The sequence below is a fragment of the Musca autumnalis genome, unplaced genomic scaffold, assembly GCF_047663935.1.
Source record: "Musca autumnalis isolate F117 unplaced genomic scaffold, ASM4766393v1 scaffold_3, whole genome shotgun sequence".
NCBI classification, from domain to species: domain Eukaryota; kingdom Metazoa; phylum Arthropoda; class Insecta; order Diptera; family Muscidae; genus Musca; species Musca autumnalis.
Window position 1 is genome coordinate 145,630,848 of NW_027411866.1, and position 135,504 is coordinate 145,766,351.

Here is a 135,504-nt window from a genome sequence, read left to right on the forward strand (position 1 = left end):
TTAAATGAAGTTGATAGTAAAGACCTTCAGGTGGATGAGGCATTAAAGACAAAACTTTCTAAAACAATAAGTCTTGACATTATACGCCGAGGAAGGCCATTTACGGATGGACCATTTATAAAAAACATTATATGTAAAACCATGAAAGAAATCAAACATGGCATTAGTCTTACGAAATCTTTGTCCTTATCCCGACATACTATCGCTCGAAATAGCGTTAAAATAGGAGCATTAGTGCAAGAAGCTATAATAGAAAAATTAAATAGCTGTGTATATTTTTCATTTGCTCTAGATGATAGCAACGACATAAATGACGTTAGTGAATTAGCAATTTGTGTCCGAACCGTAGATGCAGACTACAATATTTGCGAAACAATATTCACACTGGAGCCTATGCTTGGCAACGTTACAGGAAAAGCTATATATGATATTGTTGTTGAAAAACTGTTATGTTTATGGAAGATCGAATGTTCTTATTAGATCTGGCATTTTTAGCCGACATATCCACGATTGTGAACAATGTGAATCTAACTTGTATTTTGCTTCGAGTTTTTACTGGCTATAATTTTCTATAAAACATGAATTGCAGAAATAAAATCCCTAAATTCTTATTACATACAAATATTCCGAAATATAATATTACTGTATTTTTACAATGAATTAAAATTTTATATTTGTGCCCCTTCTTAAAATCGTAAATCTTTGTTTTGCTTTTCGTAGTTTTTAGTTATATTTTACTTTTACAATTACAAATTAAATTAAATATTTATATACGTGCTCTTAAACTTCAATTTGTGCTGTAAAGAACGTATTTTTTCTTAAATGTATCTTAAAATCTTAAATGTATTATTTTGTTCTGCTATATGTCTGTCTCCTTTAGCTTTTTCTATTTATTTCAATTTAAAAAAAAGCTATGTATAACTTTCAATTTACATCAGTTAAATTTAATGTAATAATATTCCCGTTTACTTTTTTAATATGAATAACATTTGAAAGACAAAGTGCACACACCCGTCACATGTTTACTGGTTGCTGTTTTAACAACCACTGACTGCTGATATAAAATTTCTTCAAGTGCACTTTGGACTTCTCTCGCCATTTTACTCTCATTTTTATTATGAGCATCGCTGCATAGGAGAGACTGTTCTCTCACTGGAATAATTGTAGTTGTAGTAGTAATAAACGAAGATCCTCTGCGATCACTAAGATCCTCTGCGATCTACGTGAACCTCTGCGTTCACTTTTGTTTTATCTTTAGAAGCGAAAGCATCAAGGCCTCTGCGCCAACCCACGATTACAAAAGGTAATCTTTGTTGTAGTAAGAAAAGAAACACAATAAACAGCAATCATCTATATATATATAAAAGAGCTTAGTGATAAGTGAGTGAGTGAGTGACATGTATATCATCGCCCAGACGAAACCGCTGAAGCTAGAAAGCTGAAATTTTGACTGTGGGTTGCTGTCGGTGTGTAGGTGTGAGATAAGGCTGGGTTTTTGGAAATTCGCCCTAGAAGGGTACGAAAAGTACTAAAATGTACTAAATATGGTACCCATTGTATTAGGCAAACGGCAAGAGCTAGAGTGCTGAAATTTGGAACTAACATCACTGATGGATAGTTAGAAAGATGTACCAAAGGGTTTTTGGAAATTCGACCTCTAAGTGTACGAAAAGTACTAAATTTAGTACCAATTGTATATTTTGAACGGATTTAGCTAAAAACTTAGAATTTGGTATGGAAATGAAGGTTGGGAAGTGGTGTTTATAAAAGGAAATGGTTTGTGAAATTAGTACTCATGTGTACGAAAAGTACTAAATGGTACTAAATTTAGTACAATTTGGATTTGGGTGAAAGGATAGAGCTGGAAACCTGAAATTTGGAATTAAGATTACTGACGGAGTATGGGATTGAGATATGGGGGTAGTTTTGGAAATTCGTACTTATGTATACGAAAAGTACTAAATGGTACTAAATTTAGCACAACTTGGATTTGGGTGAACGGATAGAGCTAGAAACCTGAAATTTGGAATTTAGAATTAAGGTTACTGTTGGATTGTAAGATTGAGGAAGTTTTGAAAATTCGTACTTAAGGGTACGAAAAGTACTAAATTTGGTACAATTTAGGTTTAGATGAACGGATAGTGCTGGAATCCTGAAATTTGGAATTAAGATTACTGTTGAAGTGTAGGATTGAAGAAGATTTGGAAATTCGTAATTATGGGTACGAAAACTACTAAATGGTACTAAATTTGGTACAATTTGGATTTGGGTGAACGGATAGGCCTGGAATCCTGAAATTTGGAATTAAGATTACTGTTGGAGTGTAGGATTGAGGTAGTTTTGGAAATTCGTACTTATGGGTACAGAAAATACTAAATGGTACTAAAGTTGGTACAATTAGGAAGTGATTGAACGGATAGGCCTGGAAACCTGAAATTTGGAGTTAAGTTTACTGTTGGAGTGTAGGATTGAAAAAGATTTGGAAATTCGTAATTATGGGTACGAAAAGTACTAAATGGTACTAAATTTGGTACAATTAGGAAGTGATTGAACGGGTAGGCTTGGAAGTCAGAAATTTGGAATTATGATTACTGTTGGAGTGTAGGATTGAGGAAGTTTTGAAAATTCGTACGTATGGGTACGGAAAGTTTTAAGTGGTACTATATTTTGTACAATTACTATTCGGGTGAACGGATAGAGCTGAAATCCTGAAATTAAGATTACTCTTGGACTGTAGGATTAAGGTAGTTTTGGAAATTCGTACTTATGGGTACGAAAAGTACTAAATGGTACTAAATTTGGTGCACTTTAGATTTGGATAAACGGAAAGAGCTGGAATCCTGAAATTTGGAATTAAGATTACTGTAGGATTGAGGAAGTTTGGGAAAATTATACTTATGGGTATGAAAAGTACTAAATGGTATTAAATTTGGTACAAATTGGATTTGGGTGAACGGATAGCGCTGGAATCCTGAAATTTGGAATTAAGATTACTGTTGGAGTGTAGGATTGAGGAAATTTTGGAATTTCGTCCTTATGGGTACGAAAAGTATTAAATTTCGTACAATTTAGACTTAATTGAACGGTTAGAGCTGGAATCCTGAAATTTGGAATTAAAATTACTGTTAAAGTGAAGAATTGAGGTAGTTTTGAAAAATCGTACTTATGGGTACGAAGAGTACTAAATGGAACTAAGTTTGTTACAATTTGATATTGGACGGACAGATACTGCTGGAATCCTGAGATTTGGAATTAAGATTTTTGTTGTTATTGTGTATAATCGTCAGTGTAGGGTTGAAAGATGTGGTTGTCAAAATACGTACCGTGGTACTCAATTTTTTGTTGGGTGTAGGGACAGAGCTGGAATTTGTATTTTTAGAGTTAGGGTGAGTATTGGTGTGTAACGTCGGTATATTTAAGAAAAGTATTAAATGTTGTATCGTGTGTAGGAACGGGTGGAATTCTAAAATTAGAAATTATATTACTGCCAGAGTGGAGTCATTAAAATTCGTACTTTCGTTTGAAAAGTATTAAATGGTACTTAATTTGGTATGGGGAATTCGTAAATTTGGTATTATATTCGCTGTTATGGATATCATTGTGGATATACGTACCATAAGAGGTATGTAGAGCTGAAATTGTGAAATTCGGTATTAGGATAACAGTTGGGGTATATTGTGGAGGAGGATGTGGAGGATGTTTTGGTAATTCATACAGATTTGGTTTTGGAAGAATATATAAGGCTGTAAATATGTATCGCTGTTGATATATAGTTTTTGATATAGGGAGGTAATTTTTGAAACTATTACCTGTTTTAAGTACTAAATTTGGTACCGTTTTGGTGTTGCATAAAGGGATATAGCTGGAATTTAGAATTTTTGTATTAGGTTCTGTGTTAGTGTTTAGATATTGAGCTGGTGTTGGAAATACGGAAATACATTTTAATATCACAAATTCCGAAATTACAACTACTTCGGTTGGAAAACGTGGATACAATTTATAAACTACCCATACCGTTGTGAAACGTGAACTGAAATTTTAAATGTTGACGTGTAGGATGCGATAAGGTATTTCTTTTTGGAAATTCGAGCTAAAGGTGTACGAACGGTATTTAAATGAAATTAAACATCAACTAAAATAGGTATTGGTACATCAAAATTTTTTGTGTTCACCATTTTCATATTATATATTGTTTATTTGTATATCCTTCCCTTTCGGATACGAAGTAGCGGGCATTTTGCTAGTATTTATATAAAGAATTAATACTGGTTGTTTTTATTTCACTTGTTCTTTTCTCCCTCCACTGCTCATCATATACGGTAACTGAGAAACATACCTATGGATCACCCCTCCCTCACCTCAACATTTTATCCTATCGAACTGGAGAATTTGTTGTTGCCCAATTAAACATTTGGTCGCATCGAGCCGAATAGAAGCCAGCCCTTTTGTTGTCGCTGCTCCAGTTGCCTATTCCCCCCTCTTGTATTGTGATACAACGAGATTTGAAGCCGTTGTTGTTGTCTTAGGACGGACAAATATTGAAGAAAATTGCATCTCCTCTAAACAACAACAAATTACAATACTAACACCAGGTACGTAAACTCAGATTTCTATCAGAAGTGAGCTACCGCGAGTGTTAATATTTTTCGTTTGAGCAGTAAATAAATAAATCATTGGTCGAATTTCAATTGCCTTGCGCGAGTGCATTTAATTCGTTGCTTTCCTTCCCCCATCATACAGTCCACACAAAACTTATCATACAAATCATTATCCGTGTTGTTGTTGTTATTCTTGTTAGATTTGCTCCAAATCATTTGGTCTCACCATAACAACTTACACATAAAACCAATTGCCTTCTCTCATTGCAATTCCTAATTGTAGCTAAAAATCACTCTGGTCGACTATTAACATCACTACGTGTGTTAATTATTTCGTTCCTCCATTTGTTGCTAGTTTATTTTGTTGTACTGATCACCCTACGTCGCGTTGATCATACAAAACGTCTTCGTTTTTCTTCATAATATCACACAACTCGTTTAGTTGTTGATCTCATTTGAAAGGCCGATACCTTTAGTGAGAATTCGCTGTGATATTTACAAAAACAAAGCTCATCAAATTTCCAATCGGATTTGCATCGGTTATTGAACTCTCGCTTTGGTAAATAATAACTCTCATTGCACCGACTGTTGTTGTTATTCCCCAGGGTTTTTTTCTAACGAAGCCCTTCTGTTGAGAATTTGCATTGGCAAATTTACACTAACAACATAACATACATTGTTACACTACATATACATATTGTCGTTTGGTTTATTTTGTTGTCGCGATCCTATCCAAACAAAAAATATTTGGTGTTGTTTCCCCCCTCGGTCTTAAAACCCTTTGAAAATTTGCACTGCCAAATTTACAATAACAACGCACCATACAAATTCTCTCTGCATTTGATTTCTTTGTTGTATAGATCGTCCATCACCAACCAAACATATTCGTTTTTCTATTCTCCTACCTTTGTCGGTCAGGTATTTATTCTAATTTGAGAAATTACATGGTAATTCTACCAACAACTTTCCCGCCCTTTTAAGCGTCCTTTAAAAAACTCTGCTGATCCTCAGCACTCACTTGCTTGGTCGTTTGCAACGTCTGTTGTTCAGTGGGAGCTTCCCTGTTCACACATATCCATTTCTCTGCTCTTTGTTCTATATTCGTTGATGGTTTAGCACAGTGGGGTAAAATAGCACAAATAGTTTTTTTTAATAATTAATTTTCAAAATAATTTTTCGATAATTTTTTGAAATATAATTAATTGGCAGTAGGGTTTTTGGAATTTTTGGACAAATTCACCCTACATTCGGCATTTATTGCACCTATTTGGAGTAGAGAAGATATGTGAAAAATACTTGTTTTTCGACATTTTAGCATTATTTTTGGCAATATTTGTTAAATATTTTTGAAAATTATTTGAGTCTCTGTAGGGGTTTCGGTATTTTTGGACAAATACACCCTACTTTTGGCATACTTGCACCAACGTGTCAACCAAATAACATATATTTCTGACAAATAATTTGATTTGCGTTGATTTTCTTGGGCAAACATTTCTTTTTCGTAGAAATAGCTTACTTGTCGTTGGATTTTGAAAACCTACACCCTACCATTGGCTTATCTCGCCATATCATACACCCTACACTTGGTAGCACCATATACATTCTTGAATATTTGAAAAATTTTTGCATTTTTTGGCCAAATTAAAGTAGTTTTTGTTAGTCCTGAGGAAGTTTCTTCAAATTTTCTCTTTTTTCGCCCTACTTTAATTTCAAATATAATTACACCCTGTTAAGATTCTGTTGTATTCTTAGAATTTTGGAGGTTTTGTGTGGGAATTTCTAATTTCCTGTGAGCTATAGCCATTTGTTCTTCAACTTGAATTTCATTTCTTCACCTCTCTTTGTTGTTTGTTGCAAATTCAATTGCAGATTTAACTTACAAAATGTCTGTCACCCCGCTTACTCGATTTATTAGAGCTTCAGACATCATTTTGAAGCGTGTGGCTTCCTTTGAACAGAAAAGTGAAACCAAATATAACATACATTCTCTAGAAATCCACAATGCTGAGCTTCAAAAATTGTGGAAAAAAGTTCATTGCACTTACGAGGAGTGCAAAAACTGCCTCACGACATCCGAGACTGCACAGACTGATGGTATTGATGTCGTTGAGGAAAAGTACGCCACATCCTACATTGCTTACCTTCGGTGCATTAGCACAATTAGTCGGCATCTTGAGCGCCTTAAAACTCCTGGTAGTGAAACTCCTTCACCTGCTATAGCTTCTGCAATCTCACCACCTCCACCAAATGAATTGTTGAACGTTTCAAAAGAAACGCAATCTCCAGGTTTGCTTTCGAGTAAATCTTTAGAAATCTCACCACCTCCCAAATACTCGTTGAATCTTGCTGAAGTAGCAACTCCACCCAATATATCATTGGACGAATCCGTCCCGTCGGTTTCTGTGCAGTCTGCTTCCTTCTCTGTGCCTGCTTCAACTAAAACTTCTTCCCACCTTTCGCCTATTTCAGAAAACAGTTTCTCGTCCATGACAGATTCTTCCCACTCTGTGAGTAGTTTGATTTGCCCTGCTACACCTTCAAATATTTCCCAAAGAATATCACCTCCTAATTTGCTATTGGACGATCCTGTTCCGTCTTCTTCCTCTACCACCCACACTGTTGCAACTCAAATGTCTCCAGTTTTCAAAAATTCGAGAACGTGTAGTACCCAGACTGACGACTTCCCCTTTTATTCTGAACAGTCTTCATCTGGTTTGCCATTGAGGGAGTATGTCCCTTTGCAGGTTGATGCACCACATGTCTGTCCTTCACCTCTTCAAATCACCACCACCACAAATTGTTCTGCTGCCCCTATTGCAAACCACTCCAAGTCAACTGTCGATACCCATTATCTGCCTTTGCCTCCTATCGACATTGATGTTTTTGCAGGTGGATTTATGTCATGGCCCACGTTTATGGATTTGTTCACAACCCTATTTGTTGAAAATTCGCGTCTTTCAGACATGGAACGCCTCTGCTATTTGTTGCAGAAGACCACCGGGGAGGCTAGGGAAATCGTGTTGGGATTTCCACTCACCAATAGTAGTTTCCCCTTAGCGTGGAAAGCATTGTCGGATACCTATGACAATAAGCGTATACTGGTGAATAGTCACATCCAACAATTGCTCTGTCTCCCGTCTTTGGATAAAGAAACTTGCTCTGGTTTGAAAACCATTCAGCGTGGGATTAGTAGTTGTCTTGCTGCAATGACCGTCTATGACGTCATCACGGATCATTGGGATCCAATAATAGTTTGTATTTGTTTGCAGCGTTTGCCAAAGTTAACTTTGACTCTGTGGGAGCAAAGTATCAAAAACAAGTCTTCGTTGCCTTCTTGGCGAGACTTAGATGCTTTCCTCACAGAGAGGATACAAACATTGGTTTGTATTCACAACATGTACGGGAATCAACTCACTGACTCGTCACCCAATAATGTTGCTTTATCTAAATCCTCCAAACAATCGTTGTCCAAATCGAAAACATTATCGAATAGTTCAGCCCAGAAATCTTGTTGCCCAATTTGTCCTAACCAGAGTCATGTTCTGCGTCTCTGCCCCCGGTTCAAAGAACTTTCGTTTGAGGACAAATTCTCGATTGTTAAAAAGTATAAGTGCTGCCTTAATTGCTTATCTCGTGGTCATGCAGTTAAATCTTGCCAGAGCAAACATAATTGCAACTGGTGTAAACAACGGCATCATAGCCTTCTCCATCGGCCACAAGTTAGAAGAGTTATTGCTCCGGCCACATCAAAACTGTCTCCGTCTTTTACTGATGTCAAAAGTCGAGATCCCAGTTATGTTCTGTCGCAGCCCAGACACCCCCCAGGCAGTTCTACTTTGCCATGCACTTCTCCGACTTTTACAAATGTCAAAAGTCGAGAGTCTAAGTGTACTGTGTCGACTTGCTCTTCTTCCAAACGCCAAAGCAATCATACAGACACTAATACCTTGCGCAATAGTAAAGTTCTTGCTGCGCCATCTTTGTTGAAACCCACTCCGACTTTTACCAAAGTCAGAAGTCGAGCATTTACTTCTTCATTGTCGAGATCACACGCATCTCCGGCTTTTACGAAGGTCAAAAGCCAAGTATTTAGCCCTTCTTTGTCGCGCTCGAATACCTCTCCGGCTTTTTCCAAGATCAAAAGTCGAGTATTTAGTCCCTCTTTGTCGCGTTCAACCTCCTCTCCGGCTTTTACTGATTTCAAAAGTCGAGAACTTCGTTTGTTTGATCGGACTTCGGACAACACCAAACTCCTCCTCTGATAATAGTTTGCTTTTGGGAACGGCCAAAGATAGTTTTGAATTCGTAGCTTCCCAAAAATCTATTTTCGGGTACCTCCTTTCGGGTTCAGTTCCTACCGTCTCTAGCACATAACCTCACAATCGATAGTACTATTGAAAATCGACCACTATAGTCAAGTGTAGAAACATTCAGTACTATTATATCTTAAAAACTAAAATTGAATTGTTCAGTGACTCGTCTCCATATTCTTGAATCGAGCGAATATCGGAGTCGATCATTTCTTAATTACTCGTTTATAGAAATCGCTAATTTGAATTATAGCTCGCTTGAAATCTGAATTTACGTTCATTCTTTTTACAATTATTTCTAGCTTTAATTGTTGATACACGCTTACGTGTATCAAGGTGGGCGGCAATGTATAAGTTAGATACGTTGGCCTTCAACTTCTCGAGCCCAGTCGATCACGGATGCTGATTGACAGCTCGGGTATCACCTCTACAAGTTCCCTCTGCGGAGACCGGAGAGTGTAGATACCAACGGGCGACGGTTGTTGTTGGTATGCTCATTTTGATACATAGGAGAGACTGTTCTCTCACTGGAATAATTGTAGTTGTAGTAGTAATAAACGAAGATCCTCTGCGATCACTAAGATCCTCTGCGATCCACGTGAACCTCTGCGTTCACTTTTATTTTATCTTTAGAAGCGAAAGCATCAAGGCCTCTGCGCCAACCCACGATTACAAAAGGTAATCTTTGTTGTAGTAAGAAAAGAAACACAATAAACAGCAATCATATTTATATAAAGAATTAATACTGGTTGTTTTTATTTCACTTGTTCTTTTCTCCCTCCACTGCTCATCATATACGGTAACTGAGAAACATACCTATGGATCACCCCTCCCTCACCTCAACATTTTATCCTATCGAACTGGAGAATTTGTTGTTGCCCAATAAAACAGTAGGTATAAACTTCTAAGAATTTTTTATAAAATAAAGAAATTAAAACTTTATAGTACGTTTATATATAACCGGATTTAACAAATCCACTGGGTTTTAAATGTCAATTCCATTACACATACGTCAAACAAATCCTGATAATGAAGATTAACCTCCCAAAAAGCTCTAATATAAACAGCATATAAGTTCCGAATATTGTTGCGGCAATTCACGAGATGAACATTTTTAATGGAGTGGAGTTGGAGTCCATGTCGAAAGCTAATCTAGTGATGGGAAGGTAACATAAAAACCTTTAGGATGATGAAGCAAAATCAGACACACTTGCATTAAAGGGAGAAATGATTAAGTAAGCTCAATTGCCATTAAATTTAATGGAATTTGTGTTTATAAAATAAAGTTCTTTGTATTCTTGTGGGCCGATTCCGTACAGCGAGGCGAGTCGTGTCGCGTTGCTAAATGCAATTTTTCGATTCCGTATGGCAATATCGCCTGACGTCGTCAAATTTTGTCGCCGAAATGTTCATTTTTCGGCGACAACAAATTAGCTGTCGCCGTACATTTTTACTAACGAATAAAAATAAAATAAAAAAAAAATAAAAATAACTTGTTATCGACGATTATTTTCTATCGCTGTACGTAGTGCATTTTTTAAATTTTGTCACAGAGACGATAGACGACGCGACATGACTCGCCTCGCTGTACGGAATCGGCCCATTGATTTACACAAATAATAAATGCATTTTATTTATTCTGGGATATTTCCGATAAGTACCATATTTGAACTTTGTCTAAGATTTGCAGAAATATTTCGAAATGCAAAGTATGGAACAGTATCCTTTTCTGAAGTTGTCGTGCCCAGCAGCCTCTAAATAGGGTTGCCTTAGGGATTTTTTAAAGCCTTCGGGCCATTTTCTAGGGTTGTATGGACTTGCCCTTAAAAAATTTGTACTGTCGTAATGGGGGCAGCTAATATAAGTTTTTGGAATAAAAACAATGCGATCCGAGAGCAGTAGTGGGATTCTGTAACTCATTTTTGCTGTTATCGATAATTGTCGGTAAAATTAAAAAGCTTATAATTTCGATTATTAACGAAATTTTTCGGTAAGTTAACGATGAATAAAAAGTAGTCGCTAGCCTCTACCGACACAAACAGTGATGCCAACTTTTCTTCATGTTTTTAGTCATAATTTTGCGATATAATTTTACCGATTTTTGTCGGTAACAGCAAAAATGAGTTACAGAATCCCACTACAGGTCTTAAACTGCCCTTTACGAAATTGTATGTGGTAGGTAACCGACGGAGTGTATCGATATACACCATTTTCACATGTAATTCGAAGAATTGCAGTTGTAATTTGATTATTTCATTTGTAATTTGAGAATTACAATTATTTTATTTATTATTCGATTTATTACATTTGTAATTCACAATTTTTCATTTGTAATTCGAATTTTTCCATTTGAAATTCGAATTTTTCCATTTGAAATGCGTATTATTACATTAGAAATTCAAATGATTACATTTGTAATTTGAACTATTCCATTTGAAATTAGGAACAACAAATACATTTTTGGTTCCATTGGTTTTTCGAATTACAAAAAAAATTATTTGAATTATGAGAATGAGTAAACATTTTCTATTTCGGCTTACTGCCTCATGCCATCATAGTAAGTGATTGTACCTGCTATCGATTACCCCATCCAACCTAATCTATAGTACTTCAACTTCACTTATTTTTATGTTATTTATTTTTGGCCATCGATTATTTTTATTATTTTAATATTTTCTTGTTTAAGTTATCACTAGAGTTAGATTTTTAAAATTATTATTTAAGTTTTCTTAAATTCTAAAAATGTTTCTGGTCTTTTTGTTTAATATTATCTTCTTTATTATCAAATATTTAGGTATAGTTGATATAGGAAAATTATTGTACCAAAAAATGTGAATTGATTTTTCCATATTTTATTGAATTTAAGACAATATAACATTGATGGTTATATAGAACAACACATCCCATGGTGTAAAGACATGCCAATTGGAACTGTTAACATCATAATTTGTTCTGGTTACATTTATAGTGAGTAACTCGTGTTCATAACCTCAATTGACTGTTTACAAATTAGTTACCAAAAATGAATAATTTAGAAAAGAATGGAAGGGAAGAGATACGAAATTCATTGGCAATTAAGAGAAAAGTCTGTGAAATGAAATGGACAAGAAAATAACAAAATAAAAATTTGTATTTTAAGTTTTTTATTTATTTTTTTCTTTATTTTTTTTTTAATTTTTACATTTTTAACTTGTCGTATTTTTATTTATATTAAGCAGTAAAAAATAATCACAATTGTTGTTGTTTTTTGTTGGTTTCATTAGGTTTTGTTGTGTGTTTTTGTTTTGTAAGTAAATGAGAGAAGAGAATATTACAAAGAAATAGAAACTTAAAACGAAATGAAAAACAAATAAACATAGAACTTAAAAGAATAAGAGTATCGTATATAAATAAAAATATGTATATATAGCATCTGTATGAAATTATACAAAGGAGAGGAAAAAAACAATAAAATAATAAAAAGTGAAACTTTGTAAACGATAACATAATTTGTTGAATTTACACAAAAATGATCAAATAATAGTTTTTTATGATAGCTTTCTTTACTTTGGTTCTGCTATAAAGAAATTTTAAAATAGACACCCTATATCCAGTCTAGATGGGATTTCTTAAAAATATTATAAAACAAAAAAGAATATAAAACAAATTAAAATAAGATGGCAATAACTACAATCAATACAAAAACAAACAAACTTGTGAAGCGATTCGAGGTCACATTCGTGAAGTTTTGAGAATAGAAAGGTTTTGAACAAAATTTTCTTTTTTTCTGAGAGTTTTCCAATATCTAAGCAGAAAATCTGCCACCATTAAGACTTAGCCACATAAATAAGAAATTCCATTAAAAACCCCAAATTGTAGGTTATGTTTGAAATTTTAAAATCACAATTTATCGTATTAAACATTAGTTCACATAGTTCTAAGGACGAATATTTCTCATTGGAGTACTTTACTATCACTTTACAAGTATTTTATTCTTCTTTGGTTGTAGTATACCATCAAAAAAAAAAAAACTTTTTCACAGATTACTTTTTGTTTTGTTTATCTTAAATTTTGTTGCAATAAATGTCCTAAATATGTATTTGAAAATATGTATGTGTGTGTAATGAAACGATGACATTGTTTTTTGGTCTTGTCATCATCAATCACTCCAATTGCTTATTGAAAATCTTCATCTTCTAAAATTTCAAATTCACTTTCATCATCCGATGAATCCAAATTAGTCGAAAGTACTCTTTTGGGTGGTATTACCATGGGACCACCCGCTGTACCACTGGTCCCCAAAACATTTTGCACCAATCCCGATACAAGTGTGGGTATTAATTTCGAACTATTACTGAATAAAGCTTGGGTTTGTGCTTTCACAGCCAACGTCATTATATCGTTGACTTCTTGATTATGGCCTGCAGTGGCAGCAGCACCATCAGGCTGTTTGGTGGACTTTCTGCCACTATCTACCACTGTTGTGTGATCGGGAAACTGCAGTCCCTTTGATAAACTTTCCTCTGATGATGAGGATGTGGTTGATAATGAAGAGTCACGTTTAAAATGGCCCTTTTTAAATTCAATGGCATCTCCAGATTGTGAATATTTAACTGTACTGGAGGGGCTTGGCACTGGTGTTTCTTCTTTCAACTGTGAAGTCTTTATGATGGGCATTAAATCATCCTGTTCTTCATCTGTGGAGTTTTCATCTATTTCTGGTATGGAATCGGGTATAAGTAGCTCTGAGGGTACTTCATCACTTTTGTCTTCATCATTTTCAGCGTCCTCTGTTGGCAAGGTTAGAGAAGCCAAATCACTGGCTCTTTCCAAAAGGAACATATTGGTCTCATTGACTTCTGGCATAAACTCATCATCCATTTCCGTTTCAGGATACACCTTTTCGGTCCAATCTGTGAGTTCTACAAGAAAAACATTAGAATTTTTGAAATAAGAAGTCCTCAGGTTTATGTTCTACATACCACGTGGTTCAATTTTCATGATTTTAAAATTATATTTGGTTGAGATAACAACAGCAATAATTAGGCCGGCTAGAACTGCCATTGAACCGGTCACCAAATGGCCAACAAAGGCCAGAGTCCCCAGGGCACCACTTGCCACAGCACTGAACATGACTGGTCTCGTTTGACGCCACTCCAACAGACGTTGTTCGATTTGTTGTAAATGCTTTTGCAATTCTGGTGGGGCTTGAATGCGTATATTCAGGCGGGTTTTATAAAACCAAAAACCGAATATGAATAAAAAGAATAGACCCAAGGGACGAATGTGTATCCTGGAAAAAAGAAAAGAGGAAGGTTAGAAATTTAGAATTCTTGGAGGAAAATACTAAAAATACTATATTCAGCACAATTTACAATATAAGAATTGTTAAAAGAAATGATATTCAGCAGCGGATACTAAATATATGTATATATACATATGTAAACTAACAAAAACTCTATTCAGCCAGGCTGAATTGAAGTTTTCCTAATGGAAACTACTATTCAGCCAACTAATGAAAACTACTATTCAGCCAGGCTTAATTGAAGTTTTCCTAATGAAAACTACTATTCAGCCTGGCTGAATTGAAGTTTTCCTAATGAAAACTACTATTCAGCCAGGCTGAATTGAAGTTTTCCTAATGAAAACTACTATTCAGCCAGGCTGAATTGAAGTTTTCCTAATGAAAACTACTATTCAGCCAGGCTGAATTGAAGTTTTCCTAATGAAAACTACTATTCAGCCAGGCTGAATTGAAGTTTTCCTAATGAAAACTACTATTCAGCCAGGCTGAATTGAAGTTTTCCTAATGAAAACTACTATTCAGCCAGGCTGAATTGAAGTTTTCCTAATGAAAACTACTATTCAGCCAGGCTGAATTGAAGTTTTCCTAATGAAAACTACTATTCAGCCAGGCTGAATTGAAGTTTTCCTAATGAAAACTACTATTCAGCCAGGCTGAATTGAAGTTTTCCTAATGAAAACTACTATTCAGCCAGGCTGAATCGAAGTTTTCCCAATGAAAACTCTATTCAGCCAGGCTGAATCGAAGTTTTCCCAATGAAAACTCTATACAGCCAGGCTGAATCGAAGTTTTCCCAATGAAAACTCTATACAGCCAGGCTGAATCGAAGTTTTCCCAATGAAAACTCTATACAGCCAGGCTGAATCGATGTTTTCCCAATGAAAACACTATTCAGCCAGGCTGAATAGAAGTTTTCCTAATGAAACTAATATTCAGCTAGGCTGAATTGAAGTTTTCCTATTGAAAACTACTATTCAGTCAGGTTGAATTGAAGTATTCCTAATGAAAACTACTATTCAATCAGGCTGAATTGAATTGTTCCCAATGAAAACTACTATTCAGCCAGGCTGAATTGAAGTGTTCCTAATGAAAACTACTATTAAGCCAGGCTGAATTGAAGTTTTCCTAACGAAAACTACTATTCAGCGAGGCTGAATTGAAGTTTTCCTAATGAAAACTACTATTCAGCCAGGCTGAATTGAAGTTTTCCTAATGAAAACTATATTCAGCTAGGCTGAATCGAAGTTTTCGTAATGAATATAAGTTTTCTTTGCGGAAACTAGGCACAATGAGACCTTTAAGTCTTAGTGTGAACCATCTCACGTGATGCTTTGTTATTTTCCCTCAAATTAAAACATTTTAACTTAATTATCTTGTCAATTACAACAAATTACCAACCGGCCTTTGACTCGTAGGCATGGTCAACATAAAACATTTATAGTTTGTAATGTTTGCACGCTCACATTATTGGCTATGTATGTAGTTCGGTTGCTACAATTACGACCTACCATAAAAAAATCAGAATGAACGCTATTAAAACAATGCCATTTGCTGTAAACAACAACAACAATGGCAAGAAAAATAATTCAAGTTGAAAAGAATTGCTAATTGTTCTGAAGGTTTCACCTCGCCACAACAAACACTTGAAATGCTTGTTGGTTGTATTGGGGGCGAACGGAACGGAACAGACGACGAACACACATTTCTTTTATCCAAAGTCAATCACCACTAGTGGAGGGAAGTAATCAAAAGCAACCAGACGACCCCATGAGCCAGTGACGAGGCGCGCCATAATAAGACCTAAATGACTTCCTATAAACCACCAACGCTTAAAATAACAAAACAACAAGTGCGAAGAAGACTGAACGACGTACCTAAGCTTGTTTGTGGCAGAACATCTGGCGACTCATAATGAGTTAAAACTTCTGTATAATCTAGTTTTCATTGAGAGATCGCATAAAAGTGAGATATTACAGATCGTTGTGTTGTAAAGCTATTTAGTTTTAGATTCGACGGAGGGGCATTTAAACGGTTGGAAGGAATTACTACAAAACAAAATTTATTGAAATAAGACAAGTTTTCCCAATGAAAACTATATTCAGCCAGGCTGAATAGCCGTTCACCCAATGAAAACTGTATTCAGCCAGGCTGAATAGTAGTTTTCCCAATGAAAACTATATTCAGCCAGGCTGAATAGTAGTTTTCCCAATGAAAACTATATTCAGCCAGGCTGAATAGTAGTTTTCCCAATGAAAACTATATTCAGCCAGGCTGAATAGTAGTTTTCCCAATGAAAACTATATTCAGCCAGGCTGAATAGTAGTTTTCCCAATGAAAACTATATTCAGCCAGGCTGAATAGTAGTTTTCCCAATGAAAACTATATTCAGCCAGGCTGAATAGTAGTTTTCCCAATGAAAACTATATTCAGCCAGGCTGAATAGTAGTTTTCCCAATGAAAACTATATTCAGCCAGACTGAATAATTCAGCTAGGCTGAATAGCGAAACTAATGAAAAGTCAATAAAGTGTTAAACAATTAACACCCTTTAAAGCAAAACATCAAATTATATACGTTGTAATATGCGGAAAACTTTTACAAAATCATAAACAATAACAACAACAAAAATATATCTACATGGGAAGACAATGGAGAACAGCAACAACCAGAATAACTTCGCAATACACATTGTGTACAAAATAAAAAAACTTGATTTGTTTACAAACATAGAAAATAATGCGTAATAAAATTAAATAACAAATGTATTTGTTGTTGTTGTTTCGTATTACAGTCGACTACGCATAATTAAAACATTGGACCAAATCTGGGAAATACTTAAATTGGGTGGGTTTAAAAAATCCACGTTTATGGCTATGATATTTCCTCAAAAATAATGTTTAAAAAATCCACGTTTATGGCTGTGATATTTCCTCAAAAATAATGTTTAAAAAATCCACGTTTATGGTTGTGATATTTCCTCAAAAATAATGTTTAAACAAGTGAGCCAAGGCTATAGTCGGGTCGGGCCGACTATGTGATACCCTATAAGTTTTTGACTAATAAAATCCAAAATATTAAAATTGGGATAGCTTAGCGCCTTTGCGTGTGGAGTTATTTTTTCCTCTTTTTTTCTCCCATCGGACGCCTCCCCAGGTGGTGGATAGGGGAATGCTCATCAGATATGACGGGCACCGCAAAAATAAAATATGCGGGGCGAACCAAAAAAAAAAAAAAGGAAAAGGCAGCGTCTGACCAAAGGATTGGCGGCAGCAAACAGTGTCTGTACTCCATTGGAGCGGCTGAAGATGTAGAAGGAAAACTATAAACCCTCCAGATGGCAAGGGGAAACCGCTGAAGTATCTCTCCCTCGAAAACCATACAATTATGAACAATGAAGAAAATACACGGCCCTTAGTCTCCGGCAACACAAGGGTGCTAAGAATCCCCGGAGGTAAAACAAAAAGAAATCTTAATATCGGTACCTGGAATGTAAGAAGTCTCTACGAACCGGGAAAACTGGCTAATACAATAAACGAAATGAACCATTATAACATAGACATATTGGGTGTAAGCGAAACATGGTGGCCCGATAATGGTGATTTCACATCCAACAATATGAAGATATACCACTCTGGCAATCAGAATAACAACCACAGGAATGGAGTTGGAATTATAGTAAAAAACAATATTGCAAGTTCTGTAAAAGGATTTATACCAAAATCAGATAGAACAATGCTCCTTAAAATAGAAGCAAAACCAATGAATATAAATATAATACAAGTATACGCGCCAACTGCAGATAAAAGCGATGAGGAAATTGAAGCATTCTATGATGAGATCATATATTTATTGAAAACGACGAAATCCCACGAAATAAACATTATACAAGGCGACTTCAACGCAAAAGTTGGAGAAGAACCTGTATCAGGTGTAACAGGAAATTATGGACTTGGAAATCGAAATGAAAGAGGAGATAGACTCATTCAACTATGCCAAGAATATAAAATGAAAATAACGAACACATTTTTCTGTCTTCCAAAAAGAAGACTATATACTTGGAAATCTCCACAAGATCGGAAAGATAACATCGTGAGGAATCAAATAGACTATATAATCATAAATAAACGGTTTTTCTCTTGCATAAAGAAAACATCGACATATCCAGGAGCTGATGTACCATCCGATCATAATCTCTTAATGACGAAAATGTGCTGCAAAATATCCCTATCAAAGAAAAAAATTGGGCGAAAAAAATTTGCTGTTGAAAAACTGGATAACCACGATACACACACAATTGTGAAGCAACATATAAATCGTGAACTACACAATATTAACAGAGATGATGTAGAGAGCATTTGGTATTCCATCAAGCACTCATTAAAATTTATTGCCAGCAACAATCTAGGAAACTACAAAAAACCTAAAAATAAAGAATGGATGACGAACGACATACTCAAATTAATGGAAGAACGTCGAAAGTACAAACATACAAATTATGAATTATATTTTGAGCTTCATAGAGAAATACAATCGACAATACGCATTGCAAAAATTGAGCACTTAAATAGTCAATGTCAGGAAATTGAACGTCTCCAACAGCTTCACGATGACTTCAATTTACACAAAAGACTTAAGGAAGCCGCTGGAGTACGATTTAAGTCAATACCGAAAGTACTATACGTTAACAACAAAGCCGTCTTTGATACAAATGAAAAGAAAATAGTGTGGAGTGAATACATAAGACAGATATTTAATGACAATAACCGATCGGTCAACGTTCCAGCTAACCAACAATCGCTCACTGGGAACCCAATCACTAAATCTGAGGTGGAATGTGCAATAAAATTACTACGTAATAAAAAAAGCTGTGGACCAGACGAAATTCCCGCCGAATTGTTAAAATTAATAGATGACGAAAACCTACAGCTTTTGGTAGTGCTATTTAATTACATATATGACTCAGGCCGATATCCTCAAGACTGGCTGAAATCAACTTTCATCACAATTCCAAAGAAAAGCCACCCAAGACAATGTAGCGATTACAGACTTATAAGTTTAATGAGCCACGCTCTCAAAATTTTTCTAAGAATCATTCACTCCAGAATTTATAAAAAATGTGAAGGAGCCATGGGACTATCTCAATTTGGATTTAAAGAAGGCATGGGTACAAGAGAAGCCCTACTCTCTATTCAAGTGTTAATACAGAAATGCAGAAATGTACATAAAGATGTTTACCTATGTTTTGTGGATTACGAAAAAGCCTTCGACACCGTACAACATGACAAAATGGTGGAAATCCTCACATCTATTGGCATCCAAGGAAAAGAACTACAATGCATCAAGCAATTATATTGGAACCAAACAGCACAAGTCGACATTAATGGAGAACTGACAGAATGCATTGCAATATCGAAAGGAGTTAGACAGGGTTGTATATTGTCGCCATTATTATTCAATATCTATACCGAAAGAATTTTTGAAGAATCAATGTCCAACGCTCGTAAAGGCGTATATATTGGTGGAAAATTCGTCAACAATATCAGATATGCAGATGATACCACTTTAATTGCGAGTAGTGTATCAGAACTACAATTTCTTTTGAGACGGCTAAATTCCTATAGCGAAAAGTATGGGTTAAAGATTAATATATCAAAAACTAAATATATGGTGATAACCAGGTCTAGAAACCAAAGTACAACCGAAATATATATAAATAATACACATATCGATAAAGTACAGAACTTTAAATATCTCGGCGTCAAAATAAATGAAAACTGGGACAACTCGAAAGAAATACGATGCAGAATTGAAATGGCAAGAGATGCATTTTTCAAATACAAAAATATTTTATGTAGTCATGACATAAATATGGAAACAAAAATACGATTTATTAAAACTTATGTCTGGTCGGTTCTGCTGTACGGCTCAGAAGTATGGACACTAAAAACCGCTGAAATAAAGAAATTGGAAGCCTTTGAAATGTGGATCTACCGTCGTATCCTAAAAATTCCATGGACACATCTAACACCAAATTCTGTGGTTCTTTCAAGGGTTAACCGTCAACGGGAACTCATTGGAACAATAAAAAGAAGAAAAACATCATATCTTGGACATGTAATGAGGAACGCAAAATACAAAATGCTCCAAACCATAATCACTGGAACAATAGAAGGGAAGCCATCCAGAGGACGGAAAGAAATATCATGGATTGACAATATTCTTAAATGGACCGGCATTGGACCCTGCTGAGTGAAGCCAGAAATAGAGACGCCTTTATGGAGATCATGGAAAATATATGAACATACCTTAAAATTTGTAACAGATAATTATATATAATTGTATTGGTCGCTTATATTCGGAGATCGAATATGCAAATAAAGAAGAAGAAGCGCCTTTGCTCTGAATGTCTACATTAACACAGGTCAATTTTTTTGAAACGCATTTAAGTGCATCGACAGTACAACCCAAATAAAAAATGGAAAAGTCGGATGTATGCCAACCATCAATAGGCTTCTTTCTGTGTTAGACCCCCATCAACCCCCAAAAATTCGTGAGGATCCGATCAAAATTTCGTAGTGTGATTGCACAAAAATGGAAAAAGGGATGCATTACCGACTATTGCGATATCTCTGTTGTTTGACCACCTATGACAACCTACTTAACATCGTTGTAAAGATGATATTTTCTACTTTCTTTGCCAGGTTTTGCTTCCGATATACCTCCTACAGAAGGGAGATATTAACTTTGAAATAAAACGTTGGCCTTTTTTCCAAATATTTTTGTTTGGCACATTCCGACCCCTGAATACTATCCGACCATTATCAAAAATTAAAAGGTTTTTTCCTCTGTGGGACCCCCAATAACACCCAAAATTTCGTGACGATCCAATTAAAATTGAGACCTGTAGCGTGATTTCCAAAAAAGTGGAAAAATGGGATATCTACGCCAACCTGCTTTACATCATTGTAATGATGGGATTTTTTACTTTCATTGTCAGACTTTGCTTTTGGAAGGTCCGGAACCAAAGCTGTGATATTCGTCATTATTATTAAAATCGCAAAAATGAAAAGTTGTGTTCTATTAGCGGCTTTTGCGATATCTTCGTTGTTTGACCACCTACGACAACCTACGTAATATCGTTGCAAAGGTGATATTTTCTACTTTCATCAAAGGTGATATTTTCTACTTTTTGCTTTTGATATACCCCTTTTAGAAGCAGAGATATTCGCTTTGAAATAAAACGTTGACTTTTTCTCCAAATAAGTTTTTTGCCCATTCCGACCTCTGAATATTATCCGACCATCACCAAAATCAATAGGCTTCTTTCCCTGTAGGATCCCCATTAGCCCCAAAATTTCGTGACGATCCGATTAAAATTGCGGCCTGTAGCGTGATTACAAAAAAATGAAAAAAATGGGATGTATTTCCGACTATTGCGATATCTCCGTTATGTGGCCACCTACGCCAACCTACCTTGCATCACTGTAAAGATGGGTTTTTCTACTTTCATAGTCAGACTTTGTTTTTGGAAGATCCCCAACCGAAGCTGTGATATTCGTCATTATTATTAAAATCGCGAAAATAAAAAGTTGCGTTCTATTAGCGGCTATTGCGATATATTCGTTGTTTGATCACCTACGAGAACCTACTTTACATCATCAGAAAGGCGATATTTTCTACTTTCATGGCCAGGTTCTGCTTTTGGTATACCCCATATTGAAGCTGAGATATTCGCTTTGGAAAAAAACTTTGTATTTTTCTCCAAATAAGTTTTTTGCCCATTACGACCCCTAAATATTATCCGACCATCACCAAAATCAATAGGCTTCTTCATCTGTATTACCCCATTTAACCCTCAAAACTTCGTGACGATCCGATCAAAATTGAGACCTGTAGCGTGATTTCCAAAAAAATGGAAAAATGGGATGTATTACGTACTATTGCGATATCTCCGTTATTTGGTCACCTACGACGACCTAGTTTACATCATTGTAAAGATGGGATCTTCTACTTTCACAGCTAGGCTTTGTTTTTGGAAAGTCCCCAACCAAAGCTGTGTATTCGTCATTATAATTAAAATTGCAAAAATGAAAAGTTGGGTTTTATTTGCGACTATTGTGATATCTTCGTTGTTTGATCACCTACGAGAACCTACTTTACATCATTAGAAAGGCGATATTTTCTACTTTTATTGTCAGGTTTTGCTTTTGGTATACCCCGTATAGAAGCTGAGATATTCGCTTTGGAAAAAAACATTGTCTTTTTATCTACATAAGTTTTTTGCCCATTCCGACCCCTAAATATTATCCGACCATCACCAAAATCAATAGGCTTCTTTCCCTCCGGGACCCCCATCAACATCCAAAATTTCGTGACGATCCGATCAAAATTGCGACCTGTAGCGTGATTACAAGGTTTAGATGGACAGACGGACGGACGGACGGACGGACTGACTGACGGACGGACGCACATAGCCAGATCGACTCAGCTCGTCGAGACATTCATTTTGGTATATGTAAGTATGGGTCTACGACCATTATATCGATGCGTTACAAACTTTTTGGCCAAAACCACTTATAATACCCTCCCCACATAGTGGTGTAGGGTATAAACATTGGCGCCAATGCATGAAAGAAAAACTAACTCCAAAGCAATGAAAAAGTTCTTCAATTTTAAGCTAAATAAATAAAAAATAAGTAATAAATTAATAACACAATCAATAAATATAGGTGAATCGTAATATTTATTGTATTTTTCCACAAAAATAAGATAAACATTGAGCAGCTGACCATTAGCAGATGATTAAAAAACAGCTGATCGAACTTGCTAAATGTTGCTAAGAAAAATTCTTTCAGCAACTTTTAGCAATTTCTCAGCAAACAACTGTCAAAAATGTTCTCTCACTTCGCTCTCTTTTACTGAACTTTTGTGTAAAAAGACAGCATTTAGTAACATTTCGTAATAATTATTACAAATTATCACGTAAAAAGACACAGCTAATGTGTACAAAATAAAAAAAAACTTGATTTGTTTACAAACATAGAAAATAATGCGTAATAAAACTAAATAACAAATGTACATATTTGTTGTTGTTGTTTTGTATCACAGTCGACTACGCATAATTAAAACATTGGACCAAATCTTGGAAATACTTAAATATAGTGGGTTTAAAAAATACACGTTTATGGCTCTGATATTCCCTCAAAAATGTCTAAAAAATCCACGTTTTTGGGTATTCCCTCAAAAATGTCTAAAAAATCCACGTTTTTGGGTATTCCCTCAAAAATGTTTAAAAAATCCACGTTTTTGGGTATTCCCTCAAAAATGTTTAAAAAATCCACGTTTTTGGGTATTCCCTCAAAAATGTTTAAAAATCCACGTTTTTGGGCATTCCCTCAAAAATGTTTAAAAAATCCACGTTTATGACTGTGATATTCCCTCACAAATAATGTTTAAAAAATCCAGCTCTGATATTTCCTCAAAAATAATGTTTAAAAAATCCACGTTTATGGCTGTGATATTTCCTCAAAAATAATGTTTAAAAAATCAAGGTTTATGGCTGTAATAGTCCCTTAAAACCATATTTAAAACAATCCACATTTTTAGCTCAGAAAACCTTTCAAAAATATTCTTTAAAAATCCGTGTTTATTACTAAACAAAAATTCAACTTTATTTATTCACTCTAATTATGACAAAATCGGCATTTGTTGAGTTCAATAGTTACTGGAAGCTTCTACAGGAATTTTCTCAGTCCATATGAATATAAAAAAATAATTAAACATTTTATTAGATTTAAAAACCTGTCACAGTTTTGCCATGATTTGCATATAAAGAACATATTTTCACTTATCCAGAATGGAGTGTATTAATTATTATTTTTCCTGGTTGTTGTTATTGTTGTTGTTTCTGGTTTTGTTTTATGATTTGTTTTTGTGGTTCGATTATTCTGAATAATTTAACAATAAAAAATATATTCTACGATACAAAACAGCACACTCATGTTTACCACAATATTTGAAATATTATTTTTTTTTTTCGAAAATGTATTATATTGAAGTGATTGCTTTGTTGCAATAATTTCTATTAATAATTCTTTTGTCTTGTGTGTGGTACTTTTTGTGACACTTGAATATAATCACCAATAATTATTGTTTCAGGTTAATTTGGTTAATTATTTACTTCTTTTTATTGAAGAGAGATTAAAACAAAAATGATGATCACCCCACCACACAACACCTTAAAACATTCAAAATACTTATGGACGCTTCGAAAGGTTTTTAAGAACTAATTTTGGCAATTTTTAAAACAGATATTTGCTACCTCCAAAGACAAAGAACACCAAACTTTGGAGATGCTATTTTAGGCAACGGGTTTATTCCTGTTTTGTGAAAAATAATCATTAAAAATTGTTTGTTTTTTTAAAAGAATTAATTATGCATAATAACCAATAATATACATAGCTTCAATCAAACGCGCCAATGCAGGAAGAGTCTGAGTTCAAATAACTCAAAACCTGTTTTACGTGAAATGAAAATATTCACGTTACAAACAGTTAAAGTAAGAAAGAAATTAAAAAAATAAACTTAAAACAAATCACAAATTCTGAAATAATGTTGTCAGATGTTGTCAGATTGTTAGAGGTTGCTACAGGTCAATAACAATAACAAACTATTTAAATACCGGTTTATTTGTTAATAAATCATTAGCATTTTGTGAACCATTTGATTTAAATTAATTTTTTCTATATGCATGCGATATAAGAAAAAGTGAAACATTTTTTCTTAAATCAATAAAAATTGAAAGTAGTATTTAGAACTGGATGTTTTATTGAGTGATTTAATATATGTATATTAAAAGAAAAAGTTAAAAAGATTAACTTGAAATTTGTATTTGATTGACCCAACGAAATTGTTTTTTTTACATCTTATTATAACAATAGATACCTAGAACTTGTTTTACCTTTATTTGGAAAAGGCCTACAATGCGATGCTCTACATTACTAACCTACTAACACAAGTAAATTGTAGAGTTGTTTAGTTCCCAAACGAACTAGTTTAATTGAATAATTCAGTGAAATGAGCGTACAAGCTCGGTAGTGCCTCAAACATATGTATAAAAATATCCCTAATAATCCTTTAAAAGACTTCGGAATACCTTCCAATCTGAGAACCCGCAATACCTCTTGTATGGGGGGCTAAATTAAAACGTGCACCTGTTCCTGCAATTTTTTGTAGACATGTTTTATACCCATATCGAATACTAAATACCAAATTCCAGCAATTTCGAAATGGTTAAAACCTTCCAAATTCCGAAAATCGGGAGGTATCGTTGTATATATAAGGGCTATATAAACACATGGACCTAAACTGGTAAATTTCTGGGGGATAGTTTCTTAGAAGAAGATCAAACACTAGATTGCAGGCATTTCGGTAGGATGATGTCGCTAAAATCTCAAAATACCGAAAAACGGAATGTTCCGTTCTATGGGGACCTACAATGACACATTTTTTTAATGAAAGATTTTTGGTTTTAAAGAGGACTAAGTACCAAATTTCAGGATTTCGGTAAGATAAGGTCGTTAAAACCTTAAAAATACCGAAAATCGAGAGGTACCGTTGTATAAGGGCTATATCAAAACATGGATCCATACAGATAAATTTCCGAGGCGAAAGTTTTTTGGTCCCAAAGAAGACCAAATACTAAATTGCAGGCATTTCGGTAAGACAGTGTCGCTAAAACCTTCAAAATACAGAAAATCGAATGTACCGTTTTATGGTGGAGGGTATAATTACGGTCACGTAGGGGATGAACGATACCAAACAACAGCCCTGACCGGCTTTAACATTACAAAGTCCAGGACTTATGTATCTTAGCTGTACATTTAATGTCCGGACTCTTTACAGAGTATGTGCAGTTTGCGCACTGGCGGATGTACTTGGTAAGTACAAAGCTGATATTATCGCCTTACAGGAAGGGTGATGGAATGAGGAAGACGTAAAGATCACATACGATAAGGCACAGGCTTAAAAACCTGTTTTTCATTTGTGTAGAAGACAGAATTATCACAATCCGTATAAAAGCAAAGTTCTTTAACATTAGTCTCATCTGCGCCCACGCCCCGACCGAAGAGAAAGATGAACAGACCAAGGGTATATTTTACGAGGGCCTAGAAAGAGCATATGACCGCTGCCGTCGCTGAGACATTAATATAGCTCTAGGAGATTTTAATGCAAAAATTCGGGAGGGAAAATATCTTTGGCCACACGGTCGGCAACTTCAGCCCTCATGATTGTAACATAAAAACAAGTAAAAAAGTATCAGTCGACTTTGCCGACAGAGATATACCCTCAGCCTGTGTATATGGAAACAAATTTTTCCCAAAATACGTATTTATTTAGGGGGTTTTAAAAATTTTGGGCGTTTGAACCGACAAAAATCTTTATTAGGATTAAAGATCAAAAGTTTTGCGGAGGAGATACTAAAAGGAATGGATCGACATTGACCGTTATGGAAGTGGATCTCCAGCCACAACATATGGTGCCATAGGGGGTTTTTACATTCTTCGGGCTGTTTGCTCAAGAAGTATGGACCTGCCCCTAAAAAAACTTTTACCATCGTAATTGAGGCAGTGAACGCAAGTTGCTTGAACAAAAATCAAAGTAATTCGATATCAGGTCTTAAAGTGAACTTATCCGAAATTTTGTGTGGGAGGTACCGGATGGAGTGGACAAATATAGCCCATATTTGAACCTGATCTATATCTGGTAGATATATTAGGATGTGTAAAGTATAGACCAATTCGGCCACTCCCTTCAAGAGTTACCGTACAAAAAATTTTCCCGAACATGTTTGAACTTTTGTGGGGGAGGTACCTGAAGGAGTGGACCGATATGGCTTATCTTCACACTTAAACTATGTTTGGACAAAATATTACTAAGGCCATATTTTGGACCGAATCGGCAGATCCGTTCGAGAGTTATCTTGCGCTCCAACCACCTCACACGGTGTCATAGGGGTTTTTTGCTATTTTCTCAGGAAGTATGGACTTGCCCCTGATGAAACTTGTACCTTCGTATGGAGGGCAGTGAATACAAGTTGCTAAAACAAAAATCAAAGCGATTCGACAGCTGGCCCTAAACTGAACTTTTCCGAAATTTTGTGTGGGAGGTATCCGAAGGAGTGGACCGATTGAGTCCATATTGAAACCTTATCTAAGTCTGGTACACGCTCCACGATGGGCAAAGTATGGACCAAATCGGTTACACCCTTCAAGAGTTATCGTGCGTACAAATTTTCCGAACATTTTCGAACTTTTGTGGGGGAGGTACCGGAAGGAGTGGACCGATATAGCTCATCTTCGAACTTAAACTAAGTTTGGACAAAATATTACGAAAGCCAAAATTTGAACCGAATCGGTTCATCCCTTCGAGAGTTATCGTGCGCTCCAGCCAGCCAGACAGACAGACAGACAGACGGACGGACATTGCTCAATCGACTCCAAATTGTCTGAAACACATTTCGTCCAAACATACTTGGGGTCTAAAACCATTATTTCGATGAGGCACATTTTGCCCGTATGAAAGTGTATATACCCTTCATAGCCTAAAGGCTGAGGGTATAAACATGGTAATGAGCAAGGCCACGTGGATGTCCCTAAATGTTCCCACCTACCAGAAAAATTCTTCTCGATCGATTCGAGGAGCAAACATCAATTCGGACTATTTGCTTGACGGAAGCTAGATATCGAGAAGCTGCAAACACATCAGATAACACAAGGTTACTCCGCTCCTTCTCTAGATAATGTGGAAGTTCAGTGGCAAAGAATATCGTACTCCTTTTAACCTGCTGTAAAATATATACATACATGGGCACCCAAAACTACCACCTAAAAATGTAATGTACGATCACGAGTGTCATAAGGCTACTGAAGAGAAGAATGCGACATAAAAGACAAATCTGCAGTCGGTAGCAATTAGCAGCAAGGGGCACTAAAAAGCCTTCTGGCCTAGGCAACTCGCAGTGTAGCCAGGCGTCAATTGACATTTTTTTTTTGGAAAGTTTGACAGTTTTTACACTAATCATACTCAGTACAGTTTGACATACGACCATATGTTGGGTTGTTTACAGTGGCTTGATTGATACACCTCCAAAACATGATTTTTGAACGCTTTTACGGCATCTACTGGCGACGGAAACTGTTGACCACGCCATTTTTCTTTATGTGCTGGAATTAGACGAAGTCATTTGATGCCCCGTCAAGGCTGTACGGCGCATGCGTCATCAATTCCACGTTTTGTCCGATGTGTGAGAGCTCGAATTGTCATGATGCAGAATGATTCGCCTTCTCTTGATCGTTTTTCGAATTTCTCTGGAGACTACTGGCAAACAAATTGTAGCGTACCACTCAGAATTAACCGTCCTGCATTTCTGAAGCCGTATTGTATAGTCGCCACACGGTCAGTTTTGCCGAAGAAACAGGCGATCATTTGCTTCGAAGATCTTCTTCCATGAACAACTTTCGTTGGATTTGGCTCGGTTTCGAAGGCCCAAACGGTAGATTCCTGTTTTGTTTCGGCTCCAAAGCATAGATCCAAGCACCGCGTTTATGTTTGAAGCACCGCGATTGTGTTTATTGACAATTTTTTTGCACCAATCCACAAGAGTCTCTTTTTGAGCGATTGACCAATTATTCTGGATCTAGCGAGAAAAAAACATTTTTGCGGCCAGGTGTTCATGCAATATCAAATGTTAGTGGGTGGAAGAAATGCCCATGGTGCATCTATCTCACTGTTTATTACATGGCGATCTAGCATTATGCGCTCAGACACGGCTTAATTTTTTTTCTGACACAACGGCCGATTTTGGACGACCCTTACGATCTTCATATTTTAGCGTGTGTCGGCCATAGAGCTATAGTATGGTCCTTTATCGACCTACAAAGATTTAATTTGATCGATGCACTCTTGCCGTGATTAATCAGCACTAAAAACTTATCGAACAAAAATGTTCACAAGTAAATTCTAGTTTTTTGCAAAGTTATTTTTTCAAGTCACTGTAAACAACCCAACACATGGTCGTATGTCAAACTGTCCTGAGTACGCCTAGGTTAAAAACTGTAAAATTTTCAAAAAAAAAAAAAAAGTCAAATGACGCCTGGCGACACTGCGTGTTGCCTATAGGCCAGAATGTTTTCTAGTGCCCTTTGTATTACAATTGTTCATACAATTTTTAAATAATTTGCTTCAAACAAGTAAAAAAAGTATCAGTCGGCTTTGCCGACAGAGATATACCCTCAGCCTGTGTGGATTGAAATACTTTTTTCCCAAAACAAAAAACTTATGTATTTAGGGGGGTTTTAAAAATTTTGGGCGTATGAACCGACAAAAGTATGGATAGGATTAAAGCTCAAAAATGTGCGGGGATAACGATAGATAGGGCTTTTTTATAACACTATCCTACAAAAAAACTTAATATCGCTGTAAACAGGGACACTAGGAAAATCTTTTGGTAATAATGTCCACAGGATCCTCGAACAGACCCTTAACCACACAAAAATGTTGAACATTTGTGCGGTTGGTACCACAAGGATTGGACAGATAGGGCCCAAATTTGAACATAAACTATGTTTCGACAATATTTAGAGATCCAAAGTTTGGACCAAATCGGTTGCTACGTCTTTAAGTAATCGCGCGTACCATTTTAGCGAATATTTTCGAACTTTTGTGTGGGAGGTACCAGAAGGAGTGGACCTATAAGCACCACCTTTGAATTTCATCTAATATTCGAAGAAATATTAAAATATCCAAAGTGTGGACTAACGCAGTATTCGGTTCGACCTCTCCAGCCACTACATATGATGCCATAGGGGGTTTTACAACTTTCGGTCTGTTTTCTCAAGAAGTATGGACTTGCCCCTGAAAAAACTTTTACTGTCGTAATTGAGGCAGCGAATGCAAGTTGATTCAATAAACATCAAAGTGATTCGAGAGCAGGTCTTTATATGAATTTATCCAAAATTTTGTGTGCGAGGTACCCGAAGGAGTGGGCAAATATAGCCCATATTCGAACCTGATCTATATCTGGTAGATATATTAGGATGTGTAAAGTATAGATCAATTCGGCCACTCCCTTCAAGAGTTACCGTACGAACAATTTTTCCGAACATTTTTGAACTTTTGTTGGGGAGGTACCTGAAGGAGTGGACCGCTATGGCTTATCTTCAAACTTAAACTATGTTTGGACAACATATTACTAAGGCCAAATTTTGGACCGAATCGGCAGATCCGTTCGAGAGTTATCTTACGCTCTAATCACTACACACGGTGTCATAGGGGTTTTTTGCAACTTTCAGGCTATTTTCTCAGGAAGTATGGACTTGCCCCTAATGAAACTTGTACCGTCGTATGGAGGGCAGTGAATACATGTTGCTAAAACAAAAATCAAAGCGATTCTAGAGATGGCCCAAACTGAACTTTTCCCAAATTTTGTGTGGGAGGTACCCGAAGGAGTGGACCGATTGAGACCATGTTGAAACCTTGTCTAAGTCTGGAACACATTTCACGATGGGCAAAGTATGGACCAAATCAGTTACTCCCTTCAAGAGTTATCGTGATCACAAATTTTCCGAACATTTTCGAACTTTTGTGGGGGAGGTACCGGAAAGAGTGGACCGATATAGCCCATCTTCGAACTTAAACTAAGTTCGGTTAAAATATTACGAAACCCAAAATTTGAACCGAATCGGTTTATCCGTTCGAGAGTTATCGTGCGCTCCAGCCAGACAGACGGACGGACATTGCTCAATCGACGCCAAATTGTCTGAAACACATTTCGTCCAAACATACTTGGGGTCTAAAACTTTTATTTCGATAAGGCACATTTTGCCCGTATGAAAGTGTATATACCCTCGTTAGCATAAATGCTGAGGGTATAATAACCGGAGCGCTTTATAAATAAATTGCGGTCAATTTCACTATTTAGGTTTATTTTAGGTTTTCGCGATTTTGCTTGGAAACCGGGACTAAAGAAAATGTTGTAGCTGTGAAAATTCTCTAGAGGATTGACCGTTATGATTTGTTCCTAGGTTTTACCATTTTTTAAATTATAGAAGTTCTGGTCACATTTTTAGGATATTTTGTTAGATTTTCACGATTTGCTTGAAAACGGTAAGTCTTATCGAAATGGACTAGAGAAAATCGTATGGCTGTGAAAATTCTCTACACGACTGGCTTTCGTAATTTGTTCCTAGGTTGTACCATTTTTGAGATATATAAGTTTAAGTTGGAAAATTGCAGTCATGACATTGTTTTATAAGGCGACGATACCGTCAGTGAATTGTCCCAATTTGAACTTCTATATCTCAAAAATGGTAAAACCTACGAAAATATTATAAAGGTCAATCTTGTAGAAAATTTTCACTGCTACAGCATTTTCTTTACTTCCATTTTGATAGGGCTTGCGGTTTAACAGCAAAATCGTGAAAACCTAAAAAACCCTAAAAATGTGAACTTCGATCGCGATTTATTTAAAAAGCGCTCCTGCGATTTTTTCTTCGTTTTTTGATTTTTTCTCATCTATGAACATTGTAGTTTCAGAATCCGCAAAAACTTCCCCCCTCTCATTTAAAGTTGGTTCAAGAGCACCGTGCTTGGTGAAACAGGCCATAAGTTATACCTCAAAACAATATGTTCCAAAAAACCCATAATCCATCAAAAATATGATTTAAGATCCATTGTTTAAGCTCTGACACGCCCTTAAAATACCATCAACCATACAATTCTAATTCCAACTTTCAAACTGGACTCACATCATCATTCATAGAAATAAAATATATTGAATTGCATTGCATATGTATTTTCATTCAAATTAAAATCGCATTCATACATATTTATAAATCAACTATAAACATGTTTGTGTGAAACACGTTGTCATGTGCAACGTCCAAAACCGTTAAACGCATAAATAAACACATCTAACACATTTTTGAGTCAATAAACTTTTTATTTTAAAATATTTTGTTTGGCAATATTGGCTTTGTCATGACATTTGATGAATTTATTAGAATCTGTTTCGTTTTCTATTTTTTGGATAATAGAACGAAAGGTAAAAATGTGTGAAATAATCCAGTATTTCACAATTTAATTTGGGAAAATTCAGGAATTTTCTATTAAAAAAAAACTAGATATTTGAAAATATGCCTACAATATGTTATTGCTAAGCATTTTGTTTATGGCCGGTTTCACAAGGACGATACTTGGCATTCGAATGAAACAGGCCATTCGTTTTTTAGGTATCCCTCTTTCGCCCTCTTCCATAACAATACAAATACATATTATCTTCTAAAACCTATTGGTCATAACCGGATGTGTTTGTTGTCGCTCAATATCTCTCTATCGCATTGTGAATTATGATGATGAATTATTGTTGTTAGGCATCAATTCGTCTAACATTTGATACGGGGTCTGAGGAGCAAGAAGACAAAGAGAGATGTCTGTGCTATAGTCTGAATTCTATTTCAATTGTTTAGTCTCAGCCTCAGTCACATGTGCCTGTCTGTCTGCCTGAATACGTCGTTCTCATTGTAATATAAATATATTGTTGTTGTTTCTTGTGCATTTTTAATTATCGCTAAATAAGTCACGTTCCAAAAATTGCCATAGCACACGGTGAACATATAGATAGATAAGTGGGCGAATAAATAAGAATACATAAAAAACAACAAAATAAATAATTTTCAAAATCAATCATTTTACAAACATTTGCAGCACGACGTGAATAAAAACAATTTTTTTCAACAAATAATTGAATAATTCAAACGCAAACATGTGATCGATAGCCAATTGAACAGCTGATAGTTTAGAAATAGGTACATATATAAAAATAATTATACATATGTATGTTACATAAGTAATATTAGAATTGTTTATTTTAATTTTTACTTTGTTAATCTACGAGGGTTGCACGATAATTACTGGCCTAACAATGAAAACGCGAATATTTATTATCACAAGTAAACAAGTATCAGTCGGCTTTGCCGGCAGAGATATACCCTCAGCCCATTGTGGAATAAGAAGGTGTTACATCAAATCATACTAATCAAAATTCTTCACAATAACGCATTGCTGTGAATTGCTTGTTTACCTATTGTATGTGATTTTATTCACAATAATGCATTTTGACAACTAGTGTCATAATCAGCTGTTTTCCTGTTGTACCTGTATTATTGTGCCATGCCTCAGCCTATATGAATTGAAACTTTCATCTACGGATAGATCGAATTGTATATATTTAGGGTATTTTCAGAATTTTGTGCCCTTTTTGGACATTTGGGCTTGCCGATAAAAATGTGGATTAGGATTAAAGTTCAAAAGTGTATCGGAGGCGATACTTAAAGGAATGGAAGTGGATCATATTTTGGGAGTCATGTCTTTTCGATAGATATTGCGCCCACTAGTTATTTCAGTGCGTCATCGTATAACTTTAGGACCAGTATGGCAAGAAGCATGGACTTGACCACGGAAACATAATATCGCTGTAAAAAGGACAAAAGGATCTTCGAACAGACCCTAAACTGCACTTGGACCCAAATGTTGAACTTTTGTCATTTTAGTGACATTTTTAAATATTTGGGGGAAGTACAGGATGTTGTGGACCGGTATTGCCCATCTTCGAACTGAAACTATGTTTAGACAAAAATTGGGCCAAATTTTGGACCAAATCACAAATTTTTCGAACATTTTCGAGACTTCTCTCATATCAATGAGTGCATCCAGATTCATATTTGCTCAATGATATGGGAACTACAGTTTATCGCTGACTTCGAACGGCGTGTCCTAAGACACCACTTACAGAGAAATTTTATATGGCTGAAAAAATTTTACATGTCGCAACATTACTGAGGGGTATTTTACCACCGTTGAATTTGATGTTGCCTAGCCGGGGAATCGGACCCACGATCTTCTGTGTGCAAGACGGTAGTGCATACTTTTGCACCACGGTGCCACCCATATTGAAACTATGGAAACCAAAAAATTGGGTCAAAATATCGATGGTGTGGGCGTGGAGTGCTCCTAACGACGATATTTTTACGTAATTTTGGAAAATACATAATTTTCGCAAATTTCTGGAGAAAAAAATAGCTATTAAGAAATAGCCGTTTCAAAAAATTACAGTAGCGTTTACAGAAAGTGAGCTATTTTATTTTTCCTCAGGTACTAAATTTTAGTAAAATTCCAAATTTAGTGGAACAGAACTTTTAGGGAACAGCTTGGAACAATGTTCCGTTTTCACAGTATGATGCCCGAGGGTGTCATCTTTCAACCCATATATACGTCCCGTTCCGTCCGTTTAACACTTTTTTGTTTTTTGAAAATGTGTGGTTTTTCCATACTGTTTCCCATATAAATTATAGCCTTTTTACACAAATGGTTATTTTTTTTAAATATATGAGTGTTTATATGAGCTATATGAGTTTTATGAAGACCCAAGGAGTATTTTTCTTAATTTTGAAAAATATAAATTTTTTGGAAAAAAAAATTTTGAAAAAAATTTAAAAAAAAATTCCAACAAATTTTGTTTTAATTTTTTTTTTTATTTATTGTTTATTGGTGTTTGATCTGTTTTTAAATAGTAACAACATATGAACAACTCCAATACACACATATTTTGATGCAAAATATGGAAAAAACTAAAATTTTTAACTTTGACCTTGAATTCTTCTGGAACTACTAGATCGAATTCGAATTATGGAAATATCTCTATCCGTTCAAAAGTTACAAAGTTTTGACCAGAAAAAACACGATTCTTAACCACTGTGCACCGTACATGACATTGTTTTATAAGTGCATTCTTATGATATGGCCTAGCCAACGCAATCGCTGCATCTCGATACGTTTATCTATACTGATGTCGTTGTATAGCTGATACAGATCGTGGTTCATGCGACGTCGATATTCACCATTAACGCAGATTGATTCGTAGATCTTTCGAAGAATTTTTCTCTCAAACATGCCAAGCACTGCCTTATCTGCTTGCGCAAGTACCCAGGCTTTGGAACCATATATCAGCACGGGTAGTATCAATGTTTTGTAAAGCGTTGTTTTTGTTTGACGAGTTGTGGCTTTTTTTTTTCTAAAGTACTTACTTAAGCCAAAGTAGCATCTGTTGGCCAATACAATTATTCTTTTTATTTCACAACTGATGTCGTTTATTGTGTTTACGGCGGTGCCGAGTTATACGAAGTCTTTTACTACCTCAAAATTATAGGAACCAACTTCAACAGTTGGTGCGAGCTCAATGGACGCATTGCGCGTCGACAACATAAACTTGGTCTTCCCGCCGTTTACCGCCAGACCCACTTTAGCAGATTCTCCTTCGACCTTCATAAAGATATAGGTTACTTCTTTTACTGGTCGTCCCAGGAAGTCTATATCATCAGCATAAGCAATTAACATGTGGCTATTGGTGTAGATTGTGCCACTTCTTTTGACGTTTGGCTCTCGTATAACCTTTTCTAGCAGGATGTTGAAAAGATCACACGAAAGGCTGTCTCCTTGCCTGAAACCTCTTTTGGTACAAAACTCTTCGGAGAAGTTCTTTCCTATTTTATTTGAAGATCTTGTGTCAGTTAGAGTCATTTTGCAAAGCCGAATGAGCTTTGCGGGGATACTCAGACATGGCTTGGAATACCTTTGAACGTAGCGGGCTTTCGAAGACTGCTTTATAATCGACAAAAAGGTGGTAAGTGTCGATCTGCATCTCTTGAATCATCGAATCGAATCACCTTATATGTAAGATTTTATCTAATCTTAAATAAAAACTCATCAAAATATAATAAAGGGGTAAGGGGTTGTAAAAAAGTCATCACCCTAGTATATATCCTTGTTAGTCTAAAGACTAAGGACATAATTAATAGTTTCTAAGGCATGGCTGCTCAAAACGGTTTTTTTTCAAAGGAAAGAGAATAAAACACCACACAGTGCTCTTGAACCAACTTTAAATGAAAGAAGCTTACACCTGGGAAGTTTTTGCGGATTCTGAAACTACAATGTTCATAGATGAGAAAAATCAAAAAAATCGCCGGAGCGCTTTTTAAATAAATTGCGGTCAAAGTTCACATTTTTTGGTTTTTTTTTAGAATTTTCACTGCTACAACATTTTTATACCCTACACCAAACTGTGGTAAGGGGTATTATGTCTTTGTGCATTTGTATGTAACATACAAAAGGAAACTAAATAGACCCATAGTTCCTTTTGCGGATATACACGCAGAAAAATTTATGTTAGAAATATGTTTGGATCCAAACAAATATATGTTTGGGACCGGTTGCAAACAAATATATGTTTGGATCCAAACATAATATGTTTGGGTCCAAACAAATATATGTTTGCAACATTTTGTAACATATCTCTATTTGATATGTTTGGGTAAAACATATTTTTTATGTTAGAACATTTTTTTCATGGGTGGAGAGAGGATGTTTGTCAACGAGAGTAATAACAGTGCTCTCGCGGCTGTGGAATACTGTTTTATAATAAAGAGTTGTGTGTATTGTATAATACAGGAGGAGGCATTGTGACTCACAAGAGAGCCCATGTGCTCTAAGTGAGCGTAAATTTCTTATCGCTCACAGCCTGTGTAGATGCTAACACGTTGTGAACAACAACAAATTTACGCTCATTGAGAGCACAAGAGAGACCCAAAAATGTTCTCTGCCTCACTCTGGTATAATACAATGGATGGCAAATTGCGAGAGACTCATGTATTTTTACACTTTTGTGTATGAGCCCGAGCATTTCTACCCAACAGTGGTATAATAGAAGACGTAGAAGCGAAGAAGGGGGCATTGGTGGCATGTATGCGTCAAACTCGTGTGTTTCTTTTTTTGTTGTTGTTAACCAACTTAGCAGCAGACGAAGAAGAAAAGAAGAAATGATATGAATTATATTTTTTTCTTTCTTCAGTGTTTTAGTTGCCTTTGTAGAGTCAAGACGGTAAAGTGAGTGAATAAATCAGTGTGTTTTCTTAAAGAAATTGTGATGTTTAGAAAATTAAATGCCCAATACATTTTATAATTGAATCGGAAAGTTGAATGGAATTATTTTATTGGACAAGGAAGAAATCGCATTTAATATTGGTAATTACATACATACTTATGTATATTTGAAATATGGCTTATCCATATTTATTTATTACATTACATAATCATTTGATTCTAGATGCCGATTCCCCGCTGATGATTTCAACTATGAGGACAATTTGTTTTATTTCACAACTAAGGAGAAGCGTTCAACTACGTTTCTATATATTTTTGCTTTTTAAAAGTGTGACTATTTACAAATTATTTCAATCAGTTTTTCTTTTATTAAAGTGTGTTATGTATTTCTTTGGAATTTTGTATGTACCTATGTGTTTGTTGTTCTTTTGGCTTTCAATAAAAAACCACATTTGTGTGTATACTATAGATATAGCCAGTGAGTTCTTACTGAGAGCAAGTGAGCGCACATTTTAAAGTGTTTTACAGTGAATTTTACGCTCCCTTGCTCTCAGTAAGCGCCCACTGGTGCATGTGTTTGTTTTTTTTTGTGCCTTTTGGGTTTGTATTTGTTTGCACCCAAACATATAAAATGTTTGCATCCAAACATAAAATTGTTTCCACCCAAACATATCTTTGTTTGCACCCAAACATATATATCTTTGCACCCAAACATTAATATGTTTGCACCCAAACATATATATGTTTCCACCCAAACATATACTTGTTTGCAGACCCAAACATATACTTGTTTGCAGACCCAAACATATATTATGTTTGGGACTGTTGCAAACATACATATGTTTGCTGCAAAATATGTTTGGGACATATGTTAGAGAGGCCGTTTTTTTTTTTTGCGAGTACACATAAACACTTTCTGAGTCGATTTATGCATGTCCGTCCGTCTGTCCATGTATTTTCGTTCACAACGTACAGGTCGCATTTTTTGTCCGATTGACCAGAAAATTGGGGACTAAAATCTTTTTAGCCATAGGAAGAACGCTATTGCTTTTGGTGAAAATCGGTTCAGATTTCGATATAGCTCCCATGCATATTTTTGCCCGATTTCACGTATTTGCTGCACCAAACACGCTATATACGTCCAATTTTGATGAAATTTGGAATGTGTTACTGAATTCGGTCTACAAATAAGTGGCCAAATTAATCGAAATCGGTTTAGATTTGGATATAGCTCCCATATATTTTCGGCCATTTCGCGTATTTTCTGCACCAAACACACTATATAAGTCCGATTTCAATGATATTTGGAATGTGTGACTGAATTCGGTCTGGAAATAAATGTGCCAAATTATATCGAAATCGGTTCAGATCTGGATATAGCTCCAATTTATATTTTACACATTCACAGTGGTGTAGGGTATCATATAGTCGGCCCCGCCCGACTTTAATAAACCCCTAAAAATGTGAACTTTTTTTCTTTTTTGTGCACTTTTCACATATATGAACATGGCTGTTTCAGAATCCGCAAAAAAAATAATAAACATTAATAAAATCATTAAAAATGATCTTCGCCATAACAGGCAAAATTTCAAAAAAAAAAAAAATATAAAAAACAGGCTGAGCCCGGCTGGGATTTGAACCCACGTCCTTGAAAACATATGAAAAATACGGCGTGTTAGCGTTAAAAGCCAAACTCATAACTTTAAAGGCAGCGCAAGAAAGCGTTTGTCATGAAGAAATATAATACAACGGCCAAATATCCGTTATTGTATAAAAACACATTTGCATTTGAAAAACGAAAAGTTCTAGGTCAAAGAAGCCATTCCACAGTCGATATGTCTGAAGAGCTGCAGCTTGTGGCTGTGTGGGTTCGAGTCGTTGGCTTTCCTTTTTCACTTGCAAAAAATTTTTTGATCATCAAACTTAACTAAAATCATTAAAAATGACTTTCACCCTAACAGGCAAAAGTTCAAAAAAAAAATTAATAAATAAATAAAAAATATGCGGTTTTCATTTAATGTTAGTTAAGACGCACCGTACATGACATTGTTTTGTAAGGAGGCGACAGATTCACTTTATTGTCCCAATTTCAATTTCTATATCTCAAAAATTGTAAAACCAACTAAAATATCATAAAGGTCAATCTTGTAGAGAATTTTCACAGCTACAATATTGTATCTTATTCAATTTCGTTAGGACTTGCGGGTTCCAGCAAAATCGTGAAAATGTAAAAAACCACTACAAATGCGAACTTAGATCGCGATTTATTTAAAAAGCGCTCCGGCGATTTTTTTTTTTTTGATTATTTTCATCTGTGAATACTGTAGTTTCAGAATCCGCAAAAACTTCCCAGGTGTAAGCTCCTTTCATTTAAAGTTGATTCAAGAGCACCGCGACCATTTAAGAAAAAATTAGGAAAGAACGATTTTTGGAAGTTTCTTTCGATGTTTCATCAATTTTTGCACGTCAGTATCCTCAAAAACGATTACCATGATTAAACAATTAACAATTTAAACAAAAAATCTACAAAAATATTCACCTATTTCTGTTTCAACAAAAACCGAAACATTTCACCGCTCTGAGCAGGGCTGTTCTAAAGCTAATGATTACTTGGAGGTCTTGAAAGTCTATCCTGTTTGGCAGCAATAACAACATGTCATGCTGTCATTAGTTTTTAAAATAGGTAAAGTGAAGAATTTCCTTTGTCTACGACTATTTTTTTTTTTTTTTTTTGAAAAAAAAAATAAATAAGTAGGACTGACAATGGCCTAATTGTTTTTAAAATAAAATGAAAGTGCATAATTAAATTTTATGATTTCCGCGTAATTACTTTTCCCCAAAAAGTGCCCATTTTCAAATTAAAAACGTATTTAAATGTGTTAAATAAAAATTATATCAATTTGTTTAAGTTTATGCAAAAGAGAATATCTGGGTGGCAAAATTATATACGGTAAGACGTGGCTATGATGAACAGCTTTCCATTACAAATTCCTCAGCAGTTTTGTAATGACCTTTTTATACGCTCCACCATAGTATGGAGGGTATATTAAGTTTGTTTTTCCGTTTGTAACGCATTGAAGTAATAACTTGCCACCCTATGGGGTATATCGGCCCACTTTTCGGTATAGACCCATATAACGGTACCACTCGATTTTGGGTATTTTAAATATTTTAGCTACAATTTTCAACCAAACTAGCTGTAATTTGACATTTAGGGTTCTTAGTGATCACAACACTTCCCCACCAACAATTGTCAAGATAGGTCCATGGTTTTAGATAAGATTTTTTATGGTGGAGGGTATAAAAAGTTCGGCCCGGCCGAACTCAACGACTTTTTTCACAAAAATTATTTCCTTTAGCACGAATGAATAAACTTTTGTCTATTAACGATAAGCGTAACGTTTATTGCATTTAAATATTATTATTTTTAATAAGGGTTTTTATCGAATCACCTTATATGTAAGGTTTTTACTACTCCTAAATAAAAAAGTCATCCAAAAATAACCCAGTTGTTCGGGTAACTAGGGAATAACTAGCTATTTTGCTGGCTACTGGTAAACACCCCTAGTTACCGCCCAATCTACTCACAATGTTATAGACTGGTGAATTTAACATGGGGATGTCATAGGAAGGGGTCTATTGCCCCCTCACTGCATTACCAGTAACCAGGCAATTCGATAGTCTTGGAAAGTCAATTGTCCCTTCATTGCATTACCAGTAACCAGGTAATTGGATAGTCTTGGGAAACTCAATTGTCCCTTCATTGCATTACCAGTAACCAGTTAAATCGATAGTTAGAAATGATAGCCAAAATCACTAGTATGTTTTTATCAGCTAAATGGGTAAATGCTTAACGTGAAACGTATCAGATTAAATAATATAATTATAACAGTTAATCTGTATATGCGCTAACCACGCTTTATTTAATTACATGACGCTAATATACGTACATATATCACAAAGGACAATTTAATGTTAATCTTTTGATTCTTGTTATTGGAACTTGTGTGTGAATCCATGAACTAGAACTGTATATTTGGTCCTGGGAATGTTCATCTCAAGTGTCCTTCAGATAATTCAGAAGTACCTGAAATAAAATGTACAAAATGTAATGAGATAATAAAAAAATCTATTGTCCCAAAAATATCGATACTTACCAAATATTCTTCTGTTCTTCACGTGTGTTGTATCTTCATTTAACAACAAATTTTTGCACATCAACGCATCAAAATACGTCTTTTATAAATTCAGAAAAAAATTAAATTAAATTGACATTTTTTCTATTTTGTTTTCAAAAAGAGAAATAATAATTTTGAAAGGAGATAACAAGAGAGAAACATTGTTGATTACACTATCCATCGGTAGTCTATAAAATAGTCAATATATTACACTCCGCATTACCAGTAACTAGTGAATTTACATGATAGACAGGGAAGCCCATTTCCAGTGACAAAAGTAGGCTATAGGCTATTTTGTGTGCCATTTTTGGGTGTAAAGTAACTAGGATCAATAAGTAACTAGTTACATAACTATGTCAAAGTAGACAATTGCTATTTCTTGAACAACTGGGTAAGGAAACGAGGTTGTATATATGTATTTTGATTAGATTTACAAAATCGTTTAAAAAATTTTAAATATTGCTTCAAAGTGGTTTATGCGTGAGGTTTTTTTTTCATCGAATCACCATTTATGTAAGATTTTTACTAATCTTATAAATAAAACTGATCAAACTATGGGATATGAGGTCGTAAACAAGTCTTCACCCTCTTGGCCACAGAATAACTATATAGTTGGTGCGACATGCTCTTGGTAAAATAAAATAATGGGTTACAAGGATGATGTGTAAGTAGTTATCTTTGTTTGGTAATGGTAGTTAGTTATTGTTCAAAATAACGTTTGACTGTACAGAAAAATATACATATTTACAATTATAAATTGCACAAATTGGAATAATTGCACCTTGTCATTTATTACTGCTGCTGGTATTTTACAATTTGCTTACCGATAAGAAACAAAAAAACAGCAGCAACACAATGCAGTGTTGACGGAAGTTCTCTTTCTTGGTAATTATCAACTTAATAATATATAAATATATTTTTGCACAATCTAAAAAATCGGATGATGATGGTTATTATTTTTTATTATGCACTTGGGAAATAAAGAACAACAAAAAAGAAACGTATATGATTCATTTTATAACGGTATGTCGAAAAAACAGAAGCAAGAAACTCTGTAATCAGCGGTACTGAACTATTTTGTATTGGAGGAAATGGGAAAATTTTCGAGTTTTTAGACACTTTAGCCATTCCTAATATGTTTAATTTACATACATTAGAGTGAGGACCTTTTTGGAAACCCATATAACGGTATCATTTTGCGTGATATTTTATTCAAAGTTTTTGTATATAAGTCGAATCTATAAAAAATCGAAAAAATACCGATCTAGCTTGCAGAAAATCGAAAAATGGAATTTAAAAAATCTATGAAACTATATTAAAGTATTAAACTATAGAGTTGGGCGATCTAGTTCCGGAAGCGGATCGATCTTTCTAGTTCCTTTTGACAAAAGGAACTAGTTCCTTAATATAGTTCCATTGTTCCAAATAGTTCCGAGAAGGATATAGTTCAATGAGTCTTTCTCTTCCATCGTTCTTTCTGTTTCCTTCGTTCCAAATAGTTCCTAGACCGATATAGTTCAATGAGTCTTTCCCTTTCGTCGTTCTGTTTATTTTCTTCGTTCAGTAGTAAACGAATCTTTCTCTTTCCTTTTGTTTTTATTTTTTGGTTGGATGAATTGACATAAAAGTAAATAAATTGCAGCGATGTAACGAGGATGTGATTTACGTTTATTTAACAATGTGACCGCATCTGTATGATAAAGGAACCGAACGTGAAAGATCGAAGTGAGTATGGAATTAAATAAAGAAAATGAATTATACAAATGAAAGGAATTATATGTACGGCTGGAACTATATGAACTAAAGGAACTATACAAATGAAAGAGTCGGATATAGTTCCAATAATTCCGTGTCCGGAATAGTTCCTTGAAACTAGTTCGTTCCGGAACTACATAACTCTATTAGAGTTTAGAAATCTAGTTCCCAGAGCGTATCGATCTTTCCCTTTTGGGAAAAGGAACTAGTTCCTTAATATAGTTCCATAGCGTAAAATAGTCAACAAATCTTCCTCCTTCATCGCTTTTTTCATTCCAAATAGTTTCGAGATCGAAATAGATCAACGAATCTTTTTTCTTTCATCGTTCTGTTTGTTTCCTTCAAAAGTTTTGCATGAATTGACATAAAAAATAAATAAATTGCAGCGAATAAACAGCAACGAAGAAAGATCGACGTAGGCGTTAAACAAAAGAAATGCAAGGGATGGATATAGTAGTTCTAATAGTTCCTTGTCCGAAATAGTTCCTAGTTCGTTCCAAAACTATACAACTCTAGTATTTATTGTATAGACTGTGGATTGGGTCTATTAGTGCGATAATGAGGCTCAGTGTTTATGATATCTACCCCCCAAACGCCGGATCTTCCAAAACTTATTTTGTCACTTACGAAAATTTCCTTTTAGGTCCACCACTCCCGGAAACGCCGGAACTTCCAAAACTTATTTTGTCACTTACGAAATTTTCTTTTTAGGTCCACCACTCCTTTTTTACTTTTTTGTACAGCTACAGGTTGAGCCCACAGATTTTTTTTACCCTCAACCTTTAGGCTAATGAGAGTATATGCACTTTGATACAATGAAAATGTGTCTTATAGAAAAAATGGTTTTAGATCCCAAATATGTTTGATCGTAATCCGTTTCAGACAATTTGGAGTCGTATTTGCCATGTTCGTCTGTCTGTCCGGCCAGCTGGAGTACATGATAACTCTCGGAGGTGTCGACCTATTGAGTCCAAATTTTAGATCTCGTAATATTTTGTTCTAGATAAGTTTAATTTCGAATATGGGCCATATCGGTCCACTACTTCGAGTACCTCCCCCACAAAAGTTCACGTTTTTTCACGATAACTCTCGAACGGATCACTCAATTTGGTAAAAAAATGTGGTTTTTGTAATATTTAGTCCAAACATAATTCAGGTTCGAATATGGACGATATCGGTCCACTCCGTCGGGTACTTCCCACACAAAATTATTATAATGGCTATTCGAGGATAGTTTGTAAATTGTTACCGAAAGTACTTCTTGTACTTGTAAGCAAGCCCATGCTTTCTGACTTAATAGTCGAAAAGCTCTAAAAATCCACGGTGACCAACTAAAGTGCGAGATGGGCAGGATAATTATCGAAGTGATTGACATTATTCCTACCTTTGCGTATCGTAATATTTCACTCACACTTCAATCATGTTTAGATATGGACAATATCAGGCTCATACTACGACACGGTGTTCTTGAACCAACTTTAAATGAAAGCAGCTTACACCAGGGAAGTTTTTGCGGATTCTGAAACTACAATGTTCATAGATGAAAATAAAAAACCTATCAAAATGGTGCTAAAAAATTTTGTAGCAGTGAAAATTCTCTACAAGATTGCCCTTTATGATATTTTCGCAGGTTTTACCATTTTTCAGATATAGAAGGCCAAATTAGGACAATGGATTGACTGTATCGTCTCCTTATAAAACAATGTCATTACTGCAATTTCCCAACTTAAACTTTTATATCTCAACAAAAATGGTACAACCTAGGAAAAAAACAAGTAAAAAAAAGGATCGGTCGGCTTTGCCGACAGAGATATACCCTCAGCCTGGGTGAATTGAAACACATTTTTCCCAAAAAAAGGCTTTTGAAAATTATGGGCGTATGAACCGACAAAAATATGGATTTGGATAGAAGCTCAAAAAGTTTTGCGGGGAAGGTATCAAAAAGAATGGACCGACATATGCCATTTTGAAAGTGGGTCTTATTTTGGGTGTCATTCCCCTCGAAAGATATCGCGACCACCTGTCGTTTCAGTCGGTCACCATATAATTCACAGGTTTTGGACCATTATATCAGGAAGCATGTACTTGCCTACGAAAAACATGATATCGCTGTAAACAAAACCACTAGGTAAAACTTTTCAAGGGATCCTCGCACAGACCCTTAACCGGGTTGCTCTGTTTATGAGATATCACGCGTACTATTTTAGCTAATATTTTCGAATTTTTGTGGGCGAGGTACCGGAAGGAGTGGATCTACAAGCATCACCTTCGAATTTCATCTAATATTCGAAGAAATATTACGATATGAAAAGTGTGGATCAATTCAGTATTTGGTTCGAGGGTTGTCGTGCTCTCCAGCCACTAGGTGGTGCCAAAGAGGATTTTTACACCGTTCGGACTGTTTTCTCAAGAAGTATGGACTTGCCCCTGAAAAACTTTTACCGTCGTAATTGAGGCAGCGAATGAAAGTTGCTTCAACAAAAATCAAAGTGATTCCAGAGCAGTTCTTACAATGAACTTATCCAAAATTTTGTGTGGAGGTACCCGAAGCAATGGACAAATATAGTCCATATTCGAACCTGATATATATTTGGTAGATATATTGGGATGTGTAAAGTATGGACCAAATCGGTCACTACCATCAAGAGTTATCATGAGCACAATTTTTCCGAACATTTTTGAATTCTTGGGGGGAGGTACCTGAAGGAGTGGACTGATATGGTTTATCTTCGAACTTAAACTAAGTTTGGACAACTTTTGGACCGAGTCGGCAGATCCGTTCAAGAGTTATCTTGCGCTCCAACCACTACATACGGTGTCATAGGGGTTTTTTGCACCATTCAGGCTATTTTCTCAGGAAGTATGAACTTGCCCCTAATGAAAGTTGTACTGTCGTATAGAGGACAGTGAATAGAAGTTGCTACAACAAAAATCGAAACGATTCGAGAGCAGGTCCTAAAGTGAACTTTTCCAAAATTTTGTGTGGGAGGTACCCGAAGGCGTGGACGGATTGGGTCCATATTGAAACCTCTTCTAAGTCTAGTAGAAATTTCACGATGTGCAAAGTAGGGACCAAAACGGTTACTCTCTTCAAGAGTTATCGTGCGCACAAATTTTCCGAACATTTCCGACGTTTTGTGGGGGAGGTACCGGAAGGAGTGGACCGATATAACCCATCTCCGAACTAAAACTAAGTTTGGACAAATTATTACGAAAGCCAAATTTTGGACCGAATCGGTTGATCCGTTCGAGAGTTATCGTGCGCACCAGCCAGCCAGACAGACGGACAGAGAGACGGACGGACATGGCTAAATCGACTCCAAATTTTCTGAAACACATTTCGTCCAAACATACTTGGGGTCTAAAACCATTATTTCGATGAGGCACATTTAGCCCGTATGAAAGTGTATATACCCTCGTTAGCATAAATGCTGAGGGTATAATAACGAAAGCCAATCTCCAATTTACCGTTTTCAAGCAAACAAATCAAGGAACAAATCATAACGGTCAATCCTCTAGAGAATTTTCACAGGTACAACATTTTTTTAGGCCCATTGCGATAGAAATTGCGGTTTCCAAGTAAAATCGCGAAAACCGAAAATAAACCTAAAAATGTGAACTTTGACCGCAATTATTTTAAAAATCCTTCCAGCAATTTTTTCTTGTTTTGCAAAAAATTTCCAGGTATAGGCGGTTTTCATTTAAAGTTAGTTAAGGCGCACCGTACATGACATTGTTCATACAGTCAGTGCATTGTCCCAATTTGAACTTCTCTATCTCAAAAAGGTGAAACCTACGAAAATATCATAGATGTCTATCTTGTAGAGAATTTTCACTGCTACAACACTTTCTCTAATCCCATTTCGATAGGACTTGCGGTTTCCAAGCAAAATCTATGTTTCAGAATCCGCAAAAACATTCCAGGTGTAAGCTCCTTTCATTTAAAGTTGGTTCAAGAGCACCGTGACGATAGTTTAATCGAGAGCAATTACCTTGAAGCTAAAAAACCCTACGGCCACCAACTATGGCTCTTAAATGTAGTCCTCGATTTGGTCCATCAAATATGGACTATATTGGTCCACGTCTACCGGTACATCTTCCACAATAGTTCAATCATTGAGACCTGTTCGCGGATACATTTTAAACTTTGTTTCGGATAGTTCAGGCAGTTTTGAAAGGCGACTGATACTTTTTTACGTGTTTAATTATATATTTTTTGGACTTTGGAGCAATATAAATATGTACATGGTATTTCACATACCAAATATAGATACTAGGTCGGCCCAAAAAACGATTTTTTTTTTTGAAACGCCTTTTTCTTTTTTTTATCCAAAAACCTTATATAAAAAATTTTACGGGGATTGGTTAACGTTAACCCGTTCCACCAGAGGGATATTTGTTTTCATAGTAATTTGTATGGGTCCAAACGGGACATTTTCCGAAAATTCTCTAAAATTCTAAAAAAATTGTGAAAATCTGATCAGGGCCCAAAATACCTAAAATCGGAGCTATACCAAAATCCGATCCGATTTTCGCAGTTTTTTGTAGGATTCGATTTTTAGCCACAACAATGAACTGGTAAAAAATTTCATCGATTGGACTATATATGCGGATTTTAGACAATTGTCGTGAAAAAACCCCTTTGGTCCCATACAAATTTCTATGGAAACAAAGATCTCTCTGGTGGCACTAGTTAACGTTAACCAATAGCCATAAATTTCAAATATAAGTTGTTTGGATCAAATGGAAAAATTTTAGAGGGTAGGCGTTTCAAAAAGAAGAAACAACTTTGTCGTTTTTTGTACGCCCTAATAGATACTATATACCATTTAAATATGTATATGGGTCAGGCAAATTAAAAAACAAATATATTTTAATGGCATTGAACGACTTGGAAATCTCTACAACTCTTTAAAATTCTCGGCAAAACCTCAAGAATTGGCGTTATTGTTTTCTTTTCGCAGACATCACCCCATTTAAAAATGTGTCATCAGTTTTGCATACAGGCGGGCGAGAAGATAGACAAAAAGAAAAAAAGAAATTAACGCTACTGCGTCAATACTTAAATACAAATTTGTATTTTGTAAAAAAAGTGCAAATAATGAAAGAAAGCGTAGATGGAATTGTAACAAAGGGAAATTAAGCAATGTGAATCACACCTTGAGAAATTAATTACACCATTATGGTATAAAATAAAGGTGAATTTAAAAAAAGAAATAATTTTTAAACGATTAAAATAATATGGCAATAGCAGATCACTGAGCCTTCTTTCAAGCTTTTCGATATTCAACGGTTACTTCAACGAAAAGACATTTTGAGATTACCTTCAATAGAGTTTTCCATAGAGGCCTCTACCTTTGGATGCATCATCGGTAGTTTCGTATAGCGAGTTAAATCCTGCAATTGTCGTTAATTCTGGCATTGACTAGTTGCCGAATCGCATTATAGTACACCTGCGTCACACCGTTTTCACTTTATAAAATCACAGCTCTCGATGACATGGGAATTTTTTGATGTTTTCACTTGATTCGATTTTTTTAGCAAATTACTAAACCCAATAATTCTGAAAACTAATAGAACCACTTAGCAAACTATTTGTTCTGATCTGATTTACTTGGCAATCAATGGCAAATTGTCAATCTAAATTTAATTTGTCTATAATGTATGTACATATGTACCTATCTATGGTTATGTCTTCTGACCTTGCACAGATTTTGGTCCACCACTTTCATTCATGCATTCATTGTTATGTGATTAGAATTATCTAAAAAATGGACTGAATAAAAGATAGGCAAATTGTGAAAAACTGCAAAATTTTATTGAAATGAAAATGCTATTTTTTCGATAAAAACTAAAAGTTTTTAAGTCTTCAGAATAAACTGAAGTATTTGTGTCATTTGCAACTCGTAACGGAAAACTATACAAATGTGATAAATAAGTTTATATAAAATTGTGTTTATTTGCAAATGGAAAAACCATGTTTGTTTTGTTGTTGCAACTGAATAAACGATATACTCGTAGTTGTTGTTTGTGTTATTTTCAATATTGTGTAACGAATGAATGACGGGCTTGTTACCAGGTTGGTAGTGAAACAATGTGAAACAAAAGGCTAAACGTTTTTAATGATTATATTATAAATTATCAACTTTGTTTTTTCAAAATAGTCTGGCTTAATCCCATTGTTGTTGTTTTAATATTTTAAAACAACTATTTTATTAGTGGAAAAGATTTGGCATTGTTCGCCAAGGGGTAAGGCAGGGAATACTATAGTTTCGATCCACGCCACTGGATCTCATCAGTTCCCTTGTTTCTTGTTTGTGGATATTCTCCACCGAAGTTATTTTTCAATAACTTCTTCAACAAGAAACTTTTTATACCCAAGCATCAATCGTCAGCTCGAAGTATAAAGGTAAGCGAAGAAAAAAGTTCAATGAGAAGTTTTTCCTTGGCAACCTCATACAACTCCGACGAAAGTGTCTGCGAAACAATTCAAACCTCTTCCACTTGTATGTGTCGTCGAATTTTGACGAATGCACACACCAAAATTTGGTTGGTCTGCACGGTGCTCTTGAAACAATTTTAAATGGAAGGTGCTTACACCTCGGAAGTTTTTGCGGATTCTGAAACTACAATGTTCATAGATGAGAAAAATCAAAAAACAAAAAAAAACGCCGGAGCGCTTTTTAAATAAATCGCGATTTATGTTGACATTTTTAGGGGTTGTTTAGCTTTCCACGATTTTGCTTAGAAACCGCAAGTCCTATCAAAATGGGACTAAAGCAAATGTTGTAGCTATGAAAAAACTCTACAAGATTGACCTTTATGGTATTCTCGTCGGTTTTACCGTTTTTGAGATATAGAAGTTCAAATTGGGACAATTCAAATTCAATTCAATTCTGTATTGCCCCCTTATAAAACAATGTCATGACTGCAAATTCCCAACTTAAACTTATATATCTAAAAAATGTTACAACTTAGGATAAGTTACTTAAGCCAGTCTTGTAGAGAATTTTAACAGCTTTAAGATTTTCTCAGGTCGCATATAGATAAGACTTACTGTATTCAAGCAAAATCGCGAAACCCTAACAAAAAATCCTAAAAATGTAAACTGAGCTTCTTTATCTCAAATATGGTAAAGGCTGGGAACAAATGATAAACGTCAGTCCTCTAGAGAATTTTCACAGCTACAACATTTTCTTTAGCTCCATTTCGATTGGACTTGCGGTTTCCAAGCAAACTCGTGAAAACCTAAAAAACACCTAAAAATGTGAATTTTGACCGCGATTTATTTAAAAATCCCTACAGCGATTTTTTCTTGTTCTTGGATTTTTCTCATCTATGAACACTGCTGTTTCAGAATTTACAAAAACTTTCCCTGTGTAAGCGGTTTTCATCAAAAGTTAGTTAAGGCGCACCCTTCATGACATTGTTTTATGAGGGGGCCATACAGTCAGTGCATTGTCCCAATTTGAAGTTCTATATCTCAAAAATTGTAAAAACTACAAAAATACCGTAAAAGTCGATCTTGTAGAGAATTTTCATAGCTACAACATTTTTTTAAGTCATATTTTAATAGGACTTGCGGTTTCTAAGCAAAATCGTGAAAACCTAAACAACCCCTAAAAATGTCAACTAAAATCGCGATTAATTTAAAAAGCGCTCCGGCGATTTTTTTTTGTTTTTTGATTTTTCTCATCTATGAACATTGTAGTATCAGAATCCGCAAAAACTTCCGAGGTGTATGCACCTTCCATTTAAAATTGTTTCAAGAGCACCGTGTCTGCTTTACAGCAAAAACAACACAAGTCGTGCCAGTGTCTTCAATTTGAAGCATTGTGGCGTTTTTTTTTTTATTTTTTTTTTTATTGGGATAGCGTTTGCAATTTTGTTTTTTCAAAATAGTCTGGCAAAAATTGTAAACGCTATCCCAATAAAAAAACGCCACAATGCTTTAAAATATCAACTTTAATTTTTAATTATCAGTTTGTTTCGCATTCGTAATGTTATTAACAGATTCCTTTATCTTTTATTGAATACATATTTTATAATAATTTGTGGTTTGCAGTTATTGTGGATTTTTTACTTATGACAAAAAAAGTTCTCTGGAACACATATAGAAATAAATTTATGTATTACTTATGACCACCACTGTAAGGTAATTAATGGGTCTATTCATGTTACGTAAAGCTATCGAAAATAACGGAGAGTTTTTTTTTTAATTTGAATAAATGAGAAAAAATATCAAACAAAAGCAATATTTTTCTAAAATGATAAGCTCAGTGGAACTATTTTTTGATGATAGAGGACGTAGGGGATGGAAGATACAAAGGAACAATCCTGACCGGTTTTAACATGGCAAAGCCCAGGATTTATCTTGGTCCCTCTTTCATCTCAAATGGACACTGACCTCCCCGTGGTGTCACCTGGGGAACTGTCTTTAACACCCGTTAAAGGTAGTGAGCTAACATGTGCCGCGCGTTCGTTCACCCATAATACGTTAAAAACTTGGGTATGGGCGTCGGGTTAGTTACCTTGCCCTAAAAAAAACAGCCTACCATGAAAAAACGAAAGAAAAGAAAATCAAACCCCTCTAAAGATGACGAACCCCGCTTACGTTTTAAGGACCATGATCTTCGAATCTGCACCTGGAATGTTCGCAATCTTTATAGAGAAGGTGCAGTCTTTGCATTGGCAGACGTACTTGAAAAGTACAAGGCCGATACTACTGCCATACAGGAAATACGATGGATTGGGAAGGCGTCACAACAACACCTAAAGGTAACGCACTGTATTATAGCTGCCATGACGTAAAGCATGAGTTTGGTTGCGGATTCGTAGTTAGTCGGAGGCTAAAACATCTGGTATCAAGCTTCACCCCAGTGAAAAAGTCTTTCATTCAATTCGAATAAAAGCTAAATTCTTCAACATCAGCTTTATTTGCGCTCATGCTCCCACTGAAGAATAGGACTAACAGACCAAAGATATATTTTACGAGCGCTTAGAAGAAACATAGTACCGTTGCCCTGCCCATGACATTAAAATCATTCTAGGCGATTTTAATGCCAAAATTGGAAAGGAAAATATCTTTGGCCCAACAGTCGGGAAATTCAGCCTCCACAGTGAAACATCTGACAATGGTATGAGGCTGATAGACTTTGCAGCTGCAAAAAACATGGTAGTTAGCAGAACCAGATTTAATCATCTCGATATTCATAAGGGCATCTGGCTGTCCCCAGATCAAAGAACAAGTAATCAAATTGATCATGTTGTAATAGATGGAAAACATTCATCCAGCGTGTTGGATGTACGATCGTTCCGAGGCGCAAACATTGATTCGGACCAGCAAAGGTACGCACCCGATAAAACGTAGCAAACAAAGTACGAACAGACACAACACGAAAGTTAGACATCGGTAAGCTGCAATCACAACAGATAACCACAGCATAATCCACTCAACTAGCCCAATTGCTTAATCAAAGCACTCCTCATCCCGATAATATATCAGCGCAATGGCAAATCATTGCCTACTCCATGCAAACAGCCGCAAAATCCATACTTAGATACCAGAGACCTCCACCAAGGAATCCATGGTATGATCAAGAGTGTCGTGCTGCCACCGATGAGAAAAATGCGGCATATAGGGCTACTTTACAATCCGTAGCAACGCGTAGCGCACGAAAGAGACACAGGGAGAAAAGGAGAGAGAAGAAACGTCTTTTCCGCAGGAAAAAGAGGGAGATGGAAAAGCGGGAGTGTGAAAAAATCGAGATGTACAGGAACCAGAATGAAGTCCGAAAATTCTACCATAGAGTCAAACATCAAACTGATGGCTTTTGTACAGGCATATCCTCCTGTAGAGACCAACAAGGTAATTTGGTAACTGATACAGATAGTGTGCTCAGGATATGGAAAGAACATTTTTTAAAACTGTTGGTATCCAATAGCAGCGAAGACGATGAAGATACCACAGCCCCAATCCCAGAACATGGTATTTAATGTATACCCCCCAGCCAAGATGAGGTAAAGACAGCAATAAATGGGCTGAGGAATAATAAGGCAGCAGGAGCAGATGGCTTACCAGCCGAGCTGTTCAAAACCAGAGGCAACACGCTGACAAAGTGTATTCATCAGCTAGTTAGCACCATCTGGTAAGAAGAACGAGTACCCGATGATTGGAACCTGAGTATCCTGTGCCCCGTCCACAAGAAGGGAGATAAGACTGTATGCTCTAACTATAGGGGCATAAGTCTACTCCCTATTGCCTACAAGGTAATTTGGTAATCGTGTCAGGGATATTGTGCGAACGACTAAAGCCTATTGTAAAATGACTTTAACTGACACGAGGTCCTCAGCTAAAATAGGAAAGAACCTCTCCGAAGAGTTTTGTACCAAAAGAGGTTTCAGGCGGGGAAAGCCTTTCGTGTGATCTTTTCAACATCCTGCTAGAAAAGAGAGGCAAACGACAAAAGAAGTGGCACAATCTACACTAATAGCCACATGTTACTTGCTTATGCTGGTGATATAGACATCATGGGACGATCAGTAAAAGAAGTAACCGATACCATAATAGGTACTTAAATAAATTTAAAAGGGTACGTATGTGTGTTGACGACACTCATTCGCAACTATGAACGATTTTTCGTTTTTATAACAACTTTACTAGAATTGGGTGGTAATCTAGTTAGTTCCTAGTTTACTGTACTAGTTCCAAAACGTATGAGTAACGTAATTAAATTTAACGTGTGATATTACGTATACGCAGTTTGTTCATATAAATGATGTGGGCCATTAGAATTGCGTAGTGAACTAGATTGTTACATATAGTTCTTTTGGTAGAAATCTAAACTTTTCCCAAACTTTAGAACCCAGATCTTCAGATGACTTTATAGAAACATCTTCTGTGTTAGACAAATCCGCTGGTAGGTAATCGACTTATGTCTACCTTGAAAAAAACTTAAGTCAAAATCGGGGAGCTCGATTCTCACCGTAGACATATGGACTTTTTTTGCTCAGGAAACAGAAACACGAGATGCCCAATAATGTGTTTTTCCTTCCATACAAATCGTCCTGGTCTAATGTACACCCACGGTGCTCTTGAAACAAATTTAAATGGAAGGTGCTTATACCTGGGACGTTTTTGCAGATTCTGAAACTACAATGTTCATAGATGAGAAAAATCAAAAACAAAACAAATCGCCGGAGCGCATTTTAAATAAATCGCGATTTATGTTGACATTTTTAGGGGTTGTTTAGGTTTTTGCGATTTTGTTTGGAAACCGCAAGTCCTATCAAAATAGGAATAAAGAAAATGCTGTAGCTATCAAAATTCTCTACAAGAGTGACCTTTATGATATTTTCGTAGGCTTTACCGTTTCTGAGATATAGAAGTTCCAATTTGGACAATTCAAATTCTATTCAATTCTGTATCGTCTCCTTATAAAACAATGTCATGACTGCAATTTTCCAACTCAAACTTATATATCTAAAAAATGGTACAACCTAGGAAAAATTACATAAGCCAGCCTTGTAGAGAATTTTCACAGCTATAAGATTTTCTCAGGTCCCTTATTGATAAGACTTGCCGCATTCAAGCAAAATCGCGAAACCCTAACAAAAAAACCTGAGCATATTTATCTCAAAAATGGTACAACCTGGGAACAAATCATAAACATCAATCCTCTAGAGAATTTTCACTGCTACAAAATTTTTTTAGTCCCATTCCGATAGGACTTGCGGTTTCCAAGCAAAATCGTGAAAACCTAAAAAGCACCTAAAAATGTGAATTTTGACCACGATTTATTGAAAAATCCCTACAGCATTTTTGTCTTGTTTTGAAATTTTTCTCATCTATGAGCATTGCTGTTTCAGAATTCACAAAAACGTCCCCTGTGTAAGCGTTTTTCATTAAAAGTTAGTTAAGTTAAGGCGCACCCTTCATGATATTGTTTTATAAAGGGGCGATACAGTCAGTGCATTGTCCCAATTTGAACTTCTATATCTCAAAAACGGTAAAACCTACGAGAATAACATGAAGGTCACTCTTGTAAAGAATTTTCACAAGATTTGCTTTCGTCCAATTTCGATAAGACTTGCGGTTTCCAAGCAAAATCGTGAAAACCTAAAAAACCCTTAAAAATGTCAACTTGAATCGCGATTTATTTAAAAAGCGCTTCGGCATTTTTTTTTATTTTTCTCATCTATGAACATTGTAGTTTCAGAATCCGCAAAAACTTCCCAGGTGTAAGCACCTTCCATTTAAATTTGTTTCAAGAGCACCGTGCACCTTGTTGTTTATAATTAATTTTTAGGTTACAATTTAAAGTTTTTTAAGTTATTATTTTAAAGTTTGTGGGCGTACAAACTAATTTGATGTCTTTTCTCTGACGTCCGAAGACGAACAGTTCCAAAATGTTTACCTATCAGCATTTTGGGCTATTTTTTGATGTCACTGTAAGCCGATATATAATTGAAAGAATAATGTTTTGCAAAGAACAATTTAGGTTATTTCAAAGAACTGGCTTTCTGGCACGTATTCCCAAAATATTTTATATCACAGCACGTTTCTGTAATAAATACCAGCGGAAAATCATATTTTTGTTAATTTTTTTTTAAACATTTACGCTCACATCCCCCTCATATTATGAGGTCAGTGTAACATTAAGAAAATAAAATGCTAAAAGCACACAACACACACACAGACATTTAATAATATTTATTGCTTACTGGTTGGTTATTCATTAACCACATTTCAAACACCACATATCGTCTAAATTATATTTTTGTATTTTATCTAGAGACACATTAACAAATACAACTATGTAAATACTTGTTCGTATGATAAGGTCATAACAAATAGAGATTGTGTCTCCAGTAGTTATTTGCAATATGAGATATTTGTTGAGAAGCAATGACATATATCTGACATAATTGTTTGAGATGTAATATTAAACTTAGTAATAATAACACCATAACAAAAATCTTTTAGTATTAGAATTTTGATTTTATTGGCGCAAATGGAATATTTTATATTTATATACTCTAAAGTCACACGTTGAAACTTTCATAGTTTTTGGAAGAGAGCAAAAGTTTCAACGTGTGACTTTAGAGATATATATGTATCTATCTATTTGGGTGACACCGTTGTGCAATGGTATGCACATCCGCCTTGCACGCTGAAGGTCGTGGGTTCGATTCCCCGGTCAGTCAACATCAAAATTTTCAACGGTGGTAAAGTACCCCTCAGTAATGTTGGCGACATTTCCTGAGTATTTCAGCCTTGTAAAACTTTTCTACAAAGTGGTGTCTTAAGGCACGCCGTTCGGACTCGGCGATAAACAGTAGGTCCCATATCATTGAGCTAATATGAATCGGGGTGCACTCATTGATATGAGAAAAGTCTCCCTTGTCCCGCATGGGATGTTTGTGGAACAATTATATATATTATAAATCTATCTGAACTTAAACTGGGTACACATTGTCAGTTTTGAATGACAGCTTTGCTTAAATAATCAGCTGCTTTCTAGTTCATTTTTTGTCATTCATCATGCAACCACAAAATATTTTGTGAAAGTTTCGCATGACAGTTTCAATGTGTGACTTTAGAGATACATATCTATCTGAGCTTATGCTGGATACACATTGTCAGTTTTGAATGAGAGCTTTGCTCAAATAATCGGTCGGTTGTTCAGAAGGTAAAACATTCTTGTAAACAACGAAACCCAAGCAAGACCAATGTTAGTACCATTTAGTACTTTTTGTAGATATTTCCATACCAAATTTCAGAATTAATAAGCATCTCAAAAAAAATCTTATACTATAGTGCATGCAATAACAAAATTGTACCAAATGTAGTACTTTTCGTACGCCTGGGTATAACCTTAAAAAATTACCTTCTTATACGAACCATTTATTCCAACTTCGAATCTCATTTTCAGCTCCATCAGTTCTTCCAAGCCCAATACTAAGTTTTCATATAAATATATAAGTATGAATTTCCGAAACCTCCCCCTAAAATTAAAAAAATCGTGCTAACCCTTTTATACAATAAAAATTATATAAATTACTGTACCATTTAGAACCTTTCCTACACATAAATTCGAATTTTCAAAACTTCCTCAGTCCTACACTCCAAAAGTAATCTTAATTCCAAATTTCAGGGTTCCAGCTCCATCCGTTCAAACAAATCCAAATTGTACTAAATTTAGTACCAATTGGTACATTTCGTGCCAATAATTACAAATTTCCAAAATATCCTCAATCCTACACCCCAAAAGCAATCTTAGTTCCAAATCTCAGTATTCCAGCTCAAACCATTTAGTATCATTTAGTACTTTTCGTATACGTAAGTACGATTTTCCAAAACTACCACAATCCTATACTCAAACATTAATCTTAGTTTCATATTTCAGGATTCTAGTTCTATCTATTCATCCAAATCTAATTTAGTACCATTTAGTACTTATCAAACACATAAATAAACAAAAAAAAAAAACAAAACAAAAACATTGTTCCACAACATCCCATGCGGGACAAGGGAGACTTCTCTCATATCAATGAGTGCACCCCGATTCATATTTAGCTCAATGATATGGGACCTACTGCTTATCGCCGAGTCCGAACGGCGTGTCTTAAGACACCACTTGTGGAGAAGTTTTTCAAGGCTGAAATACTCAGGAAATGTCGCCAACATTACTGAGGGGTATTTTGCCACCGTTGAAAAATGTTTGATGTTGCGTGCAAGGCGGGCGTGCATACCATTGCACCACGGTGACACATAAACAGACTTTCCAAAACTCTATATCTGTATCCTACACTCCAACAGTAATCTTAATTCCAAATTTTAGCTTTCCAGCTCTATCCGTTCACCCACATCCAGATTGTACCAAGTTTGTACCATTTAGTACTTTTCGTAAAACATTCCACAATATCTTCAATCCTACACTCCAACAGTAATCTCAATACCAAATTTTAGGATTACCACTTTATCCGTTTGCCAAATCCAAATTGTACCAAATTTAGTACCGTTTAGTACTTTTCGCACCCATTACTACTAACTTGCAAAAATACGTGATTCCTGCACTTCAACAGTTAACTTAATTTCAAATTTCAGGATTCCAGCTCTATCCACTTGCACAAATCCAAATTGTACCAAATTTAGTACCGTTTACCACTTTTCGAAAACATAAGTACGAGTTTCCAAAACTACCTCAGTCCTACACTCCAACAGTAATCGTTATTCTAAATTTCAGGATTCCAGCTCTATCCGGTCACCCAAATCAAAATTGTACTAAATTTAGTACCATTTATTACTTTTTGTACCCTTAAGTACGAATTTCCAAAACTTCCTCAATCCTATACACCAACAGTAATCTTAATTCCAAATTTAAGGATTCCAACTCTATCCGTCCACCCAAATCAAAATTGTGCCAAATTTAGTAATATTTAGTACTTTTCGTACCCATAAGTACGAATTTACAAAACCACCTCTTCCCCATTTCTCAACTTTGATTCTCATTCCAAATTTAGCTCTATCCGTTCACATACTAAATTGTACTAAATTCAGTACATTTAAGTACTTTTGGTACACTTATAGTTCGAGTTTTTAAAAACCGTTCGGTACGTATATCCCATATTCCATCAACGACGCTCATTCCAAATTTGAGAACTCTAGTTCTACTGGTTCGCCAAATACAAATGTTACCATATTTAGTACTTTTCGCACCCTTCTAGGACGAATTTCAAAAAAAAAAAACCAGCCTTATCGACCACCTTCGGCCCAAGACTAAGTGCTGTTTTACATTTAAACGATTTCTCTTACGATTTTTTGACTCCTCTTTGTGGTGGTTATTCTTGTTAAGCAGATTTGCAAAACATAGTAGGAGAAATTGAAACAGAATTTAAGTTTTGGAATGAATTTGTGCATAAAAATTATTTAACGCATAAAATGATTATTTTTTATGAGTTTTTTTAACATTGTGTGTGAAATTTACGAAGATGAGCAAAGAGGAGACAAAAAATTGTAAGACAAATCGTTTAAATGTAAAACGGCACTAAATTTCAAGATTCTAGATTCAGCCGTTTCGTCTGGGCGTTGATTATTAGTCGGTCAGCCACACAAATTAGACCAGTTTTAGTACATTTACAAAAACAACAAGTGAGCAAAGGCTATAGTCGGGACGGGGCATAAGCTTTTCACTGGTAAACATTTCGTTTAGGGAATATAAACCGACTACCACCAAAAATAATATGCCTCTTTGTCTCAGGGACCCCCATAAGCAAAATATAATTTCTTGACCATCCGATCAAAATTACGACCTGTAGCTTGATTGCAAAAAATGGAAGAATTGAATGCATTACCGACTATTGTGGTATCTCCCTTGTTTGACCACCTTCGCCAACCTGCTTTACACCAATGTAAAGGTAATATTTTCTTCTTCCATTGACAGGCTTTGTCGTTGGATAGTAGAAGCCAATATATTCACAAAGAATAAAACTTTGAATTTGTGTCCAAATGAGTTTTTCCCCATTCCGATCCCTAAATATTATCCGGCTATCACCAAGATCAATAGGCTTCTTCCCATGTGGGACCCGCTATAACTTCCAAAAGATTCGTGACGATCCGATTAAAATTGCGACCTGTAGCGTGATTACAAACAAATCGGAAAATGGGATGCATTACCGACTATTGCGATATCTCTGTTGTTTGAGCAGCTACGACAACCTACTTTACATCGTTGTAAAGGTGATATTTTCTACTTTCCTTGCCAGGTTTAGCTTTTGATATACCTCTTAAAGAAACAGAGATATTGGCTTTGAAATAAAACGTAGACCTTTTCTCCAAATAAGTTTTTGCCCATTCCGACTCTTGAATATTATCCGACCATCATTAAAATCAGTAGGCTTCTTCCTCTGTGGGACCCCCATTAACCCATAAACTTTCGTGACGATCCGATCAAAATTGCGACCTGTGGCGTGATTACAAAAAATCGGAAATGGGATGCATTATCGACTATTGCCATATCTCTGCTATTTGACCACCTATGACAACCTAATTTACATCGTTGTAAGGTGATATTTTCTATTTTCCTTGCCAGATTTTGCTTTTCATATACCTCCTAAAGAAACGGAGATATTGGCTTTGAAATAAAATGTTGACTTTTCGCCAAATAAGTGTTTGCCCATTCCGACCCCTGAATATTATCCGACCATCATCAAAATCAATAGGCTTCTTTCTTTTTGGGACCCCCATTAACCCTAAAATTTTCGTGACGATCCGATCAATATTGCGACCTGTAGCGTGATTTCCAAAAAATAAAAAAAATGGGATGTATTACCGACTATTGCGATATCTCCGTTATTTGGTTACCTACGCCGACCTAGTTTGCATCATTGCAAAGACGGGAACTTCTACTTTCATAGGCAGGCTTTGCTTTTGGAAATTTTCAACCAAAGCTGTGATATTTGTCAATATAGTTAAAATCGCAAAAATGAAAATTAGGGTTTTATTTGCTACTATTGCGATATCTTCGTTGTTTGATCACCTACGAGCATCTACATTACATCATTAGAAAGGTGATATTTTCTGCTTTCATTGTCAGGTTTTGCTTTTGGTATACCCCATTTAGAAGCTGAGATATTGGCTTTGGAAAAAAACGTTGTCTTTTTATCCACCTAAGTTTTTTGCCCTTTCCGACCCCTAAATATTATCCGACCATCACCAAAATCAATAGGCTTCTTCCCCTCCGGGACCCCCATCAACATCCAAAATTTCGTGACGATCCGATCAAAATTGCGGCCTGTAGCGTGATTACAAGGTTTAGATGGACAGACGGACGGACACACATAGCCAGATCGACTCAGCTCGTCGAGACATTCATTTTGATATATATGTACATAAGTATGGGTCTACGACCATTATTTCGATGCGTTATAAACTTTTTGGCCAAAACCAACTTATAATACCCTCCCCACATAGTGGTGTAGGGTATAAAAACCCAGCCATATCGAGCACCTTCGCTTAAGACCAACTACCACCCGAAATTTCAAGATTCTAGCTTCAGTTGTTTCGTCTGGGCGGTGTAGATCTGTCAGTCATCATCACTCAACTCTTTTATACATATATATTACTCTTATTCGTATACGAATTAGCTTTACCAGAGCTGAGCAAAATCGAGAGAGAGGCAAATTTAAGAGAGAATTAATATTTAATTTTTCTTGATTTTTCATTACTTATTTCAACATTTTTTAAACATTAATGTTGTCTAAAATCGTCAACAATGCAAATTATTAAAAAATATAAATAAAAAAATTGCATAAACTTTTAATTGTTTATGGTTCACAAAAAACTAAGAGTACGTTTTCTCAATTTGCCTATGTGCTAGCACACAGGGTGTTTTTGTTGTACTCTCTCTCTCTCTCTCTCTCATATTTGTTTTTATCATTCAGTTTCAGTTTCATTATTCTTCTACATTGTGACGTCATTCATTATTACCCCTTCTACTCTCTCGTATTTTTAGGATTCTAGAACAGGCTGTACTACAGTGAGCGAGTATAAATACGGGAGAATAGCAAACAAATGTAAACAGACTTAAAAATACGAGAGAGTAGAAGGGGTAATAATGAATGACGTCACAATGTAGAAGAATAATGAAACTAAAACTGAATGATAAAAACAAATATGAGAGAGAGAGAGTACTACAAAAACAATGGCAAAATAAACATTGTAAAATTGATCCAAATAAAGTAAATGCCTAATAAAAATTTACTTCCGTCACAGCAAGTTTGAAAAGTTTTTCATTTATGGGGACCCAGCAACCTTGTGCCACTTCCCTGTGTACTTCAGTGTGATCAATATTATATTTGATAGGCAAATCCGGTATCTAACGTTTTTTACATTATTAATACCTTTTCGACAATACATGACATCCCTAACTACAATAAATATTTAGCAAAAAAAAAAAAACAGTCTCATAGCAGGCGTTTAATTTACGACCACTAATAAGTCTATGACACTTGAGTCGTGTGTTTTTTCCACAGATGCTAAAATGCTTGATAAAAGGCCGTTCCAATGGTGCGCCATTTACTCTCCACTGCACCTCCATAGGAAAACATTGACATATTGTTTGAACATGAGAGAATATAATTATTAAATGCAAAAAAAAACGAACAAAAGCAAATTGCAACAGCTACTATCAGTGCACAATGGCAAACTGATAAACATAAACATACGAATGATTTGTGTTTCTTGTAAACAAGCCCCTTTTTCCGTTACAGCTGATAAGAAATGTAACTCAGCAGGAGGTTATGTTCTTATATGATTGCAGTTGGAATTTCCATTATAAAAAAAAAAACTTCCCAAAACTCAAGACACCTATGAAAGGAATGTGTTTTGCTACGAATGAGGAGATTACTTTGAAGGGGACAAGAAAGTTATTGTTGAACAAATACTTTAAAAAAAATAACGATAATTTTTTGATCAGACCTCATATGTACGAGTACTTGTATTCTTGTATATTTTTCACAATGGGAGCGGCAGAACCGCATCCCCCAGATGTAATGGATGTAGAGAATGGCCACCTCCAGGACTACTGCGATAGAAGTTATGTTGCTGCTTGTTGAGCCTGAACGAGACCGGAATAGAGACACCTCCGCATCTCCCCAACTACAACAAACGCACCACATGTTGTTGTTCATCGCCCCGAAATTGATCAATCGAGCAATTCAATTGCAACGGTCTCCGTCAAAATGTCAGCGAAATTGTAGACATTATAAGTCGAAGAAACGTCACGGTTCCCGCATCCAGAAAAAAAACTCAACATCACCTGTAGCTTGCAATGTTCCGAGCAACGTTTTGGAACAGGATCTCTCATACACCAGTCTGTCTAGTAAAGACCTATCTCTCTTCAGCTTGAATCCCGTGACTTATAACTGGAATGTATGGGGAGTAGTAGTAAAATGTGGAACTGTCGAGGTAAAGTAGATTAATGCCCCCGATGACTGGTTGTGCCTGTTTTATGCCCGAGATTAGTTCACTTTTGGTGGTAGGGGACTTTTATGATCATCATGAGCTTTGGTAATCCGAGCTAGGCAGTGACCAGAGGCGTACAGCCCTGGCCTAACAAATTGTTGGCTGAGACGATAAGAGGAGATTGCCGCAGATCGCCAGACAATACCAATTTGGTATCTAGTCTGATAAATGACGTGTTCTGGCAACCCGTAATTTCCCTTGCCTCAGATCATTTTCCTCCCATCACCTCCATTAACACACCATCCAACTTCATAACCTCTGACCGCCGTGCTTTGCTGAACCATGGAAAAGTTGATTGGCAAAGGCTATAGAGTATTTATTTATTTAGAATATCACCGCTTCAGAGAGTTGCCCCGTCCCTTATGTACTCGGGTAGCTGAGATAATTTCCCGTGACATTACATCAGGCAAAATTTCCCAGCATGGGCGAAGGAACTAGCAAATGAGCCGGATGAGCTTCTTCGTACGAACCCTGAAGAACCAAGAGTTAAGAAACTTAAATTTGAAGTCAAGAGGCTAGTAGGGGGGCATAAACGTCAAGTGGCTAGACTACCTGAAGCAATGCAACATTGGTGCCGGATGATTAATTTAATTTGTGAACAAAGGTTAAATCACGGCTGTTATTTTTAACGGCGTGGGGATGACAGATGCAAAGCATTACGCGTATTATTTTAAGCGTCAATTTATACAGTATCCGGATAGTTTCAGGGCAAAGAGAAGTGTGCTACGCAGTATAAGAGCCCTCTCAGTCGGGGAGATACGGCCACAATGAGCAATGTTGCAGATGTCATCTGAAATGGGAAATCACCCAAAGCATTGGGTCCACAGGAAATCTCAATGTTAATGCTTAAGCAACTGGACGAACCCGGAGTTGAGCATTTGAATATTGTCCATAGTTGACAGGGTGGTACCAATATTGAATCTAGGCAAGAATGTCAGCAGAGACAAATCGTAAAGGCCGATATCGCTCCTGTCGCCAATAGTGAATCCTGGATCTACTGTAATCCACTACTCCCCCTATGATCAGAAACAATTCACAAGTTGCTCAACGTCAGCATGGATTTCTGAAAATGAACAGTACCACAACAGCATTACACGCCATACTCACACATATCAATCGAGCATTGTACCAGAAAAGAACGTGCGTCCAAACAGTCATTTGTGATCTTGATCTATCGAAGGCCTTCGATACCGTCAACCATGCCAAGCTGTTAGAGGGCATAGAGAAGACTTCCTTTGGATAATCGTCTTTATTTGTGGACGCCAGTCGCTTGTGGAATTCAGAAATAAGAAGTCTAAGATCCGTAGTGTGAAACAGAGGAGTTCGCCAAGGCGAAGTGATATCTCTGGAACTGTCTAAAATCCACCTTCCTGAAATTCCACACCCTCCAAACGGCATAGAGATCGTAATGTACGCAGATGATTGTGCGATCTTGGCATCGGATCCTATCGCCGATGACATATGTATATGATAGGTTAAATGTCTACATAGCAGACCTAGTGTAGTTCTTCCAACTGAGGAATATGAAAATATGAGCCGCTAAATCAACTGCCATACTGTTCACCACATGGATGGCTGAAATGAGGCTACCACTGAACATATTGGTCGATGGTCGACTACTCCAACAAATTTGATATACCGTGCGATAGCTCGTTTAAGTCGCCCGCCCTAGCCACAGCTATTTCCGACAAGATTAGAAGTAGGATCAAAGGCAGGCAATACTTGGGCTGCTGACAAAGAAACCTAAGCTAATGCGGCGGGTATTAACGCCAGAATGCCTCATGACACCGTTGGACCATCTTAATGGAGAGACGAAGATTTTACTGGTGCATCTGCCCAAGCAGATGTTGTCGATGCAATACCTGCTTGGTTGCAATCACTGTGTGTAGTCCTACTAAAATTTAGGTAACAGGCTTTTTCATGATCTCGAGAGAGAGATGTCCAAAGGTATAGGCGAGAACCTCTAGATCAAGAAGTCTATCAGGCAAACTTGTGTAACATTCACACTGATGCAGTTGCGCAGGCCATGCAAAGGTACATACGTCGTAGTGTTTTGTGTGAGTACCTACCTTGCGGTCTACCTCACAGTGCTTATAACACCGGGTGAATACAATGCGTCTACCAATGCCCCCGCACAGAGAGTACGAGTACCAATTCGCTCACACGTATTTGGACGTGGTCACCTCCTTGGTTAGGAGCGGAGCCTATCTACACTCCTGCCTTTCTTTGGGTCAGGCACCCGGTTGAAATGCAACTCCACATTCGAGCCGAAACTCTACCCGCGATTTGGGTCCAAACCACAGCCACCGCAATGCTCCCACAAGGGGGCCAACACCAACTGCCAGGTCAGATCCGAAGATCTGGGGGCACGTGGTACAGGAATATAGCCTCCGGTCAGACTTCGTGGCCAATGACCACTACCAGTTGGACTCTTAACAGTCCCGGACTGGTGACCTCCTCCATTTAAGCCAGCGGAACAAACATACAAGACAGGACCACAAACAATTAACATGATGTCCTCACGGACTGCAAAATGGACCCACAGGGACCGCGGAAACGGACGACACAACACAAACAGTAGACAAAGCCATCCTAACGGATGACCGGCACGACATCCACATAAGGGCCCGACGCCGCACCACACCAACTCTTCTCCTCCATGACTACACCCCAAAATTGTAGCGATGACTATGTGGAGGAATTACCTCCACTAAGTCTAGTCCTTCTCCTAACAAACACTTCACGTGCAAACCTACTTAAGCAACTAAAAGTCCGCCTGTCCTCAAGTGCCCTACTGAAATCCCATCCCGCCCCTCCATACGTGATACCCATATTGACTAAATCTCTAATGTCATCATAGTACCGGCATTCCGTCAGACCTCTTGCATATAAAAATGCGTTTAGAGAGCCATGCCCTGTCCGTAAGAATCCCAGACTCATGCGAAAGCCGAAGTCTGGGCGGTCCAGTACGAACGTAGCGTCATGAATAAATTCGTACGTCACCCTCCCTTTGTCACTGTCCGTCCACCTAGTACGCCACCTAACAGCAGCACGCTCCCGAAGGATTGCACTGCGCCGCCTAACATCCCCATCAACCAGATCAAAAGGCCTGAGCCAATCATCCTCAGACAGTTGCAAGCCACGCTTCAGCTTGTACAGAACAGTCCTACACCTCGCTTCCAGGTCAAAGGGCAGGGCGCCAAGTAGCACCTGCATTGCGTCTGTAGACACAGTGCAACACACTGGCAGACATGCTAACGTGACTGCTGCGGCACACCATGCAGATGCACCATATGTTGCACAGGCAACAAAGAGTCCACCATATATGGTGCGCACGGAACGTCTGCTCAAACCCCAGTCGGTCCGCAAGACCCTTCTAACTATACCAGCTACAGCAGTTAACTTGTCCTTCAAACGATCAAAGTGCGACAGGAAGTTCATCCTCTCGGCCATCATTATCACAAGGTACTTGAGAATGCCGTACTCGGAGACCACTCCCTCCCTCGTCCATTGCAGCAAAAGAACGCCAGCTGCGAAAGCAAACACGAGTGGTTTTGGCCCAATTAGGATCTTGGCGATGCAGCCACCTCAATTCGTATTGGGTCCGAATTGATGACACAATACCGCCAACCCATGTCTGTTTCTATATGGACGCAGGTTGTAAAATTTATGAATCTGGATACGCAGGAACCAGAATCAATTATCTGAAAAAGATATACGAACATATTTGCGTTGCTACAAAAAAAGTATTCAATGGATAGACGAGTCTTTGCAGATCCTGTATAGATTGAATACCATCTAAGGCTTTCTATGGGTCTTCTCTAAAGAAACTTCTAAGAGTTTCGTAAGTATAGAACCCATGTAAGAGTTCCCTAATGATAGTTCTGAGAATCTTCTATGGTTAGAAGACCATCTAAGGGTCTTGCATGGATTTGAGACCTTCTAAGGAGGTTCTTCTATGGCTAGGAGACCTTCTTAAGGATATAAAACGTTCAAAGGGCCTCTTGCGGATGAAGCGTATGGATAAAATACCTAGTTGGTGTTTCCTATGGACAGAAGAGCTTCTAACGGGTTTCTAAGGATAGAAGAAATTCTATGCGTTTTATAGGGATAAAAGGCCATCTAAGGGTCTTCTGTGGTCAGAAGACCGTCGAATGGTCGCGTATGGATAGAATACCTTCTAAGGGTTTTCTAAGGATAGCGGACCGTCTAAACATCTTCTATGTATGGAAGGCAACATAACGATCTAAGTTCTTCAGTGAATAAAATACCGTCTAAAAACTTCTAAGGACACAACTAATAAACTAAAGCCGAAAACCGTCTAAAGGTCGTCAATGGGCTGAAGGCCTTCTAAGGGTTTTTTAGAGATAGAGGACCTTCTGAAAACCTTCCATAGATGGAATACAATCTAAGGATTTTCTATGGATAGAAGTCCATCTAAGATCACAATGGATATTGTTATGTTTGTTGACATCTAAGGACATTCTATGGATAGAAGGTCTCCTTAGGATCTTCTAGAAGGTAGAAGAAATGGTAAGGATAGGAGCTCTCTAAAAGTCCTCTAGGGATATAAGATCTTCCAAAGCTTCTCTTCTCATAGTATGCACACCCGCCTTGCAAACTGAACGCTGTCCAAGCCACACAACTTCAAATTTTCAATTGGGGCAAAATATCTCTTAGCCACGTAAAACTTCCCCGAAGGTGGTGTCTTAGAGCACCAAGTTCGAATTCGGCTAGAAAAAAAGTGGGTGCCATATCAATGAAATCAATTGGGGTACACTCATTGATATGACAGAAGTCTCCGCTATCCCTTGGATAGTGAAAATTTCCTGTGCAAATATATATATAATTTAAAAAATCCCAAGAACTGTTCGAAAATGAAAAGCAAAATCGATAAAAAAAATTAAAAATTGCTTGGCAATGCTAATTGAATATATTTCGATTTCAGATTGGCTAATGATTTATTTTACAAACTTGCAAGACGTCTTCTATTTATAAAGATTACAACAACAGCAACAAAAGCCAACAGATTTTGGCACAGTTTTACAAAAATTCTGAGTTTCCTTTTTTTTGGATTTTTTATCATTTTACGGTTCAAAAGACTCATTTTTCAAATTATTTCTAGAAAGAAAGAGGGAATAAAAATTACAAAGAGAAAACACAGACGAGTTAGAGAGTGATGAGACATTAATTTGTAAATGTATGTGAAAGAAATTGTATTTGTGGCCAGTGAACCGCTTAATTTAGATGGTCTCTTTATTGATGAAAATCATTGTCGTGGTCGTTTCATTCGTTTTCATGTTGATTAATACTGATCAATGAAGCGTGCCTTCATTTAAATAATAAAATTTATTTCAATTTCAATTATTACCATGGCGATAATGTTTATATCTGTTTGTCTGGTTGACTGACTTGTTGACTATACACATTTGGATTATGCTGGTACACCATTGATTTCCTCAATCATCACAACCTCGTTCCACCAAACCAAACGGTAGTGGTGATACACCCCCATATTTCTACCACCACACAATTTGTTTGAATATTTGACAAATATGTAAATAAACAAATTGATTTAAGAATTATTGTTCACAGTAAATTTATTTGTTTATAAAGCTTTCCTATATAGAATGGAAGGGTATGCTTAGTTGTTCACTGAAAAAATACTTAACTTAAAACTTATTATTCCGTCTAGAGAAAACATATGGAGGAGTTTTTGTGTATATAAAGAAGACATTGAGGAAAATGCTGTAGTTAAATATTTAGAACCACTAATAAGCAGGTGGAACTATAATGTTGAGGTCTAACAATTGTGTTCCCTATATCAAATGGTATCACAGATACCGCACAAAGCTTCCCCTTTGTATACCATATTTTTTTCTATTTTGCAATAATAGCGCGTAAATGCGTTATTGTGTGAAATAGATTTGTTTGTTATCATTGAAATCATGTGTGACGTACATAGGTAGGTATTTAGACAGATATGCAAAACATAGGCGATTAGATCGCTTTTTTTCACCGGGTTTTCTCATTGTGCTGTGTGGGCTATAGTTGCTAACATCTGTTTGCTGTAAATTCTCGTTGTTCTTGTGACATTCAATTGTTGATTAGTTAATTAAATTTTGCTGTTGAGTGGGGGTTGTCAGTTCTATATTGTTTATGATGGATTACTATGACCCTTTCAAAGTTTGTACATATTGGAAACTTAAAGATTATAAACAGGTGATATTTATGTCTATTCATTAGCTTATTTAAATAATTCTCAGGAAGTGGAAATTCAGTCCTCCAAATATGCACTTTCTATTATACATACTACAGTGAAAGTCAATGTTTTCTTAAATTACGAAAAAGTAATTTAAAAGAATAAACTCTAAAATATAAAATAAAAAATTTAAAGTATAAAATATAAAACATAAAATATGAAATATAAAACATAACACGTAAAAAAGTATCAGTCGGCTTTTCCGACAGAGATATACCCTCAGCCTGTGAGGATTGAAATACTTTTTCCCAAAAAAAACGTATGTATTTAGGGTGGTTTTTTAAAATTTTGGGCGTATGAACCGACAAAAGTATGAATAGGATTAAAGCTCAAAAATTTGCGTGCATGTCGATAGATAGAGCTTTTTATCACACTAGCCTACGAAAAACATAATATCGCTATAAACAGGACCACTAGGAAAACCTTCGGTAAAAATGTCCCAAGGATCCTCGAACAGACCCTTCTTAACCACTCAAAAATGTTGAACATTTGTGTGGGTGGTACCACAAGGATTGGACAGATGGGGCCCAAATTTGAACATAAACTAAGTTTCGACAATATTTAGAGATCCAAAGTTTGGACCAAATCGGTTGCTACGTCTATGAGAAATCGCGCGTACCATTTTAATGAATATTTTCGAACTTTTGTGGGGAAGGTACCGGAAGGAGTGGATCAATAAGCACCACCTTCGAATTTCATCTAATATTCGAAGAAATATTACAATATCCGAAGTGTGGACAAATGCAGCATTCGTTTGGGTTCGGGCTGTTTTCTCAAGAAGTATGGACTTGCCCATGAAAAAACATTTACTGTCGTAATTGAGGCAGCGAATGCAAGTTGCTTCAACAAAAACTAAATTGATTCGAGAGCAGGTCTTAAATTGAATTTAAGCAACATTTTGTGTGGGAGGTCCCCGAAGGAGTTGACAAATATAGTCCATATTCAAACCTGATCTATATCTGGTAAATATATTAGGATGTGTACAGTATGGACTAAATCGGTCACTCCCTTCAAGAGTTACTGTGACCACAATTTTTTCGAACATTTTTGAACTTTTGTGGGGAAGGTACCTGAAGGAATGGACCGATATGGCTTATCTTCGATCTTAAACTAAGTTTGAACAAAATATTAAGAAGGCCAAAGTTTGGACCGAATCGGCAGATCCGTTGAAGAGTTATCTTGCGCTCTAACCACTACACACGGTGTCATAGGTTTTTTATTTGCACCTTTCAGGCTATTTTCTCACGAAGTATGGACTTGCCCCTGATGAAACGTATACCGTCGTATGAGGGGCAGTGAATACAAGTAGCTACAACAAAAATCAAAGCGATTCCAGAGCAGGTCCTAAACTGAAATTTTGTATGGGTGGTACCCGAAGGAGTGGACCGATTGAGTCCATATTGGACCCTAATCTAAGTCTGGTAGAAATTTTATGATGTGCAATGTATGGACATAATCGGTTACTTCCTCCAAGAGTTATCTTGCGTACAAATTTTCCGAACATTTCCAAACTTTTGTGGGGGAGGTACCGGAAGGAGTGGACTAAGTTTGGACAAAATATTACGAAAGCCAAATTTTGGAGCGAATCGGTTGATCCGTTCGAGAGTTATCGTGCGCTCCAGTCAGACAGACAGACGGACGGACGTGGCTAAATCAACTCCAAATTGTCTGAAACACATTTCGTCCAAACATACTTGGGGTCTAAAACCATTAAAAATCAAATGCCGTTCGTTGGTAATGGCATCGGTTGGGAACGGCTGGACCGATTTGGATAATTCTTTTTTTGAAATGTTCGTCATAACCTAACTTTTATGCAAAGGAAATTTGGCCACGCCCACTTTTTTATTTTCAATTATAATCTTTTCGTTTTTTCAAAATAGTCTGGCTTAATCCCATTGTTGTTGTTTTAATATTTTAAAACTAATTTATTAGTGGAAAAAGTTTGGCATTGTTTGCCAAGGGGTAAGGCGAACAATGCGAAACTTTAGTTGTTTTAAAATATTAAAACAACAACAAGGGGACTAAGCCAGACTATTTTGAAAAATAAAAAAAAAAACAAAATTGTATCAGCTATCCCAATAAAAACGCCACCAATGTTCTATTTGAGAAACACTGACACGGTTTGTATGGTTGGTTATGGCTGTGACAAGCTACCAACAACATTTTGTTATGTTGGCATCGTTGAAATTCAACGACACATAACAGTGGAAAAGGTTAGGTTTGTTTTGCAAACACTTTCGTCGGGGTTGTGTGAGGTTGCCAAAGAAAAACTTCTCATTGAAGTTTTTTTCTTTGTTCACCTTTATACTTCGAGCTGACGATTGATGTTTGGGTATAAAAAGTTTTTTGTTGAAGAAGTTATTGAAAAATAACTTCGGTAGAGAATATCCACAAACAAGGGAACTGATGAGATAGAGTGGCGTGGGATCGAAACTAGTCTTCCCTGCCTTACCCCTTGGCGAACAATGCCAAACTTTTTCCACTAATAAATTAGTTGTTTTAAAATAATAAAACAACAACAATAGGATTAAGCCAGACTATTTTGAAAAAAAAAAAACAAAATTGTATCAGCTACCCCAATAAAAAACGCAACCAATGTCATCTTTTAATCTGTTCTACAAAAACTATTGAACTGATTTTCCTGAAATTGTCATGGATTGTACAGGGATGGGCCCCGTTGAAAATAGGCCACATAATTTGTTGAATTTCAAAAGGGGCGGGGTACTTCCCCTATACCCTATTTAAAAATGCTAATATTTACAATAATTACGAATGTACCGGTTTGGAAATTAATTTGCGAGACAATGGTGGTTGTGTCTACGACCTTACCTACTTATTTGGAACCTAAAAACTTGACCACGCCCACTTTTTACATATCGCTCATTTACCCAAAGAGTGGCATAACTCAAAAAATGCGTTTTCTGAGTTAGCAATTTCTATTTTTTCTATGACTTCTACTTTATCTTGTGTCAAAGTTTCACCCCGATATCTGTAAAACTTAACTAGTTACAGCTGATTTACTTCAAGTTTGGCATAACTCAACAAAAACGTTTTTTTTCGAATTTATGAAGAAATAAAACACCTCAAATCATGCTTGATCTTGCACAGAAATTTAGCACTGCTATCTGGCTAGCTGTTGGCAAACTATGGTCCAAGTAGTTATTTTAAGTTTTGAGCTGTAATCGTTTTAATTTGGAAAGTCAAATTTCAATCAAATTAAAACGCGTTTTTCTCGAAACTTGATTTTTTGAGATGTGTCACTCTTTTAGGAAATGACCGGTATGTTACATCTACAAAAATACTGAACCAATTTTCTTGAAATTGTCAGGGAATGTACAGGGATGGCCCCCAAAAACAGGCTATATATTTTATTGAATTCCAGAGGGGACGGGCATCTCCCCCAGCGGAATTTTATGCAACCCCTATTTTTGGTCCGATTCATGTCAAATTTTGAGACTGGGCATATTTTTGGCTTCTGATTACATTGCAATCGAAACATATGACATATGCAAAATTATACAAAATGCATAAATTTTTGCATATGCAAAATTTATGCATTTTACATATTTTCTTATGCAACAAATATTTCAATAATAGGTACAAAAATGCTTGTGTGTGTGTACAATTTTTTTTCTTTAAAATTCTCTTCAGACAAGTCAATAAAATAAAGAAATGTATAACCACAGCCACAAACTTCAAAATACTGAAAATCGGGAGGTATTGCTCTATGGGGGCTATATGAAGCCCTGAACCTAAACCGACAAATTTTAGGTGGAAAGTTTTTTACCCCCAAGGAAGACTTAATACCAAATTTCAGCCACTTCGGAGGGATATTGAGACCACAACCCTCAAAATACCGAAAATGTGGAGGTACCGTTCTATGGGGGCTATATGAAGACGTGGACCTATACCGTCAAAATTCAGGTGGAAAGTTTTATACCCACATCGAAGACAAAATGCCAAATTTCAGTCATTTCGGTGGGATATTGAGGCCACAACCTTCAAAATACCGAAAATCGGGAGGTACCCTTCTATGGGGGCTATATTAAGACGTGGAACTATATCGAAAAATTTCAGGTAGAAAGTTTTATACTCCCAAGGAAGACTTAATACCAAATTTCAGCCAGTTCGGAGGGATATTGAGGCCACAACCTTCAAAATACCAGAAATCCGGAGGTACCGTTCTATGGGTGCTATATGAAGACGTGAACATATACCGAGAAATTTCTGGTGGGAAGTTTTATACCCCCAATGACAACCAAATACCAAATTTTAGTCATTTCGGTGGGATAATGAGGCCGCAACCTTCAAAATACCGAAAATCGGGAGGTCCCATTCTATGGGGGCTATATGAAGACGTGGACCTATGCCGACAAATTTCAGGTGGAGTGTTTTATACCCCCAACGAAGACCAAATACCAATTTTCAGTCATTTCGGTGGGATATTGAGGCTACAACTTTTAAAATACCGAATATCGGTAGGTACCGTTCTATGGGGGCTATATGAAGACGTCGACCTATGTGGACAGATTTCAGTTGTAAAGTTGCATACCCCTAACAAAGACTTAATACCAAATTTCAGCCATTTTGGTGGGATATTTAGACCACAAATCCTTGAATATATTTTTGCATATGGTTTTGCATATGCTCATTTTATGCAGATATGTACAAATATGTCAAAATATGCACGATATGCAGAATATGCAAAATATGCAAAAATTTCTGGGCCTAATTCGTTTTATTTTGTAATAAAACGAGTTTCTGTCTAATCAGATTTTCTCTACGACCATCCTAACCATATATGCATTTGCATAGGATTCCGCAGTCTATTGATAATGAATCGATCATTTTTAAACTGACTATAAACTGGTTAAAAAGTCATATTGAGATCAACCACTTTAAACAGTGTGTGTCCGTGGACAGCATTGGCTAATATTTGTGTATAGCCCCCATATAACATTACCTCCTGATATTCGGTATTTTGAGGATTTAAGCCGCCATTTCCTTCCAAATTAGTTGTAACTTGGTACTTAGGGTTTCTTGTGATCACTAAACCTTTCCACCAAAAATTGTAGACACAGGTCCACGTTTGGGTATAAGCCCCTTTTGAGGTACCTCCCATTTTCAGTATTTTGTGGGTTTAAAGCTATATTTTCCGGACAAATTGGGTGTAATTTGGTATTTGTGGTTCCCATTATCCACCAAAAATTGTGGACATAGGTCTAAGTTTTGATATTGTCCCCATATAACGGTACATCCCAATATTCGGTATGGTTAGTATTTTATCTACATTTTCAGACCAAAAAAGCATAGGAGGTTCTCGTTGGTTATACATCTTCTCCACCAAAAATTGTGAACATAGGTCTACATTTTGATATAGCCCCCATATAACTGTACCGACAGATTTTGGCTATTTTGAGGATTTAGGCTATTTTTCAAGACCATTTATCAGCAATATTTGCAGATATTTACAGCTGAATTGTGATTATTCGAAATCTAGGAAGTCCAAATTAGTAAGTAAAAACGAATTGGACTGGACCTTAGAGAACCTCTGTAGTTACGCTCCATTCAACAAAAGTATATTGCACTAAAAATATAAAAAAATAATAATTTTTGTAAATGTATGCTATATAACTATGTAACTTCAGGCCCCAAACATTTTTATACCCTCCACCATAGGATGGGGGTATATTAAGTTTGACACTACGTTTGTAACTACTCGAAATAATCATAGTAGACCCCACAAAGTATATATATTCTTGATCAGCGTGCAATTCTACATCGATATAGCCATGTCCGTCCGTCTGTCCGTCTGTGGAAATCACTCTAGCGTCCGAACGGATTGACGTAGGTTGATGAAACTTTGGGAAAATATATTATATGTACGTAGGACTTTTGGTCTTGAAAGCGGGCTATGTAGGTCCACGCTTTCGTATATTTCGAATTTTTAAGATATTTGTCTTATTTTACCACCGAATTGGTTGTAATTTGGTACTTTGTGTCTCCAGAGGCCAAAAAACATTCCTACCAAAGTTGGGTTATATAGGTCCACGTCTTGGTATAGCCCCCATATAAGGCCCCATATAAAGTACGCGTCATTTTAATATATTTTGAATGTATTAGACCCATTTGACCACAGAATTGGTTGTAATTTGGTATTTTGTGTCTTCAGAGGCCAGAAAACATTTCTACCAAAGTTGGGTTATATAGGTCCACGGTTTGGTATAGTCCCCACATAAGACCCCTTATAAAGTACGCGTCATTTTAATATATTTTGAATGTATCAGACCCATTTGACCAAAGAATCGGTTGTAACTTTGTATTTGTGTTTCCAGAGGCTAAGAAACATTTCTACCATACAATATTTATATAGGTCCACGTGTTGATATAGCCCCCATAATACGATATCTCCCGATTTTCGATATTTTGAAGGTTTTAGCCTCATTATCACACCGAGATGGCTGAAATTTGGTATTTAGTCTTCTTTAGGCTTATAAAACTTTCCCCCAGAAATTTGTAGGTATAGGTCCACGCCATCATATAGCTCCCATAGAACGGTACCTTCCGAATTTCGGTATTTCGGAGGTTGTGGCCACATTAATCCACCGAAATGGCTGAAATTTGTGGTGGAGGGTATAAAAAGTTCGGCCCGGCCGAACTTAACGCTTTTCTTACTTGTTTTAATTTAACTTTCAGAATAAACTTTGTTTAGTTTTAATACGAATTTATTTAACAATTAAACAATTATGAGATCAGTTTTTGCAATAATTTTGTTAAAATCTGATGCATTAAAATTTCCTGCAGTTGACAGTGAATAACTGATTGAATATTTACAACAACAACAAAAATTAAAAACAAATTTTTAGTCAGCAGAGTGTCTGTAATCGACACAATGGAAAGCATTTCGATTTTTTTTTTTTGACTTTTGCGCCGCTAGATCAATGGTTTGGACCAGTGTGCGCCTGCGTCTATTAATTAACCTAGTGCCAGGTCAGGCAATGTGCGCTTGCTGAGAGCAAGTGAGCGAAAACTTCAATGTAAAATGCATTGACCTGGACCTAGTGTTTTATTTTAACCAGCCTACACCACCAGTTTCCCAATAGCAACACGTAAGTATCGCCTGAATACTTGTTGTGTTGTATACATTCATTAAAGTGTTGTTGTTGTTCGTCTTTGGACAACAATTAATATCGGTTCTAAAGCTACTCTGTAGATTTAGAACCCCTACAAGTCCATACGCCTGTATCGGAACTTGTACAGGACCGAAGAAGTGAGATAGAAAATAGCTACTGTTGAATTGTCAAGCATAAAGTCCATAAAAAGTTGTCATTAAAACTCATTACGACGGATCAGCAACGCGGACCGGGGTCTGCTAGTTAAAAATATAAATATATAAATTAAAATTTATGATTTATATTTTAAACTTCGTATTTTTATTTCATATTTTATTATTATATATCATATTTTTTTATTATAATATAAAATATATTATATTTTATAATTTATATTTTACATTTTATATTGTATATTCTCTATTTTAGATTTTATAAAGTCATTCCTCCGACCCGTAAAATTAGTACAAAAAATAAATTCCCCAATTGAAATCAGAATATTGTGGTTGGAAATAAATGTTCTTAATGTGAATACCACATGAATGTCCATTCAAATCTTTTTTATGTCAACATTGTATTTAATGAATCTCCCATTTTGGCCATTAGCCAGACTCTTGTCCATAAAAAAAATATTCCGAAATATGTTATGGCAACACAAACTTTGCATCTCCTAATATGTTGTCCAAATTTTGTTTATCTTGGCCGGTTCGTTGTGGTCCTGTTTAGAGCGATATTATATTTCCATGCCCATGCTTCCTGGAATACTGGTCCAAAAAAATAATTTATATTTTATATTTATATGGCAGAGGTCATTCCTACGACCCTGTAAAATTGGTACAAATAATAAATTCCCCAATTGAAATCAGAATATTGTGGTTGGAAATAAATATTCTTAATGTGAATACCACATACGATTTGTACATAAGCCTGAATATCCATTCAAATCTTTTTTATATCAACATTGTATTTAATGAATCTTCCATTTTGGCCATTAGGCAGACTATTGTCCATAAAAATATTCCGAAATGTGTTCTGGCAACACATGCGATAGTGTATTGACCGGCTGTTGACTTTATTAACAGGAGCAATATCTTACATATAATAAAGACATATGCATTTACAATTTTCCATGACAGTTTTGTCACTTTTCACTGGTCTTTAAAAATTTAAGCCTTTTGTATATATTCAACGCAAATCTTTGTTAGGGTGGTACAACATTGGTGATTATTTTTCCAATTGTGTATGAAGACTTTTTTTGTAAAAACAAATCATGCCATGCTTTAATTCAGATTTATTTATTAATTTTGTACCGCACTTAAGCACGAATTTTTCTCGATTCTAATTGCTCTTTTCAATACACTCTAATATACATAAGTACTTACATAGTGAATGCATTGCAACATTTATAAGGTTTGTTTTTTGGTTTTTTTTTATCGGGCATTTTGACCTAAATTGTTGTCATCATCATCATCCTCAGTGTAACGTTCGCTTTTTATTTTAAGAATTCATTTACTGTTTCTTTTTTAATGGTCTTTCAAAATGGAGACAGCAGCAGCAGAGAGGCATTTTAGTGATACATATGGAAAACGTTGCAGCTACCGGCAGCTACTAGATTTTGGCCCTTCACCCAACCCCCTACAGCGCTTCAAAAAATTTCTCACATATAATACATTCCCCAACCACCTACACCTAGGAGAAGAACTGTTGCCTATTCGCTAGGACTCACGGGGGGTTGGCGGAGACTAGCAGGGAGGTCAACTACACACAAAAAGGCCTGTCAGACAGATGAAAATCTTACTAATTATGGGGAAATATTTATATACTCAACGTGTGTGCGGTGGTGTCATTTAACGTTAAGTGTTCCTGTGTGTTTTTGTTGTAACAAAAATATTTACGTCAACATGTCGACATGTTATTCTAGCGGAATACTTTTTTTTAATCATTAAAGAACCCTTTTGAGTGATGGGTTAATAACGACAAAAAGTGCTTTATTTTTGTAATAATTACTGAGCGGGGGATGCATAATGCGACTTCGAAGATGTAAAAAATTCTGCAAAGTTGACTGGCTGCGTCCATAAAAAATCGGGAGACAAATGAGTGTGTTAGCTGGACAATATCGTGAGGTCTTAGCCCACATGTAGGGCATGTGTTGGTTGGTATAGTGACGGCAATGTGGGATTAATAAAAATTGAGGCGGGTGCACCGTTCTGATCTTCGGAGTTGATACATAAAAATATAGTTTTTTGGTGGATGAACTAAATAGTTTCGGAACTACATAACTCTAGTCGTGGACATCCCTACCACAATCTTGTGACACACAGCGGAGAACCTCTAGATCAAACAGCCTATCAGGCGGTCTTGGACAGCAGTCGAACTGATCCAGTTGCACAGACAGTACAAAGAACTCGAGGAAATAAGACCATATATCCGAAGAAGAGCCGACGGGACTAGTAAATTCCATAGCCTCTTCTGGGAAATTTGGTCAAATTTCGGGTATTCCACCAGGTGGAAAAAAGCGATTATGTCCGAGAAAATTCTCTCAGTAACCTGAGGATCTGAGGGAATGGGCAGCTCTCTACAGCGGTGATAGATATATTCTCTGAACTCTCTGAACACTTGCCAATCAGCTTTTCTATGGTTCAGAAAATTTCGGTTGAGACGTGATAGGATCAGCCACTTTATGAGGACACGTTATTTACCAGACCGGGTGCCACAATGCTGATTTTTGGCGAGCTGTGGCAATTCCCTCTTATCCTTGTAGAAGTGCCTTCATTCACCATGCGGCCAGCGCTGAACCCCTCTGGTCATTGGCTACGACGGAATGCAAAAGCTCATGATGAGCATTGAAGTTCCCTAGCACCAGATCGTTATTGGCCAACCAATATCAGTCATATAACGAACGATACAACAACTTTTCATCGGAAGTTTGTATACATTAACCACATCCGCAGTTTCACACTTTACTGCTATCGCCATACATTCGATGTATGGGTAACTAGAGCCAAGCTCAAGCAAGATGCGTCTGTGTGGGACAGACTGGTGTATAAAAAAAGCAAGTCCTCCTCCTCCGCTCCTTCTACGATCTTTCCGCAAAACTTTGTAAAAGTTGCAACGTTGTAAGCTGCAGGTGACGATGAGCGTTGTTTCCTGAATCGCGGCGACCACGTGAGTCGGGTATTTCTCCGACCGAAAGAGCTTGGAGCGGGTATTCCGAGATATATTGCCAGTCTCAGGTTAAAAAAATACACACATATAATTATTGAATTGACCCTGATAAAATAATCCTCCTGTTCAATCCGGTATTTAGAACCGGCCGTCGTGTGATGGTTGAAGACACGTTAAATGGGTCTTCTCAGTGAAGTCCTATCTGCCTTCGCACAGAAGATCTTGAAGTATTTTCACAGACATCTTTTGGGACTTCCACAGAAACCCCTTAGGTCTTCCAACAGAAGTCCTTAAAGTGTCCCTACAGAAGACCTTGTGGACTTTTCACAGAATAACTTGAGGCCTTCTCTCAGAGGAACCTAAGGACTTCTCGCAGAAGACCTTGAGGTCTTCTCACTGAAATACCTTGAGGTCTTCTCACAGAAAACTGTTAGGACTTCTCTCAGAGGACCCTAAGGTCTTCTTAAAGTGCCTTCAAAAAAGACTTCGAACAGAAGTCCTTGAGGTCTTCTCTTCGACGAACCTTAGGTCTCCTCATAGAAGACCTTTAGGTCATCTCACAGAAGACCTTGAGGACATCTCGCAGAAGACCTTGAGGGCTTCTCTCAGAGGACCCTTAGGTCTTTTCATAGAAGACCCTTAGATCTTTCTTTAGGGCTTCCCACAGAAGACCTTGAGGACTTCTCAGAGAAGACCTTGAGGGTCTCTCAGAGAAGACCTTCAGGACTTCTCACAGAAGACGTTGAGGACTTTTCAGGGAAGACTTGAGGACTTCTCACAGAAGACCTTGAGGGTTTCTCATAGAAAACTTTGAGGTCTTCTAAAAGAAGACCTTGAGGACTTCTCAAAGAAGACCTTGAGGACTTCTCACAGAAGACCTTGAGGACTTCTCAGAGAAGTCCTTGAGGACTTCTCAGCGAAGACCTTGAGGACTTCTCAGAGAAGACCTTGAGGACTTCTCATAGAAGACCTTGAGGACTTCTCATAGAAGACCTTGAGGACTTCTCACAGAAGACCTTGAGGACTTCTCCAGAAGACCTTGAGGACTTCTCACAGAAGACCTTGAGGGCTTCTCACAGAACACCTTGAGGGCTTCCCACAGAAGACCTTGAGGACTTCTCACAGAAGACCTTGAGGACTTCTCAGCGAAGACCTTGAGGACTTCTCAGAGAAGACCTTGAGGACTTCTCATAGAAGACCTTGAGGACTTCTCACAGAAGACCTTGAGGACTTCTCCAGAAGACCTTGAGGACTTCTCACAAAAGACCTTGAGGGCTTCTCACAGAACACCTTGAGGGCTTCCCACAGAAGGCCTTAAGGACTTCTCAAAGAAGACCTTTAGGACTTCTCAAAGAAGACCTTCAGGACTTCTTACAGAAGACCTTGAGGACTTCTAACAGAAGACCTTGAGGACTTCTCAGAGAAGACTTTGAGGACTTCTCAGAGAAGACCTTGAGGACTTCTCACAGAAGCCCTTGAGGACTTCTCACAGAAGCCCTTGAGGACTTCTCACAGAAGCCCTTGAGGACTTCTCACAGAAGCCCTTGAGGACTTCTCACAGAAGACCTTGAGGACTTCTCACAGAAGACCTTGAGGACTTCTCACAGAAGACCTTGAGGTTTTCTAACAGAAAACTTTGAGGACTTCTAACAGAAGACCTTGAGGACTTCTCACAGAAGACGTTGAGGACTTTTCAGAGAAGACTTGAGGACTTCTCACAGAAGACCTTGAGGGTTTCTCATAGAAAACTTTGAGGTCTTCTAAAAGAAGACCTTGAGGACTTCTCAAAGAAGACCTTGAGGACTTCTCACAGAAGACCTTGAGGACTTCTCACAGAAGAACTTGAGGACTTCTCACAGAAGACCTTGAGCGTTTCTCACAAAAAACTTTGAGGTCTTCTAACAGAAGAACTTGAGGTATTCTCAAAGAAGACCTTAAGGATTTCTCACAGAAGACCTTGAGGGCTTCTCAAAGAAGACCTTAAGGATTTCTCACAGAAGACCTTGAGGACTTCTCACAGAAGACCTTGAGGCCTTCTCTCAGAGGACCCTTAGGTCGTCTCACAAAAGGCCCGTAAGTATTATCACAGAAGACCTTTAGGACTTCTCATAAAAGACTTTGAGGTTTCTTCCAGAGGAGGTTTTGGCCTTCTCACAGAAATCCTTAGGGTCTTCTCACAGAAGACCGTGAGGTATTCTCACAGAAGAAATTGAGGTCTTCTCATAGAAGGCCTTGAGGTCTTCTAATAGAAGGCCTTGAGGTCTTCTAAAAGAAGGCCTTGAAGTGTTCTCAAAGAACACAGTTGGGACTTCTCTCAGAGGACGCTTAGTTCCCTCCCAGAAAACCTTGATGACTTCTTACAGAACACGGTTAGCATTTCTCGCAGAGGAACCTTAGGTATCTCACAGAATAACTATAGGTCTTCTCGCCGAAGGCCAATAGGTCTTCTCACCGAAGGCCAATAGGTCTTCTCAGAGAAGACAGAAAACCAATATCTTTTGGAAGACCAATAGCTTTTCTCAGAAAAGCCCAGTAAGGTCTATTAGATTTTCCGACGGAAGAAGGTCCTAATCCAGAAGACCCTTAGAGAAAACCTTAGTGCTTTCTTACAGAAGCGCCTTATGCTTCTTAGAGAAAACCTTTATGTTTTATTACAGAAAGAAGACCAAATGGGTTTATCACAAAAGGAGGCCAATACGTGTCCTCACAGAAGACCTTCAGGTCATCTTAATGAACACCAAAAGACCTTCTCATTTAGTCTTTCATTGAAGGTGGGAAAAGCTTTTCTTAATAGAAAACCAATAAATATGTTTCTTGGGGCTCAACTCTGTTTATATGAAAATGTGAAATGAAAACTTGTCAAATGAAAAAAATTATAAAGGAAATATTTTTCATTTAAAATTTTCATAGAACAAGAATCCAGTCCCTGGTATACCAAAACGAATTGCCACAATCGTAAACGTTTATATTCTCAACTTATTTCTACATGTAACGAAAAAAGTATTAACTTACCATGATAATAATCCCACAGTGACTAATGCGGCTGCAGCACCTTGGAATGCTGGCTGTTTGGGTAGCTCCTTCAATTGTTGAAGCTTACTATCCAATTGTAAGCGATCGTTTATAGCAGCCTTTATCCTTTGCATTTTGGCGAAGTTATGCGTATATTTTTTGAAAATATTTCGTCGTTATTTTTTTGTTTACTTGTTTTCAGTTCAATTCCACAACAAAAACAACAAATATTATTATTTTTAAGATAAGATGTTTTGGCAGAATGATTATTTTTCTTCACTTTCTTCAAGGTTTTATTTGTTGTTGGTTTTTAAAACGCATTTGAATTACACTTTCTACAAGAACACAAACATAAATAACAATAAAAATAATGCATTTCATATTTTGGTTGTTCTTTTTCCTCAAATGAATCAATTGAAAACACCAGCAACAACAATAATTCACATACACAACAACAACAACAATATTCCAAACATCAAAAAGCGTCCGCGTCAAAGAAAAATCATTCAAAGAGACAAAATTTCCACCAAATGGGATTTCTTGGGTGTATGTGGGGTATTGAGGAAAACAGTAGACTTTTTCCGATTTCGTTTTATGTCTCGTGCTGTTGCGTTGACGTTGTTTCTATTTAAAAATGTTTGCAATTTTATTTGGGCCAGGGGAAATCCTCACTATCCGCATTTGCGGCGTCATCGTCCAATAACGGCGGCCACACCAAAATATCGACATCACCACACATCATGTGCAGTCGTAGAAAGTGTTTGGTGGGCCATCTGATTCTATGTTTTTTTTTTTTTCTTTTTTTTGTTTCTTTCAAATGGCAGTTTACCAAAAACGCAAAAAACATGAAATATTTAAAACGGAAAAGACCTAAGTATAGCCGAAAAAAACAGCAAGAAGAAAAAAATTTGAAAAAGGCGCTAAATGCGAGCAAATGTGTCATTTCATATGCCGTCTTGGTGTTTTTAATAAAACACAATTTTGGTTTCGTATGGAATATTTTTGAGGAACAACAACAAGTGTGTAGAAAGTTAAATTAAAGGACTTTCCTACAAATAATTTATCCTTGAATCTCCCTGCCCCTCAGTTCAACATTTTCACGCAATCAATATTGATGTCGTCCTTAAACACGTTTTTTTGCGTAAACATTTTACGCAAAAGGTTAAAGTGCAAACACTGATGGCTTTTTTGCTTTAATTTAAGCCATTTAATGATGTTATCCTTTCGCACAAAGCAGAAGGCCAAAGGACACCACTGCGTATTTATTTTTATTTTACAAATTTAATACAACCATTAAAATCAGCCACAAAACGGAAAGAGAATGAGAGAGAGGGGTTCAAGGTAAACGCAGCGGGAATTTTTCAATGAATGAATGAAAAAGGATAACAAAACAGAAACGTATAAACAGAGAGAAAAATAGCGAGAGATCGAGATATAAACAAGAGACAATTTTAAATAGGAATGCCAACTTTGTGACAACACAGCAGAAAAAGTCCTCCCAAAATCATGGGTTTTGTAAGGGATTTTTGGCAGCCGTAACTACTCGCAAACCCCCTTTCTTCCCCATTATTTTTACAAGGACATGTCGCACTCAGTTTGTAGTTATTTTAATACCACTAGAATAACTAGTTATTCTGTGGCCACTAGAAGTTGAAAAAATTCTATTTTAAGAACAATTGATGTAGAGATTTTTTTTTTAATTTCATCAAACTTCTTGTTTGTATTTTACTTTATTTTATTTCGCTCGCTGTGCGAGTTGAACACACGAACCCTCTGATTTCTAGCCAAAGACACTACATACTGTGCCATGTGCACCACGAACTGTTATTTTTTAATTAAAAAAAGTCGCGTGCCGGCAGTCAGCTTTGAACACACAACCCTAGGATTTATAGTCGGACACACACTCACTGTGCCACCGTCCTCATTACTTAGGGATAGTTTACACTATATGTAAATGTCATATGACATGAAATTTTCCATCGTTAAATATTCACTAATATGTGGAATATTGGAGATTTTCCTTACGCCATTTATTCTGTGCGTCCACCCCAACAAAAATATAATAAAATTACGTCTCCACATTGCCTCCGTGGGTAGATATGGAATGTTTTTATTTCGTGTCATATGACATTGATAGATAGTGTAAACTTCCTCTTAGTGAGGAGCAAAGTAAGTAGGTTTGCCTTGTAATTTTTTTAAGAAGTATCCCATTACTTTTCAGATTACTTGTAATGCGAAAAAAAAACTTGTTTACATTACTTTGTAATGAGTTACGTAATGACTAATGGATCCAAATTTTTGCTGGGAATTCCAAGGACTAGCAATGCTAAAAATGTTCGTTTAAAGGGGGAAATGTCAAAGATATCTTCATAAAGGATCAATCTGACAATGTGTCGCTGTGATCCAGGAAACAGGTGGATTTTCAAAGAATTTTCCTAGGCACCGAAAATTCTCTAGAGAATTTTATCTAAAAAGAATTCTATCGCAACGAGGATTTTTTAATTATTTTTAAGGTTTTTTTTTTTAAAAAAATTTCCAGACATCGTCGATTTTTTCTAGGATCCACGGATTTTTTTCAAGTATTTTCTTCTTTAAAAAATCCACGTGCCCCAGAGAAAATCTTAAAAAAAATCCATGAGGCCAATATACATTCTTTAAAGAAATCCACGAACTCCATAGAAATTCTTAAAAAAAATCCATGATATCTAGAAAAATTCTTTAAAAAAATCCACGTATCTTACAAAAAGCCAATGAGGCATAGAAAAATTCTAAAAAAGTCCATGAGATCTATAATAATTCTTTAATAAAATTCACGTTTCTTAGAAAAAAATTTAAAAATCTATGAGGCCTAGAACTAGGAACATTCTTTAAAAAATCCACGTGTCTTAGAAAAGTTCTTAAAGAAGTCCATGGGGTCTAGAAAAATTCTAAAAAAATCCATGGGGCCTAGAAAAATTCTTTAAAAACATCCACGTATCTTAAAAAAAAAATATTAAAAATCCATGAGGCCTAGAAAAATTCGTTAAAAACCATCGTCGTTTCAGAAAAGTTGTTAAAGAAGTCCATGATGCCTAGAAAAATTCTAAAAAAATCTATGAGGCCTAGAAAAATTCTTTAAAAAATCCATGGGGCCTAGAAAAATACATTGAAATATCCAAGTATTTTAGAAAAAATCTTAAAAATCCGTGAAGCCTAGAAAATTTCTTTAAAAAAATCCACGTATCTTAGATAAAATCTCAAAAATCCGTAAGGCCAAGAAAAATTCTTTAAAAACTCCACATGTTTAACAAAAGTTCATAAAGATGCTATGATGCCTAGAAAAATTTAAAAAAAAATCCATTTTTCTAAGCTTCATGGATTTTCTAGGCTTCATGAACTTTTTTAAGAACTTGTGTAAGACACGTAGATTTTTTAAATAATTTTTCTAGGCTTCATGGGTGTTTTTAAGAATTTCCCTGGGGCACGTAGATTTTTTTAAAGAATCTTTGTAGGCCTAATGGATTTTTTAAGAATTTCTCTAGAGCACATGGATTGTTTTAGAGAATTTTTGTAGGCCTCATGGACTTTTTTAGAATTTTTCCAGGAATCATGGATTTTCTAAAGAATTTTTCTAGTGCACATGGATTTTTTAAAGAATTTTTGTAGACCTCATGGTTGTTTAAGATTTTTTCTAAGATACGTGGATTTTTTAAAGAATTTTTCTAGGCCTAATGTATTTTTTTAAGAATTTTTCTAGGCATTATGGACTTCTTTAAGAACTTTTCTAAGATACCTGGATTTTTCAAAGATTTTTTTCTCATGGATTTTTAAGATTTTTTCTAAGATATGTGGATTTTTTTAAAGAAATTTTCTAGGCCCCATGGATTTTTTAAAGAATTTTTGTAGGCCTCATCGATTTTTTTTTAAGAATTTTTCCAGGCATTATGGACATCTTTAAGAACTTTTTTAAGACACGTGGATTTTTCAAAGATTTTTTCTCATGGATTTTTAAGATTTTTTCTAAGATATGTGGATTTTTTTAAAGAAATTTTCTAGGCCCCATGGATTTTTTAAAGAATTTTTCTAGGCCTCATAGATTTTTTTTAAGAATTTTTCTAGGCATTATGGACATCTTTAAGAACTTTTCTAAGACACGTGGATTTTTCAAAGATTTTTTTCTCATGGATTTTTAAGATTTTTTCTAAGATATGTGGATTTTTTTAAAGAAATTTTCTAGGCCCCATGGATATTTTAAAGAATTTTTCTAGGCCTCATCGATTTTTTTAAGAATTTTTCTAGGCATTATGGACATCTTTAAGAACTTTTCTAAGACACGTGGATTTTTCAAAGATTTTTTTCTCATGGATTTTTAAGATTTTTTCTAAGATATGTGGATTTTTTTTAAAGAAATTTTCTAGGCCCCATGGATTTTTTAAAGAATTTTTCTAGTACACATGGATTTTTTAAAGAATTTTTCCAGGAATCATTGACTTTTTTAAGAAAATTTCTAAGATACGTTGATTTAAAAAAAAAAAAATTCTAGGCCTCATGGATTTTTTAAGAATTTCTCTGGGGCACGTGGATTTTTTTTAAAGAATTTTTATAGGCCTGCTGATTTTTTAAGATTTTCTCTGGGGCACGCGAATTTTTTAAAGAATTTTTCTAGGCCTCATGGATTTCTTAAGAATTTTTCTAGGCCTCATGGATTTTTTAAGAATTTCTCTAGGGTACATGGATTTTTTAAAGAATTTTTCTAGGCACCATGAATTTCTTTAAAAACGTTTCTAAAAAAAATTCTGGGACTCATGGATTTTTTCTAAGATACGTGGATTTTTTATACAATTTTTATAGGCTAATGGGTTCTTCTTTTGATTTTTTCTAGGCCTCATGGACTTCTTTAAGAATTTTTCTACGACACGTGGATTTTTTAAAGAATTTTTATAGGCCTCCAGATTTTTAAAGATTTTCTCTGGGTCATGCCGATTTTTTAAAGAATTTTTCTCTAGGCCTCATGGATTTTTTAAGAATTTCTCTAGGGCACATGGATTTTTTAAAGAATTTTTCTAGGTTTCAAGAATTTATTAAAAAATAGGCTCTATGGATTTCTTTAAGAACTTTTCTAAAAAAATTCTGGGCCTCATGGTTTTTTAAGATTTTTTCTAAGATACGTGGAATTTTTATACAATTTTATAGGCCTAATGGATTCTTCTTTTGATTTTTTTCTAGGCCTCATGGATTTCTTTAAGAACTTTTCTAAGACACGTGGATTTTTTAAAGAATTTTTGTAGGCCTTGGGAATTTTTTTTAAAATTTACGTGGATTTTTTAAAGAATTTTTCTAGGCCTCATGGATTTTTTAAAGAATTTTTCTAGGCACCATGGATTTCTTTTAAAACTTTTCTAAAAAAAATTCTGGGCTTCATGGATTTTTAAGATTTTTTCTAAGATACGTGGATTTTTTATGCAATTTTAATAGGCCTAATGGATTCTTCTTTTGATTTTGTCTAGGCCTCATGGACTTCTTTAAGAACTTTTCTACGACACGTGGATTTTTTAAAGATTTTTTGTAGGCCTTGGAATTATTTTTTTATAATTTGTAAGGCTAAGGCTCGTGGATTTTTTTAAAGGATTTTTCAAGGCCTTGTGGAGTTTGTAAGAAACTTTGTAGGTCAGGTGGATTTTTAATGTTTTTTTAGGCAACGAAGATTTTCCAGAGAATTTTTCTAGAATTCATGAGCTTTTTAAGAATATTTCTACGCACGTGGATATTTTAAAGAATTTTTATAGGCCTCCAAATTTTTTAAAATTTTCTCCGGGGCACGCGGATATTTTAAAGAATTTTTATAGGCCTCCAAATTTTTTAAAATTTTCTCTGGGGCACGCGGATTTTTTAAAGAATTTTTCTAGGCCTCATGGATTTTTTTAGAATTTCTCTAGGGCACATGGATTTTTTAAAGAACTTTTTTAGGCTTCATAAATTTTTAAAAAAATTTTCTAGGCACCATGGATTTCTTTAAGAATTTTCTAAAAAAATTCTGGGTCTCATGGATTTTTAAGATTTTTTCTAAGATACGTGGAATTTTTATAGACCTCATGGATGTTTTTAGAATTATGGACTTCTTTAAAAACTTTTCTAAGACACTTGGATTTTTTAAAAAATTTTTGTAGGCCTTGGAATTTTTTTTGCTAAGCTCGTGGATTTTTTAAAGAATTTTTAAGAATCTTTGTAGGCCAGGTGGATTTTTAAGGTTTTTTAGGCACCGAAGATTTTCCAGAGAATTTTTCTAGGACTCATGAGCTTTTTAAGAATATTTCATTGCCTTATGGATTTTTTTTAATTTTTCTAGGACACTCGAATTTTTTAAAGAATTTTTCTAGGCTTCATGTATTTTTAAATAATTTTTCTTGGTCTTGTGCATTTTTTAGGAATTTTTCTAGGCCTCATGGATTTTGTATGAATTTTTCTAGGCTCGTCATTTTTTTTCGGGGAATTTTCTAAGACTGATGATTTTTTTAGAATTTTTTTCTATGATTTTTTAGGAAATCATGTAGCGGTCATGGATCTCCTCCCATCCATCGCAGCAGAATAACATCTGATGTCAAGGCAAACACGAGTGGTTTTAGTCCGATTGAGAAGGTACACGAAAAAAATTTATCGATTTTTCGGCGATAAAAAAATTGTCTTATTGACAAAATTCGATAAAATTATTTGATCACAAAGTAAAAATACAACTGATAAAATATTTCACATATTGACAAAAATATTTATGAAAATATTCCACATATTCCACTTTATCAGTTCAATATAAAAAATCGATAAATATTTAAGTCAATATATGAAATATTTTATCAGTTGTATTTTTGTTTAGTGATCAAATAATTTTATCGAATTTCGTCAATATCAGGGTTTCGGAGTCGGAGTCGGAGTCGGAGTCTACGAGTCGGAGTCGAGCAATTTTGCTGGAGTCGGAGTCTGAGTCGAAAAAAATAACTCGACTCCGACTCCGGGCAACATTTTTCCAAGTTATAGAAATATAAGATTAAATTTGAAACAAGAACTTTTCTTAAAAATCATTATTTATTTTAAAAGAAAGGTATAAGAAAATATATATGTAAATTATATATTATACTAAGTTAAATGACAATTCACAGGATATTTGCTATCCTTTGAAGTGTAGTCTATTCATCCCTATTTTGTTGATCCAATTGATTCGTTACATTTTTGGAAACAAAAGTAAAGTTCTATGACAATCGAATTAAGACTGGACCTTTAACCTCTTTCGTCAGAAGTCTTACTGGTCTTCTCACAAAGTTCTATTGGTATTCTCATCTTGGTTTTTATGAGAAGTCATCCTTGTCTTCTATTAAAGACATTGTGATCTCTATGGGAAATCTTACTGAATACCCTGTGACACAAAATGGAAGTTAAGATCTGGGGGAGGAAAATTCCTTTTGGGAATGAAAGCCAAAATTGAGAACCCCAAAGGATCCCATAGCTGAAAGTCATGGCATAATGAATTTATTTTTATTTGACCCCCATCAATCATTGAGAAAATAGTTTTATATCTCTATTTGGAGATATTGTTTCGTCATTTTTAGATGGCATGTGAAATGAGGAACCTTTCTGTCAAATATGCTGTCCTAGCTCAGTTTCCATGTCCTTTTTGTTCTTGAACCCAAAAACTAAAACAAAATTGAATTTTGTACAAAAATGTTCCACCGGAAATTATATGTAGGTTTCCCATATCCATGAAATCGATATTTTCAAGTTGACAAGAGGTTTCTCATAAAATATTTTGTTGTTATTCAAACAATTGAATTACAACAAAATATGGACTAAAGCTGAAATAAACACAAAGATGTAATCTATTAACTATATATCAAATTCGGATAGTTACGCTTCTGAATTAGGCATCATAAATTCGTTGTTGGTTAACGACAGATTCATGCCGCTATAACTCAGAAGTCTAACAAACGGTGAATCTTTCTTCTAGGATTCATTATACACTCAATGAGGGCTTTAGATGTAGACATTCAAATAACCGGATCTGTCCGCCAGTAGCAGATATAGTTCATGTGTATCTGAGTTTTCTACACAATCAATTGCATATAAGAAATTCAATGAAATACATAATCATAGAGTTTTCATGAGAAAGGTTCGGGTAAAAGTGATAAAGGACAATGAAAACATGACAATATCGATTTCTTGTCCTAGTGGACAATTTTCCTAGCAACATTTTTGTAGAATATTTTCATGTACGAAATCTCCAGAAAACATCCATCTGCCTACGTGCTGAGTAGTGTACACAATCTCTCAATATTTTAATAAAATTATCCACACCACACCAAAGTTCAAAATGTGAGCGCTGAATTTTATTTAAGGGGTGATCCCTACATATAAATTTCAGAAAAAAGTAGAAAGTATAAATAGCATAGAATATGTGGTCAAATTTTTAAGTCGATCGGAACAATATTGCCGCAGATGAGCGTTGGATGGGAACAATTTATTTTATTTTGTATGCCGCATATAAACTGCGTTTTTCTCGAGATAGTTTTCAAGAAAGAGTTGGCACCGCAAAATGCTTTAATAAAAACAAGGTTTCGTAGACGACCTCAAAACTTGTTATTATTTTTCTCTTTCAGATGACGAAAAAAATCTGCCAAAAAGTTACGTAGTTTTCTCGGGGAAAAATCATGAAAAATGGCTTTTATTGTGCTTTACAACTGGGGGTCTCCTTTTGAGGCTAAGCACAATAAATTGTTGGCTTACATCCAGTTTGAAACTTGGCCGTGAATTGCTTATAGTTTTTATTGCATGTAGTCCTTACGATTTGTATTGCTCCATCATTTTCACATATTTTGAAGGCTTAAAGATTTTCTCACGCGGAGGAATTCCGTCCAGAATATACTCGTGCAAAAAAAGAAAACCCGCAAAAACTTTCTAACTTTGCTATTTGTCAATGTAATTTCGGCAGAAACAGTATTTATAAGTTCAAATGTATTCGAACGAATGCCCTTTCTAATGAATATGTAAGGAAAAACTAACACATTAGCCTATATAGGCCAAAATATAGGAAACAAGTGAGCAAAGGCTATAGTCGGGACGGGGCCGACCATGTGATACCCTACACCACTACCCCTGTGCATAGGCTTTTCACTGGTAAACATTTCTTTTAGGGACTATAATCCGACTACCACCAAAAACAATATGCCTCTTTCTCTCTGGGACCCCCATAAGCAACCAAAATTTCGTGACCATCCGATCAAAATTATGACCTGTAGCTTGATTGCAAAAAATGGAAGAATTGGATGCATTACCGACTATTGTGGTATCTCCCTTGTTTGACCACATTCGCCAACCTGCTTTACAACAATGTAAAGGTAATATTTTCTTCTTCCATTTACAGACTTTGCCGTTGGAATACACCTACTAGAAGCCGATATATTCACAAAGTATAAAACTTTGAATTTGTCTCCAAATGAGTTTTCCCCATTCCGACCCCTAAATATTATCCGACTATCACCAAAGTCAATAGGCTTCTTCCTCTGTGGGGCCCCCATCTACCCCCAAAATTTCGTCACTATCCGATCAAAATTCCAACTTGTACAAAAAATTTAAAAATTGGGTATATTAGTGAATTTTGCAATATCTCGGTTTGCTCACTTACGCCAACATACTTTGCATCAATATAAACGAGGTCTTTTCTTCTTCCATTGACGGGTATTCCTTTTGGAATACTCCAACAAGAGGCGGAGATATTCGCATAAGGAAAAAACGTTGACTTTTCTCCACATAAGCTTTTCGCTTATTCCGACTCCTGAATATTGTCCAACCATCACCAAACTAAATAGGCTTCTTCCTCTTTAGGACCCGCATCAACTCCCAAAAAATTCGTGACGATCCGATCAAAATTGCGACCTGTAGCCTGATTACAAACAAATCGGAAAATGGGATGCATTACCGACTATTGCGATATCTCTGTTGTTTGAGCAGATACGACAACCTAATTTACATCGTTGTAAAGATGATATTTTCTACTTTCCTTGCCAGGTTTTGCTTTAGATATACTTCTTAAAGGAACAGAGATATATGCTTTGAAATATAACGTTGACCTTTCTCCAAATAAGTGTTTGCCCATTCCGGCTCCTGAATATCATCCGACCATCATCAAAATCAATAGGCTTCTTTCTCTTTGGGACCCCCATTAACCACCAAGATTTCGTGACGATCCGATCAAAATTGCGACCTGTAGCGTGATTACAAAAAAATCGGAAAATGGGATGCATTATCGACTACGGCCATATCTCTGCTATTTGACCACCTACGACAGCCTACTTTACATCGTTGTAAAGGTGATATTTTCTACTTTCCTTGCTAGGTTTTGTTTTTGATATACCTCTTAAAGAAACAGAGATATTCGCTTTGAAATAAAATGTTGACTTTTCTCCGAATAAGTTTTTTGCCCGTTCCGACCCCTGAATATTATCCGACCATCACCAAAATCAATAGGCTTTTTCCCCTCCGGGACCCCCATCAACATCCAAAATTTCGTGACGATCTGATCAAAATTGCGATCTGTAGCGTGATTACAAAAAAATGAAAAAATGGGATGTATTGCCGACTATTGTGATATCTCCGTTATGTGGCCACCTACGCCAACCTACTTTGCATCCCTGTAAAGATGGGGTTTTCTACTTTCATAGTCAGACTTTGTTTTTGGAAGATCCCCAACCGAAGCTGTGATATTCGTCATTATCTTTAAAATCGCAAAAATAAAAAGTTGGGTTCTATTAGCGGCTATTGCGATATATTCGTTGTTTGATCACCTACGAGAACCTACTTTACATCATTAGAAAGGCGATATTTTCTACTTTCATTGCCAGGTTCTGCTTTTGGTATACCCCATATTGAAGCTGAGATATTCGCTTAGGAAAAAAACGTTGTCTTTTTCTCCAAATAAGTTTTTTGCCCATTACGACCCCTAAATATTATCCGACCATCACCAAAATCAATAGGCTTCTTCACCTGTGTGACCCCCATTAACCCTCAAAATTTCGTGACGATCCTATCAAAATTGAGACCTGTAGCGTGATTTCCAAAAAAGTGGAAAAATGGGATGTATTACCGACATTTGCGATATATCCGTTATTTGGTCACCTACGCCGACCTAGTTTACATCATTGTAAAGATGGGATCTTCTACTTTCATAGCCACGCTTTGCTTTTGGAAAGTCCCCAACCAAAGCGATGATATTCGTCATTGCAACTAAAATCGCAAAAATGAAAATTTGGGTTTTATTGGCGACTATTGTGATATCTTCGTTGTTTGATCACCTACGAGAACATACTTTACATCATTAGAAAGGTGATATTTTCTACTTTTATTGCCAGGTTTTGCTTTTGGTATACCCCGTATAGATGCTGAGATATTAGCTTTGGAAAAAAACGTTGTCTTTTTATCCGCATAAGTTTTTTGCCCATTCCGACCCCTAAATATTATCCGACCATCACCAAAATCAATAGGCTTCTTCCCCTCCGGGACCCCCATTAACATCCAAAATTTCGTGACGATCCGATCAAAATTGCGACCTGTAGCGTGATTACAAGGTTTAGATGGACAGACGGACAGACGGACAGACGGACGGACGGACGGACGGACGGACACACATAGCCAGATCGACTCAGCTCGTCGAGACATTCATTTTGGTATATATAAGCATGGGTCTACGACCATTATTTCGATGCGTTACAAACTTTTTGGCCAAAACCAACTTATAATACCCTCCCCACATAGTGGTGTAGGGTATAAAAATTAAAATTTTGTGCACATTTTATTCATGTTTAGTGGTATAGGAATTCACTTTCGGAGTCGACCCGGAGTTTGAGTCGGAGTCGGAGTCGTGAAAAAAACTCGCCAGGAGTCGGAGTCGGAGTCGAGCCGAAAATACCTCGACTCCGAAACCCTGGTCAATATGATAATTTTTTTTATCGCCGGATTTTTTTTTTCTTTGTACGACATGCTGTATTTGTTTAACTGGCCAGTTAAACTCAATCACCTGTTTCCTGATTCTTAATGAACGCAGCCAGTCCACGTTGCAGAATTTCTGATGTGTACCCAGCGGAACTAGAACACTGAAAACATATACGAACGCATATATTTAGATTGCTACATCATAACAATATGGTCCTCTGAGACAAGACTACTTTGTCGTCATATCGACGAGTACTTGGCCTTCTTACTACAGAAGACCAAGATGTCTCTCACAGAAAACCAAGAAATCTTCTCATGGAAGACCAAGAGGTCTCTTCATAGAAGACCAAGAAGTCGTCTTCGGATAAAAGACCAAGATGTCTTCTCAAAGAAACCCAAGAGGTCTTCCCATAGAAGTCCAAGAGGTCTTTTTATAGAAAACCAAAGGTGAGGGGGTCTCACAGAATACACAAAGGTGTTCTTATAGAACATCAAAAGATCTTCTCATAGAAAAACAGGAAATCTTCTCATATATGACCAAAAGGGCTTCACATAGAAAATTAAAAGGTCATCCTACCAAAAGGTCTTATACAAGAAGAAGGTATAAAGGTCTTCTCATAGAAGAGCAAGAGGTCTTTTCATTGAAGACCAAGAGGTCTATACATAGAAGACTAATAGGTCTTCTTTACGAAGACTATCAAGTAAGACAACCAGTAGGTATTCTTATAGAAGGCTAGTACGTTTTCTCATAAAATGCAATAGGTTTTTAATTGAGATTATGTCTTCTTATAGAAGACTGATACGCCTTCTCATAGAAGACCAAGATGTCTTCTGATAGAATATCAATAGGTCTTTTCATAGAAGGTCAAAAGATCTTTTCGTAAAAGACCAATTGATCTTCTCATACAAACAGAAAGATCTGATAGAAGACCATGAAGTCCTCTCATAGAAGAAACCCACCTATCTTCTCATAGAAGGCTAATAGGGGTTCTCATAGCTGACTAATATGTCTTCTTATAGAAGGCTAAAGGTCCTCTCATAGAAGACCAATAGGTCTTTCCATTAAAGAACAATGGGTCAACCAATATGTCTTTTCATTTCATTTAGAAATCGATCTATAAGTCTTCTATTTAAAACCCATTTGGACTTCTCACTACGGACCATAACGACACCGAATATTATATGTATGAGTGGCAACACTAGTGTTTATAAAATCCTCAGAGAATCCAAATTTTATAGAGTAAGGTTCAAAAGAGGATATGAAACTAACAGAGAGGATAGAGAGAGAGAGGGAAACGACACTATCTAGTTATGTGCCCTTTCAAAAAGTCCTTATTGTGTGTATAACAAGGCAGAGGGAGGATGTAATCAACAGAGAATTGAAAACGTATAGAGTAAGGTTGGAAACAAAAGGACACAAACAGGATAGAGAAAGAGAACCAAAACTAGTTGCAGAGAAATCCTAGATGAATTACGATTATCTATTGGCAAATTTAGATAACAAATGAAAAATGTTTTGGGTATTTGCAAATGGAAAGGGATATAAACAAAAAATAGCTACTAGACGAAAAAAAAAAAAACAAAAACGAAACATGGAAAACAAACGAAAATGGAAAAGATAAAATACATTAGTTGATATATTTTTAAATGGAAAATTTATTTATTTAGTACATATTTTTTCCCAAACTAAGACCATAAATATTATGGTCTTCGGTAGGAATCTTTCAATACTAAATTGCGTTTTATTTCACAAAACAATGGCAAAAAACGAGTACTTCGAGTAATAGAATTACGTTTCCATTTAATTATTCTTTAGTCTGTTTGGTGATTGTTTATTGCCTTATGGTGCGATTGTTTTTTTTTTTTGTGTTTTTTTTTTTTCTTCTAATTAAATCAAAAGTATATTTATTTTGCTTTGCCGATTTACGATTCATCCATTTCACACAACAATGTTGTTGGGTTTGTCGGATTTGTCATTGAACAATGCCGCACGGAATACCAGAAATCTATTAAACTGTGGTGTGGTGTTTCTTCCTTTTGCTCTTTACTATCATTTATAAGGTCATTAACTTGAGGGTGGAGGTTGGGTTAATAAAAAATCTTGTGTAAGGTTATTTGGTAAATCAATGGACTATTGTCAAACACACCATTCAGGGTGTTTGTATGTCAGTTAAAATTTTTTTATTTGCAATTTTGTTTGTTTTTTTTTTTTTTTTTTAAATAGCCTGGCTATATCCAATAGTTGGCGTTTTAATATTTTATTAAAAAAAGTTATTTATTAGAGAAAAAAATTTTGGATTGTTCGCTAAGTGGTGGGGCAGTGAGACTATAATTTCGAACCTCGCCAAAGGTTCGTATCAGTTCCCTAGTTTTTTGTCTACGGCTATTCTCCGCCGAAGTTATCTTTATAAGACTTTTAGGAGGTATTTAGACTCTCCAGTCTATTAACATAACTCCCTATATAATCTTTGATATATATCTAAAGACCTTCTATTGGTAAAACACTTCTTACAGGCCATCTTCCGATGAAGGAGCACCTCTAGTCGTCTAGAAAATTGTCTGATGATTTTCTATACCTTTTTATACCCTCAGCCTTTAGGCTAAGGAACGTATATGAAGAAAAGACAAAATTTTTTAGTTTTCCATAAAAAAAAATATTAAAATTTTTTTTCAAGCTACATGAAAGATTTTTGGTACATAGATTGGGAAAAAAATGCCATTCTTAAATCTGTTCGAGATACTAATTTTGGTTGTTGCGCGCAAAAGTTATGGCGGTTTCAATTCTGATAAAAAGAAAAAAATCTTTTAAAGACTCTAATCATTATATTGAGAAACTCTCTTAATTAGAGGCTCCCTACATACTATATGTTTACTGAGGTCCCATAACTTTAGTGAAAAAGTTGTGCATTTTCGCGGAAATTAGGAATGAATTCCAAACAATTGGTAGTTTGCAACTTGTTTTAATAAAATTCAACATGCTTATGCCTCTGAAAAATATATAAAAAATATGTACGTAATCTATACATCGCGAAGATTTAAATGAAACCAAAACTATACAAATCCGTTTAGTGGTTTTCATATTATAGCGAAAACAAAAAAATATATTGAGGAAATTTATAAAATTTTTGTAAGAGAAAATATTTATTAAAATTTATTTTGTGAGTTAGTTGAACAAAATGTAAGAAAAATAGGTCGGAGTTTTTCTTCTATTTTAGTTAAATTTCACGCAAAAAATCACATTTTTTATTCTAATCACTTCTCGAAAACACGCTAACATCTAGCAGAAGATATGGATATCTTTCAAATAAATGTTGGGTTCCTTTAAATGGGGTATAATCTTGAAATAAAATTGTATCGGGTAATGTTCATTTTGAAATGCGTGTAAATCGCGAAATCCTCAAAATCACTTGATGCGCATGCGGTTTACCAATACAGCGAATTCTTCTCTTTTAATTTGTACACATTTGCCAGGATTTACTTTGGCCGCTAAGATGTAGCATCGTCTGCAGTTTAGAGTGCAACAAACTGTATAACGCTTATATTTTGCACAAAGTGCATACACTTTTTATGCGCATCCGATTTCACTATCAACCCTGAAAAAATACATCGATCTAAACATATTTCAATAAAATTCATCAAGAACCGTGGATGTAGCATCACACAGTATTTTTTGGATAAATCGGATACAGCTCCCACGCCACTAAATTTTTCAAACCGCTGTTTTCGCACAAACGCGAGTGATGATTCACTTTCTTCATTGAAATGGAAACGATCCACATAAAACGCGAATTAGTCAGCGATATTTTGAAACAAATTTTTCGCAAATTTTTCAATTTTTGCAGTAGCCATTTCCGCCGTTCTAGTAGATGGATTTTTATGATCTGTGATTCATATGATCCGGATCGTCAAAAAACTAAAATATCGCGGGGTACCAGCACACTCAAAACGATATTGTAAATACTGTATCCAAAAAATAGGTTTTTTAGAAAAAATATCACACTAAATTTTGGCCCTTGGCAGTAGATTACTCTGCTGCTGTGTGGGCTACATACTCAATATACATATCAGATTATGCGAAATCGCGAGTTCTTTAATCCTATAATTTGTTTTTCGAAATATCCGAATGCGCGTCCCAGTTACATAAAAAATACAAAAAACACCTGAAATCCGGCTTCAAAATGTCAGCATCCATAAAAGGTGGATGCAGTGGAAATTTTGGAAAGTGATACATTAGAAGTGTAATCTTCATTTTGTATTCTTCTACTTTTACTTTGGACAGATGTCCGTCATTTGAATGGTTTAATCAGAAATCGAATAGCAATGTAAAAAAACTGTTTAGCTTCAACGTGTTTTACATATGTTTTTTCCTTTACGCGGTCGTAAATACCACGTAAGTTAATTTTTTTTTGCTAAATTTTTGAGCTTTGTACAAAAACATCTAAAATAATCCAGCAATAGTCATAGTTACTGGTAAACTACAATAGTTCGCGTATTATAATAGTGCAAACCTTGGCTTCATGGAAACTAAAAAATTTTGACTTTTCCTCATATACACTTTGATACGATGAAAATATGCCTCATCGAAATAATGGTTTTAGACCCCAAGTATGTTTGGACGAAATGTGTTTCAAACAATTTGGAGTCGATATAGCCATGTCCGTCCGTCTGTCTGTCCTGCTGGCTGGAGCGCACGATAACTCTCGAACGGATGAACCAATTTGGTTCAAATTTTGGCTTTCGTAATATTTTGCCCAAACTTAGTTTAAGTTCGAAGATGAGCTACATCGGTCCACTCCTTCCGGTACCTCCCCCACAATAGTTCGAAAATGTTCGGAAAGTTTGTGCGCACGATAACTCTTGAAGGGAGTGACCGATTTGGTCCATACCTTGTATAGTGTAAACCTTCTACCAGAGTAATATGAGGCTCCAATATGGTCTCAATAGGTCCACTCCTTCGGGTACCTCCCACACAAAATTTCGGAAAAATTCAGTTTAGGGCCATCTCTCGAATCGCTTTGATTTTTGTTTTAGCAACTTGTATTCACTGCCCTCCATACGACGGTACAAGTTTCATCAGGGGCAAGTCCATACTTCCTGAGAAAATAGCATGAAAGTTGCAAAAAAAACCCCTATGACAACGTGTAAGGTGGTTGGAGCGCACGATAACTCTCGAACGGATCTGCCGATTCGGTCCAAAATATGGTCTTAGTAATATTTTGTCCAAACATAGTTTAAGTTTGAAGATAAGCCATATCGGTCCACTCCTTCAGGTACCTCCCCCACAAAAGTTCAAAAATGTTCGGAAAAATTGTTCGTACGGTAACTCTTGAAGGGAGTGGCCGAATTGGTCTACACTTTACACATCCTAATATATCTACCAGATATAGATCAGGTTCAAATAAGGACTAAATTTGTCCACTCTATCCGGTACCTCCCACACAAAATTTCGGATAAGTTCACTTTAAGACCTGCTATCGAATCACTTTGATTTTTGTTGAAGCAACTTGCATTCTCTGCCTCATTTACGATGGTAAAAGTTTTTTAGGGGCAAGTCCATAATTCTTGAGCAAACAGCCCGAATAGTGTGGCACCATATGTTGCGGCTGGAGATCCACTTCCATAACGGTCAATGGCGATCCATTCCTTTTAGTATCTCCTCCGCAAAACTTTTGATCTTTACATTTTTAAAACCCCCTAAATACAAACGTATTTTGGGAAAAAAAATTGTTTCAATATACACAGGCTGAGGGTATATCTCTGTCGGCAAAGCCGACTGATACTTTTTTACTTGTTTGAATAGAGAAGTATTCTTGAAAGAAAATCTCCTAAAGACTTTATTTCAGAAGTTTTCTTGAGAAGGTCTTCTATGAGAATACGTCTTGGTCTTCTATGAGAAGAATTCTTGGTATTCTATTAAACTACCTAATGGACTACTATGGGAAGTCATCTTGGTGTTCTTTGGGAAGATACGTGGTCTTCTATGAGAATATCTCTTGTGAAGACTTCAGTGGCTTCTGTGGAAAGACCTCTTGGTGTTCTTTGGGAAGACCAGTTGATCTTTTGTGAAAGGCCTCTTGGTCTTTTGTCGAAAGACCTCCTGGTCTTCTGTGGGGAGACGTCTTGGTTTTTTTGGAAGATCCTTTGGTGTTTGGTCTTCTGTAAGAAATTATATTGTCCTTCTAAGAAAAGATCTCTTGGTCCTCTTTGAGAAGATCTCTTGGTATTTGATTTTCTGTGAGAAGATCTTTTTGTCTTCGTTGAGAAGACCTCTTTGTTTTCGTAGAGAATACCACTTGGTATTCTATGAGAAGACCACTTCGTCTTCTTTAGAACGACCTCTTGGTCTTTTTTAGGAAGACCTCTTGGTCTCTTTGGAGATTCCTCTTGGTATTGGTACTCTGTGAGTAGACAACTTGGTCTTCTATGAGAAGACCTCTTGGACTTTAGTCTTCATTAACAAGACTTCCTTATCTTCTTTGGCAAAACCCCTTCATCTTTGGTCTTGTACAAGAAGACCTCTTCGTCTTCTATAAGAAGACCACCTGGTGTGCTATGAGAATAAATCTTCGCTTTTGATCTTCCATGAGAAGATCCTTTAGGTATTATACCAGAAGACTTCTTGGTATTCTATTAAACGACCTCATGGACTACTATGGGGAGTCATCTTTGTGTTCTTTGGAAAGATACATGGTCTTCTATGAGAATATCTCTTGTGAGGACTTCATTGGCTTCTATGGAAAGACCTCTTGGTGTTCTTTGGGAAGACCAGATGATCTTTTATGAGAAGACCTCTTGGTCTTCTTTGGAAAGACCTCTGGTCTTCTGTGGGGAGAACTCTTGGCGTTTTCAGGAACACCTCGTGGCCTCATTGGAGATTCCTCTTGGTATTGGTACTCTGTGAGTAGACAACTTGGTCTTCTATGAGAAGACCTCTTGGACTTTAGTCTCCTATAATAAGACCTCTTTGTCTTCTTTGGAAAACCCTCTTTGGTCTTCTATAAGAATACCTCTTCGTCTTCTATGAGAAGACCACCTAATCTGCTATGAGAAGGCCTCTTTGCCTTTGGTCTTCTATGAGAAGACCTATTGACCTTCTTTGGGAAGACCTTTTGGTCTTCTATGAAAAGACCTCTGATCTTTGGTCATATGTGAGAAGATCTCTTGGTTTTTCTGTTAGGAGACCTCTTAGCCTTCTTTGGGAATAGCTTTGGTCTTTGGTCTTCTATAAGGAGTTATTCTGATATTCTATAAAAAATATTTCTTGGTCTTTGTTTTTCTTTGATTTTCTGTGAGAAGACCTCTTTGTCTTCGTTGAAAATACCTCTTGGTCTTTGATTTTCTGTGAGAAGACCTTGGACTTGGTTTTCTATGAGAATACAGCTTGGTCTTCTTTGAGAATACCTCTTGGTCTTCTTTGGAGAGATCTCTTGGTTTTTAGTATTCTGTGGGAAGACAACTTGAACTTCTATGAAAAGATCTCTTGAACTTTAGTCTTCTTCTTTAATAAGACTTCCTTATCTTCTTTGGGGAAACCACTTCATCTTTGGTCTTGTACAAGAAGAATTCTTCGCCTTCTATGAGAAGACCACCTGGTCTGCTATGAGAATAAATCTTCGCTTTTGATATTCTATGGGAAGACATTTTGGCCATATACGAAAAGACCTTTTGGACGTCCAGGAGAAGCTCTCTTTGTCTTTGGTCTTTTATGGACTTTTTATGAGAAGCCCTCTTGGTCTTTTGTCGTCTATGGGAAGACATCTTATGGAAAGACATCATGGTATTTAGTCTTCGATGTATTCTATGTGAAGTAGGGTGGGGCGATTTGAACACCACCACGGGCGTCTGGATTTTCTGATTATTGGGATTGTACTGAGCAAAAAAGTCCACTAGACCATATGTCTACGGTGAAAATCGAGCCCCCGGATTTTGACTTGAAGTTCTTTTCAAGGGTTTTTGGATATTTTGGCATATATGTAACAGCCAAACCACTGAGATTTTCGATCAAACACAAAGACAAAAATTGTAGCCAAGACAATAATTAAGAACTCTCTAGTACACAGCAAAAGCATTGGAACGCTCCTTCAGGCAGTTATGGCCCCGTGAATGTGCACATTTTTCGGAAAATATCGATAAATTACACTGTGCTACAAAATTTGACTCAAAGTCAGTGGGTGGAAATTTCCTTTTGGAGATGAAAGCCCTTGGTGAGTGTACTAAGAACGCAAAAGGAAATTTTCAGGATAGGTCAAGTTTCTAAGAAATGGTTTGCCCAAAATATCCTTGAAAAAAATTTCAAGTCAAAATCCGAGGGCTCGATTTTCACCGTAGACATATGGTCTAGTGGACTTTTTTGCTCAGTACAACCCCAAGAATCAGAAACTCCAGGCGCCCACTATCACTTTTTTCCTTCCATACAAATCGCCCCGGCCTAATGTGAAGGCCTTTTGGTTTTCTATGGGGAGACCCCTTGGTATTTGGTCTTCTATAAAAAAGTATCTTGGTCTTCTATAAAAAAGTATCTTGGTCTTCTATGAAAAGATCAGTTGGTCCTCTATGAGAAGAATTCTTGGTCTTTGGCTTTCTATGCGGACATCTCTTTGTCTTCGTTGAGAAGGCCTCTTGGTCTTCTGTGAGAAGACAACTGGGTTTTCTACGAGGATACCACTTGGTCTTCTATGAGAATGGTATTCTTTGGAGACACCTCTTGGTCTTTGGTGTTCTATGAAAAGACTTCTTAGACTTTAGTCTTCTTTAATAGGACCTCTTTCTTTCTTCTGTGGGGAATCCTCTTCATCGCTGGTCTTTTATGAGATGACCTATGATGAGGCCTCTATGATGAGGCCTCTTCGCCTTTGGTCTTCTATGAGCAGACCGCTTTGTATTCTTTGGGAAGACCTGTGTAAAAAGACCTCTTTGTCTCCATTGAGAAGACGTATTAATCTTTGTTATTCTCTGAGAAGACCGTTTGTTCTTCTATGAGAAGCTTCCGTGAGAAGACCTCTTGGTCTTCTATCAGAAGACCTCTTGATGGTCTCTGAGAAGTTCTCTGTATCTTCTATGGAAAGAATAAGGAGAAGGCCCAAACGTTTATATGAGAATAAGGAGACTTCTTGCTCTTCTATGAGAAGACCTCAAGGTCTTCTATGACAGCATCTGGTAAAAAGGGGCACACGTGCCCTTGATGAGAATAACAACAGAACAACCACCATTTAGTCTTCGTTCACAAGTCAATGAAGCAATACATTAACGCACACGCTGTTTGTGGAGAGAGAGAGAGTCGTATGAGTGAGACCGCAAGCAATGCGTTTGTATTAGTGCTGATACCTTTCAGCATCCGGCAAAAAGGGGCACACGTGCCCTTGATGAGAATAACAACAGAACAACCACCATTCAAGAAGAAGAAGGAGAAGGCCCAAAGATTTATATGAGAATAAGGAGACTTCTTGCTCTTCTACGAGAAGACCTCAAGGTTTTCTATGACAGCATCCGGCAAAAAGGGGCACACGTGCAGTTGATGAGAATAACAACAGAACAACCACCATTCAGTCTTCGTTCAGAAGTCAATGAAGCAATGCATTAGAGCACAGGCTGTTTGTGGAGAGAGCGAGAGTCGTATGAGTGAGACCGCAAGCAAAGCGTCTGTATTAGTGCCGATACCTGTTCTATGAGGGGTGCCACCGTGGTGCAATGGTATGCACACCCGCCTTGCACGCTAAAGGTCGTGGGTTCGATTCCCCGGCCAGGCAACATTAAACATTTTTCAACGGTGGCAAAATATCCCTCAGTAATGTTGGCGAAATTTCCTGAGTATTTCAGCCTTGTAAAACTTCTCTACAAGTGGTGTCGTAGACACGCCGTTCGGACTCGGCGATAAACAGTAGGTCCCATATCATTGAGCTAATATGAATCGGGGTGCACTCATTGATATCAGAGAAGTCTCCCTTGTCCCGTATGGGATGTTTGTGGAACAATTACAATTACCTGTTCTATGAGACCACTTCTATGTTTCTATGGAAAGGTCTCGTAGGCTTTGGTCTTCTAAAAAATAGCTCTTGGTCGTCTATGGTTTTCTATGGAAGTCCCAATGGTCTTCAATGAAAGGCCCCTTGGTCTTTCATGGAAGGTCTTTTGGTCGTCTGTGGGAGACCCCTTGGTTTCTATGAAAAAAAAAAAAATCCCGGTCTTTGGTCTTCTACAAGAAGACCTCCTGGTCTTCTATGATGTCCTCTTGGTCATCTATGGAATGTAGAAATCTCTTCCCTCTCTATATTAAAAATATCTCACAATGGCCACCTAAGTCTAAAGAGAAGACCTCTTTAAAACCAATGTCCCTCTAACGAATTTCTGCATATAGAAGACTATTAAAGCTATACATGGACCTACTACCTAGAAAATATCTTGGGAATATGTTATTTCCATAGAAACATTGAAGAGTATTCCATCTATGAATGACCAGGCGATGGTCTTCTATCTGTAGATGATATAGTAAAGTCTTTCTATCTATAGATGACCTGGGGAAGATCCTCTAATGAAGACTTCTAAATGTCTATATGAAACTTTTATCTAGAGAAAACCAGGGATTATCTTTCGCCTTTAGAAGATCTTGGGATTATCCATAGTAACCGGGGAAGGTTTTTAATTCTTATACGACCTGGGAAAGGACTTTTATCTACAGGTGACACAGGAAAGACTTTCTATCTACGCATGACATTGAGAAGGTCTTCTATCTATAGATGATTTGAGAGGGGTAATTTATTTATGGAAGACATGGGGAAAGTTTTCAATCTATAGGAGGCCTGTGCAAGGTCTTTTGTCTATAGAAGATTTTGTTAAAGGTCGTCTATCTCCTATCCAAAAAAACCTGGCGAGAGTCTTCATAATATGGAATACTGCAGGAAAGTCATCAGTCTACACCTGTACGTAAGACCCAAGAGACCTATGGAGGGTATTCTATGAAGAAAAGACCTCTGATAGATCTACTATTAAGCGGAAACCAACTATAGCTTTTCTATGGAGAGAAACCCCACAGATCTCAAAAAAAATTATAGAAAGATTTTCCTCCTTAGGTCTTTTTCTGGACCTAAGATATCCTCAAGGTGTTCCGTGAGTAGAAAACATTTAAAATTGTTCGGCTTTTATGTATTTATCGAAATCGAGAAATATTGATCTTGAAATTTTGGGCAATTTTCTGTCGATATTTACTGTTAAATTTGAAGTTAAAAGAATTTTTTCTTGTACAGCTTACATTAACACCTGTCTATAGGAGAAGGTATTTACAGCAATCGGAAGGAAGTATGGAAACAACAACGTTGTGATCAGTATTACCACGATTAACTATGATACACATTTTAAATCAATTCCAGGGGTTCCAAGATACGTTAACTTTTCCTTGAACTGCCCTCAAATAAGGTCATTGTACTACAAGTAGAATTCCTTCATAAGTTACATTATTTGTATCATCCTTTTTCTTTATATTTCCTTGGTTCTGTGTGATGGTATCCCTTGGAAACATTTTAATTTTATTTTAAAACTCATTAACGAGTAATTTTCTTAACATTGCCTGCAGGTAGTGGATATTTTAAATATATAAATAACAACTCTTACACAAAAAAAGAAAATCCTAAATAAGATACTTAAAGGAGAGGGAGGTGGCAATAAAAACAACAAACAAAACAACACACACTGAGACAACATGACATAATAGGTAGGGGGTCGGTCGGTCATAATCGTTAGCTTCTGTTATTGGACTTCTTTTCTACGTTTTGTTTTTTTTTTTTTTCGCTTCACTGAGTATCCGAGTATCCAATAAATGTTTCAGCAACAACAAAAATAACATTTTCCTTAATGATTTTTAAGACCGACGTTTTCAATTGATTTCATTTGAGGTTTGGTTTTATTAATTTTTCACAGGGTTCACGTTAAATAAAATCCAGCACAAAATTCTTTTCATTTTATATTTTTCAATTTGTTTATTTTTAAACCATTTTGTAGCAAATTAATAAAATTTTTGTAATTGCAATTTTGTTTATTCCAAAACAGATACAAAATGTATCTCTTCTATTTTCATTTGGATTGCTTATAATTGAACAATTTTGTTTCCAGTTGTCATAATTATTAATAGTTGATGGTCGAAGGTTTTGTTTTATTTCACATCTGTATGTACACCACAAGTACAATTTTTATTTTTTGCGATAGTAGTAATACATAATGGCTTGTGTTTAGTATATTTTTACTTTTATTTTTCTTCAATTAACTCGAGATATTACAAAAAAAAAAAAACGAACCACAAACACACAAAGCGCACTACTGAACCAGCAGAGAAACAACTCTTTGACAACAATCCACCAGAACTACGTTGTAACACGCTCCAATATCGAAAAATTACTGACTGTCATGCCGTGGATATTTTTTGAGTTGGCCCCTTTTAGTTTGTTTTGTTTGGATTTTGATGTGCGCGCCGAGCTCTGGCTCTCTTGTCCACCACCACAACAACAACAACATTCCCTTCGAAGAGAACAACACTTTTGTGTGTTAGGAGGAGACGACATCTCATTCTTTTATTATTTTTGTTTTTATTTACGTTTTCCTTTCATTTCTGTCATTCCTTCTTTGTCTGCGAATCAAGTTGTTTATATTTTGTTTTTACCTTCCTTTTACATCTCATTTAGCACAACATACAAGAAGCAAAATACTAGTTTATTCCCAGCAAACCAATCGCAACGAAATCGGAACAAAATTCAGACGATACGTTCGATTTCGGATCCGAAATCGTAACAACAGCTTTGTTCCACAACTAAAAAGTTTTTACAAATTTTACCACTTTTAAAAAAAAATGGCGCTGAATTACGCCCTCTTTAAAAACTTTTTACTCGACAAATTTGAGCGTGTAAAAAATAGTAACATGGTTGCCGGCGCACAGTGGTTCAGAATCGTTTTTTCCTGGTACAAATTCTGTAACTTTTGAACTGATAGAGATATATCCATAATCCGTTTTTGTTAGACAGATAACACAAGAAGCTTTCAGACTAATTATAAGTGGTGAAATTATGTCTCGTAGTTGCAGAGAAATTCAAGGTCAAAATTAAACTTTTGAATTTTTTAACTATTTTTTATCAAAATATTTGTGTGTTTTTATATCTTCCTATCTATTAAAGATGTTCAAACACCAACAAATAAACAAAAATAATTTGTGTCAAAAAGCTGTAATTCATATGGAAACAGTAACGAAAAACACACATTTTTACCCATGAAATTTCAATAAATTGAAAAAAGTGTAAAACGGACGGAACGGGACGGGTACAAAAGTACATATGGGCTGAAAGAAGAAACTCTAGGGCATCTTTCTGTGATAACAGAACTTTGTTCCATGTTGTTCCACAAAAGTTCTAGTCCACTAAATTTAGAATTTCATAAAATTTAGTACCTGAGGAAAAATAAAATAGATCATGTTGTGTAAACGCTACGGTAATTTACTAAAACAATTTTTAAAGGCCACAATCTTACCTACCTTACAAAAAACAATGAACACAATATCTGTTATAGTTTCCGAGAAATAACTTCGTCTTTCTCCAGAAATTTTTAAAAATTACGTATTTCCCAAAAATTGGGGAAAATGTTCGTCTTTAGGAGCACACCACGCCCACACCTTCCAATATTTGGGCCTAATTTTTTGGTTTCCTTAGTTTCAATATGTTTACTATCGAATCCCATATAGAAATTAAATATCTTTGACCAAACAAAATTTTGATTTTTGGCCAGGAAAATCGATTCCTGAACCATTGTGCGGCGTCTGATTGGCTGGTACGCCGACATTGACATTTGTTCCAGTTTTTTTTTTACGTATTTTCCATTTTTCCGTTCCCGAACTATTTCAAAAAACTTTTGTGTGAGAACAATTTTTTTACTGTTCTCTTTTTACGAGTTTTACTATAAAAAAGTACGGGAAAGAAGCTAATATCTTAACGAAAGTTGTATGAACTGGTTGACATGGTTAGGTTAGGTTGATAAGAGGGGTGATACTAGATCACCACATGCCCATGTGGACATACACTTAAGCCATATGTAGGCCTGTTGTGCGCTCTAATTTTGGGTTATGGAAGATTATCTTTTTTTGACTTAGTCTAGGATCTCTGTCCTATTTACATAGTCTCTGATCTTTTTGAACTCGATTGTCCTAATTTGGTCGAGTCCTGGTATAATGTCATTCTCTAGTAACTGGGTTCTCAGATTTGTGAAGGCTTGACAATGACAGAGGTAATGTTCCAACGTTTCGTCGTCTCCGCATGCTCTGCATTCACTGTTTTCTGCACAACCTATTTTGTGCAGGTGCGCTTTTAGACCTAGGTGACCTCTTTTTTACTTAGTAAAAGTAATTCTTTTGTTTTGTCCTCGTCTGGGATTTTTGTGTTTTTTCCCTTCTCTTCACTACTCCAGAGGGATATATGTGCATTTTTTGCCCATGTCTTTAGTTCTAGTCGCGTAGCTTTAAACGGCTTAGCGCTTTCTAGACTTACCGTGGGTTGCTCCTTGGCTTGTTTTGCCAAGGAGTTTGCTATTTCATTACCCCTAATCCCGGTATGCCCTGGTACCCATATAATGTTTACCTTACCGTGTTGAGAGTAATTATTTATAGATTTAATACATTCCAAGACAGTTCTAGATTTCACTGTCTTGGTTGATATAACTCTAATGGCTGCTTTGCTATCCGTAAGGATATTTACAGTGGTAGGCCTTGTGTGAGTATCAAACCAAAGCAGACACTCTGTTATCGCCCGGAGTTCCGCCTGCAGGATCGTGTTGTGATCCGGCAGAAGAAGGGAGATTTCCGTTTCCGGTTCCATTATATAAATACCCAGTCCGGTTCTCCCCCCTAGCACAGCCGCATCCGTAAACCCACAGCTTCCAGCGGGAATCTGTGCTAGAGCTCCCCCGATCCACATGTCTCTGTCAGGTATTGACACTTCACACAAGGCTACTTCACTAGTTTCAGGTATACGGTCCGATACTACCTGATTTATAGATTCACCCGTTGTGACCTTTAATATGTTTTGGTGGTATGTTTGGTGGCTCTTTTCGATCCACTCGCTCATCGACTTTAGCCTTGCAGCTGCGATGGCTGCCTCATACCTTACCTGAATATCTATTGGGTGTATAAACAAAATTGTTTCTAAAGCCCTAGTCGGTGTGGTCCTCATTGCTCCGCTAATGCTTAGGCAGCATGTTCTTTGGACCTTTTGCAATATTTCCACATTGAATTTTTTGTCCATGGCTGTCCACCATACCACAGACGCGTACGTTAGAATTGGTCTAATTACGCTTCTGTATAGCCAGTGTATCATCCTAGGATTGAACCCCCATTTTGAGCCTATCGCCCTTCTGCAGGTTGACCAACATATTTGGGCCTTGTTGGTCCTTTCTTGTATATGGTCTTTCCATTTAAGTTTCTTATCCAGAATTACTCCTAGATATTTAACTGTACAAGAGATATTTATTGTCTTATTTAGAAAAACTGGTTCCTCGTAGTGTCCCATTTTCCTTTTCCTTGTGAATAGACATAATTCTGTTTTTTCCGGGTTGACGTTCAGACCTCTCGGCCTGGCCCAGTTAAAAGCAATTTTTAGAGCCGTTTCTGCTCTTCGACAGAGTTGATTCGGATTCCTTCCCCTCAGAAGTATTATAACGTCGTCTGCGTAGCAGACTGGGTCAAATCCTTCTTCGGTTAGGGTCCTCAAGAGACTGTTCATGGTGGTAACCCACAACAGAGGTGAAAGTATCCCTCCCTGTGGCGTTCCTTGTCCAACTTTGTCTCTTATTTTCACGTCGTATAGCCCGCAGCTTATCCATCTGTTTCTTAGCATGTGGTTTATCCAGTTCCTTAAGGCCCTGTCTACCTGAAACTCGTCTAAGGAGTGGATAAGTGTCTCGGTGCATACGTTATTGAAAGCGCCTTCGATGTCAATGCATACAGCAAGTGTGTACATTTTCATTTCGAAGGTTGTTTCTATGTGGTGTACTACCTCATGCAATGCGGTTTCCACTGATCTGCCTTTAACGTATGCATGTTGTTTGAATTTAAGCATATCGTTAGGGATCTTACGTTCCATTGTTTTGAGTTATGTAGAATGAAGTTAAACTTATCGGTCGATAAGATTTTGGTGTTGCATAACTTGCCTTGCCAGGTTTGGGTATAAAGACTACCCTTGCCTCCTACCAGGCTATAGGACTGGTTGACATAATTTCGGAACGAAATGTCGGAGCGAAATCGGATCAATTTCGGTCAGAATTCAGAACGAAATCGGAAGATGGGAAGATGGGAAATTCAGAATGCGAATTTTTCCTCCGAATTTTCTTATAGATTTCTGAACGATTTCGGAATAATGTTGTATGAAAATCTGAGGTACCTTCCGAATCTTCGTAAAGATTTCTAAACGATTTTGGAATAATGTCGTATGACTATGGAAGGAAAATTTTTTTCTGACGCCTCTTTTTTATTGATCAATTTTTCTTTGTTATACTTTTTTATTGGAAGATTGTAATTTCAAACGCATCTAATGTTTTTCACTATTGTTATCATTTTGTAGTTATAGTAGAACAATGTAAACTTTGTATACGAATATGTTGAGTCTATCAGCACTAGGTTGAATTTTTTTATATGTTGCATTTATATTTAAAATATTTAAAAATTGTATATGCAAATTTTAAGACCAAGCATTTTATGTTTCGACAATAAACTAAAATGTTGCTTGTTAGATATATACAAAAGGTGGTTGTTGTGCGAAGGGAAATTTGTTTCCGACATATCGAACAGTAGCCTACTCGAAGGGAAATTTACTTCCGACATTCCCCCCGAATTCGGAACGAAATCTGAATGAATTCCCCTACGAAAAATCGTTTAGAAATCAGTACGAAATCTGAACGATTTTGATTCCGAAATTGTTCCGATGTGTCGGACATCAGACATTTGGTTTGCTGGGTTGTCAAAATGTATTTTTGTTTTCTTCGTTTGTATGACTATTGATTTTTTGCAGTGCTCTACCTTACTAACTGTTGACGTTTAATTTAAGGAGAGTAAGAGAATCACAAAAGACACAGAGAAAAATTGTATACAATTTGTAAATTCTATTTTGATGGACTATAGATAAATACTTTTCATAAATCCATATTGATAAACAGGACTTTTCAAAAGTCTTCCATACACCTAAAACTTTGAACTGGGAGACCTTCAACAGGTCGAAATTCTTCCACATATGTATGTACCTTCTCTAGAAAGAATAGACAGGTCTACTATAGAATCTATAGACAGAATAGACAGGTCTACTATAGATCAGGGGAAGGCATTGTGACTCACAAGAGAGCCTATGTGCTCTAAGTGAGCGTAAATTTGTTATCGCTCACAGCCTGTGTAGATCACTGATGGGCAAATTGCGAGAGACTCATGTATTCTTTCACTGATGGGCAGAAATGCTCTGCCTCACACACAAAAGTGTAAAGAATACATGAGTCTCTCGCAATTTGCCCATCAGTGATTCTTTACACTTTTGTGTGTGAGGCAGAGCATTTCTGCCCATCAGTGATGTAGATGCTAACACGTTGTGAACAACAACAAATTTACGCACAAGAGAGACCCAAAAATGTTCTCTGCCTCACTCTGCTATAGATACAAAAGTTCTTCAATAGGTAGAAGTCCTGTGGAAGACCTTCAATATACAGAAAATCTGTTAAAGTATTTTATCTACAGAGACCGGTCCGGCGAGACGTCTTCTCTCTATATATTGCAGTCATCTACAGCCTTTCACAGATAGAAGACCTTCCCAGGTTTCCTACTGATTGGTCTTCCCTGTCTTCTCATGGTAGAACAAATAAGATATAGTAAATACTACAACAAATATAACTCAACAACAACCACATAGAAATTTGTTTTTGTTTGTACGAGGGCGGTTCGGAAACTTCTTAGCCTATCAATGAAAGAGAATATTTAGTTTTTCAAAAATATTTTTATTTTTCAATATAAGCTCTGTTCCAGAACTAAAAAGTTTTTACAATTTTTACCACTTTAACACATTTTGCGTTCCCGTACACAAAATTTATATGAAAATCGTTTACGACTTTTACAACTTTTACGACTTTTACCACTTTATAAAGTACGGGAACAGGCCAATAATCTCCTGAAACTGAAACTCGTAATGTTGGAAATGTCTATAAATTATTGGAATTTAAAAAACTTATAATTTTTCACATTTGATCGAATATGTTGGAAAACATGAATGAAAATTCGTTACATTTTCAATTTTAATATTTCCACATATCATTCCACTAAATGCATAATTTCACACAGATCTTGCAAAGATGTTTGGGATCGCTGGAAATTCATTGAAAAAGGAGAAGCAGTTTCAATATTTTCTTTTTGAAATCAAAGAAGCACATTTTTATTAGGGCTTTATTTTTTTCAAATTTAACAAAATAGCACACAATGCTGTTACCTTACATTGTTCTACCATGATGTCTTCTATAGATAGAAGACATTCTACAGGTCATCAGTAGAGAGAAGATATTCCTCAGGTCATCTATAGAGAGACGACTTTCCCCAGGTCTTCTATAGACAACAGAAGACCTTGCCTAGGTATTCTATAGATGGTAGAACTTTCCCAGTACCTGGACTCTTTGACCTCCAGGAGGTCTTCTATAGATTCACAGGACTTCTTTAGAAGTCGTCTGTATATAGAAGACCTTCCTCAGGTCAACCATAGATTAAAAACCTACTCCAGTTTCTAGGATGAACTAGGGAGCATCGGCTTGGTCGTCCTTGGATGTGATGCCAATGCCCACCACATTCTCTGGGGAGGCAGTGACACAAATGCCAGAGGCGAGTACATTTTCAACTTTATTTTAAAAAATAATTTAAGAATTTGTAATAGGGGTAACACTCCCACGTTTCAAAATAGATTATAGGGGGAAGTCATTGACATAACCCTGTCCAACGTGGACGACTCCGATGTAGAGAACTGAAAGTATCAGAAAATTGCTCCTTTTCGGATCACAAGATGATACTATTTCAAATCTCTATACTTGGGGTAATACAGAACCCTCATAGAAATCCTAGGAGGACGGATTGGGGTAAATTCGAAGCTCTGACGGCCACAAGATTGTATGGAAGTGGAAGTAACACTCTTCATACTGTTGAGGAGGTCGAGAGAGCTGTGGATTCCCTAACCAAAACCCTCCTAGTGAGCTATGAGGACTCTTGTCCAATCACTTATCCGGGGAAGAAATCCCAACCGGTGTGGTGGACTAAACAATTACCGTAGCTGCGTAAAGCAGCTAGGAAATCCTACAATAAAGCCAGTAAGACTAAACTCAGTACGGATTGGGATGACTACAAGGTCAAATTCAATAAGTACAAGAGTGAAATCAAGAAAGCTAAACGAAATTCTTGGGTTAGTTTCACTGAGTCGATAGAAGGAGTTAGTGACGCTGCCAGGTTCCGTAAGATACTATCTAAGTACACAAAACCCATAGGTGGTATCAAACGGAGCGATGGTTCCTGGACTAACTCCGGTCTAGAGACTTTGGATCTGCTGTCAGGGTTCATTTTCCCGGTAGTGTTGACTTTGACGGAGCCTTGCCAATAGCAAATCTCAGTCGAGTCCGAACGGTAGGATGAACAGCTGACTGACAGAATAACTTATCAAACAAGAATTCGGTGGGCGATTAACAGTTTCCCGCCTTATAAATCACCGGGACCGGATGGTATAATACCGGCAATGCTACAGAATGTGGCTGAGCCGGTGCTATCAATCCTGGTAGAAATTTTCAAGGCTTGTTTATTTTTATCGTACATACCTGGTCTGTGGAAGGAGGTTAAGGTAACTTACATCCCCAAAGCGGGGAAGCCAAGTCATACTTTGCCAAAAGACTACAGACCAATTAGTCTTTCTTCCTTTCTTTTGAAAACATTAGAAAGTTTACTGGATCTTGAAATTAGAACACAATTAAACCCCAATAACATCAGCAAACCACAACATGCCTACACTGAGTGCAAATCAGTGGAGACTGCCCTGCATGAGGTGGTCGGGCATGTTTAGAAGCATATGAAAAATTCAGGCTTCACGCTGGCGGCCTTCCTTAATATAGAGGGGGCTTTCAATAACGTGAAGCTTGAATCAATCCACAATGCTCTCAGCAACGAAGGTGTTTCCTCCATCCTTGTGGAATGGATTGATGAGATACAGAAGAGTAGAATCATCAACTTATCCATAGGAGAGAGTTCCGTGAGGAAATCTGTTAACAGAGGCACTCCGCAGGCAGGAGTTCTCTCACCTCTGCTATGGCTTCTGGTAATAAATGAAATACTTGTGTGCTTCGATCGGCTGAAGATCAAGGTGGTCGCCTACGCTGATGATGTGGTTGTGCCAACCCTGTCTGAGCTCATGCAAAGAGCATTAGTACAACACGCATACTGGTCCCAGAACAATGGTCTGGGAGTAAACCCGGAGAAAACCCGGCTTGTACTATTTACTAAGAAACGCAAAGTTCCTAATTTCGAGCCTCCAGTCCTGGACGGGGTGGCTCTGGAACTTTCTACGGAAGCTAAATGCCTCGGCACTATTCTGGACCATCGCTTGTCATGGAAAAGAAATGTAGAGGAGCGAACGAAGAAAGGGAAAAGCTGGGGATTAAGACCACAGATCATACACTGGCTGTATGTAACCGTGTTCCTGCCCATACTTGCCTATGGTGGACTGGTCTGGTGGCAAGCTCTTGGGAACAAAGCGTTACTCTCCAAATTATCGAGTGTACAAAGAACCGCGTCACTGCTGATTACCGGATCGATTAAAAGCACTCCTCAAGCTGCTTTAAACGTCATCCTGGAACTCCAACCTCTGGATATAATAATCTAGTTTCAGGCGGCGAGAACTGCTTTTAGACTCCGGAAGTCAGGGTGTTGGCGTGGTTCACACTTTGGACACTCGAATGTCCTAAAACTAGTTGATAGTCGACTTGAGTTAGGTGACAATGGTTGCGTAAGCGACTATATGCCTACCTCATTCAAGTTTGATTCCTTAACTGTTATCTTCCCAAGCAGAGGCGCATGGGCTGAGTGCATATCTCCTCTGGACGGTGTGGCAATTTACACAGACGGGTCCAAGATGGAAGAAGGTACTGGCGCTGGTGTCTACTGCGAGAATCCACTAATTAAAAACCCACATAAGCTTGACGATAATTGTAGTGTTTTTCAGGCGGAGATTCTTGCTATCAAGAAAGCAGCTGAATTGGTAAAATGGCTTGAAGGCAATCTTACAGGACCGGTGATTATATATGTCGATAGTCAAGCGGCCTTCAAGGCTCTCAAGTCACGGACCATAAATTCAAGAGCTATTCTTGATTGTAGGAGAGCTCTGCAGGATATACACGATATCGTAAAGCTATGTTGGGTTCCGGGTCATAGCAACATCATGGGAAACGAGGTAGCAGATGAACTGGCTCGAGGTGGCTCTAGGTCTATCGACTTATCAGTTGATGAAACCGTCCGGCCACCGATGTGCCATTACCTCGGTAAACTTCGGGAGATCTTCAATGAGAAAGCACATCAAAGATGGCTATTGGAACCTGGTTGTAGGGCATAGCCGACCAAGAAGAGGGCACACAAAATTCTCAATATTTGCAACTTTTGACACTGTGTTAGTAGCGTTGTATGCACGCATGCTGCAAAACAAAAACAAATCAAAACATTTGTGTGCTCTTTCGTTGCGTTCGGGTCGTGTGTGTGTGAATTGCCGAAAAACTTCGTAACTTTAACAATATCAAAGCACGACATTGTTGTAGGGTATCCAAGGCAATCTGGTCTGTGGTTTCTCGTCGAAGAACGGCTTCCCTACTCACACTTGATAAGTTAGGGATAAAAATCACGGTGGGACTTATAACAGGTCACTGCAGAGTGAGGTCCCTAACTTCAAAATGGGACGACAGTGGCATTGACTACTGCAGACTATGTGAAGATGCGGATGTAGGTGTCCCATGTTGCAAACACTACGCAGATATGAGATAGACACTCTAACCTTCCTGTCTAACATAGATCCCATCGTCCTACTCAACTTTGCCAGACATCTAGCATGGCTTGGCAAAGGCCCTTAACAACCCTTAATAATCAGACTCTTTTCACCTTTCCAGATAACTCCTTGGCGTCAATCTCTAGATCTCCCACACTCACCATCATCTCATCATCTCTACCCTATCATCCTCATCTCATCAAGCTGCATCAACACTCTATCATCTCCTTCATATTCACCCTTATTACGGTTGGCGTTGTCGTAGGCGTTCAAGTGTCGTAGACGTAGTCGTAGGCGTTGTCGTAGTCAATAATTTTTGGTATTATGTAAAATTTTCGACTACGTCTGTTTTGTAATAGATTGCAAAAATACAGGGTGTTGAAGATTATTAACATTTTCGACTATTACACGCCACCCTGTTATAAAAAAGAAAACAAAACAATAGAATCAGTTAAACTAAAAAACAATTATTTATTAATAAACCATAAAAATGTTAAGTGTGGGTTATTTTATATCTGACGATGAGGATGAATATACTCCGAACGATTTAAACGTAAGACGAAAACAGTTACGACAAGAATCAAACATATTTTCCATGACTGATACTCAGTTGCTGTTGCTGAAATCCATTTCTGTGAGGGGTATTTGTGACTAGTGGGCAGGGATCCTGGTTCACTTGGACCTGTTGCTCATTTCCATGAGTGATACCTATGCTTACAGGGGTTATTGTGCGGGGATCCTGATTCACTACGACCTGCGGCTCTTTTGCATGAGACCTGCTTACGCTTTGGGGAGTAACTGTGCAGGGATCGTGGTTTTCTAAATCTTCATGGATTACACATGCTTCAAACAGTTCTTCCTCAGTGGTTGTTTCTCGAAGCGCTGAAGGCTGCTGGATTCCAATAGACTGATTGCCCGCGTTTACAATTGTATCCAATTGTAACAAGCTAATTCTGCTTCTTCCGTGTCTGGTAGTATGTACTGCTTGAAGGATCCTCCACCTGTAGCACGACATTCCGCCTTATTGTGAACTAACTTCTTCCTTAACTTGAATTTGTAGTCAGCCCAGACTTTCATCCAACCCTCACCTGTTCGTACGTTCGTACTGGCGGTCCTAAAATGTTGAGTTTCGTACTAATTTTATTCCACTCTTCTTTCACGCAAATTTTTTTTATTCCATTGCTGTAACCTCTGGCCAAATTTGGATTGTTCTGCAAAATCTGGACCATTGTGTCAAACTGCTTTTTTGTGGTGACTTTTGTTCTACAACATGTGCAATATTATAAAATTTATACGAATATATAATCTTTTTGTTATATAGACACATACCTTTTGTTTAAATCCATTTTATTTGTTCGTTTTTATTAACGTTGTAAGAAATGTGTCTGTTGTCGTCAACAAAATCTCTAACGACTAATTTCACAGCGTTTCTCGTAATAAAACGCCTCTCGTGGTAGCAAAATTGTAAAAGAATGGCATACAGAGTTGTAATATCTCGTATACGACATACATAATACCAATTAGTCGTTGCGAAAATGTCGTGTACGACATACATAATACCAATTAGACGTTACGACACGTCAATTTGCAATTTTGGATACGACTACGCCAACCGTAATAAGGCTGATTAAATCATCTCAACAACACACCTCCATCATCTTAAAATCATCGTCTCCATCATCTTTAAATAGCCTACACAGGATGAAGACAATGGACCAACGGTCTCCGAGTGAAGCAGTCACCTATTCTAATAGAGGGCTGCGCATCCTTAAACCTAACCTAACCTTCTAGGGATATAAGATACTCCTCAGGTCTCCTCTATACAGAGTTGCGCATATCAAAAGCAACAAATCAAGGATTTTTTGGATCCGTTACAATTTTTTTTAAATGTAATATTTTGTGTCCAGTTGTTCTTTGTTATGTACAGAGAGCTTTCAACAAGTTGTTTCTTTACTTTGTAGTAGGATGGGATAACAACAACAACAAGAATATTGACTGATCCTTGAGAATGGGGAATGCAAAACAAAAGCAACAACGAAATATTATTAAAAAATGTAGTGTTATCGGTTTTAATTAACTGTGCTTTTGACATAAATTTGTTTTTTGGGGCATGTTAGTGTCATTTTGAGAAGAATTTACACTTGTTATCCTAACAGAGTTGCCATCTCCTACCATTTTTTCCATGATCTGGGAAATATCATAATATCTAGGTCGTCTCTAGATAGTATACATTCCCCAGGTCTTCTATAGACATAGAACTTCCCCAGGTCTTCTATAGATAGAAACTCTTCACCATGTCTTCTACAGATAAAAGACCTTCCCAGGTCCCTAAATGATATAGAAAACATTCCGCAGGTCTTTTATAAATAGGAGAACTCTTCCAATAGGAGAATATCCTCCCCAGATCTACTACGAATAGAAGATCCTTTCCAGATCTTCTACAGATAGAAGACTTCCCCAGGTCTTCTATAGATAGAAGATCCCCCCAGATCTTCTACAGATAGAAGACTTCCCCAGATATTCCCCTTTTCCAGGTCTTCTATAGATACAAGACCTTCCTCAGGTCTTCTATAGATATAAGATCTTCCCCAGGTCTTCTATAGATATAAAACTTCCTCAGGTCTTCTATAGATATATGACCTTCCCCAAGCCTTCTGTAGATAGAAACACTTCACCATGTCTTCTACAGATAGAAGACCCTCCCAGGTCTACAAATGAGATAGAACACATTCCACAGGTCTTTTATAAATAGGAGAACTCTTCCATGTCTTCTGCAGATGAAGACCTACCCCAGTTTTGTATAGATAGAAGACATGATATAATATCCTCCCCGGATCTACTACGAATAGAAGATCCTGTCCAGATCTTCTTCTGATAGAAGACTTCCTCCTCCTGATAGAAGAGATCCTCCCCAGATCTTCTATAGATAGAAGACCTTTCCCAGGTCTTCTATAGATATAAGATCTTCTCCTAAGATATTCTCCAGGTCTTCTACAGATAGAAGACCTTCACCAGGTCTCCTATATATAAGGCCTTCCCCAAGTCTTCTATATGTAAGATCTTCCCCAGGTATTCTACAGATATAAGGCCTTACCAAAGCCTCCTATAGATAGAAGACCCTCCCCACGTCTTCTACCAATTAAAGGCTTTTTATAGGCCTTCTAAAGAAGATCTTCCCTTAGGTTCTCTCCAGGTCATCTACAGATAGAAGACCTTCTCCCGGTGATATACATATAGAAGACCTTTCCCAAGGCATCTATAGATAGAAGACCTTTGCCTGGTCTTTTAAAAATAGAAGACATTCTACTGGTCTTACATATTAAAAGACCGTCTCCAGGTCTTCTATAGATAAAGGACCTTCTCCAGGTCTTATACAGATAAAACTCTTTCCCCAGGACTTCTATATGTAGAAGTCTTTCCCAGGTCCTCTATAGATAGAAGACCTTCCATAGGCCCTCTAGAGATAAAAAGACTTTTCCAGGTCATCTTTGGATAGAAAGCCTTCGCTACGTATTCTGCAGATAGAACACCTTCCATACCAATTGATAGAAAACCTGACCTTTCCCAGTTCTTCTATAGGTAGAAGACCTTTTCAATTTCTGCTATAGGTAGAAGACCTTTTCCTGGTATTTTATAGATAGAATATTCTCCACGAGATAGATAAAGCCCCTTCCTCAGTTCTTCCATAGATACAAGACTTTCCTCAGGTCTTATATAGATAAAATACCTGCCCCAGATCATCTACACATAGAAGGTTGCATAGGTCCTTAGGAAAAGATCTTTCATATTGGTATAGAAGACCTTCCAAGAATCTTCTACAGACTGCATTTTACAGCTCTTTCATATATTAAAGAACTTTCATAAGTTCCGTATCGTCAGTTGCTTGGCAAATGACACACATTTGCGTGAAGTATTATTTTTCTTAACGCCGCAGGATGTTTCAGAAATTGATTTTCCTGGTCAAAAATCAAAATTTTGTTTTGTCAAAGATGTTTAATTTCTATATGGGATTCGATAGTTAACATATTAAAACTAAGGAAACTGAAAAATGTTTCAGCAACATTTAGTAAGTAAAAAGACACACCTAATATCGTGATTTTGATCGCCTTACAATTGGCAACACTGATCTCAGAAACTATTGTTTGCTGAAAACCTGGCTAAGTCGTTCCAAAATATGAGTATAATAGTACGTTTATTATTTACCAAACCCACTGGGTTTCAAATGTCAATACCTTTGCCTATATGTCAAATAAATCCTCATTAAGAAGGTTAACCCTGCAAAAGGCTATAATATAAACATGGCCTAAGTCTTTTTTTCGATTTGTCTCATCTATGAACATTGCAGTTTCAGAATTCCCAAAAACTTCCCAGGTATAAGCTCCTAAAATTTAAAGTTGGTTTAAGAACACCGTGCTCAATAAGCGGAATAATTCGACTTTACCATTTTTTAACTTTTACCATTATATCACTTTAGGATAAAGATAGGGGACATAGACGATAATAAATCCTCCGCATCAATGGGCGAAAAAATCCTATAAAGTCTGTAAGAGAAATGAAAAATTGCAGACAAAATCTGTTGATAAATTTAAAATCCTCAATGAATGGCCAGGTTTGACAATGGACCCAAAGAAAGCATAAAGTCCATAAAAAGTTGTCATGAAAACTTAATACGACAGGCAAGCAACGTGGACCCACCCGGGTCTGCTAGTTATCAATATAGGTTCATAATTTGGTATATACCCAATATTAAGGTACCTCCATATTTTACGTATTTTGAAGGTTGTACACGCATCGTCCAAATGGAATGACGGTAACATGGTATTTCGGACGCTAAATGGGTAGGAAATATCGATGATCTTATTGATATTAAAACATAAAGAAAGCGATATTCTTCAGTAAGCTGGCGGAAGAGTTTAGTTCTTTTATAAACGAAAGGAAGCTATTTGTTCTATTTTATTTCAATACAACACGTGGTGGAGGGTATAAAAAGTTCGACCCAGTCGAACTTAAAGCCGTTCTTACTTGTTATATATTGACATGTTGTAATAGGTGTGTTTGGGTGACGTAGGGGATGGAAGATACCAAGCAACGGTCCTGACCGGTTTTAACATGGCAAAGCCCAGGATTTATCTTGGTCCCTCTTTCATCTCAAGTGGACACTGACCTCCCCGTGGTGTCACCTGGGGAACTGCCTTTAACACCCGTTAAAGGTAGTGAGGCGTCGTGTTAGTAACCCTCCCCTAGAAAAAACAGCCTACTATGAAAAAACGAAAGAAAAGAAAAACAAACCCCTCTAAAGTTGACGAACCCCGCAAACGTTTTAAGGACCATGATCTGCGAATCTGCACCTGGAATGTTCGCACTCTTTATAGAGAAGGTGCAGTCTTCGCGTTGGCAGACGTACTTGAAAAGTACAAGGCCAATATTACTGCCATACAGGAAATACGATGAATTGGGAAAGGCGTCACAACAACACCTAAAGGTGACGCACTGTATTTATTATAGCTGCCATGACGTAAAGCATGAGTTTGGTTGCGTATTCGTAGTTAGTCGGAGGCTAAAACATCTGGTATCAAGCTTCACCCCAGTGAATGAAAGACTTGCTGCAATTCGAATAAAAGCTAAATTCTTCAACATCAGCTTTATTTGTGCTCATGCTCCCACTGAAGAAAAGGACGAACAGACCAAAGATATATTTTACGAGCGCTTAGGAGAAACATATGACCGTTGCCCTGCCCATGACATTAAAATCATTCTAGGTGATTTTAATGCCAAAATTGGAAAGGAGAATATCTTTGGCCCAACAGTCGGGAAATTCAGTCTCCACAGTGAAACATCTGACAATGGTATGAGGCTGATAGACTTTGCAGCTGCAAAAAACATGGTAGTTAGCAGTACCAGATTTAATCATCTCGATATTCATAAGGGCACCTGGAAGACATTCATCGAGCGTGTTGGATGTACGATTGTTCCGAGGCGCAAACATTGATTCGGACCACTACCTTGTTGCAGCAAAGGTACGCACCCGCTTAAACGTAGCAAACAAAGTACGAACAGACACAACACGAAAGTAAGACATCGGTAAGCTGCAATCACAACAGATAGCCACAGCATATTCCACTCAACTAGCCCAATTGCTTAATTAAAGCACTGCTCATCCCAATAACATATCAGCGCAATGGCAAAGCATTGCCCACAGCCGCAAAATCCATACTTGGATACCAGAGACCTCCACCAAGGAATCCATGGTATAATCAGGAGTGTCGTGCTGCCACCGAAGGGAAAAATGCAGCATATAGGGCTACTTTACAATCCGTAGCAACGCGTAGCTCACGAGAGAGATACAGGGAGAAAAGGAGAGAGGAGAAACGTCTTTTCCGCAGGAAAAGAGAGAGAGAGATGGAAAAGCGGGAGTGTGAAAAAATCGAGATGTACAGGAGCCAGAATGAAGTCCGAAAATTTTACCAAAGAGTCAAGCATCAAACTGATGGCTTTGGTACAGGCACATCCTCCTGTAGAGACCAGCAAGGTAATTTGGTAACTGATACAGATAGTGTACTCAGGATATGGAAAGAACATTTTTCAAATCTGTTGGTATCCAATAGCAGTGAAGACGACGAAGATACCACAGTCCCAATCCCAGAAGATGGTATTGAATGTATACATACCGCCCAGCCAAGATGTGGTAAGGACAGCAATAAATCGGCTGAAGAATAATAAGGCAGCAGGGGCCGATGGCTTACCAGCCGAGCTGTTCAAAACCGGAGGCGACACTCTCATAAGGTGTATTCATCAGCTAGTTAGCTCCATCTGGCAGGAAGAACGCGTATCCGACGATTGGAACCTGAGTATCCTGTGCCCCCTCCACAAGATGGGAGATAAGACTGTATGCTCTAACTATAGGGGCATAAGTCTACTCCCTATTGCCTACAAGATCGTGTCAGGGATATTGTGCGAACGACTAAAGCCTATGGTCAACGAGATAATTGGACCATACCAATGCGGCTTTAGACCTGGCAAGTCCACCATTGACCAGATATTTACCCTGCGGCAAATCCTGGAGATTATAAAGCAGCCTGCGTTCAAAGGTATTCCATGCCATGTCTGAATTTGGTATCCCCGCAAAGCTCATCCGGCTTTGTAAAATGACTTTAACTGACACGAGGTCCTCAGTTAAAATAGGAAAGAACCTCTCCGAAGAGTTTGGTACCAAAAGAGGTTTCAGACAAGGAGACAGCCTTTCGTGTGATCTCTTCAACATCCTGCTGGAAAAGGTTATACGAGAGGCAAACGTCAAAAGAAGTGGCACAATCTACACCAATAGCCACATCTTACTTGCTTATGCTGATGATATAGACATCATGGGCCGATCAGTAAAAAAAGTAACTGATACCTTTATGAAGGTCGAAGGAGAATCTGCTAAAGTGGGTCTGACCAAGTTGATGGTGTCGACGCGCAATGTTTTTGTTGTATTGGCCATTCTAGGTGATGCTACTTTGGTTTAAGTAAGCAGTTTAAAAACAAAGCCACATCTCGTCAAACAAAAATAACGCTCTACAAAACACTGATACTACCCGTGCTGATGTATGGCTCCGAAGCCTGGGTACTTGCGCAAGCAGAAATGGCAGTGCTTGGTGTGTTTGAGAGAAAAATTCTTCGAAAGATCTACGGACCAATCTGCGTTGACGGTGAATATCGACGTCGCATGAACCACGAGCTGTATCTGCTATACAACGACATCAATATTGTTAAACGTATCGAGATGCAGCGATTGCGTTGGCTAGGCCATATCATAAGAATGAGCGATGATGAACCCGCTAAAAAGGCGTATAAGTACGGATCGCTTGGCGGTGCACGCAGAATTGGCAGTAGAGTTGTACAATCTAGTTCATTTGAAAGATCTAGTTCAATAGCTCAGCTCTTTAAACTGAACTAGGTCAGTAGTCTAGTTCATAGTTCACTGTCCAGTTCAATCATTCGGATCAAAATCGTTCACCGGCTCTTAATCGGTCGTTTGATGAAAACGCATACATACACCAAATACAAACAAAAAAAAAAGACTAATATAATTTAACTACTCCATAAAAAAATATTAAATTTGCATAGTTTTATTGCATTCTTAAAGATTAGTTAATTAAATATTAAAGATTAATTAATTTTAGAAAAAAACATCCTTCATTTAGGTGGCTGGCAAAAAATGGAACAAATCTAGTTTAGTAAAAACTCTCCGATTTTTTTGAAATTTTTTCCAGAGGTAGGTATTTTTACGCTGATTACGGGAATATAAAATTTTCTTGGGGACGGACCCGGTTACCCGGTTATTCGACCCGAAAGTCCGGGTACCCGGTACCCGATAGACCCGGTTCTACTGAACCGATTCTTACAAAATGGGTATCGTTGGAAAGCTTATGAAACTACCTATCCAACAAGTGGTCATATGTTATAACCAAAATACCTCTTTTTGGACCCGGGTTTTTCCATAAAACCCTCAAAAAGTCGAAAAAGGGTCCATTATGGGTGCTCAATTAATTCACGTAATTTTATAGCTCATACTTCAACCTTTCCAAAATGGTGCCATTTGTTATAATACCTTCACTGGGTCCAGAGTTTTTCTAAATTCATCACTTTTTTTAAGTAAATTTTTTTCTAAGTAGCCGGCCTTCGGCCGGGTATTTAAGACTTTCTCCTATGGACAGGTTCAAATCTAGGGAATGGGAACAACATTTTCTTTTAAATTATAAATTTTCTCTAAGTAGCCGGCCTTCGGCCGGGGATTTAAGACTTTCTCCTATGGACAGGTTCAAATCTAGGGAATGGGAACAACATTTTCTTTTAAAGTATAAATTTTCTCTAAGTAGCCGGCCTTCGGCCGGGGATTTAAGACTTTCTCCTATGGACAGGTTCAAATCTAGGGAATGGGAACAACATTTTCTTCTAAATTTTAAATTTTTCTCTCATTCTAAGGTCAATATCTCTGGACCCAGTGAAGGTATTATAACAAATGGCACCATTTTGGAAAGGTTGAAGTATGAGCTATAAAATTACGTGAATTAATTGAGCACCCATAATGGGCCCTTTTTCGACTTTTTGAGGGTTTTATGGAAAAACCCGGGTCCAAAAAGAGGTATTTTGGTTATAACTTCTGAACCCCTGAAGATAACCCCATCATATGACCACTTGTTGGATAGGTATTTTCATATTATTTATTTATTTTATTTATTTAACGTTATAGTAACAAAGCACATTTTGGCATCTAGTTACACAAAACAACAGAAATTATACTACTCTGAGATCAAAAAACTTAATAATATAATAAAAAATAAAATTTAGAAATATGCTACTAATAAATTGAAATGAAAATAATGAAACTTAATAGTAAAATAAATAATAAAATTTAAAAATATAATAAGAGTAAATTGCATTGAAAATTATGAAATATTAGCAAAAATAAAAAGGGGATATAATCCCAGTATTTCACTTAAACTACTCACAATATTCATTAATGAAAATTGAAACAATTCAGACTTATACGATTTCCCTAACATTACAACGCAATAAAAATGTTAACTTTAAAATCCCAGTTTTGCAACGTAAAGAAAAAAATAAAAACACAGTTAAATTTGAATTTCATTAGCTCGAACATAAGCAACAAACTTCCTCTTAAAAGTACAGGAAGAAAAACTAAACGTTTTAAGCTCAGGCGGTAGGACATTAAACACACGCACAATTCTTACAAAAAAAGTCTTTTCCAAAATCGGTGTCATCCTTGGAATCACAAATTGTAAGTTTCTGACCGATCTACCAACAGAGAATAAATTCACAACAGTCTTAGGCACTTGCAATTTAAACATTTTATAAAAGAAACAAAGATTCCTAACATTTACAAAATTTTTAAAACTACAACCAAGAAATTCTCCTACAAAGGACGAAACATGCTGACGCCAACCTAAAGAGTAAACATAACGTATAACTCTATTGAACAGCAACCGCAATCTACGCAACACATAACCACAACTACCACTATACACTTCGAGGCCATACAGAAAAATAGGCATTATAAGTGCATGAACCACACGAGTTTTTATATTTCGAGGCAAGACGATGTCCAACGAGTACAACTTTCGCAGAGCAAAGTTAACTTTAGACGAAACTAAACTTACATGAGCCTCAAATGTTAATTTATTGTCCAACATAATTCCCAAGCAATTTAACTTGCTTACAACATCTATAGCTTTATTATAGATGGAAACTGAAATTGCGTCATCGGCTATGTTGCCAAAAAACATGCACTGAGTTTTCTCAGTATTTATCTTCAAGCCATTCGAAGTCATCCACTCCACCAACAGACTAACTGTAAAATTAATGGTGCTCTGAAGAACATCCATAAAGACGAAATCACCTAAAAACAATAATTGAATGTCATCTGCAAATGCAAAAGACAAACAGTTTGTACAGTTAACACGACTAAACAAATCATTAATATACATTATGAATAACAAGGGACCCAGCACTGAACCCTGAGGTACCCCACTACTCACAGACAAGACACTAGACATTACATTTCTACTACTAACATATTGCTTTCTACCAAACAAATAAGAATACAAAAGTTTACAAGCAGAGGAGGAGAATTTAAAGTTATAAAAAAGCTTCTCGATCAAAGTAGCATGGTTAATTTTGTCGAAAGCCTTCTCCAGTAGAACCGGGTTCAGTAGAACCGGGTCTATCGGGTACCGGGTACCCGGACTTTCGGGTCGAATAACCGGGTAACCGGGTCCGTCCCCCAAGAAAATTTTACATTCCCGTAATCAGCGTAAAAATATCTACCTATGGAAAAAATTTCGAAAAAATCGGAGAGTTTTTACTAAACTAGATTTAAGCCCAAAAAATTGTATGTTGTGTGTGTAGAAAATTGCTTTGTTCCAGAACCTGCAAGAAGCTACTATTTTTTACTACGATAGCACTTTTCCCTTTATGTTATCGGAAAAAATAGTAAAAATTAGTAGATTCTTGCAGTTCTGGAACAGACAAATTGTCATTGCAAAAAAGCTTTGTGTGTGTTTCTTTTTTTCTATCCAAAAAGGCACATTCAATAGGTTATGGATTCGACATATTGTAATATGTTATGTCTCGTATGTTTTTGTAGAAATCTTCATTTTCGCACAGCTATTCCATGTACCTTGATCCAAAACATAAACAAACTGATCACATTACAAAGGCATCCCTTAACATAGACGACGCCGTCACTTTATGTATTTGTGAACGACATGTTGAACTAGATTGTGAATCGTTCGTTGATCGTACGGTCACCGACTGATTATAGTTCAGTGAACTATTGAACTATAATGAACTATATTAACTGATCTAGTTCATACGCTCTTTTCAATGAATCGTTCAATTGAACTAGTTCGTTCATGAACTATACAACTCTAATTGGCAGGCCAAGGAATAGTTGGCGCAAACAAGTGGATGATGAGATGAAAAAGCGCGGTATTCCAGAGTGCGAAGCAACAAATAGAGAGGAATGGAAATCTTTTCTCAGTTCGGCCTATGGAACAAATGTTCTGTAATGGGCCAGCTAAGTAAGTAATAGGCGTGTTTGTTTACTCAATAATTTGTATAAATTTGTACAAGTCGAGTAACTTCTTGTAATCGACTAAGGTCTTTTGCATTGTACTGTAGAGTAAACGAACAACATCCAGTAACAATTTGTACAAATTTTGAGTAAACGAAGACATTACAAAAGTATTGCTTTATTGAGAACAACAATTGATTTTTTTTCATATGAAAATGCTTTTTCGTTAACTAAAAAATTTAAATTTAGGTTTCATCAAATACATATTTTTATTTAAGATCAAGAAATTCTTTTGAAAATATATTATTTTGATTTTTCAATTAAGCGAATATAGAATATTTATGCGTTATATAATATATTTGTTGTTGGTAAAAATAAAATGCTACTTAATCAATATTTAATTAATTCGATTAAAATAAAAGAAAATACAGATATCTTTACTTGGTTTTGCATAAAAATGTGAGTCATTAAATGCTTCATAATACTGTTGTTGTTTTTTTTTTCTTTCTTTTGATATTTTAGTATAGAATATTGCAATATACACATACATATATTATATATGTTTTTAGATATTTTCAATTTAAAAATTATTTCTTTTAAAACATAAATATATAATTGTTGTCTTGTATAAAACATATCATTAGAGTGATATCATCCACCACTTTGCAAAGATATGTTTAGTTTGTGTGTGTCAATGTTTTTTTTAATGAAGAGCTGTGTTTAATTATATGAGAGAACCATAATGGCTCCTTAAATACCAATTAGATTATTATATTAGCATTATTTAAACACTTATTTCTCTTCATAATTTATTTCTGCATAAAATGATACAACCTTTTCTTTGTATTAAATAATATTATTAATAAAAAGACAGTCACAACGCTTTAATGTAAATTAAGCTAAATTATCGTTGATTTTTTTTTTTTGTTTTTTTCTCATCACACTAAATAAAAATATTTGCGCTTTAATTGTAATATTTATGGCATATATGTGTAATTGAATCAAAATCGAAGAAAATAAAAATTCTTCCAGTCACAAAACTTTTAATGATAATGTTGCTTATATTTTGGAAATATCCAGTGCAAATAATATGAAAAGACGAGCACTGCCAAGCTTTGATGCCCTTTGAGAATGCAATGCTCTTGATGATATCTACATTTATGGACAGGGTTACAACTTGTGCTCCGCCTCCTGAATCGTCGTTTGAAAACTGCGAAAGGCATGCCTGAATTCAATACTGAACAGCATCCGGCCATTGGAATTCAATACTCAATGTCAGACAGAACCCAGTGCTCTATGGACAAAAGAGTTGAACTGTGGCGCTTAAGCAAGTGTAGAGATGGATGTATTCTTGGGAAAGATGACTGGAAACCAAACTAATGAACCTTAAGCGATCTGGCTTTTTATGCAGACAGATCCAATATGGAAAAAAGTACGGATGCTGGTATCTACAGAAGGGGGGTTGGTATATTCACTAGGGTGACCCAAAACTAATTTTTTTGAAAGGCTTACCCCCAAATTTGTCTTTATTTGATCCAAAAAAAAACCTTACACATGTATGACATTTTATGGCGATGGGTTCCTGAGCGATCTTTGTTTCCATAGACATTTGTATGGGACTAAAGGTCCATTTTCAGGACATTGCTCTAAATCAGGGACGAGCTTCTTTGCTTAGATCGTATAGTGAGGGCGCCCACTGAGTTGTTTTTGCATTTGCTTCTCTCTCTCACGTACAGTGTAAATTAATGAAAACAAACAAAAACATAATGTGGTTGTTGCTTTTTTCACTCATACGTTCATACATGTCTTCGCCTTGGTTGTATTTCTGTGGTCGTCGCTGCTCTAAATGCCGCAATTATTGTCCAATAAATGAGAAGATTGGTATCCCCGCAAAGCTCATCCGGCTTTGTAAGATGACTTTAACTGATACTAGGTCCTCAGTTAAAATTGGAAAGAACCTCTCCGAAGAATTTTGTACCAAAAGAGGTTTCAGACAAGGAGACAGCCTTTCGTGTGACCTATTCAACATGGCACAATTTACACCAACACCACATGTTACTTGCCTATGCTGATGACATAGACATCATGGGACGATCAGTAAAGGAAGTAACTGATACCTTTAGGAAGGTCGAAGCAGAATCTGCGAAAGTGGGTCTGGCAGTAAACGGCGAAAAGACCAAATTGATGGTGTCGACGCGCAAAGCGTCCATAGAGCTCGGACCAACTGTGGAAGTTGGTACCTACAATTTTGAGGTAGTTAAAGACTTCGTCTACCTCGGCACTGCCATAAACACAACAAACAACATCAGTTGTGAAATAAGAAGAAGAATTGTATTGGCCAACAGATGCTACTATGGTCTAAGTAAGCAATTTAAAAACAAAGCCACATCTCGTCAAACAAAAATAACACTATACAAAACGCTGATACTACCCGTGTTAATGTATGGCTCCGAAGCATGGGTACTTGCGCAAGCAGATAAGGCAGTGCTTGGTGTGTTTGAGAGGAAAATTCTTCGAAAGATCTACGGGCCGATTTGCGTTGACGGTGAATATCGACGTCGTATGAACCACGAGCTATATTAGCTATACGAAGACATGAATATAGTTAAACGTATCGAGATGCAACGATTGCGTTGGCTAGGCCATATCATGAGAATGAGCGATGATGAACCCGCTAAAAAGGCGTATGAATACATGCCACATGGCGGTGCACGCAGAATTGGCAGGCCAAGGAATAGATGGCGCAAACAAGTGGATGAAGAAATGGAAAGGCGCAGTATTCCAAAAAGTCAAGCGAAAAACAGAGAGGAATGGAGATCTTTTCTTAGTTCGGTCTATGGAACAAATGTTCTGTAATGGGCCAACTAAGTAGGTAAGTAAGTAAATGAGCAGATTTTTCCAGTCCATTATTTTGGAAAAAAAAACCTAATCCTACAAAAATTTGTGAAAATAGGCTCGTGTTTTATCCCGCGGCAGTGGATTCTTTCGTACCGGTTGACCCGAAACACATAATTCTGGTCCGCTTGCCAGATTCGCATCTACCAATACGTCTACATTGAAGGTTGTGTGCAGTGTGTAAGGATTGGGAGCACTTCCGAGGCTGTTTAGGCCGTAGCCGCCTCCAGGCCTAATATGATAGTTGCTGTTCAGCTTCCTGAAAATTCATCGTTCCTTCAATTCAATTGCAAAGGTCTCCGCAACAAAGTCAGCGAAATCGTTGATTTTATGAGACGGAGGAACATCATAGTCGCCACGATCCAGCTTGGAACGTTGCGATGATTACAACGTTTTGCGAAAGGAGGTATCCGTTAGCAGACCAATTCTGACCGCCGTAGTTTTCTGAATCATGAACAAGTAAGAAAAGCGTTAAGTTGCCGGGCCGAACTTTTTACACCCTCCACCACGAGCTGTATTGAAGTGAATTCCAATGATTACGAAAATTGGGAGATATCGTCCTATGGGGGCTATATGAGGGCGTTGACCTATACCGACAAATTTCAGGTGGAAAGTTGTATACCCTTAACGAAGACTAGCTACCAAATTTCAGTCGTTTCGGTGGTATATTGGGGTCAGGAGGTACCGTTCCATGGGGGCTATATGAAGACCTATACCGATACATTTCAGGTGGAAATTTGTATACCCTTAACGAAGACTTACTACCAAATTTCAGTCACTTCGGTAGGATATTGAGGTCACAAGCTTCAAAATACCGAAAATCAGGAGGACCTGTACCGACAAGTTTCTGGGAGAAAGTTTTATACCCCCAATGAAGACTAAATACCAAATATCAGCCATTTCTGGGGGAATATTGAGGCCACAACCTTCAAAACACTGAAAATCGGGAGGTAAGTTCTATGGGGGCTATATAAAGGCGTGGACCTATACCAACAAATAGCATATGGAACATTTAATACCCCAAATGAAGACCAAATACTAAATTTAAGCCATTTCGGTGGATTAATGTGACCACAACCTTCAAAATACCGAAAATCTGGAAGAACCGTTCTATGGGGGCTATATGAGGGCGTGGACCTATACCTAAAAATTTCTGGGGGAAAGTTTTGTGCCCCCCACGAAGACTAAATACCAAATTTCAGCCATTTCGGTGTGATAATGAGTCTAAAACGTTCAAAATACCGAAAATCGGGAGGTATCGTCCTATGGGGACTATATTAAAACGTGGACCTATGTAAACATTTTATGGTAGAAATGTTTCTTAGCCTCTGGAAACACAAAATACAAAGTTACAACCGATTCTGTGGTTCAAAATATCGTAACGTGACGCGTACTATATACGGGGTGTTATATGGGGGCTATACCAAAACGTGGACCTATACAAACAAACTTTGGTAGAAATATTTTTTAGCCTCTGAAAACACATAATACCAAATTACAACCGATTCGGTGGTCAAATGGGACAAATATCTTAAAAATTCCTTAAAACGACAAAGCGTCACGCGTCACTTTGTATGTGGGGCTATACGAAAACGTGGACCTACATAGCCCGCTTTCAATACAAAAAGTCCTACGTACATATAATAGATTTTACCAAAATTTCATCCACCTACTTCAATCCGTTCGGACGCTAGAGTGATTTCCACAGATGGACAGACAGACAGACGGACGGACGGACATGGCTATATCGATGTAAAATTGCACGCTGATCAATAATATATACAGTTTGTGGGGTCTACAATGATTATTTCGAGTAGTTACAAACGGAATGACAAACTTAATATACCCCCCATCTTATGGTGGAGGATATAAAAAGCTGATTGCCAGAGAATTTACCAACCACAGTTTCAGGAAGCTGAAAGAATGTTCCGCTCGCTGCATACCTGCTGGTCGAATAGGCTGGGGATGGGACTAGCTAATGAGCTTTGTCTTACGAACCCTGAAGGCCTACGAGTTAGATAACTTACTCTTGAAGTCAACAGGCTAGCAGGCGGAAAAGGAGGCTAGACCACTTGAAGCAATCCATCATTGGTACAGGATTAAGTTAATTATAGGCAACGGTTAAATCACTCTCGAATACGGCAAAGAATAATGATAGAACGGCTGTTATTTTGAACGGGGTGTCAGTGACAGATCCGAAGCGGTGCTCCTGTTAATTTAACCGACAATTTATAAAGCACCCCAAGTGCCAAGAGCCCTCTCATTTGAGGAGGTACCACCACAATTTACGACGAACGTTGATGAAGACGTCATCCGGAACGCGAAATCATGCAAAGGGTTCGGCCCACACGGAATCTCAATGTTAATTCTTAAGCAAGTGGATGAACCCAAAGAAGATGAGTATTTGAAAAATGTCCTCAATATATCGTTGGTTCTTCCGCTTCTGAACCAAGCCGAGGATGCCAGCAGATGCAAATCGTACAGGCCGACCTTCCTCCGTGAAGGGAAGCAGTTTCCGGGTTGCCCAACATCAACATAAAATTCACAGTCGAGGACTGAACCAAAACAGGCCATGTGACGGAAAAGTCATGGTGGCTTCTGACCTGTCGAAGACATTCGTTACCATCCCAAGCTGTTCGAGGACATATAGACGACTTCTATCCAACTGTGCTTGAAACGTTGGATAATCATATAATTGTGTGGACACCGGTCGTTTATAAAATTTAGAGCTAACAATTAAAAAAGTATCAATCAGCTTTGCCGACAGAGATATACCCTCAGCCTGTGTATATTGAAACAATTTTTTCCCAAAAAAAATGTATTTACGGGGTTTTAAAAGTGTTGGGCGTTTGAACCGACAAAAAAGTTTTGCGGAGGATATACTAAAAGGAATGGATCGACATTGACTATTATGGAAGTGGATCTCCAGCCACTACATATGGTGCCTATGGGGTTTTTACACCCTTCGGGCTGTTTGCTCAAGAAGTATGGACTTGCCCCTGAAAAAAAAACTTTTACCATCGTAATTGAGACAGCGAATGCAAGTTGCTGCAACAAAAATCAAAGTGATTCGATGTCAGGTCTTAAAGTGAACTTATCCGAAATTTTGTGTGGGAGGTACCGGATGGAGTAGACAAATATAATCCATATTTGAACCTGATCTGTATTTGATATATATATGAGGATTTGTAAAGTATGGACCAATTCGGCCACTCCCTTCAAGAGTTACCGCACGAACTTTTTTGAACTTTTGTGGAGGAGGTACCTGAAGGAGTGGACCCATATGGCTTATCTTCAAACTTAAACTATGTTTGGACAAAATATTACTAAGGCAAAATGTTGGACCGAATCGGCAGATCCGTTCTAGAGTTATCTTGCTCTCCAACCACCTCACGCGGTGTCATAGGGGTTTTTTTGCAACTTTCATGCTATTTTCTCAGGAAGTATGGACTTGCCCCTAATGAAACTTGTACCGTCGTATGGGGGGCAGTGAATACAAGTTGCTAGAACAAAAATCAAAGCGATTCGAGAGATGGTCCTAAACTGAACTTTTCCGAAATTTTGTGTGGGAGGTACCCGAAGGAGTGGACCGATTGAGTGCATATTGAAACCTTATCTAAGTCTGGTACACATTTCAGGATGTGCAAAGTATGGACCAAATCGGTTACTCCCTTCAAGAGTTATCGTGCGCACAAATTTTCCGAACATTTAGAACTTTTGTGTGGGAGGTACCGGAAGGAGTGCACCGATATAGCCCATCTTCGAACTTAAACTAAGTTTGGGCAAAATATTACGAAAGTCAAAATTTGAACCGAATCGGTTCATCCAGCCAGCCAGACAGACGGACGAACATTGCTCAATCGACTCAAAATTGTCTGAAACGCATTTCGTCCAAACATACTTGGGGTCTAAAACTATTATTTCGATTAGGCACATTTTGTCCGTATGAAAGTGTATATACCCTGAGGGTATAAAAAGTCTAAGACCCGTAGAGGGAGCGTACTGGAACTGTTTATTCTCCACGTTTCTTCAATTTCGCACCCTCCATACAGTACAGAGATTGGTCCTATCATCGATGACATATGTGATAGGTTAAATATCTACATAATGGCTCTACATAGCTAACTTATTACAGCTCTTCCATCTGAGGAATATAAAAAATATCCTCCGCTAAATCTACAGCCACATTGTTCACCACCTGGACTGCAGAAATGAGGTTCCCTCAAAAGATATTGATCGATGGCGTCCTGATTCCGACCACTAACTACCCCAAGATATTTGGGGTAACAGGATTTGGGGTTCGACAGGATTTTTAAGTTGTTCGTTTGCGAAAAGATCAGAAG

General features: G+C 36.8%; 1 protein-coding gene across 3 annotated transcripts; it reads right to left on the bottom strand.

The window, feature by feature from the left end:
- Nucleotides 1-12,034: 12,034 nt before the first annotated feature.
- On the bottom strand, nucleotides 12,035-107,175 carry LOC141397862 (uncharacterized). 3 transcript variants are annotated; one of them, XM_073974678.1, is made up of 4 exons: nucleotides 106,930-107,175; nucleotides 82,697-83,031; nucleotides 13,870-14,180; nucleotides 12,035-13,809 (listed from the first exon to the last, which is right to left on the bottom strand). In XM_073974678.1, exons 2-4 carry the CDS (start codon nucleotides 82,828-82,830, stop codon nucleotides 13,064-13,066), a joined length of 1,191 nt encoding a protein of 396 aa, XP_073830779.1. In that variant the 5' UTR covers nucleotides 82,831-83,031; nucleotides 106,930-107,175; the 3' UTR covers nucleotides 12,035-13,063. The 3 variants fall into 3 exon arrangements, with proteins under 3 accessions (XP_073830779.1, XP_073830780.1, XP_073830781.1); XM_073974679.1 differs by having other exon boundaries at nucleotides 106,879-107,162; XM_073974680.1 differs by having other exon boundaries at nucleotides 106,941-107,035.
- Between the last annotated feature and the right edge of the window lie 28,329 nt (nucleotides 107,176-135,504).

Coding starts and splice junctions, on each gene's coding strand:
- LOC141397862 (XM_073974678.1), bottom strand. CDS start 82,830: ATGCAAAGGATAAAGGCTGCTATAAACGATCGCTTACAATTGGATAGT. Junction 14,181..82,696: donor ACTGTGGGATTATTATCATG/GTAAGTTAATAC, acceptor TCTTTTTTCCAG/GATACACATTCGTCCCTTGG. Junction 13,810..13,869: donor CATGAAAATTGAACCACGTG/GTATGTAGAACA, acceptor TTTTTCTTGTAG/AACTCACAGATTGGACCGAA.